Source organism: Typopeltis vanoorti, chromosome 15 (assembly GCF_054136105.1).
Source record: "Typopeltis vanoorti isolate ZY-2024b chromosome 15, IOZ_Tvanoo_1.0, whole genome shotgun sequence".
Lineage (NCBI taxonomy): Eukaryota > Metazoa > Arthropoda > Arachnida > Uropygi > Thelyphonidae > Typopeltis > Typopeltis vanoorti.
Genome location: NC_143563.1, coordinates 85079350 through 85191771, shown reverse-complemented (window position 1 = coordinate 85191771; position 112422 = coordinate 85079350). Strand labels below are relative to the sequence as shown.

General features: G+C 34.6%; 1 protein-coding gene across 1 annotated transcript; it reads right to left on the bottom strand.

Moving 5' to 3' along the window:
• Positions 1-6219: 6219 nt before the first annotated feature.
• LOC150098947 (peroxisomal membrane protein 11C-like) lies at positions 6220-93867 on the bottom strand. Its single transcript, XM_090405368.1, has 4 exons — positions 93601-93867; positions 60270-60448; positions 39535-39591; positions 6220-7107 (listed from the first exon to the last, which is right to left on the bottom strand). The coding sequence occupies exons 1-4, from the start codon at positions 93820-93822 to the stop codon at positions 6909-6911; spliced, it is 657 nt and encodes a 218-aa protein (XP_090261494.1). The 5' UTR covers positions 93823-93867; the 3' UTR covers positions 6220-6908.
• Between the last annotated feature and the right edge of the window lie 18555 nt (positions 93868-112422).

Here is a 112422-nt window from a genome sequence, read left to right as displayed (position 1 = left end):
CAATGGAAATAAATTATACTGTATAAAGTAACTAGAAAAAAAATCTTTTGCTATTAATTTAAGCTTTCTTGCTAAACTACAAAAGAGATTATCAAAAATAATGTGAACAACAGCACTTTTGGAATGATAGAATATACTAGAATTTCTTCTCATGAAATACCCTAATGCTTAAAATAACTCTTAATAAATATCTGTATATCACTTAATTTATAAAGTAATCTAAATAACAGCCCTAGCTTTGGTAGGGTGTTGCTACAAGCCAGGGAATGTAGAAGTTGAAGACAAAGAAATGTATAGGCAACTTGGCTTAGTGAGCAAGCAAAAGGTGATCATTATAGGTGATGTCTGGCAATATTGATTGGAATGAAGAGGAATAAGGAGAATAAGGAGAATGTTATCCCTTAAGAACTCAAGAAATTCAATCTAAGGCAGTATGTAATGGAGGGCACATGAGGGTTAAGAGTCTTAGATCTGGTTATATCATTGGAGGATATAACTGTGAATGGAGCATTCTATCTTCCCACCAGTGGGAGAGAGTGACCATGAAGTGATCACATGAGTTGCAGCCATGTCATATGAGAACTTCTATAAAGAAGGGGTATATGCAAAACTACAAGATTAGTTGAGTTGGAAGGATATATAGACACTGCATGGGCACTGATCAAGAACTATTTAACAGCAGTAACGTGCGAGTATTCCAAAGGTGAAAAGGCTAAACAACGCTGGAGTAAAATGGATGAATGAATGAAGAGATTAAAGCATGAAATCTGGAAGAAGAAAGCACTGTGGAGGCAACACAAGATGAATGTTTGTAACGATCAGTTGCATGGAGTACAAAGAGGAGGCCATGAAGGTCACTCAGTTGGTAAAGGAAGCAAAAGTGGAGTGAGAAGAAAAATCCTAGCGAGTTCTTTCGATATGTGACAAGTAGAAGAAAAAAATGACTGAGAGGATGATGCTAGTTGATGATACTGGCAGACTTGAATAATTCAACTATATCCTCCAGTGAGGAGGATATAGTTGAATTATTCAATGATCAGTTTAACAGTGTATTTCATCTTCATGAAGTTAGAGAATCAGTAGAAGCTGGAGCATAGAATGTATGGTGGAAGAGGGAATGATGGTGAATGAGCAGGAAGTATATGAAGAATTAAGCAACCTTGATATTAATAAGGCAATAGGATTTGACAGTATATTGTCAGGTGTCTTGAGGGAATGCCCTATGGAATTAATGACACCGTAGGCATGACTATTTATAACACAAGTCTTGCAGCAGGGCAAGTTCCGAGGGAGTGGAAAGTGGAAAAAATTATTCCACTTTACAAAAGGAGGGGGGGGGTGAAGACTAAGGCTACAAATTATAGGCTAATCTGTGTCTGGATTTGTTAAGGTATTAGAGAAGTTGGTGAGGACAGATTCAGAACTAGGTTGATAATAGCAGTATTCTTTATAATGGTTAGCATGAGTTTGTTAGGGGAGGTCATGTTTCAGCAATCTGCTTACATATTACAAGACAGTGACATTTACAGTGATGCATATACAGCAGTGTACTTGAATTTTTCGAAGCCTTTGGCAGACTGTCCCATTACAAGCTAGTAGCTAAATTGAAACAGATGGGATTAGATAACAAACTAGTAAGTTGGAGAGTTGATTGGCACTGGATTCAGATCCTCCTGGCCTTGCAGAAGGATCTGAATAGACTATGTGAGTGGACAAATGATTGGAGTTATCAGTTTAATATTGTAAACTGCAGGGTCTTGAAATTTGGTAGGCTGGGATGCAGAGTATACAATTAATGGAGAAATTTTGAAGGAGGTAGAGGAGATGAGAGATCTGGGAGTGATGGTGGACAGAGACTTGAAGTTTAGGGGATCACATTGCTAATGGATTATGGCAACAATTAGGAATAAAATTGACATGCAGAAGCAAAGAGGTTACGGTTCTCTTGTATAAGGCTCTAATCAGGCCATATATAGACTACTGTGCACAGATTTGGTTGCCTGGTTTTCAGGGGGATGAAGATGTATTGGAGAAAGTCCAGAGAAGGTTTATGGAATGTCAGTTATGAGGACAGATCAAGGAAATACAACTTACAAAGCCTTGTGAATAGAAGAAGAGGGATATGATTGAGATACAAGCTGTGAGGGGTCGTACCCAATTAATGTGGAGAAGATATTTCATAGAGTAGAGAGAGAGGCCAGGGTAGAATTAGAGGTCATCCATGGAAGCTGTAAAAGGAGGATGTAAGCAGAGGAGTGAGAAGATTCTTTGCATGTAGAGTGGGTGAGTGGAATGCATTACCTGAAAGTGTGGTGAGTTCAGAAACTGTGAATGGATTCAAGGCAGGTCTCGATCTTTTGGCATAAGACAGTATAGATCTCTTGCGATGAATCCTTTGACTCCATCATGAGGTCAGGTGATAATAATAATGACTATTAAGTTAATATTATCCCCTTCTAAAAAAAATAAATAAATAAATAAATAAATCAAAATTTGGTTGATGAATTTGAATCAAATATTATATATTATAAATTCAATTCACATAGCAAAACATCAATTTCAATGAAGTATATTGGAGGGTGGTGAATGAGTGGAATAGATATCCAGAGGTAGCTATGAGTGCTCTAATGGTGAATAAATTTAAGGAGAGATATGATAGGTATATGTGAATAATGGTTAGTGTGAATCTCCTGCAATGCCTTTTGACTCCATGGAGATACCCCCCATATAATAATAATGAAAAAATATTATATAATTATGTATAAGCAATTTAATTTCTTTTTGGTAAACTGTATTAAGTTGCATAATTAAGCAGTACTTTCTGCTAAGTTCTTTAAAAGATGCAACCTGAGATATAATGTATATAAAAAAGCATATGCTAAAATCTTCTATAATAAAATAAAAGAAATTAAGCAGCAGAGAATTTCTTTATCTCTGGATGTTTAACATTAGTCTCTTGTATTTATCTCTAGTGTTGGATGCCTCAATAGTGAACACTGTCTAGAGTTTCTAACAGGCAGTATATCAATGTAGCAAATGCATCATAGGTAATGAATATTGATGTACACTATTGTGTTTGGTGCTATTCACAGATACCAATTAACATACTTAATGTACAATAAAGCACTGGGAATGGGGGGGGGGAGGCACTAAAATACATTTCAAGAGTTAAAATGCAACAATGGAAAAATATTAAAAATGATTTTATTGCATACTGTCATTTATTATATCTATTTAAAACATTGGACGCCATTTGAAGATGTTTAAAATTATTGTTGAAGCAACTAAGGGTACGGGCCAGTAATATTATGTCTGTTATTTGTAGATATTTTCTAATCAGTGTGCTTATTTTGCAACAGGCAAAACTTCATTTGTCTGGGAGGAAAACACTTCCAAAAGCCCTCATTTGAACCTTATGAAAGGTTCATGTCCTAGATAGGAATGGGATAGGTTTGACAACACTTGGACTAAATTCATGCATAAAAGAGACAAGTAAAAACATTAGCATTCAATATAAAAAAATTATGTAGACAACCACTATTGTGCTGGAGTAATAGTAAACAAGTAATGTGCTACTTAAGTAATGCTATTTTCATATACAAATTTAAATAAATATGTGAAAACAAGTAGCCCAGTCATGAAGTTACTTCATGCACAAACTTTGTTTGCTTACACTTGGATAAAGGATGAAACCAAGAATATAATTTCTAGACATCTTTAATTTATAGTATAACCAAGTGAAAAAAATTTTAACATCTTCTCTAATTCAGAGTATTTTAGTATTAAGGTGTGACACCTTTTGACTAGTTGTATATGGAAATATGACTTCTGCATTATTTCAATCTTGGTATCACTTCTGGGTCTGGCTCCCACTGATATTTATTAATGTTTATCTTTGGGTGGAGCTACTGCCGAGTTTCACGTACTGGAGTGATTCAGGTTATGAATAATGAGTTTAGTAGTGATTCTTTAGAGTCACTAAGTGAGATTTAAATTTGAGATTTATACCTCTTGAAAAACTCTGAGTGATCTTGTAGATCAAAGTTTTTCAAGAGGTATACCTGCACTTCCAATAAAGGTCAAAATTGTTCTGGATAGTGACCCTTCCCATAATGCATAGCATTATACATGTATGTAAGGATATGTGCATTGCATTATGGGATACTATGAGAAATATGACTTCTGCATTACTTCAACCTTGGTATCACTTCTGGGTCTAGCTCCCACTGATGAGACCTCAATAAAGGTCAAAACTGGTCTGAATAGTGGCTCTTCCCATAATGCATAATATTATACGTCTGTAAGGATATGTGCTTTGCATTATGGGATACTAAGGCAAGTGACGTGAAGTCATAAGCCTCTATATATAGCCCAGTCGTGAAGTTACTTCAAGAACAAACTTTGTTTTTCTGACAATTGGATAAAGGATGAAACCAGGAATATAATAGTATAGTATATATTTATAGTATAACCAAGTGAAAAAACTTTCAGCATTTCTCAAACTGGGAAAATCACATTCTCTCAATTTGTTTTCATATGCACATTTCCACAGGCCAATATTTTTGTCCTCATTAGTGAATCTTTTCAATTGCATCCCCAGTTCCTTGGAACTCAGGTGACCATATATCTGTGCAGTAATCTAATCTAGATATGGTAATATCGAAGTTCTGTTAAGCATGACAATAATGTTCTTTTTTCTATGAATAAGTGTTCTCTTTTAAAGTGCTGCCATCCAATGCAAGGACAATCTCAGCAATGTAAACTCCTGAATTTTCACAATCCATAATAACTCCCAAGTCTCTAGCTTCATTAACTGTTTCCAACAAATTCCTTATTCCAATTCACTTTGCCTGTAATGTCCTGTGTCTAAGATGCAAAAATTTATGCTTGGTAACACCGAACTGACATTCTCTTTTGCCCATATCACCAATCTGTTCAAATCAGCCTGCAGAAATTTAGTATCAGCTACATTCCTTATCACTTTCCCAAACTTAGCAAATAACTATCACACTCAAGAACATACATATTAAACAACAATGGCCCAAGTAGAGAACCCTTGGTACAACAGTAGTCATTCTCCTCCTCACAGATTCAGCACCACCATGGATCACTTTCTGATTAGCCACTCTAATCCATGTCAAGTTTAGTTTGCAAACTATTCCCCTTTGAGATTGTAAAACAATCTTCAACATGGAATCCTGTCAAATACCTCAGCAAAATCCTAAAAGAATGGGAATTAATACATCACAATATATCAATTCCCATTCAATAATCTTCAGCCTTATCCAACTCTGCTGTAACTTCAGCAAGTGACATTTCTTATCTTATCCAACTTCTCTCTCTCTCATTATTTCTCATCCAACTCTGCTATCACTTTATCAAGTGACAGCAGAGTTGGATAAGGCTGACTATTTTTAAAGCAAGGCCTACTTATAACAAAAAGATGCTATCCCATATAGGGGATCTTTGTGTTTTGTATCCACAACACAGTGGATACTTTGGATGCAATTTTTAAACAATCTTTCTCTCTGATATCATGATAACACCACCAGATATTAAACAAGTATAATTTTAAAATATCTACTTACTATATATATGTATATTATAATCACACCTAGAAATGTTTTCTAATCTACATTAAATAAGAAACTTGTTTCTAAATAAAATGTTAAAATTCTGATTATCTCTGCTAATATTTTTTTTTGGTCAAACTCCTCTATTAACCAATCCTTGCATGTCAATTGACTTCTGGTACAGTACCATGTAACTGGTACTTGAATTATCCAAATGAGAAATTGTCTACCTGAAGTTGGATAAACAGTAGATTACTGTATCTTAAATTTTTAATAAATTATTCTAAAGATAATTAAGTCATACTTTTAAAATAAAACACGCGACTGTGTTTTATTTTAAAAGTATGACTGTGCTGTTTTTCATGGCCATGCATAAAATAAGATAAGAAATGCATCATATATTATGCTATACAAAATAACTATTAAAACAAAACAGGCTGTGTTCTGGTGACACAACTGTGGCATATTAGAAATCACAGAGGATCTAATGTAACCAATATAAAATCAGACAATTGTGGTCAGTTATTTGAAAGGATTGCTTCAGTGGCATTAGTATCTTCAAGACAGCTCATCTAACAATACTAAGTTCAGATGATGAATAGAGAATGCTTATATTTTGGAATGTAAATATAGAAACACATTTTATAGTAATCTGTGGAACTGTGAATTTTATTAGCACAACGCAGCAGGTATGATAGCATAAAACAATATCTCCCTACCCAACTTTTAAACACTCTTGGGATGTAAGTGAACATTAAGAAATTAAGTATATTTACTGTTTCAATCTATATTCATATTACAGAAGATGTGAATTTTCCGAGACAGAAATGTAAACACTTTATATTAAAAATGATATAACATGTGCATCAGCATCTAAGCATATTGATATACAATAATTATCCCTGTATATAAGACTGCTCAATAAAAATAATCATAATAATAAAATGAAACATTTTTTAAATGATTATCTCCCATTTGGTTTTTCTGAAAATGGCTTAAATTTAATGCAAACATATCACCTAGTTAAATATTGAAAAATATTGCCAACAGAAATATTTTAATTTTTCTCAATAATTCAATTATATGGTATTAATGATTAATAATTAATACCATATACACGCATTAAATCATATTTGTCAACATGAACTTGAAGACAATGGGTAAAATTAAGGATGCAACGTATGCTTAATAATAGTATTATTAAGCAAAAATGAATAATTTTTCCCCAATATCTGAATGTTTACGTGCAATTAACTTGATACAGCTGGCCAATTATTCATAAATAATTCATACATATATATATATATATAAAATGTAATCTAAATATAGCTGCTTTCATTTTGTATTTCTTAGAAGTATAACAAGTCCTAACATTGAAGACACTATACCACACATTCCAACTTGCATTGGCTTTAATTTCTGAGCCCACATGAAACCACCTGGAAGAAGATTAATAGCAATAGCAAGATCAGCTGCTGATTTGATCACTGCGAGTAACTGCTCCAACTGCATACCAACAAGGTCCTGCTGTTTACTAGAAAGAGGTTGGTTTATATAAGATAAAAAAGACCAATCAGAAAAGCATAATGATACACGTCAATTTAGATAACACCCTGTCGGGGCATAAAATGTTATGACATTAATATTTAATGCTAAAATTATTATTTATTCTGCATGTCTATAGCAGGGTTCCAGAAATCCACTCGCCAAGGGTAAGTTATCAGAGACAAGTGGCAAGTGAATTTTCAGCCCTGTTCTAAATGTATTCAAACTGTATTGTCTTATTTTCTTTGCATAATTTACACATTTTATTTTTTTTAAAACATAACCTCATTCAATATCAAATGATTTGGTCACAGGCAGCCTCCAATGAATGTAATAAAGAAGTTTTATTAACAACTAGGAGATATTAAATTAATTATATAAGACACTAAAATTAACTCTTTGTAGACTATTTATCCCTGCCAAATATTAATTTGCACAGAGACTCTAAAAAATACCTTGCTGATGTTTTTCAAATGTAAAATAATTCCAGTCTATTATAACAAGTGGCACTATTTATCTCTCACCCTCTTTTTATATATATATATATATAGAGAGAGAGAGAGAGAGAGAGAGTGTGTGTGTGTGTTCACTAGGCTTTTTGCTTGGAGATTTGTGAATGAGTGGAATGGACTGCCAGAGGTAGTTATGAGTGCCCAACAGTGAACAAGTTTAAGGAAAGGTATGACAAGCATTGTGCAAATAATAATTAGTGTGAGTTCTATGCAATAAGTCTCAATTCCATGGAGATACCCAAATAATAATATAATTACATTTAGAATATAAACTCACTCTTCATTATGGACAATAAATGAAAGGAAATACAAACTACACCTATTAGTTTTGTGAAGCATAAAACAAGGCAGAGAGCTTAAGGGACCAGAAAATATTAAAAACACTGGAAAAAAGAGTTGTGTCATCAGCTAAAAACAGTCAAGAGGTGCTTTCAAGATTGTGCTAGGAAGACAAAGTTACAAGTCATTCTGTAACGTACAAAAAAACATAAAACTATTGACAAACTCTAAATTACAACAAGGTTTTTGAGGCCTTTTAAAAGTGGAGAGATTTGTTTCATGAGACATTCAATTTTCATAAAAATGCTGTGACCAGACTTGGCCAGCAATCACCTGGAAAATACATTTCTAGCCACTTTCTAAAGCAGTATGCATTCTAAAATGTTTTAACACTTGAAATGTCTTTTTTAATATAGCCTATTATAATGCTAAATTAAATAAAGCATTTACTAACTTAAAACTTCATAGGCAGTAAAACAGTATCAAAATTAATGAATTGTAAAGAAGTTGTGTAGTTACTGATGATGTCAGACAAAAATTAGTTAAGGATGTCAGAGACAAATCTTCTAGATGCTTCTACATATATTTTAAACAAGGAGAAACCTGTTCCCAGAACCGGCGCAAGACAGGGGCAGAATGGGCGAATGCCGCAGGTGGAAAAGTAAAAGGGTGGAAAACTTAGAGTTTATGTTACAATTATGCTGGAGGCAGAAAAAAATTTTTAAAAAAAATCAAATTTATATATACATATTTATAAAGATAATTATATTTTATTCTAATGATATAAGTTCCAATAATTATTTTTATTTCGATAATCCCTGGGACCAGTACCATCAACAGGATGTAGTTATGAGGCAGCCTGCCTCATGGCTCTGCTTAACACTCGGGCACTCGCATCTGATTTGACAGATACATGCTAATTGTTAACATGAATATTCTTTAACCTATCTATTGTGTAGGTTGAAGGTCATGAGTAGCTGCACGTGAGTATATTACGAGTGCTATTTTGCACTTTTGTTGCTGTCAGTTTGGTTTAACATGTGTTATTCAAAGATTTGTGATATTTGACCCTGCGGATGTCCCGGCAGATCTGACAGATACTTGCTAATTGACATAGATATTTTATTGTATAGGTTGAAGGTCATGACTAGCTGTGCGTGCGTATGTTACGAGTGATATATCACACTTTTTTTTTTTTTTGTTATGAGTTTGGTTGAACACGTTTTTTTTGTAAAGGTTGTGATGTATCTGAGAGATACTGCAAGCTCTGATATCAGTATAGCTCATAAATATAAATGGTCAGATTATTCATATGCTGAGCAACAATGTTAAAATAAGGCGCAGAATATTTATTAGAAATCTCATAATGCAGTGTCAGAACAAATAAAAAGGTGTTCAGAAATCTCTACAGGTGTGAATAGGCCTTTACACCTGAAACTTCATTAATTTCAGACGCAATTTGAAGGAAATTCTAATGACGACCTAGATATGGCTCCCTCGACAAACAGAAAAAGATGTTTTATGTGCTATGCATCCAAAACGAGTCGCTTATCAAAATATTTTTGCAAGCATTGTAAAAAGTATTATGCTTTCAGCATAGCAATATTATTTGCGATGACTGTTATGACAGTTTTGTAAATCCAACTATTGAAGATGCTGATTAATTAATGTTAAATGCATTTCTTTACTTTTATTTTCTTTCATTATCGATATTTGCATTATTTTGTAACAAAAATTTTTATTCTTTATATTTCTTTCTTTCAATAATTTTTAGATTGTAACTGAAAATAAATAAACCATCATGTATTACTGAAATAGAGAGCCAAAGGTTTATTTATTATACATGTCCTCTAGAACAGCACTTCCCAAACTGTGGGCTGTGGTCCCCATGGGGGCCACAAGTTTTGTTGAAGGAGCCGTGAAATAATTAAAACAAATTTTAAATGTTTTAAGATTAAGTAGTTCTTTTTTTTTTTTTTTAATCTTAAAAGAAACTCATTTAATTTTTATTATTTATTATTTCTTGTATATTATTTTTTTTAATATTTTAATGGAAAAAATCACACATTGGTGTTCATCCACAAAATTTTCTTCCTGCATATTTTGCGCTTAATGAATATTAGTAAATATATTCTTATTCATATAAGTTTCATTTCAAAGGTATTGATAAGAAGCACAAAAAAGCTTACAAACACAAAATCTTGAATATAAATACAATAAATATTATAATAATATATGTCTGTATTACTATTTTTTTTTTCCGATGGGGGGGGGGGGGGGCACGAAATTTTTTAATTTTTCCAAAGGGGGAGGGAGCCTTTACATCCATAAGTTTGGGAAGCACTGCTCTAGAAGATGTGCTTTACATTTATGGAAAATACTAATGAAAGTGGTCTGGGGCTTGCTCAACCTTTACTAGAAGTTGCCCATAAGGCACTACTTATGCTTGCATCCGCCGAAACTTTTAGTTTCTATATATTCGGAACAAAACTCTTGTATTTTATATATTCGGCTATGAAATAATGTTGGAGTCAATATTCACTTAATTTGTACCATCATGAATTATGCTTGCAGTGTTTTTTCTTTATGTTTTTTGCATTTTAGCACATACTAGTAATGAATGTATCTCTCAGATATACCGCGTCATACGCTGCGAGCTCCTGAGTGTTAATAAGGGCACTCGTTCAGTCGTATTACGGCAACAATATTTTACAAAAATACAGCATTTAGTTTACTAAATAATAAAAATATTATAATCATACATACTAAAACTAAACATTTTAGAACCCACTTATTAGATACTGAAGGAAATATATAAAGTATCATACAATGTGAATCTCATAAACTTTTATAGTCCACATATATATATATTAAATTATATTATGCATGAATCCTCCTCACTCCCTGCAGTAAACAATATGCCCTCCACAAAAAAAACAAAAAAAAAAAAACGAAAAACAATTACTTTTATTATGTCAATGAATAAGGTTCACAGACATCTGCAGACTGTGTAATATATTTCTCAACAAATAGTGCAATTACAGACAACTGAGAATATAAACACTAACTAATGAATTACATCTCCCCTCCAAAAGAAACTGCTATATAGACCCAAGCAAAACCACATGTTGCCGATGCAACATAAGGTTTTGCTTGACACTACCCCGACATGACGTGTTAAAACTAAGAAATATATAGTGAATATATTTCAGATATTATGGAAATCGGTTTAAGAGAATTAGCATTTTCATTCAATTGTTGCTTTTTGTTTGGGTCGCGGAGTCTTTTGTTAATACTGCACCAATCATATGTACTTCTTAATAGCTGCTTTTTCTATATTGGCCTACAATCGTGCACATCTTTCACTTCTCGTTAGTAATTTGTCAAGGATTGTTCATTACATATCTCAAGTCTTAAATTACTGGTAATTTTTGCTTGATATAATGGGAATAAAGATGTCTCTATTTGGGTAGGTAATTTTGACGTTGCACACAAGGAACTGTGTGCAACTCGAGGACAGAAGAAGTGATGGAGAATAGAAGCTTCTTAGTAAGACATACCCATTTTCAGTTTTTTCTTTCTGTAAACTTTAGTTTCCGAAAATCCCTGCATATATCTCGCACCACGATTTTTTAGCTTTAATTCTGGGAAAAAAGTACGAGTTATATTCGAGCGGTAATTTTTTAGCTTTCAAATTCTTAAGTATGGATCATTTGTTAAATACTGGATTTATAAAACGCACAAAAGAGAGCAATATAGCAGATATAGAAATAAGCAATTTCACTCCTCTCACTGATGATAAATTATTTATATTAAGTAAAAATGTATAGTATCTTTATAAATTTTGTTCTATTAATAATAAATCATTTCTTTTTTGTGTTTAAATGTACATCTAAATTCAAATAAAACAGACATTTACAATGAAATATATTTTTATTTATTATTATTATTATTATTTTGATAAGATGCTTGGTAATATTGAAAATTAAAAAGGGATACACGGATATCTGAAGTTTCAAAAATACTGATCTATCCAAATATTTAGTCTGAAACATAGGTATATATTACGCTGTTCGTTTTCTTAAATTCTGCTTCAAATTTGGATAGATGAAACAGCATGATTGATATGCACTTACATTTTTTTCAGCATCATTTCAATTTGAATGTGAAACATATTGAGTGTATTTGTGTATTTGTTTAAGTGACTTTGGACAATTTTTGACTTTTTTTAATTGTGTACTTTTTTTGATAGACAAATAAAATTTTAAAGATAATAGTTTATAAATTATAAACATATTAATCAGAGGCGCATTTTGCTAAAATGCCAAAATCGCTCATGGCAGCAGACTTTGCATCTTACATTGCCCTCGATAATTACAGTTTACCTTTAATTATTAAATTTTCAAATTATTGTATAAATTAATTATTTATAATAAAAATCCATAGAAGGAAACTGTTTTAAATTGATTTTTTTAAATAAGATTTAATTGTTTTAAAACTCTTAAAAATAATAAATTAACTCAAAATTAATAATTAATAGAAAAAGAATAATTTATCAATAAGAAATTTATTGTAATTTAGATCAGTAATTTTAAAGAGAAAAAGTTATCGGGACTTACTTTTCTCAAAAGGAAAAGAGAAAAGGAAGAGCAAGTAAAGTAAGCAACAAGTAATTAAGGAGATTTGGAATTTGTGTGAACAAGGTGTGCTCACCTTGCTGAGACAAAGGAAGTCAGGAGCAGGTTTTTTGCATGGAGAGTGGTGAGTGATTGGAATGCATTACCCGAGAGTGTGGTGAGCGCAGATACAGTAAATATATTTAAGGCGCGGTATGATAAGTTATGTGTATAATAGTGGACCTCCTACGATGTGTCTTTGACTCCATGAAGGTTTTTATAATAATAATAATTATTATTATTATAAATCTTTCACATATCCGAAAAAGTTTTCTTACATGCCAGTTTGCTATCCCTGTATTAATGTGTATTATATTATTAGCTTGCAGAATGAATTTTGTTACATCGTATTTATGAAGGCATTTGTCCAAATCAAGTAAAAGAAATACACAAAGCTTTAATTTTCATCACAGAAGATGACAGCTTAATTGGGCATCAAGGCATTAAAACAAAATTGGAAGCTAGTTAGCAAAAAAAATTAATTTTTTCAAGTTTATATTTGGCACATTTGTTTGGTATGGCATTCTAACTGAAGTCAATGCATCTAGCAAACAATTGCAAAATATCTCTTGCAATATTATGGTAGCCTTGAAATCATTAGATGTCCTGACGAATCAATTATTAATTTTGAGCGACAGTTTAAAATTAATTTTTTTAATGTAATTCTTGATTTAGCAATAACATCAATTACTGAGAGATTTGAACAGCTAAATAAATAGGAATCAATTTTTGGGTTTCTCTTTAACATTGGTAACTTAAAATTTGATAATGATACAGTAAAAAAAGCTTGTTTCAACTTAAAAATTGTTCTGTCTGATGGTGATCAAAAAGATATTTCAGCAATAAATTTATTAGATGAATTAAAGATATTCTCTCGGAGGATATCAAATAATTATTCTCCCAAAGAAGTATTAAATTATATTTGTGAAAATAACTGCATAAGTCTTTTTCTTAATGTGTACACATCATTACGAATTCTTTTAACAATCCCAACTACTGCTGCAAGTACAGAGCGCAGTTTTTCTAAATTAAGACTTATTAAAAATTATTTGAGGTTCACAATGTCCCAAGAGAGATTAGATGGCTAGTCACTTTATCTATTGAAAGTGATATAGCTGAGACATTAGGTCTAGAAGAAATAGTAAAGTCTTTTGCCGATAAGGCTAGAAAGGTTTCTTTTTTTTTTTAAATAATTAAAACTGTTAATTCTTAATTTAGATTTTTTCATATTTGTTTTGTCATATTTAATGTGATTTATGTAATATTTATAAATTGTGTTAAAATTATGTGCTCATTACATAATAAACAAAAATATTTTATTTATTTATTTACTATATATATATATATATATATATATATATATATATATATACACACACATATACAATTTTGACCAAAGGGCAGAAAAAAAAAAATCTTGCCCATACTCAAAAATTTGCTCGGGCCAGCGCTGGCAGTAGACAGAAGTAGCATGTCACATGTCAGGAAAAAGTTTCAACAATGGATTAGTGGCAAAATTAAAGAGAAATATGTCAGATCTTATAAATTATTGTATATAATTTGAATTTGGCTGTTTTAAATTCTATTAAAGATGTTCTCTTTGTTGCTGAAATTAAAAAGTGGCGTGTATGTACACACACACATCTTTTGCCACAATTCATGATCTATGTAAGTAAAAAAAAATTTTTTTGACCAGTAGATTTCAGTGGTAATTCTGGAGCTCCCTCTATTATAAATACACACACACACACACACACACACACACATTCTTGCTTGAATTAACCTCCCTACTGGCTATGGACAAAAAATTAGATAGGGGTGATGGGAAGTTGACACTGGCATTCCTTTCCCAGAGTGAAATGTACCCATACCAAACACAGATGGTAAATAAATGAGTAAATGCCACAATCTTAGAGAATCTCATTGTGGACATATTATCGATCATTCTATAGCCTAAATGGTAAGAACCCTAGGGTTCTCGAGGTTCCCACTTGCTCGCTGCAAGAATACCATCAATGGATGTATCAGCGAGCAAGTGGTAGCAGATCACATGGCATTGACAATCAGGGGTCGATGTAGACTGCCCAGGCTCGTACAGACCAACCACAGGGCAATAGTGGTACAAATTGCATCCAGTTTCAATGTCAGAGGTCCAAGCAGTGCCAGAAAGTGAATACTACAGCATACCATGAACTATGGGAGCTGATGCAGTAATTGTGCATCACTGTTGACAGCTCGTCATCAGGTATTGTGCCTCACCTGATGTCAGGCCCATCAAAACCGAACTTCTGCAGAGTGAACCAGAGTCATGTAGTCTGATGAATCTCATTACCAGTTGCAAGGGTGAAGGTGTTGCATCAACAGCATATACCCATGGTTCCATAATGCCAGGTCGGTTCTGTGATGGTTTGGGGAGCCTTCTCATGTGATACATTAGCATGTTTGGAGAGATCCTTAAATGCTGGAAGCTACCAGAATGCACTGGCTAATCACTACACACTTTCATTGATTTCATGCATCCTGTAGCTGATGATCTGTTTCAACAGGACAATGTGCTGCCCCACCAGGCCGCAACCACCCAGGCATGGCTCGAGGAACACTCATCTGAGTTTGGGACTATCCAGTGGCACCTAAGGTCCCCACATTTAAATCTGATCAAATCTCTCTCTGGGATGCTGTAAAGCGAGACATTAGATCCATATATCTGGGACTGTCATCTAAGGCACAGTTGTGGACAATGCTACAACAGGCATGGGTGGAATTACCTATGGCCATCATCCGGCATCTGGTGTAGTCAGTTCCTCAGAGAGTACAGGAGGATTCACACTAGAGGAGGGCTGGCTATTAGGTACATCTCTGTCTAATGTTTTGTCCAATGAGTGTACATGTCTGGATGCCTGGATATGGTGCATGCTATCTGTCGAAAGAACATGGATAAGAAGTGCAAATCAGCCATTACAAGGTGTGACCATCCTTCACGCTGAGAAAACACTTAACCAGATTATCTTGTGCTCATAGCTGTTTTAGTTACTATAGCAAGAAATGAAGTTCCTTGCCATATGCTTCGTAATTGGAGCCCTACAACTTATTTTTAATTTTTTCTACTTCTTTTATCGTATAATTATAGTTTTCTAATGGCAGGACAAAATAAGAGATCCTTTTATACTTCCTTCACTTAAATATTGCATCACCCTGAAAACCTATGTCATTATCAATTTTTGATACTAACTGTGTTTAATCGTTTAGTCAACGATGCATATTATTCTCCAAGAACTTGATTCAAAATAATTGTTTTTGTCAAACAATTATTTTAAAAATTAATGAAAATCCAAATTTTAAAAAATAATAAAGCCACCATATGTTCCAAATTAAGTTTTATTTATTTTTTATTCATAATCATAGCTTGAAGAACACTTCACAGATTGCATGAATGTATGCACTTTTATGATTCTGCTTTATCGTTTAGTCAACTAATCGTTTAGTCAACGATGCATATTATTCTCCAAGAACTTGATTCAAAATAATTGTTTTTGTCAAACAATTATTTTAAAAATTAATGAAAATCCAAATTTTAAAAAATAATAAAGCCACCATATGTTCCAAATTAAGTTTTATTTATTTTTTATTCATAATCATAGCTTGAAGAACACTTCACAGATTGCATGAATGTATGCACTTTTATGATTCTGCTTTATAGAGAACATTACATGCAAGTTCTTTGCACTTCAACTTTCTTAGTTTCCCAGAATTGTTCATCACAAGTGGAAATAAACAGTTATGAAGTAAATTATTATATACATATTTTCTGCAAGTTTAGATTTTATGCAGCAATTTTGAATAAGCAAAAACACTTTCGCTATAGTTTATCATTCAAAATACATCCAGGTGCATATGTCCAAAGTGAAATTTCATTTTCACATTTTTACAATAGAATTGAAATTGTATTTCACCTCTGATGGCTAAACTCATCCCCCCCCCACCAACATCACACACATTTTTTGAAATTTACTTATTTTAAGACCGTTTTTAGTAAATAAGAATGCAGTCTGCCAACAGTGAGACTTTGTCTTTTAAATTTTCATAACAGCGTGTGCCATAGATAAGAAATTTTCAAATTAGCACATATAATATTTGACTATGTACTAATTTGAAAATTTATATATGCTTACAAAATAGCAAATTAAAAAAATAATGTTGTTATGGCATATTTAAAGAAAAAAAAATAAATTATCAATAAAGAGAAGCCAGCCAGTCATGATGTGGTTATGCCACATGGCGCTGGTCCCAAGCCCAGGTAAACAGGTGAGGGTTGAGTGAAGGGCTAGCAACCAATCCTTTTAAAAAAATTCTTGGCTATGGAAACCAGAACCACAGAAATTTGACCTAAATGTAATACAGAAATGTAGTACTAAATGAAGACAAACTGTTGAGAATGACATCTCCCGAACAATATTTCTATGAAGGAACAACATGGCTTTGTGAAGGGTAGTTCATGCCTCAGTAACTTGCTCACGTTTTATAATACAGTGACAGCTGAGTTTGGAAGTAATGGCTTTACAGTGATACTACTGGACTTTGCAAAAGCCTTTGACAGGCTACCACAGGGAATTCTAATCAGTAAAGTGCAACACATGGGGATGGATATAGGGTTGGTGAGATGGATAACAGAGTGGTTGATGGAGAGATATCAGATAGCAGTTTATTCAGGAGTACAGTCCAAAAGAAGACCTGTGACTAGTGGCATGCCACAGGATTTGGTTCTTGGGCTACTGTTTAATTTGTTCATTAATGATATAGGAAAAGATCTGAGAGGAACTGTTTAATTGTTTGCTGATGATGCAAAGTTGGAAATAGCAATAGTTAATAAAGATGATGTTAAAATTTTGCCAGATGATTTGAATAGACTGGCAGTCTGGGCAAAGGAGAAAGGATGTCAATTTAATATGGCAAAGTGTAAGGTTATGCATTTTGGGGCGAAAGGTTACTACAGCTGTATACTACATTAGTAGAACTGTACTCCAGGAAACTGATGAAGCCAGAGATTTGGGAGTGTTAATGGATAAGGGGTTAAAGTTTAGGGAGGCAGGCATATAGCAAAAGTGGTTAAAGCAGATTATTGTTCCTCTTTATAGAGCCTTAATAATACTCCATCTTGACTACTGTGTGCAAATCTGGATGCCAGGGTGTCTTGGCAATGAGGAAGAGGTGGAGAGGATCCAGAGGTGAGTGACTAAGATGGTAGCAGGTCTATGGAATGAGAATCTTACAAGAACAGCTTGAAGATTTATACAAGGGGAAGATTTATAAAAATTAATATTGGAGGAATGATGAAGGGAACACACCAACTAGCTTGGTCATCTATCTATACCATTAAAAGTTGTCCATTTAGGCAAGAAGACTCATGTTTACAGACAACCATATTATTAACTGGTGTAGCACTGTTCCCTTCGCTAAGAACTTTATCTTTATTTTGAACAACTGTAACAACAGTAGTGTGAGCTAGGTTTAGCCTGTGGCCAATCTCAGTGATCAATATGCCATAGTAACTAAATTTAATAATCTTAACATCAAATTTAATATGTTTACAAGTTTCTTTTCAATGGAAGTAACAGTGTCATTATTTTGATTTTTATCTGCCATTATTAACAACAATAAAATAATAGTTATAAACAGTTTATAATTCACAGTGAAACATCAAGAAATGTAGTAAGCAGTGACATCATAAACAAACTGAGTCCATGAAAACTGCACATTGCTTGAATCATTGCACCATCATGTCACTTAAACCATCATATGGGTGAAACATGTTATCATAAATGGTTTGGGAATAACAACTAAAAACTCTTTTATGAGCAGATCACCATAATGAAAAACATAGTAAAGTGAGACCTTAATGTATTTTCAATGATGATGAGGAAGATAAGAATGAAAACTATACCTCTAATTTGTATTCACTATCAGTACCAGTATATAAAACCATACGTTCAATGAAGTGTTAATGAGAAACACACACAGGGCAGGTCAAGGATGCAAAGTGGCATCCACTTCCCACTTTCTCTCAAGGCAACTATAATTTAAAAAAAAACATTTTCAGTTGTAGAAAATACATTAAGTAATTTTCTACAAGTGAAATGGGGCATACTGGTTCATAATGCTAGTACATAACAGTGAACTTCAATATTGCCAGAGTTGGGGAGGGGGAATACTGATTTTAACAACTGCCTTTGTTTTCTTTAGTCATTTTCAAAGATAATGTAGGATGATATTACATTAAAATTGCAATATCACTAGGCATATATATATATATATACCTGACTAGAACAGAAACCAAAGAATTTGTGTAAAACACAAATTTTAAAACTTTTTTTGTTGTTGTTGATATTATATCCTTGAAAAAAAAAATATCAAGGATAGTGAGGGAGCTTGCTCCACCTTTGCTTTGAGTTGACTTGGTGTTGTACTACCAGTGGTCACTTACGCTTGGATTCGCCGATAGTTCTTCGGCATGAAACTCTCAGATCATAGTTTTCGATCTTAGAGTTTCGCATACTGGCTGTAAAAAAATAAGAGATTTTTATCCCCTTAATTTAATTAACTTCGCCAGAAAAAAAAATAGCCGTTTGGGTTTTCAAAAAAATATTGGAATAATATTTTTTTGAAAAATGTAACTTGTGAGTTTGTAATCAATCTGTTGTTTTGTCTATTTTGGAAAACCAAAGTTAGACAAAACAACAGATTGATTACAAACTCACAAGTTACAGGAAATGATGGTTAGTGTAAAATTTGGCATTGTTTGGACCTAGACGTAGTCTCTAGCAACGTCTCAAACCGAGAAGCTCCTTTCTGGAAGCAAGAAACTCCTCTCTCTCAAGCAACGTTGATCCAGGCAGTCTCTCTGATGGCGACTCTGGACCAGGCAGCCTCCTCTCTGACAGCAATTCTCTAACCCCTTCTGCTTGCTTCAGTCCCTTTTTATTAGGACTCCTATGAGACCTCGCATGAAGTTTGGCACCCCCAAAGAATCGGTATGAGTCTTTCATTTTAAGTTTCAAGTTCAGTAGGCCTTTTGTTCTCCTCTGCTTTCTTTTGATTGTAAGTTGCCGGCCATCAGAAAGTTGTTTGAACTCTTTCTGACTGACTTCGGAGATGTTTACACTTAGAGCGTGCAAGCTTTTCTCATACATACGAGTTTCAATAACAGTCTTTCTAATGCCGCCATGTACAGCTTTGGCAACAAACACATTGCCTTTGTTTTTAACACTCTAACATATTCTTAGTAAAGCAGTATATACAGTTAACTTCAAAAGAGTTATTTACAAAAACATCTAATACAAACTATACCGAGACAAACAAAGTTTATTTTTTTACAATGTTCACATGGGACTTAACCTAAGTAAAAAATCGATGTAATGTGCTTTGGAATATTTAACATTTAAGCTACAATCGAGTTTTTACACTTTGCTTATAATCGTATTCACTCAGCTCGCTGTTTGACTTCCACTGATTCAAATTATTTCATTTACCGGACTTATGAGAAAATTACTGATTTGACAATTTTAATGAAAAACAAATAAACAATAACAATACACTTAAAGCGAATTAAAAATAATACAAAATAATGATAAATAAAATATTATGTTTTCAGTTTTAATTAAATTTGTAAGTAAGTAGGAATACACAAGAGATTGACCAAAAATCACTCCGCGATCGACGGGTTGCTATATTGTATTATATTGGTGGAATTATGCTAGAAGAAACTGATGAGGCTAGGGATCTTGGAGTGTTAGTAGATAGGAAGTTGAAGTTCAGGGGCCATGTAGCAAAGACTGCAAATACAACTCAAAAGATAATTGCAATGCTGAAATGAATGTTCACATTTAAAGATAAGGATGTCATTCTGCCTATGGGGTAGTGGACCATACCAATACTATGGGGTAGTGGCCCTTCCCTTAATGCATAACATTATACATATCTGCAAAGAGATGTGTTTTGCATTATGGGAGATACCGAGATAGGAGTGATGTTAGCAACGAGTTGCCTGGTGTTGTACTACATTACCCCAGTCCTGAAGATACTTTCAGGAGCAAACTTTGTTTGCTCACACTTGGATAAAGGATTAAACTAAATTTATTATAGTCTAACCAAGTGAAAAACAATTGGTTTCCATTGTGATTCTGATATGTTGGAGGCAAAGGAGAGTGTTAAAAATGATATCAGGGTTGTAGAATACTAATTACGAAGACAGATTGAGAATCTGTAGACTGCAGATACTAGCAAACAGGAGAAAGAGGGTGATATGACTGAGACTTACAAACTTCTGAAGGTCATACAGGATTTCAATTGATGGAATTTTTCAATTTAAGGAGGGTAGGAGGGACAAGAGAGCATCCTTAGAAGCTGGGGATGAGGGCTAGATTTTTCTCTCATAGGGTGGTGTGTGATTGGAATGAATTGCCATTGGATGTTGTGAGTACAAGCAGTATGAATGAATTCAAGAATAAGTATGATAGCTGGTGCATGTAGTATGCAGCCTCTCTCAACGAGTCTCTGACTCCCTGGATGTCTCTCTTATTAATAATAAAAATAATAATATAAACAGATTTGTTCAAGTCAAATAAATATCCCATAATTTTCAGTTGTGGTATTATCAGTTCAAATCTTAACTTGCCATAAATGCAGCAAAAATTCCTATTGATAATCTTTCACCTTTAGAAAGAACTGCTCTCAATAACCTTATAAACAATTCTGATCAAACAATAGTGATCCTGCTTGCAGACAAAGGAAATGCTATGATTATTCTTGGCTCAGATAATTATGACCACAAAATTACACAGCTCTTCTTAATACTGACATGTATTCCATTATGGTTCATGATCCTACTAGAGAGCATCAAAATTTCATGAATAACCTTTTGAAAATAACCTGTTTAACAGATCAACCAGATTAACTCTCGGATCTCTTCATCATTTTGCTCCAGGTTTATGTGGGATTTCCAAAATTCATAAAGTAGACACACCTCTACATCCAATAGTAGAAGGGATAGATTCTCCTACATAACTTCTTGCCAAATATTAGCTATTTATACATCCAATAGTAAAAGGGATAGATTCTCCTAGATAACTTCTTGACAAATATTTAGCTAAAATATTTAAGGGCCTGATAGGATAATCACCATCCTTTGTTACAAACTCTGAATATTTTGTTTTAAGCATCAGCAATATTACCCTTGATGGACATGATATTTTAGCAAGCTCTGATATAGTTAATCTGTTTACCAATATTCCTAGTCATGATCTCTACTTGCACTGCTACAAGATAAATTCTCTAAGAAGGTTATAGCAATCCTCAAACACTGTATTTTATCTGAATATTTCAAATATAAAAACACAATATACAAACAGAACTCTAGTGTAGCATGGCAATCCTCTTTCAGTTTCAGTTTTGCTAAATCCAGTTTTAGCAAATCTTTATATGGAAACATTTGAAACAAGGTACTATAAGAATAAAAACATAAGTTTTCCAAAATTATGGAAAACTTATGTTGACAATATATTCTTAGTGTGTAACTACCTTCACTTCTGCTTCTTTCATCAGTATCTGAATCGTTAACACTCTAACATAAAATTTGCCTATGTATTAGAATTTAATGGTTCATTCCCGTTTTTAGGAGTGAACAAGATTCATGAAAATCATGAATCAGGAAAATTAAAAGTCTCTTCCCATAATGAGACTTCAAAAATTGGGTATTATTTCCACACTAGGAGCAAAAGGATGAACTAGCCAAAGAACATTTAAAAAACAATTTCTTTCAAAATGGCTATAATGACCACATTGTCTCCAGACTATTCAACCGACATGAGACCAGAGAAATTTCTAATGAAGAAGAAAACAGAGGATTCATCATGCTTACATATATTAGTTCTATTTCGATAAAACTCGCAAAAATATTTAAGGAACATATAATCAAAGTAGTATTTACCCCCCCTTTATCAAGATGAAATCACTGCTTCAATTCACAAAACCTCGACATAGCCCACTTCAATATCCGGGTGTTTATCTGCTATAGTGCAATTGCCAGTCATCTTACTATTGGCAGACATAAAAATCAATTGAACAGCATATTTAAGAACACATTCGAGATATTGAATACCACAGGAATGAAGTCTCAGCTTCAGCTGACCCTCAAGTACTATGGGATAAATCGTAACTATTACACCGTTGCTATGATACAACGGAGAGAAAAATCTGGGAGTCTTTGGAAATGGCATTAGATTCTAAACATCTAAATATTAACCAGAGTACCAACTTGTCTGAATGCATCCCAGCCTTCATTAGCCACATATGCTCTGAACAGTGCAATATTTAAATAACATCAGTTTCTTCTATAATTACATAACATTGAGGAAAGAGTATTGTAAAAGGAGTTAGAGATGATAAAGGCGAGATGAAAATGGGAGAAAAAGATATCCTTGAAGTATGGAGTAATTACTTTGAAAAACTGCTAAATGAAACAAGCAGTGATGACAGCACAGTGGTAAAAAACACTGACCAGGCATGCAGTCAGGAATACATATATCCATACTTGAAGTAGAAAAAGCCATCAAAGGCTTGAAATGTAGAAAGGCAGCAGGAGTAGATGATATTCGACCAGAAATGCTGAAGTATGGTGGTATAAGAGTCTTACAGTGGCTGCACTGCATAGTTCAAAAAGCCTGGACAGAGGGACGAATTCCCGATGATTGCAGTAGAGCTCTCAAAGTACAATATATAAAAAGGTAAATAAAACTGAATGTGAGAATTACAGAGGTATTTCCCTACTGAGTGTTCCTGGCAAGATCTATGCAAGTATACTTGAGAAACGGTTGAGAAGAATTGTGGAAGAAAAGCTTGGTGAAGAACAAGCTGGATTCAGGCCAAATAGAGGCTGTCAGGATCAGATCTTCACTTTACGACAAATAGTCGAGAAAGCATGGAAATATAACAGAGATCTGTATTTAAGTTTTGTCGATTTGGAAAAGGCATATGACAAGGTGCCAAGAGAGAAGCTATTCAACACGCTACGGTTATATGGTGTCAATGGGGCATTATATCAAGCAATACTTAGTCTTTATTTGAGTTGTAAGTCAGTAGTTAGAATTGAAGGAAGTACAGGAAGATGGTTGAATGTTAAATCTGGTGTGAGACAAGGATGTACATTATCCCCTCTGTTATTCATTATCTATATGGATCACATTATGAAGGAAAGTGGTATTAAACATGATATCAAAATTGGAGATGTTAATGTCAGCTCTTTGCTTTATGCGGATGATGTTATACTTCTAAATGAATCCGCTAAAAGTCAGCAAGATTCTCTGACTAAATTGAATAACTGTTGTAATAGATATGGTATGAAGGTTAGCAATAAAAAGACAAAGACAAAGAAAATAGGCAAAATCATTGAAAATGTCAACTGTGTTGCGAATGGAGAACCTGTGGAACAAGTGAAACATTTCAGCTACTTAGGCACGATTTTTACTGAAGATGGTAAATTAAATATAGAAATAGACAACAGAGTCAGCAAAGCTGGTATGGTAGGAAGTCAATTGAATAAATTCATATAGAATAAGAAAAAAATTAGTCGGAACATTAAATTAGCTGTATACAAGACAGTGTTCAAACCAGTTTTAACTTATGGATCTGAGAGCTGGGTCAGAAGTAAAACACTTGATCATAGACTAGAGACCGCAGATATGAGAGTCCTGAGAAAGATTAGAGGCGTGAACAGATGGCATCAATGGCAATATCATATTAAAAACGAGGATATTAGGAAAGAACTTGACATTGTCAACATCCAGGAATGCGTTAGTAGAGCTAATCTCAGGTGGTATGGTCACTTAAACAGAATGGGCGAAGAAAGAGTAGCAAAACAAGTGTTCTCTGCCAGGTTGGCAGCAAAACGACCCAGAGGAAGACCAAGATATAGGTGGACTGATACTGTACAAAGTGCCCTAGATGATAGAAACATAAGATCTGATAATGTTGAAGTCTTGACAAGTAACAGACTGATTTGGAGGAAAATTGTAGATAGGAAGTTAGTAATGATGTAATTTTTTTCATGTAGTACTATCATATCCTGTACACCCCTTGAGGGTACATGGCAGAAATTTGATGATGATAATGATGATTGTAACTTTTGTTAGTCCTTACTATTTTGTCTACTAGCTTTTATATTTACACCTGAAGAAATCCTATGCAATTAGCATGAAATGTCGTGTTGTCAATTAAAATAAATGCTACAATGGTTTTAGTCTGTTAGTGACTTCCACAGGCCAAGAAGTGACCTTCTTAAGGAGCCTGTGGAGTTTTCTAATTTGTGAGTTGGTGGGATTGTACTCGATAGAGGGGTAAGTAGCCCGATCTAACAATAGAGCATTCAGCTTACCTGTGTTGGATTCTGAATATATAGAGATTTAAGTAATTATTATTTGCTTCAGAATCCAACATGATCTTCCATCACAAAGGCTAGACTTGTAAATATTATTTAATGTACACAACTTGTTTTACAATTTAATATTCATATAACTATCTCTAATTTTATCTAATATTTAATTAATTAATCAAAGATATATGTGTATTAATAATGAAAAGACTGTATTAAATATTATTAAGCTATTTTATTTATTACTATATTAATATTATAAGAACTTGTATTTGATAATTTAACTGCGCATTAATTGAAATGTAAATATTCTCTATTTATTCCTATTTGTAGAAGTTTAACGTTATGCAATAGCTCAATTTTATTATGTTTTGTTTTGTTGTCATGGAGATGTATGTAAGTGAGCAAGCGCGAGTTTGGAACAGTGCGTGAGGAGAATGTTGAAAGTTTATTGAAAAGAGTTTTAGTTAAAGAGATCACGAGAACAATTTAGGCGGGAAGAACGGATATATAAGCGAGGAACACTGAAAATATTAAGAGAAGGTGAGAGAGAAGGAGATAGATAGGAAACATGGAGAGAGAGGATTGTATATATAGAGAGAGAGGATTGGCATTCGGTTGGAATCAGAGGATATTCTAATTCGGCATTCGGAAATCAGAGTATGATAATAGCAAGTCGGTAAGTCACTCAAGCAGCTAATTAAAAGTCCAGTAGTCGAGAAGCGGTTAGCTAATAAGTTGTAGAATAACAATTATAGCTATGGAAGACAGCTGAGTGACTACTGAATGAATAGTGATACTAAAGTTGAGATTTAATTTCAGGGCCGACCTTTCAAGGACACATGGAATCGTGAAGCATAGCACCAAGTTACTAGAGAATGAGTAGAGGCTGTAAAGTTGAAGTTTAACAATAGCTGTGTTTAGAATTATAGTGCCTAAAGAATTAATTGAATGCCGGAGGAATGGACAACTGTGCATATAAAACTTCAAGTCAAGGAATTAATGTGTGTTACCTTAATTCATAAGTAATTAGTAGTACTTCATGCAAGAACTTTGATCAAGTGCATTGTAACCATTGATTAATTCAGTTATTGCTTAGAAGATTTATTTCAATGAGTGCCGTTTATTGTATAAAGTGTTTACAGTTATAAAAAGTGTTTGTGTGTAAGTTGATGAAGAAAGAAGATTATCGGTAAGAACATTCCAACCATTAATATTCCTATGCAGAGATGTGAGTGTGTTTCATCCTAGAATTTCCTTATGTTAACAGTAACTATTGCGAAGATTAGCTGAAGTGTAAATTTAAAAGTGTTTGCTTGTAAAGAGGTGTTACTGCGATTTTATTGTATTTGGAACTAAAGGAACTGTGAGAAGATCGTATTAGAGATAACAGATTTACCATTGTCTGAGTTTGTATGACAGTATTATCAGAAAGGCTGAAGTGTTTATAATAACTTATTTAGTGTTTGATCTTAAGTGTATAATTTGTGATTCTAAAATTAAATGTTTGTTTTTGTTAATCAAAAGTTGTATTTTGCCTGAATCTCTTTTACTGCACCATTCATAAAATATTCGAACCAAAGCTGGTGAATTAAGTTAAATATACTCGGACAGTATATATTAATAACAACATAAAAGGAGAAATAGTTGAGAGTTGGTTTTTCTTCAGTTCTTGAACTAATTCAAATAGAGTGGCACAGTCAATAAATATAAATTTTCTCTATATATGAATTAGAAATCAACTTGCAACCTATCAACTAGTCAAGATCATCATAATAACTAAATATCGGATCCAAAGTATAGATTGAGAAGAAGTAGGATCCAACACCTGTGTAATCCTTTTGGTTAAGCAATATGTGGATGTGGCTTGTGTTCTGACCAAAGCAAAACCACCAAAAACTAACATGTCTAGTAAAGAAATTAAATCTCTACTGGAACTAAAGAAAAACAAGGAAATAATAATCACCAAAGCAGGTAAGCTGAATGCTCTATTGTTAGATCGGGCTACTTACCTCCCTATTGAGTACAATCCCACCAACTCACAAATTAGAAAACTCCACAGGCTCCTTAAGAAGTTCTTGGCCTGTGGAAGTCACTAACAAACTAAAACCATAGAACTCCATACTGCCCCGTATTTATGGATTCCCAAAAATCCATAACGAAAATGTGCCATTACATCCCATAGTGGATAGCATTGATTCCCCCACATACAAACTAGCTAAACATTTGACCAAAGCTCTCACACACTATACTGGCAACACACCTTTACACATAAAAAACTCAGCCCACTTCAAAGCCAGCAAAGAAAACCTTACACTCAAACACACTGACGTAACGGTCAGTTTTGATGTCTCCTCCTCATTCACAAATGTACCGCTCAAAGAATCCTTAGAACTAATCCAAACTAAATTTCCTCCCGATATCACAGCCCTATTTCAGTTCACAATGAACTCAGGCGATTTTGTTTGGCAGGGAAAATTCTACAAACAAATAGAGGGGACAGCCATGGGTTCACCACTTTCCCCAAACTTGGCCAATTTCTTTATGGAGAGCTGTGAAGCCTTAGCCTCTGCCCCACAAAAACCAACCATATTTCTCAGCCAATGGTTGAGAAAGTGTTGACAATGCCCTAACCACAGAACTAAACCACATTCTCAACACTTTCTCAGCCAATGGCTATGCCCCCTCCCAAAATATATTGAAACCAATAAACCACAACCCCCCCGCCCCTCGCAACAAGGATTACTCTAAATCCATCACCATACCATATACCCAAGGCACCTCGGAAAAAATTACAAAAATCCTAAAAAAATATGACTTAACTTCTTGTTACAGACCATATAAAAAATGAGCATCCCTTATCCGCTCTACTAAAGACCAACCTCACCCCCTTAGACCTACCTGGTGTATACCAGGTCCCTTGCAGCTGTAAGCTGTCCTATTTTGGCCAAACAGCAGGACAGCTAATATCAGAATTTCAGAACACAAGGACTACATCTGGTTTCACCGGTACAGCCACTCTGGTCTCGCAGACCATGTGCTGGATACCCACCATAGAATACAGTAGAAGAAAGCCACGATAATACACCGTAGTAAATTCAAATACGAAAGGCTTTTCATGAAATCAGCCTCAGCCCTAAGAAACAATCCAAACCTCAACAAATTTGGTTGCATGCGACTGCCCCAAATTTGGGAAACCTACATCAGAAGACCTTCAGCCCAATTGCCCAGGAACATTACACCAACATTGCCTGCTAAGGGGCACCATCAGGACTTTTAGGAGAAAGAATAGCTTCCTGCTTCGTCCTCATTTACTGTTTGTTGTGCTTGCATGCATGTGTCTTGTTTTTAAGTTCCTGTGAAAATGGCAACATGACGTTGCCGAAATATTGGAAGTGTATTAAATTTTATTTTAATGTATATCCTAGTATACGTTGTAATTTCCTTAAGCTATTTAGTAAAAATGTTCCATAAAGTAATTAGCTAGAATTGGAGGAAAGGGGAGACCCATAGCTGTTTTCCCTCTGGTATCATAAATTAATGACAAAGTGAAATAATTCAATTGTATCTGTCAGAGGAATATTTCTAAAGAGTGACATTACATCAAAACCTACTAGAAGATCTGTGGGTTGTAAAGATAATTCTGAAATTTTATTCTTAAAATTATAAAATTTTATTAAATTTATGAAAAGCAGAATTTACTAATCTTCTTTCTGCATTTACATGCAGAAAGAAGATTAGATAGGTATTTTGAGAGTTTATAAATCAGACATAGGTCTTAACGGCATATTTTCTTGATTAGTTTAGGAAGGTTTAATTTAGAGAGGTCTTGGAGCAAAAGTGTGATGAACTTTTATAGTCTTTTTACTGTTTTTTTCATCCCAAGAATGAACTTTTCAAGAAACTGTTAAGTTTATTGATTTGTGACTGAATGGGGTCTTTATCAATGCTTCTGTATATAGAATGATCTTGAAGTATAAGATTAAGTTTTTCTAAAATAATTGTTCTTATCATGAACTGCAACTGCATGACCTTTACAATTTTACTGTAATGCCAGCCTGGTTGGCTGAGTAGTTAGCATATCAGTTATCCAGCCAAAAAGGCTGCGGGTTCGAATCTCACCATAGGTATGGATGTTTTGATTGTCTGTGAAAATACTAGTGGTGGTGGTGGGTGGTAGATGGCGTTGGTGTAGTTGCAGTTCATTGTAATGTGTGGATCGAGTGGTGGATACAGAGTTGTAAAGTAGGTGCCCTCCCTCGATGAGTCTTTGGGCTCCACGGAGGCATCACATAATAACAATAATATCTCCTGCAGCTGATAGAATACATAATACATGTGCAGTCAATTGAACTGTTCTCTTTTCTGTTTTCCTATAACTGTATTGATAATGGCTGTGAAACTTAGCTGAACATTTTACAAATAAAGACACTTAAATTAACAGAAGTGATTCTGTTATTAATATGTTATGATGAATTATTCCTCTTTTGTCTCAATTTTTAGAACAATATTAAAAAAATATAACACATTAGATAAACACATAATAACCACTGCCTCTCCAGCTTCCAAAAAAACTAGAATTTCTTTTGTTCAAAGCATCACCTCATCTCCAAACAGCTGTTAATCTTATACAAATCACAAGTCTGCACAGCTATTGAATAATGCTTTCACATTTGGCATGGGGGTTTCCTAAGAGCTTCCTAAAAATACTTTACTCAGCACAGAAGAGGGCAATTAGATTGATTAATAATCCATCTCTTACCCCCTTCACCTACTGAATATACTACTGAATGAGAAATATACATTTCCATGGTAAATGTTCACATGAACTAGCATCAATAATTCCTCCACTCTACTAAATCTGTTGAAGCACCTACAACTCCACCCAACACCATCCCTTCACAGTACACCAAACAGCTTCTTTTCCTCCTTTTCCTTCATCCCTGCTACTGCTGTATTGTGGAAGTCCCCCCCCCCCCCAACCCAATGTTTCCCAAGGAACACAATATTATGGACTATGGGAACATAGTCCATAACAGGACTAGTGAGCAAATATTAGGAAATATTCCTGGCAGAAATACAATACATAGGCCTTCAAATCAAATGTAGACAAGTTTCTCCTTTCCCAACCTGCTACTCATATGCAGTACTATAGGTGGATCAACCAACCTCTCATGTATGGGCTCAACAAAAAAAATACTTCTCAAACAGCATGTGAAAGAAGGAACAAGGATATAGAAGGTTGGATTTGATCACAGTATCAGATGGATCTTAGATGAGGATGTGATTGTTCAGCCACTAGTTGGTGACAGTGGCCATGCCATACTGATCTCAGAAGGAGATCCATAATATGATGTGAAAGGAATACTATGAGAATAAGTATGAGAGGATTTATGAAATATATAAAGTACAAGCCAGAAAAATTATAAATAACGAATGGAAAGCTGAGTTAGAGTATGAAAATTGGCAGTATAGGCTCAAGACAACTGAAAATAATTTTATCAAGACAACTGCAATTAATTTTATCATTATGCTACAAGTAAAAGAAAGAATGAACATGGAAGAATAACATTACTGAAAGCAGATGGTATCCTCTGTCAAAAACTGATCAGATTGTTCAAATAATAAGTGCAAACTTCACTAAGATAAACCTGGCAAATGTATCATGACACAAAGTATTACAACTACTTTGGATGAAGAGATAGAGGTGTACGAGGAGGAGGTTCTAGAGCTATTGCATAAACTGGATACGAATTCAGCAATAGGATCAGATGGGCTAGCAGTGCATATGCTAAAGAAATACTCAGCTGAACTGGTTAGGCCATTAGCATATCTGTAATTTGGGTTTCAACTCAGGAAAGATCTCACATTAATGCAAAGAATGTATGACAGTCATACAAAGATGGTGCAAAAACTGATGTATCTAACTACCAACCTATCAGTATCTTTAGAGTGGTGGAAAAGATTTCATAGAACTTGGCAAGAATGACAAAGAAATCGGTTGATTGATAGAGAAGCAATATTTTTGCAAGGAATGCAGTTTTACTAAAGGGAGGACAACTTTGAGCAAACTGATGGGCGAGTTAGATAAAGGGAATGGATACATTATGATACTGTTGGAATTTGCAAAGGCATATAATATGATACATGAAAGGCTGTTGAATAAACTGGAGCATGCAGGATTGGAATAGAAACTGTTAAATTGGATAAGTGGGTGGCTAACAGTATCAGAAAGTGGTATATGGAGAGGAGGAATGAATTTGTCAGATATACAAGGTAACATTGTGAGAAACTGGAGAAATGATTGGTGAGTGGTACGGAAGGATGAAGCATGAAAGAAAGATTGAATGGGAAAAGAATAAAAGTGTGAGAAACTGGGAAAAAAGAGATAGTATTGCATGGATATTCGATGATAAGAGGTGTGATTAATGAGAAAGTCATGAAACATGTTTTCCAGGCGTGAAGATAAAGGATATTAGTGATGCTGATGCTTTACAGTGATGCTGTAAAGGATGTTAGTACGCAGAAGAATGGAGTGAATGAGTTGAGTATATTGGCTGGCACAAATGATTTGAAAGGTGAGAAATATGCCAGCAAAGGTTGGTTGATTGGTAGAGCCTCTGCTACTAATGGCTTACGCAAAAAGTTAAGCAAGTTTGAGCGCAGTTAGTAGTTGGAAGGAGTTCAATCATTCAATGCTGTTGGCACACACTCCCTCAATGAGCCTTCAGACTTCCTGGAGGTGTCAAATAATAATAATAAATATGCACAATGAGAGAAGATATGAAAGAGTTGTTATTGGAAGCGAAAATGAAGAGCAAGAAAGTAAAAATTGCAAGTCTGCCACCTAAGTATGATAGGTCAAAACTGAGAAGAAGGGCCATGATTGCCAATGAGTCAATGAGAAGATTGTGCAGGAGGAATGGTGTTCAGTTTATTCAAGTTACCAAACATTGAGTTTTCTGCCAAGAAGGGGTTTATGTTCAACTATAAGGCAGGTGATTATGAGAGACTCAGGAATCATCTTGAAATAATGCATGGCTTGAGAAGCTACAAGGAAAGAATGTGTAGTGTATGGCAAGTGGTTAGGAGAATAAACCAAGTTGCAATTAAGTGGATGAGTAGGGATATAAAGCAAGAGCTGCAAAAAAAAGAAAACATTGTGGAGGAAATATAAAGAAAATAGTGATCAGCATACTCATGAGCAGTACAAAATGCAAGCAAGAAGGCTGACTAGTATGGTAAGGAAGGCCAAATCAGACTATGAGAGAGAATTAGCCAAACAGGCCAAAGTAAACTCAAAAGAGTTTTTTCGTTATGTAGCAAGAGAAAAAATGACTATGGTAGAATGACTTTAAACAATGCTCAAGGTAGGAAGGGATTGAACCAAAAGAAATAGTTGAGTTGCTGAGTGATCATTTTGCAAAAGTATCATCCAGGTGGAGATTTTACAGTTGCTGATGTTACAGACACACATATCAAAATTGAGACAGATGAACAGGAGGTGTTCAAGCATATTAAAACATATGAATGTGAACACTGCGGTGGAACCGGATGGCATATCAGCCCATGTACTACAAGAGAATTGACATTTCCTCAGACAAAGTTGTTCAATCTAAGTCTCATCTTCGGCAGGGTTCCCAAGGGAGTGGAAAGAAGATAAGACAGTACCATTGCATAAAGGTGGCTCCAAGACAGAGGTAGCAAGCTATAAACCAACTCGGCTTTGCCAAAGCAACTGAAAGAATACCACATGGAAAACTAAAAACTGGAGAGGATATGAGGCTAGTAGCATGGATAGGGGACGGCTGATGGAGAGAAACCAGAGAGTAGTATATGGTGGGGTGGAGTCAAGGAGAATGATGGTGACTAGTGGAGTACTTCAGGGTTTGGTACTAGGGCCACTACTCTTTTAATTTGTATATCAATGCCATAGTGAAAGATTTAAGATGGGATATTCAGTTGTTTGCTGATGATGCAAAGCTGGGGAGAGCAATAGTTGATAAAGGTGATGTAGATATCCTGCAGGATGATTTAAATAAATTTTCATTGTGGGCAAAGAGTAATAAGTCAATTTAATGTTGCAAAATGTAAGGTTATGCATTTCGGGCTGAAAGGTTGCATATGATGTATCATATTGATGGTATTGGATTGCAGGAAATTGACGAAGCTATGGACTTGGGGATAATGGTGGACAAAGAGGGCATATTGCAAAAGTTGATAAAAATAACGAATTACTTGAATGTTGAAAAACACACTAACAAGTAAAGATAAGAAAGTTATTATGCCTTTTTATAAGGCTATGATTTGACCATATCTTGACTATTGCACACATATTTGGTCACTTGGATTTCTTGGGGAACCAGGAGGTGGTCAAAAAGATGAGTGACAAAGATGGTGACAGGTCTGTGAAATACTCCCTACATGATAAAAACTTTTACAATATTAAAGGGGTTTATACAAATGATAACCTCGACACCATAAAGGTAGAAGAGGAGGATTAAGTAAGTATAAAATTGATGCAAGCAAAATTTTTCAATATATGACAAATAGAGAACTAGGAGCCATCCATAGAAGTTGTATAAGAATGTGGTAAATAGGGGTGTGCAAACTAGTTTTTTTTTTGCATTGTGTGGCAAATGAGTGGAATGGATTGCCAGTATTGGTTGTGAGTTCCATGATGGTGAATTGATTCAAGGAGAGGTATGATAGGATTTGTGTGTGTGATGGTTGATTTGGGTCTCCTGCGATGAGTCTCTGGACTTCATGGAGATGCCATAAATAACAACAATAACATATTATTTGCTGATGATACAAAGTTGGGAATGGAAATAAGCCAGTTGATTTAGAATTTCTACAGGATGATTCTATGAGCAAATGATAACAGATATCAGTTCACTGTTGTTAAACATGAAGTTATGTATTTTGTACTGATGATAATGCAGGCAGAGTATTATATCAACAGGAATTTGCTGCAATAAGTAATCAATGAATGAAGCTAGAGATTTGGTGGCAATGACAGAGAGCTGAACTTTAAGAACCACAGTGCTAAGTTGGTTATATCATTACACTGAATAATTGCAATGAAAGAGAACACAAATTCATAGGAAAGAAGTTATCCTCGCACTTTATAAGGACATGATAAATTCACATCTACACTACTGTTCTCAGATATGATAGTCTGTGTTCCACAGTGATAGGAAAATGGTTGAAAAGATCTAGCAGTGGGGCAAGATAATATCAACCCTATGGAATTGTGCATATGAGATTGAGGAAATGTGGTCTTCATCTTTTCCTTACATGTTAGGCTTAATAGCTTGCAATGGCCAAGTAATATGGTTCACAGAAACATACTCAATACTCTAATAGGGAGTTTATTTCTACATAGTTTTCTCTTAATTGCATTTATTCCCTGACTGTTCTGTTTGTATTGCAGGATGAAAACCCACAGTTCTAAGAGGAAAAATGTGCCACCTAGCTCACATTTAGTTGAAAGACCTTATAAAGAATCTCTACATCCTAGATGAATGAGTGTCAAAGTTGGAAAAATTTACAGAGAGAAGATATGTGACAAACAAATTAGAAGAGGGAGCTTACAGTATTGATACAAATAAGATTTTGCAGATGGTGGAATGGGGTAAGAAATCAGAATAATTGGCAAGGGCTTGGTTAAGAAGCATTATGAAGTTTATCCCTGGGTGTTTTGAATAGATCTTTTGCATGATAGGCATTGTAGCAGTGTGTGACTTAGAAAGATCTTCCCTTAATGAGTCCATGTAATTCATGGAGAAGCCTACATAATAATAATGTTAAATATATAGAGTTAACATTATATAGAGCATCTCTCTTTATAATGTTATATTATATATAACATTAAATACAGAGTTAACAACCAGCTTTCGTCAAATGACAGACTATGTTAATGATGCAAATGCAGGCATCACTGTTGATCTAGTTGATATTCCATATCCCAACCCTGCTAAATGAGTAAACAAATCATTGTCTAGATGATTTGTTTACTCACTTAGCAGGAATTGAAATTGAATCACCTAGATTCAATTTCTGGATTTATCTATTATATGAGAGAAATCATTTTGATGTGCTGCAAACCAATATTATGTTTATTTGATGGTTATGTGGAAGTCTAAACCAGATTTGTAATCCCCTCCCCCTTACACCTCTAATATGCTCAACATATTTCTTCCAAGCAGGCCCATTTGGCCTAGACTGCAGATTATGCAAACACACATATCTTATAAACTCCTGGTTTCTTTAATGATAGATAAGGCAGCTCAGTGATTGTAGAATGGCAGATACTTTGTTTAAAGGAGTAAAAAGACACTGTTGTTTAGATAAAGACTATTCTCTCATTCATATTTTTGTCTGATGTGATAAAGTGACAGCACTTTATCACATTCTTGACAACTGCATTACTCTCAGCAGTTTTTGCAATGCATTAATATCTACTAACAATTTTTGTATTACATTCATTTTTAATAAGGAATAACTTTGGGTATTCAATCTCCTTGAATTCTTCTCCTTGTCAATTTGATATGGTACATGCTCTATCCCTCAACGTGTATTGTTGCATGTAAGTATCTATCTGTGGTCATTTTCTATCCACATATAATGCACACATAAGTTTGTTCTGGCTAGAGATGGAGATTAATAAATTCAGATAAGAAAGTGTCCTGCTATTTCAATTTCTACTTACAGAACGTAAACTATTTATCCACCTGTACACCTACTGAGGGTACATATCAGGAATTTGATGATGAACTATTTATTCTTCCAAAGCCTGCCATTTGAAGGATTCCATGTAAATGTAGCAAGATTAGGATTGACAAGTCCATTAAAATTTCTACTTATAAGACATACTGACAATGAGTTAAAAATATATATCTCACTTTCTATAGCTTAAAAATAGATGAAAAAAAATTGAGAAGGATGATAAGAGATTGCAGTATCTTCCTACACAAATTCAAAACCAATCCAACTGTTGCAGATTGGATAGTGGCACTTTGCTGCTGCAAACTGCTTTTTCCACCTCACCTCAGAGATGCTCTATTAGGTTGAGGTCTGAGCTGGTCAGTGAAGTAAAGGAACCTTGCTCTCATGTTCCTTGAATGATTTCAACATGCTACGTGCTTTGTGGCACGTAGCATGTTGCAGTTTATTGCTGGAAGTACCCATTATCAAATGGGTACTTCCAACAATAAACTGCAGCCATGAACAAATGAACATGATCAGCAATGATGTTATGATAGTAACATAACATTCAGGGAGTGTTCAACTGGTATCAGGGGGGGTGTTCAACTCCCTGATACCAGTTGAACTTGGTTAGGTTCCCTGGTATCAGGGAACCTAACAACACATACTAAGAAAATATTCCCAACATCATTATGCCCCTGCCAGCAGCCTAAGCTGTTGCTACTTGACAGGAAGGATCAATGGTCTCATGTTGTTGCCACCATATTCAGGTTCTGCCACCAGCATGATACAGTACAAAATGGGACTCATCAAACCAGGCAACGTTTTTCCAGTCGACAGCTGTCCAGTGTGGGTGATCACATGCCCGATGAAGCTACACCTTCCTGTTCTTAGCCGACAGCATTGGGATCCAGGATGGTCATCTGCTCCTGTACCCTATCCATGACAGCGTGCGACAAACTGTGCATTCTGAGATGATGTTCTGACCACCACTGCCGTACTGAACTGTAATATGATTGGTTGTGGTCCTCCCATCACATTTCACAATCCCTGCTATTCTTTAACCTCTTGCATGAATGTGCTGCTTCTATCCACAGGACAGCTATTAGCTTGAGGTTGTCTGATTATTACACCACTTCTGGTGTAATAATCAGACAATGGAAAGCCTAGAAGACTAGGCATTTGTAAGATGTACACCAGCATGTCAGGCACCAACAAACATGCCACACTCAAAGTGACTTAAGCCACGCCCTTTACCCATTCTGATGCATCAAACACAATAAACAGAACTGTTGGATGTCTGTCTGCCTAATTTATATAGCAAACTGCAGACCATTTCTGACCTGAAGACTCAACTTCTTTAGGAATAGTCTACTGTCCTAAATGAGGAGGTGTTCTAATAAAGCAGCCATTCAGTATGTATATATATACACATTCTTCAATGCTATTAGTTAGGTAACAGATCATTTGCAGGAAATGAATAATAATGATGCCAAAAAGTATTTTGCTCTTGACAGATATTGCAATAGCATCTGAATGTGAGCAAGGCAGAAGCAACGTTGGACTGCAAGTATGATTAATAACCTTAACATTACTACCATTTTGACAAGTGAAACATTTTCTGTCTTGGTCTTTTGAAGCTGCAGCTCAGCTCATGATGCAAAGAAAAAAGCTGGGGATGGGATCAGTAATCTTTCTGATATTTTTGCATGAAGACTTGAATATATATATATATAGATGGATAGATAGATAGATTTTTTTTTTTATATTAAACTTGATAAAATATACATTGGAAGATAGATAACAAAAAAGGACTATTTACATATTATAAGAATATTACAGAGAAAAAGTCCACGCAGTTAGTCTATTGGCTGTGCGCTTCGCAACCATATGACTGGGGAAGGAATGTCCCAGGTTCGATTCCTGTCGAAGACGTGAGGAATTTGAGGATCTTCCTCAGCCATAGCCAAGTTAGCCGGTCTTGGGCACGGGCAGTAAGGTTTTTTCCGCGTTTATCTGATGTTTTTCATCCCGCAAGCAGTCAAACCAGCCCTGTGAACACACATGGATCTACAGCCATAAATACTTAACCCCCCCCTCATGAGGGATCTCAACTCGCCCCAATAAGGACAGGTGAGAAAAAGAGAGGAAACTCCATACAGATAAATAAAACAGAGAAAAAAGGATTTTCTTTTTAGATATACAATAGAAATGAGGGTAAAAACTACATTAGTTGTAAACAGGATGTGTCTTTTCAGTAAGAGTCAATATTACAGTTCAGTATCACTTTTAATTATTTTTCAGCTGAAGTGTATTGTCATCGGCAATCTAGAAAAGGGTACCAGTTGGGTTCCACTTCTCTATGAATTTTGCAAAAGTTCCTGTTTCTTTGTAATAATCAAATTCCAGTGAAAGTCTGCTTTGTAGTTTCCGATGTAGGCTACACATGAGGGTTTGTTCCGGTTCCGACAGATAGATAGACAGACAGATCTTCAGTTTTTCTGACATATGAGTGAGTGTGATATCCAGGAATGGAAAATAACTGTTACCTTCCAATTCCGAGGTAAATTGTATTCTTTGGTGTTGATTGTTGAGATGGTTCAGGAACGCTTTTAAAGAATCTGGTCCATGACTCCAAATTAGGAAAACATTATCAATATACCTTTTCCATAACCTTGGCTTTAATGAAAAGGAACTGATTTCTTAATTTTTTAAGAAATCAGTTCCTTTATTTTATTTCCTATTATATTTCCTATTATATCAGCTACTTTATTTCCCATTTAGGAAAATAAACCATTCTTGAAGTGTGTCAGAAAAATTGAAGCTCTCTGTTCATAGAAACCCACACATACCATATATATAAAGGTATGTTTCACTGGAGAGAATACAGCAACCGATATTATATTATACTTGCCAAGAAATTATATTCTTGTTTAATCCTTTGCCTAAGTATAAGCAAATAAGATTTGCATGTGAAGTACCATAGTTGTATTACTTGGACTACTTCACATGCAAATCTTATTGATATAGGATAATGAGGCACGTCGAATGCCTCATTATTCCATAATGCAAAGTACACCTTCTTTCAGAAATGTATATTGCATAACAGGAAGGGTCACCAACCAGACCAACTTTGACCTTTATTGAGGTCTCGTAAATGGGAGACAGACCCAGAAAGATATCAAGGTTGAATTATTAATTCAGAGGTAATATTTTCTATATATGAAATCTTGTTTACTTACATTTGGATAAAAGGAAATTAAACAAAAATATAATTTCTTGGCCAATATAATATATTTTATAACCAAGTTAAATAAACTTTCTGCAGCTACCCACATTATAATGATGAGATTTCACTAAAAGCAATCAAGAAGGAAAGGAATGAATTAGGAGAGTTAAAAGTTCAGGGGATCATCGCCAATAGGTTTCCTCATGGAACATGTTAAATGAGGAGAATGTGATGACAGAAGTAGTTGGTTTGCTGATAATGAATATAAAGTGAGATATGATAGATACACTAGCAAATGCATTACTTGTACACAATTGTGTTTTGACACACTATGTTTTCCACAGTGTTTCACTAGATTAATTTTCAAAAACAAATGTTAGTATAGAAATAAGATGACATTAAAAACTGTTAGCAGAAAAAATGTTTAAAAATCAAAGCAAAAATGGATTAATTACCAAAATTAATGAATCCAATAGAAAAGTTTAAATAACCAGAAATTCAAAGCGAATATAATGCACTAATTATACACATTTAACTATTTAGGACATGCCACTTTTATCAACAGCTTAATCATAAATAAAATATCACTTACTCAAGATTTTTTATTTTCTTTCCTTGCCTATGCAGCGTTACAATAATTCTTAAAGATCTAGAAAGAAAGGCACATCTATATATATATATATATATACACACATACACACAAAACTGCAGCATTTAGAATGTAAAATACAAAAGGTGATCACCAGAATTACCACTAGGAAGTTAACAAAATAATGCAATGGTATTCAATATAAGAAAACATAAGTAAACAAATCTGCACGTAACCTTAAGGTATAAAAATCAACTGGATATTAAATCCAGCATTATTTCAAAGACTATGCAGAAACTATAAAAGTTTCATATGAAATATGACCAGAGAACTTATGGAAATACACCCGCCAGTATTTACGAGTTGCCCTAGTAGAGAAAGAAGATGACATAAGAAAACCTTATAGGAAACATGCCCGCTATAACAGCATATATTTGCCTCCTATTGGTCCATTTTGATAAAGTTTCACTGGCCTGACAGCTGTTTCAAATTGGTTGGTTTTTGTTGGAGACCAGGCAGAAACCTTAAGAGAGCAAAAACTCTCAGTACTAAGGAACTTGAAACATTGGAGAGGTGTATTTTCCATAAGAGAACTCTCAGTGAGTGCATAAAAGTATTTACTGAAATAAAGAGCCAAATGGCTTCATAAATTTTGCATCACTGAAGTGAAGCCTTCTGGCTCTTCATTTTAGTAAAAAACCTTAAGGTATTTATTAAAATTAACATTGCAATAATACATAACATAGATGTACATCACTTGGTAACTCAGTTCCCTATGCTCAAATACAAGGGATAAGTAGTGCACAAAATATGGCATCTGTTGATGCCCAATGAACATAGTAGTATATGTCTATTGAAAATGATGTTTTTACATTATAGTAACATTTTCATTCTAGTTTTCAGAAAGAATAGGTGTATTCTTTTGAATAAAATTTGAATAAAACTTCATCCATTCCTGAATAAAAATGAATCCTATCTATCAAAAGAAGTGCACTGCATCCACTGATCTCCAACAAAATACCATCAAATGTGAGATATTGTAAAATAATGTTAATTATTTAAATTTAATGTCGGTTGGGCCTTTGTATAATATTAACTAAATTTATTTATTTTGACTTAACTTTATTCTATTCAACTTCATTAAGTTAAGACAATCGTCTGCTGTAACATAAATCTGTCAAAGTTAATCTTACCATAACCAATTCCTGCCCCCCTGCATGCACTGTCCTCCTCCCCATTTTGACTGCAGTTATTCAAGTTGTTGATTTACAACTTAAATAAAGGGTATGTATTGCTCCTATTTATCTCATCTGGATATGCTTTATCCAGATCTACAAAATTAAAGTACAGATCTTTGTTAAATTCTCACAATCTCAACTATTTCTCAAAGTGAAAATCTGATCTTGATAACTCCTGTTTTTGCTGATTTTGGCAAACAGGACTCTTAACCTCCCAAACGGCTAGGACATTTATAGACATCCAGCTAAATCTGGATATGATTCAGCCCACCCGTTGAAAGGACATGGATAAGAAGTGCAATTTGGCCATGATGCCGTGTTAGATCCTGAATGGAGAACTTTACAAGTAAATTCTTTATTCAGGATTTAACATGATAAATATTACTAATTAAGGAGATACCTGCACATCAGCTAATAATTATGAAAAATTTCTTTATGTTATGTGATAATGTGTAGTTCATATGTGCCATATATTGAAATTTATTCCTGTATAACTGAAATGAGAAGAAGAGAATTTTGTGTCAGAATAGTAAGACTTATGTAAGGGAATTGTTAAGTTATTTGTAAATCCCATTAAGTACATTACGAAATTTCCAGAAAGATAATAAGTAGTAATCCGGAATAATCATGTATAATCTGTATGAGTTGAGCGTAGCGATGGAGGCTGTACCTACACGGAAAGTGATGTCAGAACGACCACCTGGAATAGGGTAACCTAACAGATTAGGGAGAGTGTATGATCACCCAAGGGACATGAACGATGGGGTTCGTGGGTAACAAACACATCGAATAGAGGGTGCCCGAAAGGGTGAATAAAAGATGATGCATGCCATATTAAGGGCGTTTTTTCTTCTTCGGATCCTGGATTCGAGTTTTAGGAGGTTTGTCGTGGGGATTCATGAGAAAGCAGTGGGTCGAATACTGTGATGTCAGACGACTAGGCCTATTCTTGAGGAGAACGCTTGAGGATTTCCGAGCGAAGCTGATCGTATTACGACAGCCTATGCAGAATCGAGCCTTCGAATAAAGTCCCATCGAGGAGAACGGAGAAAATTTCCTGCAGAGTAGTAGACAGCACGTCACAGTCCAAAAATGATTCAAAGAAAAGCTCAGTGCATTGCCAGATGCAAAGACGGCCGATAACTATACAGTAAGGTAATCCAGATCTACGTGAGATGGCGGCATGAAATCAGAAAGGATCCGGTAATGTAAAGAATTTCATTCTATGTTAAAAATCGCTTAGAAGAATAAGAAATTTGTGTATACTGTAAACTAAAGAACACTAATAGAGAACTTTTAAGTGAGAATTTGATTGAATTAGTTAAGACCACGTGGAACAAAGAATAATTGTTGATAGGCAGTATTTTGATTGAGAATGGCTAGGCTTGACTAATGGAATTTAGAATTAAGATGGTTATTGATAGAGTATTAATGAAAGTGTTCAATGCATGTTCTGTAAATAACTTGTCAAAGGAATTATATTCTAGTAGTGTTATGCTTACACTTAATCTTATCATTTCGTAATTGAAGGATTTAGCTTACTCAAATTCATTGTTGTGATTTAGTATGAACCTTAACTTAGAGTGAGTTTTGTTCTATCGAGTATTTGAATTTTCTTAACTTTAAATGTTTTATGTTTTTCCAATAAACATGTTTGTACCTTATACCTGAGTTTATGCCTGATTACGAATTGAAACCACCACTTATGAAACAGAACCTTTTGGCAGGAAGGAATTAGATATTATTGTTTAAGTGAGATTCAGGTCACGACTGCTAACTGAATCTGCACAGCACTAGCGTAAGATCAATTATTGTGTGTATCCCTTTTGAATTTAGAATTGTTTCCCGGAACAAGAGTCTATTCTGTTATAGGATATTGGCTGGTGCAGCATAAAATAAATTTTGCCAATATCCGAAAAGGAAATTGTACTGAATTAATAATTTAAAGGCACAACAGTAGATTAGAAAATGGACTATTTAGAGGTAGAACAAGGTATAATATAGAGAAAGCAATTCCATAACATTTAGAAGGTGTGATAAACCCTCACGCTGAAGAGAACACTTAATTGGATTCACGCTGAAGAGAACACTTAATTGGATTATCACACATTCATAGCTGCGTCTCAGTTGTCTATAACAAGAAACACAGTTCCTGGTTCTATGCTGGGACTGGATCTTAGTTATATTGGATAGACTAAAAATATAGAAATTATTTATATTTTTGTTCTCTCTTTTTATTGTACAATGCAATTTTAATGCCTGGAGAAAATAAAGATCCTTGCATAATTTCTTCATTTAAATATTGCCTTACCTTGGAGAACCAATTTCATTTTTAATTTTTTTGCCCTAATTTTTTTCTAATCGCTTACTCGACAAAACATTTCCTTTGTTCTCGAAGAAATTAATTCACGATAATTATTTGAAATTTTATTTAAAAAAAAAAAAAGAAAACCAGCTGCCGACGTTCCAGATTATATTATTTTCATTTTTGTTCAAAATCATCGAAATCGAATAATACTTCACAGATTTCCTTAAGGACACGCTTGATCGACTTTGCTTTATAGAAAATAACATGAAATTCTTTAATCCTATCACTAAATTTTTTTCTTTATATAGTAATCTACTGTTCTTTGCACTTTCACTTGCTTGGTTTCCCTCTATAATTAGTCATTAGAAAATGAAATTAACAGTTATGGTTTAAATTTATATATATTTTTTTTGCATAATTCAGATATTATGCTCCAATTTTTAAAGTAAGCGATACTTTTACTTATATTCTATCATTCAAATTATGCATATGCACATGCATCAAATGTGAAATTTCATTTCCATATTTTTACGATAGAATTGAATTTTATTTCGCCTTTGATAGCTTAACCCCCCACCACCTCCTGCTGTGCTGCATCACCATCACACACCCAAAAACTGTTATGAAACATAGGTACAGTTTTTATTTAATTCGTTATTTTCCTCTAGTTATTGTTCCACATAACTTTAATTTTTCGATACAGAAACTAGGTGGTGATTATTATAAATCAGAAAATCTTCTTCTTCTTCGCGTTATTCCCGCTTCCTATGCAGGGTCCGCGTGTTACTTAGATGCGACTACTTGTTAGTACTACTCCCAACCGACCCGTCGCCTGGTCTGCCGCTGGGGGGGATATATTTTTGACTGTAGAGGTGTATGTTCACGGGGCCGGTTTGCCTGTTTGCGGGATGAAAAACGCCAGATAAACTGGCGGAAAAAACCCTACTGACCGCGCCCAAGACCGGCTAACTTGGCTATGCCTGAGGAAGATCCTCAAATTCCTCACGTCTACAACGGGAATCGAACTTGGGACACTCCTTCCCCAGTCATATGGTTGCGAAGCGCAAAGCCACTAGGCTAACCGCGCGGTCATTATAAATCAGAAAATATACATATTATTTCCTGATTATTATAACTCAGGAAATTACTTGACATTGGGTAATAGGGGAAATTAATTTTTAAAATCACTGTCATCCTACAAATGCAATATCAGAATAAAGAAAGATGGAAAAACCAAACAAGAAATTTCTGCCTGTAAAATATTCAGATATTGCTTGAGGCTCTTTAGTGAGCTGTCTACTGGGATTGTTCTATTGTTCTGTTTCTCAGTAGGGGTTGGTAATCTCTGTTAGCTTACAGCTTATTAGTGAGCAGAAAGGAATATTAGTAAGTATACCCAAGACACAATTCATTTATGAAATGGCAAGTAGCAGTAACATTCAGGGTAAGAAAAGGAAACTTTGAAATGCAGAAAAGTTGGAGCCTTTGCCTTTCAAGCAGCTCTTGTTCTACCGATGAGGAGAGAAATCTTTCTAGCTCTGAAGATAGCGATTCTGCTTTACTTCAGATATTTATTCGTGAAGAAAATGGGTAATTTCCACTGAACGTACACCAGTTCACATCTTGAAGGTGAATTTTTTAAGTTGTTTTTATAAATAGAATGATATGTTGTTCTTCTGAAATATCAAATAGTACATTTTCGAAGGAATAAAATATAAGAGGAATTGGAATACTCTTTCCAGTTCCTCTTGAAGACAAATTTTTAAGTTGTTTTTATAACACAGAGAATGCCATATTATTACTTCGAAGTAGCTTATAGTACATTTTTGTAGCAATAAAATAGGGATAACCATTGGGAGTATCTGAAGCCTTCTCTGTGCAAACTTTTTTCATGTCAACAACTGCAAGACTTTGGTATCAATACCACATTATTACTATATGTAGGGAAATTAACATCAGAGATGAGACTAAATATGTTTTTTTCAAGCCTCCAATAAACTGAGTGATGGCTTGCAGTGTGTTTTATTGCAGAACCAAATCATAATTATATCAGATGTTATAATGGCAAAAATAGTAAGAAAAAATCATTTGCACTTTCTTTTCAAAACACAAAGAGAGAACGTAAATTCACCCAATGAAAAAGAAAATATTACATATTTTTCTTCTGTTATCTGATTTTTTTTTTCTTGTAGTACAAAGAAGAAATTACTGCATAAACATGGGGTTATGCAAGAGTACAAAAATCTGGAAATTGATTACATTATAACAAATAGAGAAACCATGTCAGAAAAAATTATTCACGTAAGAGTTCTAACATCAGCAGACATAACGACATTTTCTTCTAGGTTAGATACGCAGCATTGTTGAAGTAGCAAAACCTTTGTTACTATTTTACACTAAAATGAATGGGCATGTTCCTTAAGTGATTTACATTTGTAACAGTTGTCTTGCGAATGATTTATAAAATAAATTCTACGAAATATCTGCAGATTGAATAGGTTTATAACCCCCCCCCCCCCAAAGAAGATTATGTAATGCACATGCTCATTTTCTTTTAAAATAATTCAAGTCCTCTTTTTCAAGATAATTGTATCAAATAATTTATAATTTTTTGTTAATAAAAGTGAAACTGATCATTATAAATTAAGAAATTATTTTGACATAAATAATGTATCAGCATTTAAAGAAATGTCAGTATTTCTGTCAGGATATCTGCTAATCAACAATTGAAAAGGAAACAAGACATTCTTGATGTATTCTGCACTGCAGCTTGAGGCACTTTAGTGTTCTCTCTCTTTTCTTTCTCAATAGCAGTGAGAGTAATACGCCTTTAGCTTTTCCTCAAGCTAAGAGGATATTATCAAGTATTTCTAAGACAGATTATTTCAGAAATAGCAACCGGCAGCAGCAGTAGAAGTAGTAATATTTAGATTTTTTAAAGAAAAACACCCGGGTGTTTTTCTTTAAAACATTTCTTTTAAAGAAAAACACCCGGGGCAGAGCTGACTACTACCGGGTGCGTCCCAAGGTGGCGGATCGGGAACAGCCTTCAGATATGGAGGCTAGCTGCGATATAAGCAGAGCAATCTGGCGAATAAGCAGCCGTGGACCAACAGCGACTGAGCTATCAGGGCGTGGGGGAGCAGAAGTGGCAACTTTGTCTCACTTAAAACCTCACAAAACCCAATGACAACTCGGTGACATTGCGAGTAGTGCCGCCATTAAATAAGTACCTGCTGGGGTCACTGCCCCTGACATTGGGAAGCAGCATTGTCAGTACTGACACAAGGTTGAAGCCAAATGATGACGGAAAAGCTTGTGATCAGAGATTTGCAGATGGCAATATGATTATATTGTGTACGTCTGTAATACTGCGGAGCAGAAAGCAAACAGAGAAACTACTGCTCTACCTTATCTCCAGAACAACCACCATGGCAAGCAAACCCTTACAATTGGCCCCAAGTTCCCGGCGTCCCTTAAATGGGACGGGGTGCGAAGAATCTCCAGGCTCAAAATGGTGTCCACTTTTAAAACTGCAACTTGGAACGTCAGAACTCTCTATGAAGCTGGCAAATTAAGAAATGCCACAAGAGAAATGAAGAGGCTGGGCATCCGATTTTGGGAATTTGCGAGACGAGATGGCCAGGATCTGGAAAGTGTCAACAAGATAATACAACAATGTATTACTCTGGGAATGATGAGAACAAACATCGACACGGTGTAGCTGTAATAGTAGATGAAGAAATCAATAAATCAGTACTAAATTGGATTCCATTTTCTAAAAGGATAATGCTGTTACAACTTAAGGGAAACCCCGTTAACATAAATATCATCCAAGCTTATGCACCCACAGCTGACAAAAGTGAAGAAGATGTTGAAGAGTTTGATGAACACCTAAAAGAGATTAAAAACCTAACAAAGAAACATGATATAAACATAGTGATGGGTGACTTCAATGCAAAAGTAGGAAGAGGGGGTGATGGAGAAATTGTTGGCGAACATGGCTTAGGCACCAGAAATGACAGAGGAGATCGCCTAGTCCAGTTCTGTCAGGAAGAAGATCTAACAATATCAAATACCTGGCTTAAACTTCCACCCAGAAGACTATACACTTGGAAATCGCCTCAAGATAACCAATATAACATTGTCCGAAATCAAATTGATTATATATTGATAAATAAAAGATTCCACAGTAGTATAAAGAGTGCAAAGACTTATCCTGGAGCAGATATCTCATCAGACCACAATCCCATAGTTGCAGAAGTACATCTTAGATTAAAATCAGCTAAAAAATCACAAAAGAAGAAAAAGAAAATTGATGTAGAAAAACTGAAAGACCCAAACACAAATAAAAGTGCCAAGACACAGCTTAACCTGCGATTACAACAGATTAACATAGAAGAAAATAAAAGTGTGGAATCTCTTTGGAATAGCTTAAAGAATGCCATTGTAACAACAAGTATTGAAGAAGTAGGTTATGTGAATAATATAAAACAACACGAATGGATGACAGATGAGATTCTTTCTCTTATTGATACAAGAAGAATGTACAAAAACAAAGACCTAGCCAGGTATACAGAAACACATAACATCATCAAGAAAAAAATAAAAGAAGCCAAGGAAAATTGGACGAAAAATTGATGTACTGAAATTGAACTGCTTCAGAAGAAACATGATAATTTCAATCTGTATAAGAAAATCAACGAAATTTCCGGAAAACTGAGGAAAAAGCAAATAGTGTCTCTAAGAGACGAAAATGGAAAAATAGTTCTAGAAGAAGAGAATAAAGCACAGATTTGGATAAAATATGTAACAGAACTTTTCAATGATACTAGACAGAAGCCTATAAATATAAAAGATAACATTCAAGGACCAGCAATCATGAAATGCGAAATAGAGAATGCTATACAAACAAGTAAAACAGGAAAAGCCAGTGGACCAGATGGTGTGCAAACAGAATTTTTAAAATTGATAGAACCAGATAACATCAAACTTCTTGAAAAACTATTTAATGAAATATATGAAAGTGATGAATTTCCATCAGATTGGCTCAAATCTACATTTATCACTATCCCAAAGAAACCCAAAGCGAATTCCTGTGGTGACTTCCGACTTATTAGTCTAATGAGCCAAACATTAAAAATATTTTTGAAAGTAATTCAGAATCGCATTTATAGAAAAAGTGAAGAAACTCTAAGTGAAACACAATTCGGCTTTCGGAATGGTTTTGGTACTAGAGAGGCCCTTTTCTGTACCCAAATATTGATACAAAAATGCATAGAAAAACAGAAATCTGTCTATATGTGTTTCATAGATTTTGAAAAAGCATTCTACAAAGTCAGACATACTAACTTAATAGAAGTCCTTCAACAAACAAGGCTAGACAAACAAGACATAAGACTAATAACAAATCTGTATTGGAATCAGTCAGCTACCGTTCAATTAGACAACATTACCACCAGTGATATTAACATCAAAAGAGGAGCGAGACAAGGATGTGTGCTCTCACCACTCCTGTTCAACATATACGCAGAGGTAATATTTAAAAAAGCATTGGAAGAATGTATGTCCAGAGGGAATCACAATAAATGGAAAGATGTTAACAACCTACGATATGCAGATGACACCGTGCTAATTGCAGATAACATTATGGATCGCCAAAAACTCATTGACAGAGTATACATAGAAAGCCAAAGAATGGGAATAAATATAAACATCAACAAGACAAAATACATGATCATCAGCAAACATCCAGCCTCATCAATGAAACTGACACTCAATGGGAAAAATATTGATCAAGTGTCAAGATATAAATATCTTGGTTGTTGGCTTAATGAACGGTGGGATCCAGAAATAGATATAAAGACAAGGATTGAAGTTGCACAGCAGTCCTTCATGAAAATGAGAACACTATTCTGCAATAAAGACCTAAACATGGAAGTCAGATGCCGAATGCTGAAATGTTACTTGTGGTCTATTCTGCTCTATGGAGTTGAAACATGGACATTGAAGGCGACAACCATCAAGAAAATCGAAGCCTTTGAGATGTGGCTATACAGAAGAATGTTAAAGATATCATGGACAGAAAAAAATATCAATGAAGAGGTCTTAAAATCCATTGGCAAAGCTAAACATCTTGTACAAATAATCAAGAAACGAAAAACATCATATCTTGGCCACATCATGAGAAACAGCAAATACCAACTTCTACAAACTATTTTGGTAGGAAGAATTGATGGCAAAGGAACTAGAGGAAGAAAAAGAATATCATGGTTTGACAACATCAAGACGTGAACAGGAAAGAGCAGTGCACAACTGCTCAGATTAGCACAAGACCGCAGTTTGTTCGCCAAGATGGTCGCTGACATTCGATAGAAGATAGCACAATAAGAAGAAGAAAGAAAAACAAACAAAAACAATACTAACTAATAATTAAGGAATTGACAGCATAGACTAGAAATATAAATTAAATAAACTTTAATATATACTTTCCGATATTTCAGCAAACGTCATGTTACCATCTTCTTGGGAACTTAATACAAAGACAAGTGCACACAAGTACTACATAACAGCAAATGAGAACCGAAGCTAGGAAGCTAACGTTTTCTAAAGTCCTGATGATGCCCCCCTGGCGGGCTATATTGGTAGTTCTTGGCCTTTGGGCTGAAGTTCTGATAAATGTTTCCCAAATTTGGGGCAGTCTCATGCATTCAAATTTGTTGAGGTTTCGCATGTTCCCAAGGGCTGAGGCTGATTCCATGAATAGTCTTTCATATTTGAACTTGCTGCAGTGTATTACTGTGGCTTTCTTCCATCTTATTCTGTGGCGAGTATCCAGAGCGTGGTCTGCAAGCCCAGAGTGGCTGTACTGGTGAAATCATATGTAATCCTTGTGTTCTGAGATTCTGATATTTGCTGTCCTGCCTGTTTGGCCAAAGTAGGACAATTTACAGCTGAAAGGGACCTGGTATACACCAGGTAGGTCTAGGGGAAGTGGTTGGTCTTTAATGGAGTGGATAAGGGATGCCAATTTTCTACATTGTCTGTAACAAGTACTCAAGTCGTTTTTTTAAGATTTTGTTGATTTTTTCCGAGGTGCCTCGGATGTAGGGAATGGTGATGGATTTAGAGTAATCTTTTTTATGAGGGGGGAGGGGGGGGTTGTGGATAACTGGTTTAAGTATTTTTTGGATTTTTTTTGGGGGGGGGGGTAGCCATTGGCTGAAAAAGTGTCACGGATGTGATTTAGTTCAGTGGTTAGGGCTTGATCATTTGAACAGATTATTTTTGCCCTGTTGAATAGTGTCTTAATAACTCCATATTGTTGTGAGGGGGGGGGGGGTGATGGGATTGTTGAAAGAAATAGAGATCACCAAAACGGATAAGGGGACCGCCACTGTGGTACTCAATCTTACTGACTACACAGGTAAGCTTAAGGCTTTACTATTAGATCGAGCCACTTACCTCCCTATTCACAATCCCACCAACTCTCAAATTAGAAAACTCCATAGGCTCCTTAAAAAGGTCACTTCTTGGCCTGTGGAGATTATCAACAGACTAAAACCATATAACTCTAGACCCCCCCCCCCCCCGCATATATGGACTCCCAAAAATACATAAAGAAAATGTGCCATTACGTCCCATAGTGGATGGCATTGATTCCCGCACTTACAAACTAGCCAAGCATTTAGCCAAAGCGCTCTCACACTATACTGGCAACACACCATCACACGTAAAAAACTCAGCCCACTTCAAAGCCAGTATAGAGTATAGAAAACCTTACACTCCAACATAAAATGACATAATGGTCAATTTTGACGTCTCGTCCTGTATTCACGAATGTCCCCCTCAAAGAAACCTTAGAGCTAATCCAAGCTAAATTTCCTCCCGATATCTCAGCCCTATTTCAGTTAACAATGAACTCAGGCTATTTCGTTTGGCAGGAAAAATTCTACAAACAGATAGAGGGGACAGCCATGGGTTCACCTCTTTCCCCACCCTTGGCCAACTTCATTATGGAGACTTTTGAAGAGAAAGCCTTAAACTCAGCCCCACAAAAACCTACCATATATGGCTTCGCTATGTTGATGATGTGTTCGCTATTTGGCCACATCGCCCGGATTCACTCCTCTCCTTCCTAACACACTTAAACAACCAACACCCTAGAATCAAGTTCAGCCTGGAAAAAGAGGAAAACAATAACCTCCCCTTCCTTGACACACTAGTCACCCACCAACCTGATGGAACCTTGGTTTTCTCAGTTTATAGAAAACCCAGCCATACAGGCAGATACATTCACGAACAATCCCATCACCCCCCTCCCCCTCACAACAATATGCAGTTATTAAGACACTATTCAACAGGGCAAAAATAATCTGTTCAAATGATCAAGCCCTAACCACTGAACTAAATCACATCCGTGACACTTTCTCAGCCAATGGCTACTCCCCCCCCCCAAAAAAAAGAATTCAAAAAATACTTAAACCAGTTATCCACAACCCCCCCCCCCTCATAAAAAAGATTCATCCATCATCATTCCCTACATCCGAGGCACCTCAGAAAAAATCAACAAAATCTTAAAAAAACGACTTGACCACTTGTTACAGACCATATAGAAAATTGGCATCCCTTATCCACTCCACTAAAGACCAACCACCTCTCCTAGACCTACCTGGTGTATACCAGGTCCCTTGCAGCTGTAAATTGTCCTACTTTGGCCAAACAGGCAGGACAGCAAATATCAGAATCTCAGAACACAAGGATTACATCCGATTTCACCAGTACAGCCACTCTGGGCTTGCAGACCACGCTCTGGATACTCGCCACAGAATAAGATGGAAGAAAGCCACAGTAATACACCACAGCAGGTTCAAATATGAAAGACTATTCATGGAATCAGCCTCAGCCCTTAGGAACATGCCAAACCTCAACAAATTTGGATGCATGAGACTGCCCGAAATTTGAGAAACATTTATCAGAAGAACTTCAGCCCAAAGGCCAAGAACTACCAATATAGCCTGCCAGGGGGCACCATCAGGACTTTAGGAAAACGGTAGCTTCCTAGCTTCGGTTCTCATTTGCTGTTATGTAGTACTTGTGTGCACTTGTCTTTGTATTAAGTTCCCAAGAAGATGGCAAAGTGATGTTTGCCGAAATATCGGAAAGTATATATTAAAGTTCATTTAATTTATATTTCTAGTCTACGCTGTCAATTCCTTAATTATTAGTTATCATGTCTAACCAGCGTATAAGCCTCTCTACAAGAAAAACAATACTACTCAACTTTCTTTTATGTGGTATGCATATAAACAATTTTGCAAGGTGAAAATATAGCATAGTATTTCTAAAATTTCAAATAATTTCAGCAGACAGTATAACAACTGATTTTAGATTGCAGAGAAATAGTACAAAATTAGAAGCTTCACAGTACAACCATCTTATTGCTGTATTTGTTTTGTCAAAACGGTAAAATGAAGTAATAGATTTTGAATACCATGTGGAAAAGCTTTCAAACCTGTAGAAATTTAGAGTAGTTATGCAATTAAGTTCCAGGAGAGGATAAGGGGGGGGGGGGGTTAAGCATTAGAACTTCAAAATGAGCAAAAAATTTTAATTATTCCTTATATGATATCTTTTATATTATATTCTCAACATATCTACGAGGATATGTACTGAATATTATTGTAACGTGCATAATACAAAAAAAAAAAAAAAAAGACGACGATGAAGGCAAAAAATCACTGCTAAAATACCACTGGATATAAATTTTTCATACCAAAAAGACTCACAATCAGAAAAACCGAGTAATGCAATTTAACATTTGTTGTTCATAAAGACAAAACAAAAAAAAAAAAAAAAAAAAAATCATTTCTAAAACTGAAATGTGATGATCCATATAATGATATTTTGCTAGGAAAGAAAGCAAAAGGTCATATTTATTTCAATAAATATTATTTAAAAATATAAATATTTGACTTAATATTTTCAAAGCAAACATTCGAAAATTCACGAAAAAAATTATTTCTATATTATAAATAAAGTGAAAGAACAATCAGTGCAACTCTTCCGGTGCACTGATTTGAAGAATAAAATACAGGTAACCCTCGTATAACGCGAATGTTAGGTTCCATAGAAATGCCACGTTATGCCAGACTCAGATCACATAGAAAAAGTAGGGTTATGTTCCGAAATTGTTTTTTTTTTAGTTATATAAACAACAAAGATAAAAATATTTTTATATAATTCAGGTAATTCATGAAAGTTAAGAAAACATATGAAACAAATACATAGTATAAAATTATAAAAATTACATATTATACATAAACTTAAGAGTAATTCTATCTTTGGAAAATTTGAATCCAAGAGGTGATCTTTCATTTTTCGAAATATAGGTGCGTTTTTGCATTTTTTTCCAATATAACCGGGATTCATCTGCATTGAACACCTGGTCTGAACTATAAATGTTTATAAACTATGAGAGCTTTTTATTTAATAAGATTTCCATCCAAAGAAAATTCTTTGGATGGAAATCTTATTAAACAATTTGGATAGAAGATTGTACTGGAGTACAATCTTCTATCCAAATCATTAGAGATTTCTCCATTTTTCTATTAGAATATCGCGTACACGTGCAACGCGCTTTGCACTTACTGTTGACCCAGCAGTAACACTTTCTCGGATTTTGTGTTCATCTTGTTTCATTGTTCGAATTATTGATTCATTTAAATTCAAAGTCCCTGCAACAGCTCTTGGTTTTTCTCCATTTTTCAACCGATCCGTGATTTTAATTTTTTCTTCGAGAGAAATGAATTCCACTCATTCATTTTCATTCATCTTCAAGGCCCACCTTTCATAACTGGGTTGTGGGGGCAGTAGCTGCAAGAAGAACTTCCCATGTCACGATCCTCTATTACCAAGTTCAGGTGTTCTGGTGGGACTCCCAAACGTGTCCACCCAAGGTTTTAGATAAAATCTATCCAGTGAGTCCTTGGCCTTTCATGTGGCCACCCACCCTCTGGCTCGGCAAAGAGGGCCTGCTGGGATAGCCTCTCTCTTGTGACATTCTGACCAGGTGCCTGTACCAATGTAACTGTGACCTCTCAACACAGAGAAGCATCAGTTGAGTATTGAGGGTTTCCTGAATTGCAGAGCTTCCAACTCTGTCAAGTATTGTCAGCCCCACAACCCCTCAAAGGAACCTCATTTCAGCTGCTTGGATTCATGTCTGCATTCTTCGGTCATTACGCAATTCTCATGACCATAGGTGAGGATGGGGACATAAAGCCAGCAGGAGTTAAGCCAGCTTTGCCTTCTGGCTTAACTTCCACTCCAATACTACAGAATGGCCAAGCTCCAGCAATATTGCACTTGCTGAGCCAATCAGAGTATCTAGCTCTTCGTCCCACTTTCCATCACTCATGAATATGGATCGAAGGTATTTAACCTTCTCCACTTGCCTCAGTGGCACTCCACTCACATGAAAAGGAGTGGTGACAGAACACACCCTTGGTGGAGGCCAACAGAGACTGTGAAAGGCTCAGACTTTGTGCTGTTTATCCTGACACAAAACTCCGGGCATTCATAAGGGGACTGGATGGCAGCTAATAGTTGGCAATCCACTTCATACTCCTGTACTACTTGCCAAAGCTTATCCCAAGGAACCCGGATTTATGCCTTCTCCAAGTCCACAAAACATGTGTAGACATTCTTGGCATATTCCCAAGATTTCTCAAAGACTTGCCATAAAGTGAAGATTAGGTCAGTTGTGCTTCTACCAGGATGAAAGCCACATTGTTCTTCCTGAAACTTTGACTCAACTATACTCCTGCACCTTCTTTCCAAGCACCTAGCATATACTTTCCCAGGCAGGCTGAGCAGAGATGCCACGATAGTTGCTGCAATCTCTCTGGTCTCCCTTCTTGAAGACTGGTATTATTATGCCTATCTGCCATTGCTTTGGTGCTCACTCAGATATCCAAGCAGCCTGACACACTCGAGTCAGCCAGAGAACCCCATCTCGATTTAAGGCTTTTAGCATTTAGAGCCGAATGTCATCATCACCAGCAGCCTTGCTTGATTTTAGCGATTTTATTGTTAAATGGACCTCTTCTGCTGTGAGACTAGTCATCGCCCCGATCTGCACCTCTTGGATGTCCACAACTGCTGGGTCACCTGGGTAAGAAGGCTCTCAAAGTATTCCCTCCATCTGTGGAGGATATCCTTCTCAGTTGTTAAAAGTGCACCATCAGAGGGCTTAACTGCCCTTGCTGTGCACGATTTCCTCCTTCGAAGGCAGTGGATGATCTGCCAGAATACTTTGTTTGCATTTGCATAGGATGAGTCTAATCTTTCTCCAAAAGGATTCCCAAGCCTTTTGCTTTGCTGTCTTTACTGCCTCAGCAGCAGCTTTTCATGCCTCAGTGTACCAGAAATGCATCTCAGGTGACCTGACCCTAAGCCATGTTAGGTAGGCCTCCGTTTTTGCCTGGACAGCTTTTTGGACCTTTTGGTTCAACCAATGTGTCCTTTTCTTACTGTCCGTCGCCACGCCAAGCCGCTTTCTGCCACAGTATGAGAGTGCAGAGGCAGTGCCAGTAGTTCTGAACAGCTCCCACTCCTCCTCAACATCTGTAGTATGCTTGGGAATCTCTTTGAACCTGGAGGAAATGTCATCTCTAAAATTCTTCCTCACAGCCTCATTTTCCAGTGCCTCCCATTTCACACGGTATAGCTTTTGGTTACCACATGGAAACAATTTTCCATGTGGTATTCTATCAAATTCCTTGCAAAGTCTAGCAGTATCATGATGTAGCCATTTCCTTTATCCAATTCTGCTGTCAATTTATTACAAAATGTGAATAAATTGCTAAGACAGGATCTACTATTACAAAGCTGTGCTTGTCCACTGGAGAGTATCACATCCCTATCCACCCAATACTGGATTTTATCTTTAACCAACTTTTCTAATACTTTAACAACCACTCTTGATATATTAATTAGTCTATAGTTTACTACTTCTGTCTTGGAGCCACCTTTATGCAAAGGTACTATCTCACGCTCTTTCAACTTCCCTGGGTCTCTGCCAGAGCTGAGACAGATCGAAAAACTTTAGAGGCAATGCCAATTCTTTTACACATTCATGCAGTACATGGGCTAATATGCCATCCAGTCCCACTTTTGCTATCTTTCCTTACATTATTAACATTCATAAATTTATTTTTCCCTCTTTCTACATGATTAGCATTTCATGCACTAGGACATGAAACATTTATGACAATTTCTCTCTCAGTTCACACTTTCGTAGCACCTGTTCACCCCTGAAAATGAATACATAAAACATACACCACATTGCATACCCCTCATGCTAATCTCAGCCACCATTTTTCTTGTATGCATTGGTGCCATGTATTAAAATGCTTTCTTAAACAATATCCTGTATTAAATTTCAAACACACAAGCCGTGTGAATTTTTCGGAAGATCAAGAGAAAAGGCAAGAGAGATCCTGATGCTCGGTAATGTAGAAACTTTTCAATTCCTTTGTATGCAAGAAACAGTTAGTGTGCAAATTTGTGTGGATATGCTCAGTGATTGGACTTACAAAATTGAACCAGGACACTTTAGTATCTAATCAACTGGTAGATTGTCTCAGCTCTGAGTAAGAATTCATGTACAGTGTGGTATTGAATTGCTAAAGTTTGTTATAGCCTGACAGTTCTTGAATCTAGAATAAGATAAAGATAAATGCTTGTACAAGAATGTTAGTTGAATAGGATCAAGTCAAAAATTTAACTGGTTGTAGATATTGTCTCATATTGTTTATGACTAGGAGTATTAAGGTTATGTCTGGTTAATCGTTTTAAATTTTGTAGGAGAGATTCAGTTTTGCTAAGTGATCTTAATATTTGTACATCGTATTAGAGTAATGAATAAACCTTTCTTTTTCTTATCTAACAAATTGCCTGATCTGTGAACTCAATGCACCACTCATAAAAATAGAACCAGTGCGAGTTAAATTGTGGGGATAGCTACGACTGCAGTAAGAGTAAGATACACGAAGTTTTGTTTTGTAATTGGGAATTTTAATTGCTTGATTATCAAATAGTGTGTCATTCTGAATGTTAACTCCCTGACAAGGAAGATTCTCCTGTCTAAGAATTTGGATGGCACAGCTTTAACAAACACATTTTTCTATATTCTGACACGGAGTTAATTCCAGATTTGTATCAAAGAAATTTGGCTCTAGCTGTGGGCAATTTCTTTGACTACTAAGTTTTGCACATATGAGAATTTAATTAGTGGTCACAGAGCAAAAAGGGTGAAAGCAAGTGCGAGAAATTATATCAAGTAACAGGGATATTCACTAAAGATAATAATCGTAAGTTTTAATAATAACATATTATAAACACAACAAACACACACAAAATAAGAATTTGAGGTAAAATAGAGTATATAAAAGTAGAAATTTAACAGAAGTAACTGAATTAGTCAAAATAATAGAATTACTAAGTGAACACTTTGAAAGGGTATATCATCCAGGTGGAGATGTTGCAGTAACGAGAGAGGCAAAGTGCAGGAACTGAGTTAAATGAAATGGAGGTGAATAGTATTACAAAACCTTGATTAGAATACAGCTATGGGATTGGATGGTATATCAGCTGGACTTTTACATGAAAGTGCTAGGGAATTGTTGGTGCCTTTGATCACATTTTAATCTTAGTCTCAGCTCTGGGTTAGTCCCTAGGGTTTGAAAAGAGGAAAAAAATAGTTCCATTACATAAAGGAGGGTCCAAGATTGATGTAGCAAATTACTGACTGATCAGCATATCAGGAGTTGTCAAGGTACTGGAGAAGTTAGTCAAGAGCCAAATACAGGAATTGATACATGGAAAGAAGATACTGTATGGGGGGGGGAGCAACATGGTTTCGTGAAGGATAAGTAGTAACTTAGTAACTTGCCCACATTTTATAATACAGTAACAGCTAAGCAGGATTAAGGTAATGTTCACAGTAATATGGATAAAGGTTTACAGTAATACTGCTAGACCTTACAAAAAGCCTTTGGCAATATACCACATGGAATTCTAATCAATAAACTGCAGCAGATGGGGATGGATATAGAGTTGATGAGATGGATAAGAGGGTGGTTGATGGAGAGATATCAGAGAGTAGTTTATTCAGGAGTAGAGTACAGAAGAAGGCATGTGACTAGTGGTGCATGCCACAGGGATCTGTTCTTAGGCTGCTACTGTTTAATTTGTATATTAATGATATAGGAAAGGATCTGAGAGGAACTGTTCAGTTGTAAACATAGGTTTCTGTGGTTAAGCAGTTCTGTAGGTAGTTTTCGATTATAAAAGACGTCTAATATGTGTAATTAATCATCAATAAGCTTTTGTTGAGTAAAACTTTTATATCCCATTAATCCTGATAATGTAAGTCTTCTGATGCACAAAACTTGTCAGGTTTTTGAATTGTTTATTTTTAATCAACTCTTTATATTACAATGTGGTCTCAATACCAAAAACTACCTACAGAACTGTTCAGTTGTTTGCCAGTGATGTAAAATTGAGTAAAGTGATAGTTAATACAGATGATGTTAAAATTTTGCAGGATGATTGGATAATCTGAACAAAGGAGAATGGATGTCATTTTAATGTGGCAAAGTGTTATGCATTTTACCACAGCTGTGTACCACATGGATGGAACTGTGCTCAAAGAAATAGATGAAGCCAGGGATTTCGATGTTAGTGAGTATGGAGTTAAAATTTAGACAGCATATTGCAAAAGTGGCTCATTGAATCACTTGGTTACTGAAGAATACTTTGATGAGCAGAGACAAGCATGTTATTATAGATCCTTGGTAAGATCCCATTTTGACTACTGTGTGCAGATCTGGTCACCTGGGTTTCTTGGGGATGAGAAAGAGGTGGAGAGGATCCAGAGGTAAGTGTCCAAGATGGTATCCAGTCTATGGAAGGAACTACGAGAACAGCTTGAAGATTTTGTGGGTTACAGAAATTGGCTGATAGGTGGAAAAGAGGTGATAATATGTAAGCAGTTTTCAGTATTGAGACCACATTGTAATATAAGGAGTTTATTAAAAATAAACAATTAAAACCTGACAAGTTTCGTGCAGCACAAGACTTACATCATTAGGGATAATAGTACATAAAAGTTTTACACAACAAAAGTCCATTAATGATTAATTACACATATTAGATGTTTTTGATAACTTATCAAAAATATTTAATATGTGTAATTGATCGTTAATAGGCTTTTGCTGTGTAAAACGTTTATGTACCATTATCCCTGATGATGTAAGTCTTGTGGCACACGAAACTTGGCAGGTTTTAATTGTTTATTTTTAATAAACTCCTTATATTACAATGTGGTCTCAATACTGAAAACTGCCTACAGAACTGATTAACCACAGAAATCTATGTGCACAAGAGATGATATGATCGAGACATACAAATTACTGAAGGGTTTTTACAAGATTAATACATTACATATTTTTCATAACAGGCTGGTGGTGGGAAAAACTAGGGACCATACTTGTAAATTGAGCAAGAGTGTAGTTAGCAAGGGTATTAGAACTAGATCTTTGACTTTGAGAGTGGTGAATGAGTGAAATAGGTTGCCAGAGTGTTGTGGGTGCTGTGACTGTGAATGAGTTCAAAGCAAAGGTATGATAAATATTGCGCAAGTGTGGGATAGTGCCTTGGTATGACCTTTAGTTCCTCCTTCGATGAGCCTAAGGACTCCATGTAGTAGCCTGTAGTAATAATAATATGATATAACCTAAAATAATTATTAAAATTAATATTCACTATAATAATAAACTTATCTGTAGAGTATGTGTAACATACAGTTTTTGCTCTGCGTTACACTGGCACCACCAATTAACAAAACAATTCTATAAAAATCCAGTCTCTTTTACAATGCTCCATGTGACACAGATAATGCTGTATGTAAAATCACTTTCAATACATCATGTGATAATATTTAGAAAGCCTTTTTTCCTTTCAATATATGCATATCAAAATTCAAATCCTGAAATATCAGGAACAAAATTCTGAACATGAAAATTTTTTAAAGAATAAGCATGGCTGCAAATTTTAGGTCTAGTACAGATATCAGTATTTGCTATAAAGTGCTAACTTTGCTAATCTTTAATAATAGAATAGCATACCTGGCCATGTTTAAGTAGAGAGACGTCGACCAAATAGCTGCTCCTACTGTCCACATAGAAGAACTATTTCCTTTTATGATTTTCTTATCCATTGCCCATGCAGCGTGCTCAAAGGGATAATACAGCAGATCTACAAAGTTGTTTAATATCCCTAATATACGTAATGTCATGTCATTTTCCTAAACAAAACAGATAAATATTAGTAAATAAGATTTATAAAACAAATGCCTGAATTCATAGACCTGATATGAATTATATATATGGAATTTATGGCAGGATCATGAACTAATGCATATATTTAAGTCAGTTCTAAGGCTCCTTCAACTGTTATGGTTGCACAACAGTCCAAACTTTCTACATATCCTCAACACTTATAATTGCAATTTTTTTTTTTATATTAAGTCAGAGAAATTTTTCATATTTTCATTTTTATAAGAAATATTCTTATGCACTGTCATAAAAAAATGAAAACATTGAGAAATCAGTCCACTAGGTGCATTTCACCAAGTAGACTTAGTTTGGTGAAATGTACCTGACAGAGGACTAATTATAACACAGTTATAATACACATTCATTAGAATGTTCATTATAACTGATTAAACATCTAGAAAGGTAAAATTCTGAATTTTCCCAGATTCAAATAGCAAACAAACACAGTACTTATTTTGCACTTCTAAGCTTTGCAGTATATTAAGAAAGAATGCAAAATCAATATACTGCAAAGCTTAGAATGAGAGATACATTCATTACTAGTATGTGCAAAAATGCGATAAAACTTAAAAAAAAAAAAAAAAAAAAAAAAAAAAAAAAAAAAAAACACTGCAAATATAATACATGATGGTTTATTTATTTTCAGTTACAATCTAGAAATTATTGAACAAAGAAACAAAGGAAAAAAACAACTAAATTGATACTATATTGACATGGGAGTTCACGGTATCTCTCAGATACAATTTACTATCAAATATCACTTTCACATTCGACTCTATCATTTTCATCATCGGACTCAAGTAACATTCGCTGAATCTCTTCAACATCTGATGGATTATCCAATCAATATATTTTTCCAGCCATTTTCAATGGTAAATAATAATAATAATAAAAAAAAAAACTAAACCAATACTATACTGATATCGGAGTTTGCGATATCTCTCAGATATAATTTACTATCAAATATCACACACCTTTACATAACAGGTGTTAAACCAAAACTGACACACACCTTTACATAACAGGTGTTAAACATAAACAGCGTGGAATATCACTTGTAATATATGCATGCGCAGCTAGTCATGGCCTCCAAGCTATACACTGGATATGTGTAAGAATATTTATATTAAACAATTTGTTTGTATCTGTCAGATCAGCCATGACCTCCGCAGGGTTAAAGGAACAATCAAAAACATGTGAAGTTATGAAATGCAAGGATCCAAGATCTTCCACTTAATTGTGGAATTAAGTGGAAGATTAAGGGAAGATTCAGAATGATACACTACATTATTTCATGCTAGCTTTAATTATATTATTATTTATTATTAAGTGACACCTAGAAAGAGTAGGGCCTCGACATAGAAGGACATTCCACACAACCTATCATCTCCACTACTAAATGCAAGTAGTTGCAAGTAAGCTGATGATGGATCAAGAAACTGTGTCATAAATCACAGAGTACTTGTATATAAACATACATATTTACAAAACTGCAGAACATAACCGAAACATGTTCACTATTATGGCTGAAAAAAATATTCCTATAATTAACATCACTACAATATTGTGTATATTTTAATTCTTAAGTATAGAATACTTAAGAATTAAGTATAATTATACTTAATTATACTTAATTTCAGTCACAATACTAAACATTTGGACATTCCTCTTTGATATTAATAAATAAATAACATAAAAGATTAGTAATTTTTTTGTTTTTTAATATGACTCCCACTTATGAAAGTATGTAAACCTATAGTATTTTAGTACTGTGAGTGGGCTAATTTTTTTTTTATTATTATTTTTGTTTATATTATTCATTTATTATTATCTTTATCACATATTCCAAAAATCCCACTCTAGAGACTAAACATGGAACTTCTTCAAACCACAAGCATACCTCCAATAAGCAGGGTGGTGGTCTCACTCTGGGTGACGAAATTCATCTTCCACCTAAACACATTCACAAATATCAATGTTTGTGAATGTGTTTAGGTGGAAGATGAATTTCAGTGAGATTCATCTGAGATTCAGTGAGATTCATCAGTGAGATTCAGACCCATGACTTACTCCAGCTGTAGAGAAAACACCAGCCATTTGGCCAACCAGAGCAAATTTAAGTTTATTTAAATCTTATTCCAGTAAAAAATTATAATTTTAAAATCACATTCAAGTTTTGGCAACATTTTCATATTTGCCCCAATTTTTTATTCTGGGATAACAATATATTCCTATGACAATCCATCCATGAAACACTGCAAGTAAGATGGGTTAAAGACTTAACTTAAAGCACGTTAGTACCATAGGTCAGCTAATAAGGGTTATATTACAAATGTGTTTCAGTATCTGGCCAGCCACAGCAGAACAATTTCTGTCACATGTATCATAATAAATGCAATGAATTGGAGGGAAGAAAAAAAAATTTATCTCCATTCCCTTCTCTTGTGCAATTGTATACCAATGCTCATTGCATTTACTATGGGTACTTTTTCTGGTGCTTAATAATATTTTAGTTTATATTATCAAGTCTTAAAAATTAGAGCCTCCATAGCTCAGTCAGTATAGATGAAGCTGTTTGGTCAGAAAAACCTGGGTTCAATTCCCGTCCATGACGTGAGGAACCTTTATCTGGTCTCTTTCAACTAAAGGTGAGTTAGCCAGCGCCTCATAAGGAGGTGGAAGGTTTTTCACCTGGAAACTCTGGTTTTTCATCCCTCAGAACAGGCAAATCAGCCCCGTGAACACACTCTTACAGACAAAAAAAAAAAACCTTTACCCCCCCCCCCCAATGTCAGCAACAAGTCGTTTGGGATCGTGTGCATGAAGTCGCATTGTGTAAACAGGCCGACCCCAAATAGATGGGATAAGGCTCAAGAGGAAGAAGATTATCCAGTCTTAAAATTTTGTTTATATTATCAAATCTTAAAATTCTGAAGACTGCAGTGCCATGAATAATAAGAATAATAATAAAAAACATTTTAAAGACTCAAAATTTGCAAAATTTAAAAGATGCAAACAGATATCTCAGGATACAGAAGAAATGATACAGGAAAAAAAAAATGCATATGCCACAGGTATGAAAAACACAAACACAGTGATGAATCTGGAAAACAAAACAGTGAAACACAAATATCTGACCAGAATGCAAGAAAAAGTAAGAAATCAGAATCTAAACAAAACAAAGGATATTGTTTAGTTGCATAAAAATAAAAAAAATAAAAGAAAATTGCACAGAAGATGACAAGTGAAATTGGGCATTATGCCATAGTTCAAATAACTATTTAAAATAAAGGATTTACAAAAGGTAATGAGTACACTTGCACTCCCAGTAAAATTTCCCAGAAAATATTTTCTCCTAGGCAAATTTTACTGTGTAAACTATTAAAAATAAGATTGCAGATGCTAAATATATCTCTTACCATCAGATATAGCTTTTTCCTACTGGCATACAAACAAAAGTTTCATTAGCCTCATTGGGCTTGGCTTGAAATAAAAAATTTTGCATAAAAAACTTGGCATAAAAATAAAAGAAAATGGCACAGAAGATGACAAGTGAAATTGGGCATTATGCCATAGTTCAAATAACTATTTAAAATAAAGGATTTACAAAAGGTAATGAGTACACTTGCACTCCCAGTAAAATTTCCCAGAAATATTTTACAGAAAATATTTTCTTCTAGGCAAATTTTACTGTGAAAACTATTAAAAATAAGATTGCAGATGCTAAATATATCTCTTACCATCAGATATAGCTTTTTCCTACTGGCATACAAACAAAAGTTTCATTAGCCTCATAGGACTTGGCTTGAAATAAAAAATTTTGCTATCATATAATTCTGAACTGTCAACATATTCCTGGAAGTCATACAAGTGAAATGATTAAAGAAAAGCTTTTGCTATACTGCAAATGTGGGATATATGCACAGTCTTGCCATAATACTGTTACAACTTCCACACACTCCTACACTGCCCACAGAATGGCGTGAGCCTAGTTCCACTAGTGGTGTTGTGTACAGCCAACATTCACGTATTTATCAGTAGAGAAAGAGTTGTCTAGTAGTACAGATTAACATGCAGTAGGGAGATTATGAGAACCATGTATCTGTAATAGCACTACACAAGGTTGGAATGCTGCCACCAGTTATTTTCAACATGCTAAGAACACTCAGGATCAGTAGGATGTTTGTGTATTGGACTATTAATCGTTATAATGATACAGAAGACATATCTGACCGCCAAAGAACAGATCAACCATGCTGTGTTAGGATGCAACAATTTGTGAGGCTGTGAAGGCATACCTACACCGTAATCCTGTGAGAATGGAAAGTGATTTTGCAGAGAACAGTGTCACATGTACTAACTAATGACCTAAGGGTGAAAGCCTATTGTAGTTCTACTGAACAATTCCAAACACTAGAACTTAAGTGGCAGAGAGTGATAAAATCAAAAAGACACTTCTCTGGCAGTATGCTAACAACAGACATGGAGATATCCTTCACAAATGAGAAGGTTTCACCACTGAAGAGTAATTTAATGATCAAAATGGTCAGGTATATATGGCCTGGATGGTTGCACAGTACATGCCATAGTGCCCAGGATTCAGAGAGGTCATCACCCCAAATCAGTGATGGTTTGGTGGGACGTGACGTATCAGAAGGGTATGGAAGTTGCATTTCTGTGAGAAAGGGATTAAAACCTCTGCCAAAATATATCAAGGCAGTGCTGGAACCTGTGGTATGACCCCCCTGAACAACACCTAGTTTCACGACAGACAGTAGAGTGGATGGACTTTCCAACAGGACTTAGCCCCTTCACACAAGGTAAGGACCACATAACAGTGGTTAGAGATAAATGTGCCCGACCACATATTGGCATCTGATTGGCTGTCTGGAAGACCTGATTTGAATCCATTAGACTTCAAATTGTGGTTGGAGTTTGAGAGAGTAGCCTGCAAGAAACAACACCTGAAGATGGATTTGAAGCATTTCTGTTGGATGTTGTGCATGCCACGATCAATATGTGGCCTCACAGACTTCAAGCATGCATGAAGGCAAAAGGAGGACATTTCCAACATTGAGTGCTGCTATATGCATGTTATACATGTGGCTTGTATGTGCTGAAAGCTGTAAATGATTTACTGAGTAAAGGTTTATGGCTAGACTAGGTACATTTCACAAAATGATTCATGGCAATACTGTTAAGGAGAGTGATGATGGTGAAATCTTATGCATGCCATGTTTTATTCACATGTTGCAATCAGCAATAATGGACACTTAATACACAAGTATCAATTTCAAATTTAACAGCAGTGTGTAATAAAATAGGAAATTTTAACCATTCATCCAATCTTTTTTTTTTTTTTTTTACATTTGACGTCCGTAGATGCCATATGGTCACTGCCATACCTCACATGGTTTTGGCAATGATGTCTTCTGCTAGAATAAGTGGTAGGGTCGCAGATTCCCTTTCCACACAAAGTTCGTAGGACAATCAAAACATCTAGGTCCAGGGCGGGATTCAAACTCACAGCCTCTTGGCTGGAGAGAAGACACGCTAACCACTCGGCCAACCAGGCCGGCGTAAATTTTGTCTAGTCGCTGACTAGATTCGAAACGAAGTCTTTCTTTCGCGCTAAGGAAGACTTCGAAACGAAGTCTTCCTTAGCGCAGTCAAGTGCCGTAGTGTGCAAACGCCAAATCTACTGCTACACAGGCTTTTAATTCAAGTAAATTATGGCAGGGTTTAATGATCTCTCTCTCTTTTTCTAATAGATGCTATTAGAAAAAGAGAGAGAGATCATTACTACCACCAGATAGAAAGCAGAAAACTGCAAAAAGACATTCATGCTGAAATGATTATATGTATATTTTAATAAATCATTGTTAAAAAAGAACTAATCATCCATTAGAGTGGTGGCAAGAATGGAGAATTCCATTGTCCATTTTGAGTGAAAAGCATGAAAATTCCTTTCAGCATCAGCCAGTGTATATACAGCAAAAAAAAAAAAAATTTTAAGAAGCCAAAAATATTTAGAAGTAAACTTTTTCCAAAAAAAGCTTTTCCTGCATCACAATTTATCACTTCATTTTGATTTTTAAATCCATAGTTATTTTCTATATTCAGCAAATTAAAATCAAAATTCCATTAAAACATTTATATTGAGAGAAATGAGCGTGATTTTTTCCCCTGATTTTTATGCTGTATTCTTTTTTTTTTTTTTTTTTTTAATAAATGTTCCTTGTAAAATTAAACGAGTTTTATTACATTTAGGAAAATGTAAAATTTTCCTAAATCAATTTTAATGAATATTTTGTTCAAAACTTTTTTTTTTTTATTGAATTCAGTGTGTTTAAATTTTAATTCAGTATTCTATACCCAAATGACTGTGTACCAAATATTTGATATTCATTTGTTCGGCCAAACCATGCTTCAGCACAATCCTAAGTTAAATCATCTGGAATGCTATTCTATAGTCTAATGGTGTTTTTCAAACTACTTTTTAGTCTCCAACAAGCCAAGTGTGGTGGTCTCACAATGGGTAATGAAACTTATCTACTTCCTAAAATCTATCAAGATACTAGCACATTATGACTACTAAGAATAACAAAAAATAAATCAAACTTACTAACTCAAGGTGATGGGTGGTGAGAAAAAGAGGTCATCTCTTGAAGCTTATAAGGGTCTTGTGAGCAAGGGAATGAGAAGCAGATTTTGAACATGGAGTGGTAGATGAGTGGAATGCATTGACAAGAGTGGGTTGAGAGTATGATAGGTAGTATAGTCTACAGAGTGCATGGACCTTCTGTGATGAGTCTTTTGACTCCATGGAGCCTGGAATAATGCTAATTCACTCACACCACTTAAAACAGTGTGACCTCTAGCATCAAGCTAAAGAAAATATAAAATAAAATACATTAACTAATTAATTACTTTACAAAAAAAAGGTAAATTAAATATCCTGAAATTCTATTGGACTAATAGTGGATGTGAGGAATGCTATGACTGAATTACAAATCTTTATAACTAACAAGATTTGTTAGTTATAAACCAGCAATAATTAGTTCAGGTAGCAGTGCAATGTTCATAGTTTTGGTGTAATACAATTCGTCACAAGCCTTAGTGTATGATTCAGAAGAAACTGTTATAATCAAATGGTTACAAACCATGCCTGGATTCAATGGTAGCCAAGACATTTTCATTCAAAGAGTTTAACATGGGGGACATTTTGCAATGTAGTGTCTGCTCAATGTACTCATTACCAAGGGTGAATGACTTATGTTATGGAAGGAAGAGTGAAGAGATGTGTCAGAAAAGTTTTATGAAGTTTAATGTGCTGAAAGCAGAAAAATAAAGTGAAGAATGTTAATGATTAAAGCCATGAAATCAATGGTAGAAGAAGTGAGCAATAGTTGTCAAAATACTGCTGGGAGTATGAAAGAAGTAGTTAAGGTAATGTGATGAGGTGATGATGAGGAGAGAAATAGCAACTTCATGAAATCCTTCACAGGACTTCATTAAGAGTGCTTAAGAGTCTTGTGAAGGATTCCATTAAGCGCAACTGGCATGTGATGAAGCAAGGAAAAAATTAAAGGAAAAGTGAGCAGGAAGAGGAGTATGAAAGAGTGAGAAACTGAGAATAAGGAAAGTATTGCATGAATCTTCATGCAGTACTTTCCTATAATAATATAGTATAAAGTGCTTGATGAGCATGAAAACATGAGCATGTTTCCTGTATATACTTACATAGGAGAAGTAAAAGATTTGTTTTGGCAGGCCCAAATGATTTGAAAAGGTAAGAAATATGCAATAATAGAAGGTGTGAAATGTTGCATGAGTGAGAGTTAAGACTGAGTCTGCAGCAAGGATATGATAGGAATGAACTGAGAAGAGCCATGATTGTGAATAAGTCAACGAGAAGATTGTGCAGGAAGAATGGTATGCAGCATATAGATATCTGGAGCGATTTGATGGAAGAAAGGGACTTGTAAATGCCTGTTGAACTGCATTTGAATAGCAAGTCTTGGAGAAAGTATTGTTCAGTGGGAGGACAGATGTGCACAATCAGTGATAACCAGGGAGATGATGCATATTAAGTATGAGTCCAACCACTCCTGGAACAAATGAGTGTGAATAGAAAAATTATCGAAAGACCACAGACAGAGTTCTGAAGGGAATTAGAGTAGTGAAAAGATGGTATCAATGGCAATATCTTATTAAAAATGAGGATATTAAGAAAGAACTTGACATTATCAGCATTCAGGAAGGTGTTAGTAGAGCTAATCTTAGGTTATATGGTCACTTAGACTGGAAGAGTGAAAGGAAAAATGAAAAACAAGTTTTTTTTTGTTTTTGTTTTTTTTTGCCAAGATGGTAATAAAAAGACCTAGAGGAAGATCAAAGTCTAGGTGGATTTGATACAAGCCTTAGAAGACAGAATTGTAAGATCTGATAATACTGAAGTCTTGACAGATAACAGATTAATTTGGAGAAACATTGTTGATAGGAAGTTAGTATTTCAGGTAGTACTACCATACTATCCTGTACCCTATCCCCAAGAATACACGTCAGAATTTGATGATGATTTGGTAATTACATTATGCAAGTAATTGTAACTGTATGCAGATAATTGTGAGTCCAAAGGGATCTTGAAATGCATGCATGTATATGAAAGCTAGAAGCATAAGAAACAAATGAGGAGCAAAAATGGCATTTGTCAGCTCAACCTCACCAAAAATTATCAGTATCAGTGAGACTTGACTGACAGAAAACAATTTACTTATAAGAGAAGAATGTAAAAGTTACTGTATTTTCAGGAATGATAAAGGGGAATAGGACAAGTTAAGCAGTATTACTGGTGATGGTCAAAGAACTGCAACCAGCAAAAGCAGAAGCTAAGGAAGATTTTAAGATTGAGGGTGACAGTTTATTTGAGGCTATCTGGTGTGAGATAATATATTGTTGGTTACTGCTATAGGCCAGGGAAAATGTGTTCAAAAGATGTCGATGCCATATCAGCAGATTAGCACAATGGATGCAGGGGAAGCAATTATGGGAGACTTCAACTATGGGAACATAGAGGGAGGAAAGAATGAGTGGCAAGATAGCAATGAATTTTATACAATTATTATGGGATAATTATCTGAAATAGCATGTGATAGAAGAGACACAAAGCTGAATCTGGTAATATCATAAGAAGATGTATCCATAACCAAGGTAAGTGAATATGTAGTCTTGTGTTTGAAAGTTGCAAAACATGTGTTCTCAGTTAAGAAGGGATATGTGTGGAACTAAAAAGTCGACAATTATGATAAACTTATATGAGCAGCTTTGAGCCATGCCATAGCAAAAGCAGCTATAATTGAAAAATGTCAATGGCACATGGTAGAGATTATTTGAAGGAAGCAGTATCAGACTGCACTAATCCTCTCAGTGCAGGTTCAAAAGGATAAACAAAAATTTTGAGACTGTCCTACCAACCAAAATACAAGACACTGGACTTTTTTTTCTTTTTTCTTTTTTTTTTTTTTAAACTAGCTCTCTCTCCAAATACACAGTGGATGTCTACTCTGCGCTTGGCAACTCTGACCACAATCTTATTCAAGTCTCCTTTTCTACAGTTTGTCCTCCTCCTCCCAGCCTTGTACCCTATGGCGCTACAACTGTGCCAACTGGGATTACCTATGGAATATTATGCCTCTTTTTCACGTCAGATGACTGCTTTTGCTCTTTCCCAATCCAAACATCTGAACTCATAACTGAAATAATCCTCACTAGAATGAGAGCCTTCATTCCCCACTCCACTGCAAATCCCAATCTGTATCCAAGCCCTGGTTCTCATAAAAAGAACCACCTCAGCAGTCCATGATAAAAATGCAGCATATGTTCGATGGTTTCCGCATGCACACACTAGAAGAATGCCCAAGAGAAATGACAGTGCCTCAGAACAAGCTATTTAATCTTAAATCTCAGTTATGGCAAGGTTCCAGAAACCAGAAAGAAGGTAAGATAGATTACATAAAGGAGGCTCTAAGACTGAAATATCACAGGAGTAGTGGTTAAGGTATTTGAAAAGTTGGGTAAAGGCAGAATCAGAAATGAACAGTTAGGAATATGATGAAAGTTAAGTCCTACCTTAATAAGTTACACTTTAAAATAGTGACAGCTGAGTTGGATAATGAAAATGGCTACATTATGATAATAGATTCTGAAAGCCATAATGTGGTATTCTGACAGAATACCACATGGAAAAAATGTTACATAAGTTGGAGCAAATGGGAATGGATATGATATGGATGGAAGGGAAACAGATGACTGACAGACACTAGAGAGTAGTATATGGTTGAACAGAATCCAGGAGAATCAGGTGACTTGTGGAGTATTTCGAGGCTCTGTACCAGCACCACTACTGTTTATTTCATATCAATGATTTAAGGAGGTATATTCAGTTTGCTAATGATCCAGAAGGGGGGGGGGGTAATAGTTAATAAATGCGATGTAAAGATCCTGCAGAATGATTTAAATAAATTGGAAGCATGGGCAAAGGATAATGTGGCAAAATGTAAGGTCATGCCGATCATAAATTAAAGATTCCAAGAAATTATATTACTGGTTTAATCCTTTATTCAAGTGTAAACAAATAAAGTTTGCACGTAAAGTAATTTCACGACTGGGCAACTCGTATATGGAAGCTAATGACTTCACATCGCTTGCCACAGTACAGGTATCCCTTGATTAACACAATTAATCCGTCAATGTTACCATGTATATCAAAATCATTAATCGAATATAATAATCAATGGTAAAAATTACAGTTCGTCCATGATCAATTACTATATTAATAATTCGTTTTATATAGTACTCTTTTAGGAAAGATAAAAAATGAATGCAAAGTAAATGTTTAATAAATGCTTGTACCTACATTAGTTGCTGCAATTTTTTTTATCAAAAACAGTTATCAAGAGTTGTTTGAACAGGTTTAGTTTTTACTATCAGCATAAATTCTATGATAATAAGCAAAACGACTCTCTAGACCTCGGCAAACAAGCATTCTTCAATTAACATCTGGATCCATATCCATTACTTTCTGCTTAAGCGATTCTAAACTGAAATATTGCATCCAGTTTTTTAATTGTTATCTCCTTTGGAACCTCATCTTCATGTTCCATTTGTTCGTTGTCTTTATGTGCACGTTGTTGTTCAATTTCAAGATGATCGTTGTAACAAATTCAAAAATATCATTTTGAATTTGAATCCAATAATTATTTAACATCTTCTGAATCAACACCATCAAAACCAATGTCTTCACCAATTGCAACAATTTCTTCAACCACGTTGTTCACAGGATTTTGAAAACCACCTAGGTCATTAGCGCATTCTACAAAAGGTTTTCCAAACAGTTTTCATACAGCTAGAAGGCGCTTGTTCCCACGAGTCATGAATATTTCAACTGTTTTAATGTTAAAATTTTTCTAAAATTCCTGTAGCCTAATCGCATTTTCTCCCGTTCTTGTTTCTACTGCCTTCGAGAATCTCTTTTTAAGAAAATAGGCTTTGAAAGTTGCAATGGCATCCATGTCTGTGGATTGTAGCAATGATGTCATATTTGGTGGAATTTTGGTACATTTAAAGGCACATTAATTAAAATTCTTGCTGTGTATATAAAGGGATTATCACAATTAATTTTGCCACGTTAAGCAAGGGATACCCGTATCCTATAATGCAAAACACATATCCTTACAGGCATGTAAGGACAATATAATACTATGATATGATATTATATAATATATAATAAAATACTTCCCATAATACTATGCATTATGGAAAGTGTCACTACCCAGATTGGTTTCTACTTTATTGAAGTCTCATTAGTGGGAGCCAGACCCAGAAGTGATACCAAGGTTGAAGTAATATAGAAGTCAGATTTCCATATAAAAATAGTCAAAAGGTGTCATACCTTATTAATAAAATACTCTGAATTAGAGATAGATGTTGAAAGCTTTTCCACTTGGTTATACTCTAAATTAAAGATGACAAGAAACTGTATTCCTGGTTTAATCAAACAAAGTTGCACGTGAAATAACTTCACGACTGGGCAACTCATATATGGAGGCTAACGACTTCACATCACTTGCCTTAGTATCCCATAATGCAACACACATATCCTTACAGACATGTATAATGCTATGAATGTAAGGGAAGGGCCACTATGGGATACTAAGGCAAGTGATGTGAAGTCATTAGCCTCCATACATGAGTTGTCCAGTAGTGAAGTTACTTCGCATGCAAACTTTGTTTGCTTGCACTTGGATAAAGGATTAAACAAGGAATATAATTTCTTGGTATCTTTAATTTATAGTACAACCGAGTGGAAAAACTTTCAATGTCATGAAGATTGGAATGAAAAGGATACAAACTGTGTATTACATTGATTGTGCAGGATTGCAGAAAGGCCAATAATTGTCAGTAATGGTTAGTGCATTCTTTCCACAATGAGTCCTCTGAGTCAATGGAGGTGCTCATTGTAATTACAATAATGATAAATTCAATCTGTTAATGCTTTGGCAGAGTTGTGTGTTTACTATGCATTCATTTCACAGCAGATCTGTCACTGAAATATTGATTTTATTAATAGAATGTAAGATCTAAGGATATTAATGCACAAAGTTATTATAGCCTTAGACAAAGTGTTAAAATATGACAAATAAAATGTCAAAGTATTACAAACTGACTTCATGTACAAAACTTTGTTTATAAATATTTTTTTAAATGTATATTGATATACATATCTGCTTGACTGTGTATTAGTTTGCCTCAGCAAGAAATATGAAGAGGGTGGTATGCTAAAATATGACAGTTAAAACAATCACAGCACTAACACATAGACATCACATCTTTATTAAAATGGAGATTGTACAATGACTTACTTTTGGGAAATTCAGCATGAACAACTTCTCTCTACAATCCCTGCATAAGCTAGATTGCCACAGTCTAATTTCAGCTTAAAACTTACTATTCTCTCACTCTCTCTCTCTTATTCCAGATATTGTCACTGAGATATTAGTTTTTAATTTAGGGCTGCCCATAGGCATATTATAAAATAAAAACATGTCCCCCCCCATAAAAATATCATAATCAAATTCTTGACACATACCCTCAGGGTGTGTTCAGGATATTACAATAGTACTATATGAAAAAATTTACATAATTACTAACTTCATATCAACAATTTTCCTTCAAATTAATCAAATCTTATAATGTATCAATCATCCTAGACCTTGGACTTCCTCTGAGTCTTTTTCCTGCCTTTCTAGCAAAAAAAAACACCTGTTTTTCTATCCTTTCCTCTCTCTCATTCTGTTTAAAAAACCTTACCATCAGAGATCAGCTTCGTTAATGCATTCCTAAATGCTAACAACATTAAGTCCTTCAAGAGTGCTCAATCTAGTAACTGCATCTGAGAATTTGACTATAACAAATATGACCACATTGCCACCAAGTGATGAGAGTGACCATATAGTCTTGACTTGGGAGGTGGCTAAATGTGTGGAATTTTCAATTAAGACAGGGTATATGTGAAATTACCGGACTGGTAAGTATGACAAGCTTAGGAGATTGCTTGGATTAGTGCCATGGCATGTATAACTGCAAGGGCTTGATGTTGATAACGCATGGAAAGTGGTAAAGGAGTGTTTGAGGGAGGTAATGGCTGACTGCATACCTAGAGTCCAGAGAGTAAATCAAGTAGGAGTTAAATGGATGAATAACACCATTAACCTCCCAACTGGCTGGTGTGGATGATATAGTCAGCTCTCCCTAGCTTTTTTTTTCATGGATCAAAACTTCGTCGGCATCCTACCTTTTATCATGCCATTACCTTCCTCCGCCGTTAATCTCGTTACGGCTATTCTATAGCCATTAGTGGATTAACTGTTGCTGAGTGACCTTTGTGTCCCCCTGTCTTTACGTCTATTGTGTTGCTTAGAATTTCATTTACTGTCCTAAGTTATTTGACCTTTCTTGTCTCTAAAATGATTTATTGTGTCTCTTCCCAAAAATTGAAACGAATTTCACATATGCAAAAAAAATCAATCCTGAAATGACCACTGATCAGCTTTTGCAATGAATCTATTTAGTGATAGTAAATTTGGTGTATTTTATTCTACAAATCAGTGCACCGGAAGAGTTTCACTGATTGTTCTTTCACTTTATGTATAATAATTGAATACGTATATTATTTCTGGGAAAACTCCCATGTTACTCCTCTTAATAAACTATTATAATTACGGCTATTTTGCCAGCTTCAGTTTAGGAGTGCCCCTGTTTAAATGTCATTGGCTATTTACTCATGGATTCTTAGGGCATTGCAGATGTAAATTTACCAAAAAGTATATGTAGCATAAGATTTTCTGGGTGTTGCGGCTTTTCCTCTTTCTGCAATGTTGAAAAACTACTGAGTGTGTGTGGGGAGGGGGGTAGGCAATTTGGGAGAATTAAGTTAGAAAAAACCCGAGTTTTTTTTCGTAATATATATAAACATATATATTATATTATATAGGGTGGGGAAAAGGTAAAAGGGTTGATTTTTTTTTTTAAATAGGGAGGGGGGAAGGGGAAGGTGGTTGACGGGGTGCGGTCCATTTCGACTATTCTTGGTCGTCATCTGAACACATTGGGAAAGTGGATGCTATGCAAGAATAGTCGAAACGGACCGCACCGCGTCAACCACCTTTCCCCTTCCCCCCTCCCTATTTTTTTTTAAAAAAAAAAACCTTTCACCTTTTCCCCACCCTATATAATATAATATATAATGTTTATATATATTACGAAAAAAAAAACGGGTTTTTTCTAACTTAATTCTCCCAAATTGCCTACCCTCCCACACACACTCAGTAGTTTTTCAACATCGCAGAAAGAGGAAAAGCCGCAACACCCAGAAAAAGGTATGTGTAAATTTCTATTTCTTATGCTACATATACTTTTTGGTAAATTTACATCTGCAGTGCCCTAAGAATCGATGAGTAAATAGCCAATGACATTTAAACAGGGGCACTCCTAAATTGAAGCAGGCAAAATAGCTGTAATTATAATAATTGAATACTTTTTTTTCGAATTTCAGAATTTTCAAATGTTTGCTTTGAAAATATTATGTCAAATATTTATATTTTTAAATAATATTTATTGAAATAAATATGTCCTTTTGCTTTCGTTTCTAGCCAAATATAATGATCCATTATATGGATCATCACATTTCAGTTTTAGAAACGATTTTTTGTTATTCATAAAGACAAAAAAAAAAAAAAAAATGTTAAAATGCTAAATATTACTCGGTTTCCGATTGTGTCTTTTTGGTATCAAAAATTTATATCCAATGATATTTTAGCAGTGATTCTTCGCCTTCGTCTTTTATTTATTTATTTATTTGTATTATGCATATTACGATAATATTTAATGCATATCCTCGTAGATATATTGAAAATATGTGAAAAATATCATATACGGAATGATTCAAAATTTTTGCTCATTTTGAAGATTTCTAATGCTTCCCCCCCCCCCCCCCCCACCCACCTCCTTATCCTCTCCTGGAACTCAATTGCATAACTACTCTAAATTTCTATACAGGTTTGAAAGCTTTTCTGGACAGTATTCAAAATCAATTACTTCATTTTACCATTTTGACAAGATATACGGCAATCAGATTGTACCGTGAGGCTTCTAATTCTGTTCTATTTATTTGCAATCTAAAACCAGCTGTTCTACTGTCCGCTGAAATTATGTGAAATTTTAGAAATAATATGCTATATTTTCACCATGCAAAATTGTTTATATGCATACCACACAAAAGAAAGTTCAGTAGTATTATTTTTGTTTGTTTTTCTTTAAATAAATTAAATATTACTTCTGCTGCTGGAAGCTATTTCTGAAATAATCTACTTCTTATAAATACTTGGTAATATCCTCTTAGCTGGAGGAAAAGTTGAAGGCTTATTACTCTCAGTGCTATTGAGAAGACAGGGGAGAACACTAAAGTCGCACTAAAGTGCCTCAGGCTGTAGTGCAGAATGTCAAGAATGTCATTTCCTTTTCGATTGTTGATTACCTATATCCTAACAGAAATACTGATATTTCGTTTACATGCTTATACATTATTTATGCCAAAATAATTGCTTAATTTATAATGATCAGTTTCACTTTTATTATCAAAATTTAGAAATTAATTCATACAATTATCTTGAAAAAGAGGATTTGAATTATTTTCAAAGAAAAGGTGCATATGCATTTCATAATCTTCTTTTTTGGGGGGGGGGGTATAGACCTAATCAATCTGCAGATATTTCAGATAATTTATTTCATAAATTGTTCGCATGACAGCTGTTACAAACGTAAATCACTTGGAGAACATGCACATTCATTTTAGTGTAAAATAGTAGCAAAGGTTCAGTTACTTTAGATATGTAATCTAGAAGAAAATATTATGTCTGCTGAGATTAGAATCTTATGTGAATAATTTTTCTGACATGATTTCTCTATTCGTTATAATGTAACCAATTTCCAGATTTTTTCCCTCATGCAGACTCCATGTTATATGCAGTGATTTCTTCCTTGTACTTGTACTACAAGAAAAAAAATCAGATAACAGAAGAAAAATATGTAGTATTTTCTTTTTCATTGGCTGAATTTACAATGTTCTTTCTTTGTGTTTGGAAGAGAAAGTGCAAATGACTTTTTTTTTACTATTTTTGCCATTATAACATCTCATATAATTATAAGAGTGACATTTTACCGTTTTTCTCCCACACGAGAAACAGAAATAAGGTAGTAATAATATTGTTGATTATGTCAAACTTAATTGTATTAGAAATTTTTATTACAAAACTTTGTAATATATATATATCTCCGAAACAAGAAATTTGGAACCCATATCACATCAATGTTGAGTGTTGGCAAGGTGAAATGTTCCCGTTATTATTTATATATTTCATTTATTAACTGGGGGGGGGGGGGCTATGCCCAATCCCCCATGTTCCGGTCTGGTAGGCCAGTTCTCCTTCAATTGTGATAACTCGAAAGGGGGTTCCACCCCTGAATTCTGATGACTCTAATTTTGAAGACTTGACACTCAGGGTAGCCCCTGAGTTTCAAAACGTTTCGAAAAACATGACATAAAAAGGCTTATCATTTTATATATATATATATAGGGTAGATTTTATTTCATTTTTTTTATTGTTTTGGTGAAATACTTTACCTGGAATACTCTTTCCAGTTCCAGAGGAACTGGAAAGAGTATTCCAGTTCCTCTTATATTTTATTCCTTCGAAAATATCATTCTGTCATAAAAAGAACTTAAAAATTTGCCTTCAAGATGAAAAGGAAACATTTCATTCAGGTATCCCTCCATCAATATTTATAGTCCTGAAAAGGACTGTTTTGATGGCCTTGAAAACAAACATTTTTTATTTCATACCGTTCAGAATTTAAAATTCTTGAACAGTGTGGAACACCTTGAAGCAAGGGTAAACACACAAAGCAGTTTTACACTCAGGGCACCATATTTTTGTTTCCTTTCTGATATTTTTTTTATTACACGCATAACATTTGCATGCAGGTTTTTTTTTATTAGCTGTCGGTGGTAGATTTTTGGGAAAATGGTTGGAGTTAGCAGAGTTCAACCTCAGATGTCTGGCAGGATTTCCTGTTTTTCTGCTTGCTGAAGAAGGCGCATGTGCATGCAGCAATGCTTTTGCAATTTCTATTCTGTATTCTAAATATGTTATGGTAGACAAACATTTTTTTCTTGTGCAGGAGGAAACTGTTCCAAATAACAAAATCTAATACATGTCCAAACACTTTTTTGTAATATTTTTTATGCTGTTTCCTCATTACAGAGTAGAATGATAGCTGCTGATTGCATCTGTTGACTCCACCCATAGTGTCGTTGTATGCACACACAGCAATGGGTTTTTCTTTCTTCAAACCATGCTTCTCCATGGATTCCGTTGATGGATTGTGCAGGGAAGACAGCAGAAAAACATCTTTTTTGTCTTTCCAACGTAGTGCAAAGACTTTCCCTCGCTGATAAGCTCGGATTTTCCCCTTCAATAGCTTTCCTGAAGCCAGATCTCGCCTTTTTGCATTTACAGTACCATAACTATCTGTACGATGCTGTAAAAGCAAATCAGCGAGTTCAGGACACATATAGTAATTATCCATTGTAATGCAGTAACCTTTCCCCAGTAAAGGGTCTCTCAATATCAGACAATATACATAAATAATATGTATATTGTCTGATTTATAATCTGCTAATTTATAATAATTACCACATAGTTTCAGTATCAAAAAATTAAAGTTATGTGGAACAATTACTAGAGAAAAATAACGAACTAAATAAATACTGTACCTATGTTTCATAACAGTTTTCGGGTGTGTGATAGTAATGCAATGGGGGGGGGGGGGTTTAAACTATCAGAGGCGAAATAAAGTTCAATTCTATTGTGAAAGGAAATGAAATTTTGATATACATATTTTGAATGATAAAAATAAGCAAATGTATCACTTACTTTAAAAATTGAAGAATAAAATATCTGAATTATGCAGAAAATATAAATTAATTACAAAATTAATTTATATTTTTTTCCCATTTATACATTAATTTATATTATTTTGTCATTACAAAATGAAATTAATAAATTAATTTCATTTTGTAATGACCAATTATACAAAGAAACCAAGAAAGTGAAAGTACAAAGCACAGTAGATTACTATATAACATGAAGAAAAAATTTAGTAATATGATTAAAGAATTTCATGAATTTCATTCTCTATAAAGCAAAGTTGTTCAAGCGTGTCCTAAAGGAAATCTGTGAAGTATTATTCGATTTCGAAGTTTTTGTACAAAAATAAAAATAATATAAACTGGAACGTCAGCAGCCAGTTTTCTTTTCTTTTTTTAAAAGAATATTTCAAATAATTATTGTGAATTAATTTCTTCGAGAACAAAGATAAATGTTTTGTCTAGTAAGCGATTAGAAAAAATTGGCGCAAAAAAAACAAAAAATTAAATTGGTTTTCCAAGATAAGGCAATATAAGGCAATTTGAATATGAGAACAGATTGGAAGGAGGAAAAAGGAGCATGACAAGATGGAAATGGAATTTATACAGTTGCTAAGAGATAATTATGTGAAACAACTGGTTATAGAGGAGACAAGGTGTTTGAGAGTACTGGATCTGATAATAGCATCAGATGATATATCTATAACCAAGGTTGACAATCTGCCTCCAATTGGAGAGAGTGACCATGCCATCTCATTCTGGGAAGTTGCCAGAATGAGACTGCATGTGGAATTCTCTGTTAAAAAAGGGATTATGTTGAACTATAAAGCCAGTAATTATGACAGACTTAGAAGTCATCTTGGGGTAGTGCCATGGCTTGATAAACTACAAGTAAAGAATGTCAGTGATGCAGGAAGTGGTCAGAAATTGTTTCAGAGAAGCAGTATCAGAATGCTTACCCAAAGTCAGCAGGATAAACCAAGTGAGAAGTGAATGAGTAGAGATATAAAGCCAGAGCTGCAAAAAAAGAAAAATGGTGATTAGCATACTCATGAGCAGTATAAAGTGCAAGCAATAAGGGTGACTAGTTTAGTGAGAAAGGCCAAATCAGATTATGAGAGAAAATTTGCTGAACAAGCCAAAGTAAACCCCAGAGATTTTTTTTCATTATGTAGCAAGTAAAAGGAAAAATTACTATGGTAGGATGAATTTAAACAATACTCAAGGTAGGAAGGTGACAGAAGCAAAAGAAATAGTTGAGTTCCTAAGTGATCATTTGCAAAGATGTATCATTCAGGTAGAGATTTTGCAGTTGCTGATGTGACAGATGCATATCAAATTTGAAGTAGATGAACAGGAGGTATTCGACATATTGGAAAATATGAATGTGAACAGCAATGGGACTGGATAACATGTCTGATGCACTACGTGAATGTGCAGGAGAATTTAACATTGCCTCTCCTTTATCAAAGTGTAATCAAACAAAGTTTGACCCTGAAGTACTTTCAGGACACGGGCAACTCGTGGAATGGAAGTTTTTGGAAGTTATGGAAGTTTTTTCACAGAAAGTACTTCAGGCGCAAACTTTGTTTGCATACACTTGGATAAAGGATAAAACTAAATATATAATAAGTAGCATAGCCAAGTGAAAACACTTCCATAAACTTATCTCTAATCCATAGAATTTTAATAATAGGGTGTGACACCCTTTGGCAACTCGTATAGGTAATATAAGTTCTCCATTACTTCCACCTTAGTATCACCACCTCTGGGTCTGGATCCCACTGATGAGACCTCAATAAAGGTTGAAACCGGTCTGGTTAGTGGCCCTTCCCTTAATGCATAGCATTATACATGTCCACAAGGAGATGTGATTGCATTATGGGAGATACTAAGGCAAGAGATGAGAACTTATACCACCTTTAACACGAGTTGCCCGAGTCCTGAAAGTACTTCAGGCGCAAAGTTTGTTTGCTTACGCTTAGATAAAGGATAAAACCTAATATATAACAAGTAGCATTTGACAGAATACCACACACAAAACTATTATGAAAACTGGAGAGGATGGGGATGGATATGTGGCTGGTGGCATGGATAGGACGCTGACTGACAGACATAAGAAGGTAGTGCATGGTGGAGTGGAATCTAAGAGAATGATGGTGACTAGTGGAGTACTTCAGGGTTCGGAACTAGTGCCACTACCCTTTAATTTGTATATCAATAGAATAGGTAAAGTTTTAAAAGGGGATATTCAGTTGTTTGTTGATGATGCAAAACTGGGGAGAGCAAAAGTCAACAAAGGTGATGTATGTATCCTGCAGGATGATTTAAATAGTTGGCTTTGTGGGCAAAGGATACTGATTGTCAATTTAATGTTGCAAAATGTATGATTATGCACTTTGGGTTAAAAGGGTTGCATATGGTATATCATACAGCAGGAAAATAATGAGGCTAGGGACTTGGGGATAATGATGGACAAAGAGTTAAAGTTCAGAAGGCATATTGCAAAAGTTGGAAAAATAGCTTAGCAAATTACTTGGATGTTGAAAAACACACAAGGAGGTGGTCAAAAAAAAAGATTCATAGATGAGTGACCAAGATTGTGACAGGTCTGTGGAAAGCCCCTATGAGGATAGATTAAAATTTGTGAATTACAAAGTTTAATTGATAGGTGGAAAAGAGGGGACATGATAGAAACATTTAAGTTATTAAAGGGGTTTTATAAAATTGATGCAAAGGAAAATTTTCAATTAGAACCAAGGACCATCCATGGAAGTTGCGTAAGAGTATGGTTAGTAGGTGTAGACCAGAATTTTTGCATTGAGAGTGGTGAATGAGTGGAATGGATTGCCAGATTTAATTGCGAGTTCTCTGACAGTGAATGAGTTTAAGGAGAAATATGATAAGTTTTGTGTGTATAATAACTAGTTTGTGTTTACCATGATGAGTTTCCAGACTCCAAGGAGATCCTGCATAATAATAACAATTACATATTACATAAATTCAAATTTTAGAATTTTACATATAATAAAATAATTTCATTATATTTTATATTATATTGATTGCATTATTATATTATATAATTATTATTACCCGACACCCTCCAGGGAGTCCAAGGACTCATCGTAGGAGGACACACTACTTCGCGAAATACATCTTATCCTCTCCACCACCATTTTAATTCTCCAACTACGACACTACTACCATCAATGCCATCCATCGCCCATCATTATTATAATATAATAAAATAAAATTAACTGAAGTGTCAATGGAATTTATACATACTATTAAAGAAATATTTGTCCCTGCAGGAAGGTTACACTTATGCACAGGTATAGCATCCTTTAAATTAATAATTCCCTTTTTTTTTTTTTTTTTTTAAATGCCAGTGGTCTCATTGTGAGAGATTAATTATCTACCACAAACATCCACACCTACAATGGGTTTAGAACATATACTTCTCAAAGAGCAAAATCCACTCAGTCAACCATGATGGCAAATATGACCGTTTTCTAATTTTTCTGCTATCTTACAACTGATGATGCAGCTATTAGTTAACATGTTATTATGTTGTATAATACAAGGAAATAATGCAAAAATTGGTGTGCTTGGCAACTGAGAAAGTAGATAGCTCAGCTAGCAGAGTGGTGGACTGTAGTTAGCAAGTCAGTTATCCATACGTCAGTGGTTCAAATCCCTCTCAACAGAATTACGTGTGTGTGTGTGTGAATGCACGTGACTGAGCATTAGGTTAAAAGCCTAATGCTCAGTTGATAGAGCACCAGGCTTTTAACCTAAGAGTCTATGGTTCAGGTTCATGTTCAAGCATTAAATTTTTATGAAGACAAGGTGGCCAAGTGGTTAAAGTAGTCGACTAATCCATTGGGTTCTATCCACATGGGTTCGAATCCCATCCTTGTCGGGAAGTTTTGGTTGCTGCAAGAGGAGAGAAGATAGCGCAAGTGGTGAACATTGGTGCCGAAAAATAAAATATTTTTGGAGGTCTTTAGCATCAATTAAGTCATTCTTTTGGCATCATTACATTTATGAAGGTTTGTGTGATTAACTGTAAGGGTAGTGTGTTTAATTTACTGATTTTTAAATATTTGTTTACTGTATTGTAAACAACAGGAGAGTTCAATGTGCATGATTACATTTGCTGCAGCATGTGCAAAAAGAATGAGAGATTTTTGGAAGGAGAATGAAACTAGAGAACAGATTTGTAGAAAGTGTTTTGTAAGCGAATGCCAGAAGCATGAAAAGAGTAAGAAGACTGATAGCAGTGAGTTGAAAGACAAAATACATGATAATACAATTGGCATAGTTAGTGTTGCAAGTGGTTGAGTGACTGTAAGAATAATACAGTGGAAAATGAAGAGCAAGACCAGAAGGTAATGGAAAAGATTGCATACTTACATGAACTTCTTCAAAGAAGAAAATGTGTGACTGAGTAGTTGGAGAAATGTCTGGCAGATGGTATGGCACAGAAGCAAAAGAAAGGAGAGAGAGAGGGAGAAAGAAGAGCATGAAAGAGCAAAAGTGTGAAAATAAAGATCAGATTTGATATGGTGATTGATGAGTAGTCCTTGAGGTGAGTGTGATGAAATCATGTTTTCCTGGAGCTAAGATAAAGGATGTCAGTTATGCTGCACGGATGCTGAGAGTTAAGGTGAAAGAGATGTTTATTTTGGCTGGTACAAATAATTTAGCAGGTGACAAGCATGATATGCAAGAGGACATGGAAGAATTGCTAGTGCATGCAAAACAGAAGAGCGATAAAGTAAAGTTGTATATATTGTCACAGTATGATAGAAGCAAGCTGAGATGGAGAGCTATGATCATGAATGAGGTCAGTGCACAGATTCTGCAGGAGGAATGGTATGGAATTTGTGGACTTGTGGAGTGAGTTTAAGGGAAGGAAGGATTTATATACGGTGGGTGAGTTGGTGTTTCACTGAACACTTTAACACTTGAGAAAGTGTTGTTCAGTGAAAGTTCACAAGTACAAAGTCAGAGAAACAAGAATGTTTAGGGGAGATGCATGTGAACATGGATCCAAACAACCTAAAGGTTAGTAAGTGGGAGAGAGATCACATGGTGCAAAATGTGACACCCGAGGTTAACTTTGGTGGGCTAAACAACACAAGGTGTAAGGGAGGTCATGGGATGAAGAGGGATATTGCAGTTTATGTATACTAATGCCAGAAGTATTTGAAATAAGGTTGAGGAGTTTCTTTTGGCATTGGTTAGCACAATTTGGCCAAAAATTATGGTATTTTTAGTGAGATTTGGTTGACTGAGAATGACATGTTCATAGGAATAGAATGCAAATGATATAGTGTCTTCTGAGGAGACAAAAGGAAAAGAATGGGGGAAGGGTTTTGCTAATGATGGAGGAATTAAAGCCAAAAAGAGTAAAAGTACATCACAGGAACAGGAGTTCAGAGGGCAGTTCATTTGAAGCTATCTAGTGTGAGATAGAGGCCAACAGGACTAATTATGCAATTGGTTGCTGCTATAATCTAGGCAGGGTATACATGAGAATGTAGATGACATTTACTTGCAAATTACCATGATGAGTACAAGTCGATTAATTACAGATGACATTTACTTCAAAATTACTATGATGAGTACAAGTCGATTAATTATTACGGGGGATTTCAACTATGGGGGGGGGAACATACATTGGGAAGAGGAATGGTAACAGGAAGGGAAGAAAATGGAATTTATACAGCTGCTGAGAGATAACTTCATTACATGTTGCCTCAGCAGAGGCAACATGTAATGAAGAAATGAAGAAAAATGTAATGAAGAAAAAAATGTTGTGTCCTCTCTGAGGACACAACATTTCAGAGTGGATCTGATCATTGAATCAGTCAGAGAACTTGCCACTAACCAATCGAGCTATGCTGCCTCCACTTAGAGAAAGTGATCATGTAGTCTTGATTTTGTGAGATTGCCAGATATGCAGAATTTTCTTTTAAGAAGGGATTACAAAGCAGGTGATTATGACAAGCTGAGAAGTCAGCTTTCAGCAGAGCCATGGGATAAGAATTTGGAGATGTTGGTGATGCATGGGAGGTAGTGTCAAGGGTTGATTGAAGAAAGCAGTATCTGAATATATACCTAGAGTCAGAAGGATAAATCAGGTAGGAGTTAAGTCCATGAACAGCGTCATTATTCAGTAGTTGCACACAAAGAAAAGGTTGTGGAGGAATGATAAAGAAAAAAATGATCAGTATGCCAATGAGCAGTATAAGATGCAGACAAGATGACCAGTATGGTAAGTAAGATTAAACCTAATTATGAGAGAAAGCTAACTGATGAAGCCAAAAGGAACCCTAAAGAGTTTTTTCACTATATGACAAGTAAATGGAGGAATGATTATGGAAGAATGATTTTAAAAAATGCTGATGGTGCAGAGGTAATAACAGAACCAAACCAAATAGCTGAATTACTGGGTGAGCATTTTGCAGGGATGTACCATCTAGGTGGTGACAGTGCAATGCCAAATGTGACATTGACTGAGAGGAGAATCGAGGTTGAAGAAATGGAGGTTTAAAATACTGCAGAACCTCAATTTGAACATAAGCATGGGATAAATGACATATTGGCCCATGTATCAGCTCCTCTGACCAAGCTGTTTAATTTAAGCCTCAGTAGTAGGAAGGTGCCAGTGGAGTGGAAAGAGGGCAAAATAATCCCATTCCATAAAGGAGGTTTCAAGAAAGATGTAGCAAATTATAGGCCAATCAACATCTCAAGAGTGGTGGTTAAGGTATTGGAGAAATTGGTGAAAGACAGAATTCAGGACTGGATAGATAGGAATATGATACTCTATAAGGAACAATATGGTTTTTGAAGGTAGGTTTTGCCTTAGTAAATTTGCTTCCTTTTATAATCAAGTGACAATGGAGTTGGATATGGGAAACGGCTACTCAGTGATATTGCTAGACTTTGCAAAGAATTTACAAGATTCCACTTAGAAGTGTATTGCATAAATTGGAGCAATGGGGAAGGATATGAGTGATTTGGATTGGAGGGTGGCTAATGGACAGATATCAAAGAGTGGTTTATGAAGGAGTTGAGTTCAAAAGAAGGCAAGTGACCAGTGGTGAACCACAGGGCTCAGTATACCTGGTCTTCTGTCAGGTATACTGAGCCCTGTGGTTCAGTGAAACAGGTAATGATTAGACAAGAGATATTCAGTTGTTTTCTAACAATGCTAAACTGGGAAAAGCAATGGTGAATGAAGGTGATGCAGAGATCCTACAGGAAATACTTCAAGTAGAAGTATGGGCAGAAGTAAATGGCTGCAGTTCAATGTGGAAGTGTAAGGTAATGCACTCTGGGAAGAAGTCAGAAGCCGTGTACTATATTTATGAAACTGAACTACAGGAAACTGGTGAGGCCAGGGTCTTGGGAATGATTGTGGACAGGGAGTTGAAGTTTAGAGGGCATAATGTGAAGGTAACTAAAGCAGCACATCAGATTACACAATTGTTGAAGAACACACTATCAAGCAGGGATAGAATGATTATTGTTCCCCTATATAACACTTTAACTGGATTACTACATGCAGATCTGGACTCCTAGATTCCATGGTGATGGAATCAAGGAGTCCATGGAGAGAATCCAAAGGCAATTGACAAAGATTGTGGTAATAATCTCTGTGGAATGCTCCCTATAAGAATAGACTGATAGTCTGCAGGCTTCAAAAATTAGCAGATAGACAAAAAAGAGAAAAATGATAATAGTATTTAAGTTATTACTGGGATTTTTATAGGATTGACAATGAAGACTTTTTCAGTACATGGCAAAAAGGGAGAAAACAATGGATTATCAGTGGAAGTTGTGTAAGAGTGTGGTTAATAAGTGTGTTAAGAGTAGGTTTTTTGCTTGGAATGTGGTGAATGGGTTGCCAGAGGTAGGTGTATTATCAGTGAATGAGTTTAAGAAGTATGATAGGTATTGTGTGAATGATGGCTAGTGTGTGAATAATTTATCTCCCACAATGAGTCTTCTGTCTCCATGGAGATACCTGTATAATAATATTATTTGTATCATTCATTGTTTTGTACGATGTGCTGTTGCCTTATTTTCTGAAATACTTATACAGTATATGCATTCTCATAAAAATTAGATGGTAAAAAACCCACAATCATTGTTACCTTTTCTTTTTAATCATAACACCAACTAAAATTTTGAAGTAAATTTTAAAAGTGTAAAGTGAACTAAATTATATTAATAAAACTAGTAAAAAGTGAATGCAAGTATACTTGAGAAACGGTTGAGAAGAATTGTGGAAGAAAAGCATGGTGAAGAATAAGCTGGATTAAGGACAAATAGAGGCTGTCAGGATCAGATCTTCACTTTACGACAAATATTCGAGAAAGCATGGGAATATAACAAAGTTTTGTCGATTTGGAAAAGGCATATGACAAGGTGCCAAGAGAGACGCTATTCAATACGCTACAGTTTATATGGTGTCGATGGGGCATTATATCAAGCAATACTTAGTCTTTATTTGAGTTGTAAGTCAGCAGTTAGAATTGAAAGAAGTACAGGAAGATGGTTTGATGTTAAATCTGGGGTGAGACAAGGATGTACATTATCCCCTCTGTTATTCATTATCTATGTGGATCACATTATGAAGGAAAGTGGTATTAAACATGATATCAAAATTGGAGATGTTAATGTCAGCTCTTTGCTTTATGCGGATGATGTTATACTTCTAAATGAATCCGCTAAAAGTCTGCAAGATTCTCTGACTAAATTGAATAACTGTTATAATAGATATGGTACAAAGGTTAGCAATAAAAAGACAAAGACAAAAAAAATAGGCAGAATCATTGAAAATGTCAACTGTGTTGTGAATGGAGAACCTGTGGAACAAGTAAAACATTTCAGCTACTTAGGCACGATTTTTAGTGAAGATTGTAAATTAAATATAGAAATAGACAACAGAATCAGCAAAGTTGGTATGTTGAGAAGTCATCATCAAATTCCTGCCATGTACCCTCAAGGGGTGTACAGGATATGATAGTACTACATGAAAAAAATTACATCATTACTAACTTCGTATCTACAATTTTCCTCCACATCAGTCAGTTACTTGTCAAGACTCCAACATTATCAGATCTTATATTTCTATCGTCTAAGGCACTTTGTAACGTATCAATCCACCTATATCTTGGTCTTCCTCTGGGTCGTTTTGCTGCCAACCTGGCAGAGAACACTTGTTTTGCTAATCTTTCCTCTCCCATTCTGTTTAATGGTGGGAAGTCAACTGAATAAATTCATATGGAATAAGAGAGAAATTAGTCGGAACACTAAATTAGCTGTATACAAGACAGTGTTCAAACCAGTTTTAACTTATGGATCTGGGAGCTGGGTCAGAAGTAAAACACTTGACCATAGAGCAGAGACTGCAGATATGAGTCCTGAGAAAGATTAGAGGCGTGAACAGATGGCATCAATGGAAATATCATATTAAAAACGACGATATTAGGAAAGAACTTGACATTGTCAGCATCCAGGAATGTGTTAGCAGAGCTAATCTCAGGTGGTATGGTCACTTAAATAGAATGGGCGAAGAAAGATTAACAAAACAAGTGTTCTCTGCCAGGTTGGCAGCAAAACGACCCAGAGGAAGACCAAGATATAGGTGGATTGATACGGTACAAAGTGCCTTAGATGATAGAATAAGATCTGATAATGTTGGAGTCTTGACAAGTAACAGACTGATTAGGAGGAAAATTGTATCTAGGAAGTTAGTAGTGATGTAATTTTTTTCATGTAGTACTATAGTTCGCCCACCATTTGTAAGTCCCAGCTTCGCGTCTTTCCAAGAATAGTCGATTCATGCTGAAAGGGAGAAAGAAATGAAGGACGTCCGAATTGGTCGCCAACACGCGAAATCACGTGCTTTATAAGTAAAATTTTCCAACTGTTATACAAGCAACATAGTTAACTACAATAATCATAAAAGAGAAGTTAATTTTCCGACAGGTAAATCCCACAATACGGACTGATTATCCTATTATCGGAATGGATTCTCCTTTTTCTGAGATGCGCAGAAGTGTCGAGGGACCTCTAATCACTGGGCAAACTATATCATATCCTGTACACCCCTTGAGGGTACATGGCAGGAATTTGATGATGATGATGAAAAAAGTGAAAAAAAATGTTTCTCAAATCCCTTTCCCAAAGAAATTTTACTTCCCTTCTGACATTGCCTTCAATATATATCATTATCATCATGCGTATCAAGGATTTAGGCCTAGAATGGCCTGTTCCGGCCTTAGTCATCATTGAATCGTTTAAGAGGACGTCGTAGTTTTCTTTTTCCTAATGGCTTGTACTTTAAGGCTTGTTTTGGTAATCTTTCTATTTTCATTCTTTGAACGTGTTCCATCCATTTATGTTTATATTTTTTAATTTTTTCTATTACTGGTTCTTGGTTTAATTCTTTCATAATTTCTTCGTTTCTTTTGTGATCAAATAGGGTATACTTTGCAGTTTTTCTCATAAACTTCATTTCTGCTGTTGTTAATCTTTGTCTTTTTGTTTTATTGTCCAGATTTCGCTTCCATATATTAAGACTGGTAGGGCTAATGTATTGTATACTTTTATTTGGTTTGTTTTTGAACTGGGTTTGGTTTAAATATAGAGTTAATTACACCTGTTATTTATAATTATTTTGCAATTTTTACGTTTATATCCTTTTCATTTTCATATGTGATCATACATCCTAGGTAGTTAAATGAATTCACCTGTTCTAAGATCTTGTTATCTATTACTATTTTAGTTCTTGCTGGATCTTGTCCTTTAAAGGCCATAGTTTTTGATTTTTCTGTTGATATTATCATACCATAATCTTTGGCTATCTCATTTAGATCTAAAATAGTTTTCTGCAAGTTATCTTCAGAATTTGTAATTATCATTTGGTCGTCGGCAAAGAGGAGAGTGTTTAAGTTTACTGTAGGAGAAAGTTTAATTCCTTGATGTAAATTTTTATTCCATTTTATTATTATTTCATTTAAGTAGATATTAAAAAGAGTTGCTGAGAGGGGACATCCCTGTCGGACCCCTTGATTTATCTCTCTCATATATGATAGCTCGTGATTTAATCTTATTTGTATTTGATTATTTTCATATATATATATACTTGTGATAGCTTTTAGGATATTATTTGGTATTTGTCTTTCTTTTAATATGTTAAATCATATGTTTCTTTTAACTTTGTCAAATGCTTTTTCAAAATCAATAAATTCAATATCTGTTTCTAAATTGTATTCTCTTCTTTTCTCTATTATTCATTTTAGGCAAAAGGCTGGGTCTATACATGATCGTCCTTTTCTAAATCCATTCTGTACTTCTAAAATAAAGTTTTCGGAATATTTCATTAGTTTGCTATTTAAGATTCTGCTATATATTTTGTAACAGGAATTTAGTATACTGATACCTCTATAGTTTTTAGTATCATCTCTATTATGTTTTTTAAAAATAGGAATCACAATTGTTTTTTTCCATTCTATTGGAAGGATACCAGTTGGGTAAATTTTATTTAAAAATAATAAGAGTCTTTCAAAGAGTCTTTCTTTGAATCTTGTTCCTGTGTATTTATATAGTTCTGAACCTAGCTTATCTTCTCCAGGTGATTTTCCGTTTCTTGTTTCTTTCAGGGTGATTACTAATTCTTCTTTAGTTATTTCCTTTTCATTTTCATTAATTGTTTGCCAGTTGTCTTTTTTAAAATATTTGTCTGTCCACACTTCTGTGTAGTAATTTAGAAATTCTTCTAATTTCAATTCTGTGTTTAATTTTATGTTTTCTTTGGTATCTGCATTTAAGTGTTTCAAAATCTTATATACATTGGGCCATATTTTATATAAATCATGTTCTAAATTAGAAACAAATTTGTTCCATGATTCTCTGTGTCTTTTTCTGACTTCTATTTTAGCTATGGCTCTTATTCTTTTATATTCTATTTCATCTTCTAATCTTTTACTGCTTAACCATTTGTGATAGGCTTCTTTTTTCTTTTTGATTATTTCTTTGATTGTATCATCCCAGATCTTCATTTTTTTCCTTTTATTGAATTTTTTGGCCTTTCCTAAGCTTTCATTTGCTGCTGCATTTAGTATTGTTTTTATATTAAGCCATTCTATTTCTATTTCTTTGTTTTGTTTTATTTAGATATTGTTTAATTCTTTGTTCATATAGCCATTGTACATTTATGTCATTCAATAGTCTGGTTTTATAAACAAATGCTTCAATTTTTCTTTCTGTTCTTGTTACTTGTAGCCATTTAGGTGGTAATCTTAATTTTATTTTAACAAGGAAATGATCACTGCTTATTTCATATCCTCTGTGAACTCTAACATCTAGTGAAAATGTTGATGTCTTTTCATTTAATATGAAGTAATCTAATATTGATTTCCATCCTCTTGCTGCCCAAGTATATTTATGTATGTCTTTATGTTTATAGAAGTAATTCATTATTTTTAGGTTATTATAAATTACAAAGTCAATCAATTTTTCACTATTCCTGTTTAGAGTATGTTCTCCATGTATTCCTATATTAATTTTCGTGTTTCCAATTCTTGCATTTAAGTCTCCTGCTAAAATTACATAATCATTTTTATTTATTTTATTATATATGTTTTGTAGCTGATTATAAAAATCAATATTATCCTGTTCTCTTCCTTCTTTTGGGGCATATAAACCAATTATTGTTAAATAGCCGCTATCTATTTTTATTCTAGCTTCTATTATTCTTTCATTCTATAATTTATAATGTTTTAACTGTTTTGAAAGGGAGTTATGAATCCAAATCATGACTCCTGCTTGTGCTCTTTGGTCTCTGTCGACGCCACTGTATATCACATTAAAATTTTCGATTCTCATAGTTCCTTTTAATTTCTTTTTTGTTTCAGTGATTACTGCTATTTTAAAATTTCTTTCATTTAATAATTAGTCTAATTCTATTTCTTTATATGCTATTCCTCTTACATTCCAGTTTGCTATGTGTATTATATTTTGTCGTTTCCATTTTTGTTTTACCTTTTCCATTCCAGGGTCGTTTCCCATTGATTCAATCCGATTATCTTTTTCTGTCAGCTTACAAGTAGGATTATGTTCTCCATGTCAGGGGACTAGCCTGACGATGGAATAGTTCAGTGGTAGGGCTGCTACCTTAAGGCTTCTGGACTAGCCTTCTTCCGAATTTAAACCCATAGGAGGAATAGGGTATATTAAAGGGGAAAGAGTAGATTATAGAAGAATCATAGTAAGGTTTATAGAGAGGGCATAGTTGTAAGGCCAGAAATGAAAAGACCCCATGGCCCTCGAGTACTCTAATAGCATAAGGGTCATAAAATAAGAAGAGTTGGCTGATAAGGCCTTATAGGAAAGATTAAAGTAAGTGGATCTTCCTCAAAGTAGAAGGAAGAGAGGACAGATCCAGCTAGGGGTCCATGGGAGTGCCGTTTCCCTTACAATCAAGATGATTGCCCCTTATGGGCCTGTTTAATATATATATATATATATATATATATATATATATATATATATTTCGGACAACATATTAAAATTATTCAATGCAGCACTGGTGAATAACTCAACTATGGTTATTGGACTAATAGCAGGAGAATGACAGGGATAAATGTGGCTGTTATGTAAATTTTATCAAAACGTAAGATAATAATGCATTTCTTAAAAAAAGTAAATTTATTATTTAAACAAATATTCCATTCCTATTAAATGCGACCAGTAATAAAAATGTGACTCCAAAAAGACGGTCACATATAGCTTCAACCTACGCATTATTATTACACTGTGGAGTATACTGTCCGCACTATTTTTGATTTATAATAATTTGGAACTTTAACTACTCCTGCAATAAATCGTGTAAAGAAATCTTTGGCCATTTATTTTATTTTGCTTAATTTATGCCGAGAGCTGGTTGGAAAAGCGGAATAGAGAAAACCGTGCAAGCTTCCGGTAATTTAATCCGCCTCAGTGTTTAAATACCGGTCTCAGGTGGTGCAGCTTTATCACCTAAACAGACAAACAAGTAAGAGTCCACATACAAACTGTCAGGAATCCCATTTCCCCCATCCACACAAAAATATCTTCCCGGTGTTATCTCATCCCACCCCAAATTTCCCAATGTGACTAATATCAGTCACAGATATAAACACTTCAATACAATTACTAATTATATGAAGAGCCAAAGGCTTCAATTACAAATTAATTCGACAACATATGATGTGGATTACACGGTTTAAAATAAACAACAGCGTTTTTAATCAATGCCTTCAGTTACTCTCGCTTCGCTAATAATCACTGAAAGCTGGATTAATATTACTTCCTGCTTCATGATACTACTAACCTACTTTATCGACGAGGTAAACAAGATGAATCTGTATTGTACACCTAGGAAATAAGAATATAGGTACTTCGCTTTCACACCTTCTCATAATAAACAGATATTTCTAATATTCGGATATAATTACAGTACAATAATTATTACATTTCGAATACATAATTTCAAATGGATTTTCTCACCTGTTTGCCCAGTCCATATGACCAAGCATAATGCAAAATTGGTATATCATCTAGTAGTCTAAGAATAACTCTACAGTAAGAGAGGTCAGCGCTGACCGCCCTCAATTTTACAGAAGCTCTGCCTTTAGAAACAGAACTAACATAAAGGGATACATATTCTAAAGTTCGCAGAATTTTATCTCGACCTGTGTGCGTGTTCAAAAGTTTAGCCACTAATTCCATACTGCCACCATTCAATACTTTATTAAATGAAAATGTTCCACATTACCTTCCTAGCAGATTAAACGCCGCTAAAGAACCTTTCTTGATTCGTCAGAGAAATCACGCCACACAGCGTACATTAAAACAGTACAAACACATTGGCGGTGTAAACAAAATTTTTATGCTTCCTATCTCATTTCAACCTAAAGATGTAGCAGACGATATAACTACAAAACATATTGTCAGTGCTGCCAAAATAAACTAATTTGACGTGTGTTATATTTAGATGATCTTATTTTATAGAAGTCACAATAGGATTAAAAAATAGCATAAATATAGCAAATATATATTAAAAACAACTTACTCGAGTACTGCGAATATAGTATTATTTATATCTTAAAGTAATGATACATTTTAATATGAAAATATAACTTTAATCGTTATAAATAATTAGAAGATAAAAAAAAGTACTTGAAACTAATTATAAAGTATAAATAGACATAAATATATAAACATTTTCATTGCACAAAAGGGATGGATCGCACCCTTTAACTTCAGGAAATTGGTGTCTCCAGCTGTCATCATCGTCACAGTCAAATGAATAAATTGTTGTCGCTGCTAGAGGAAATGCAAGTTTTTAATCCCAACTTGTGTTTATTTCCATGCACTTATGTCAATTTTGTTAACTTGCGAGGTTAAAAATTCCGGGTTTCTTGTAAGGGAAAAAAAAAAAAATCAGCTCATAGCTATCAATGATTTCATAAGCATCAAGGGAAATAATATAGCAGACAACTGCTGCCATCTCGTGTTCCTAAACCTTGTAGATATATTATTGCATAAAATAATGTGAGTTCTATAGAAAGATTGAGTAATATGCGCCCAAAGCAATATTGCATCAGAAGCGGGAATTCTGAAATGAACAGTATATTGTAAAAGTTATACAGGCACCTTAGCATCCCACAAACCTAAAATAAACTATCACTACTTTCAGTTGCTACTGTCTTGAGTAAAATTTTCATTAAATATAGATAAATGGACAAAGACTTTTGAGCAAATTCTTCTTCCAAAAGTGCAGGAGAAGATAAGAAATATTAATTTAAGTTAAAAAAAAAGTTTGTTGAATAAGAAAAATGAGCTTGTTTTTGTTAACATATGGGAATATCCAAGATACCAGTATTGACATTTTTATCCGAGATAAGATATTCTCTAGAAGTTACTACTTTTTAGGAGGTAGTAGATCAGGCTACCATCATTCTCCGAAGTTTACTATGCCTGTAGATATGTGTCAACGCATAGACGGGAACCTAACCCAGGTCTTTCCAGTCAAAGGGCTTCGTCTATTCTGACTGAGCTATGGAGGCTACAAGAAAGATTGGGTAATGTACTGTCATCAACAATATTTAAAATTGCATTTGCAATTAACTAAAGTCAATTGCTCATCCATGGCACTAACATACTATAGTTTCACCAACCTCCTCTTCTGTGAGATTGTATGAAAAAAAGTTAAGAGAAAGGTCATCAGGTGTAGAAGACAGAAAGTGAAAGGCTGTAGTCATATGGCATCTTATTATCATTTCGAAATCTGCTCTGCTGGGAAAAAAACCTTTTTTTTTCCCAGCAGAAAAAAAAAATCCGAGTACCACGCGAAAAAAACTCTCTACCTCTATATGAGACTGTCTAACTCACCTTTAGTCAAAAGAGACCAGATAAAGGTTCCTCATTTTTTAACTGTCTAAAAGGCTCCTGACAGTCTAACTTTATGGATCCAAAAATATCTCCATGATATTACATTTAAAAAAGCACTAAAATGACTTCTTATTCTAAAATGTTTTCTATGTACTTAAGCTCTTTACTAAAATATTTTTAGCCATCAAGGTTAGGGAAACAATTTGAAATCTAAGGGAGGTTCTTTATTTTCATAGCACATGATCTTTCATTTATCCTCACAAAAGTTCCCCAAAATGACTAGGGGAACTTTTGTGAGGATAAACTGGTATCCATCTTGAAACGGATATGTAATTTTTATTTTTATTTTTTACTTCAAGAAACTCTTTTTTAATATGCAATCCAGAAAACTAAATCGAAGGACTCACATACTTTCAGAATGCGCTCTTCATCATCAAGCACCTCATGTGTGCAATGGACCTTCAAGGGATCTACAGAAAACTAACATAATAATTAATGAAGGGCTATAATTTTTCACCAAATTGATCTGTACTCTGCCAGAACCCAAAAACATCAAGATTTTATGCCACCATTCCAAGGCAATTCTAATTTCATCAGTCCACCTACATATTGGTCTCCCACTGGGTCTTTTTCCTACTATCCTAGTATCATACATCTGTTTTTGTAACATTCCCTACCCTTTAAATGCATTCAGAAGTGTATATAAGATATTAACTCTGTACACACATCTCTGAACTCTTACATAGCCAATTTCCTTCCTAATGTTTCGGTTTTTATGTGATTCTGCCACTGATGCTATCTTTTCACTGTACTAATTTTTTTCAGAACTACTCGTATCACATCTGTGGTCTGCAATCGGCAATCAAGCGTTTTTTATTACCTAGCTTTTGAACCCATAATTGAAAACTACTTGAATACTGCCTTGCCTATTGTTAATTTAGTGCTGTGACTATTCTCTCTTAATCGATATAGATTTATTCAGTCTACTTAATACTGCCCCAGTTTTACATCAGCAATATCTACTGAAGATGTTACTGAATAATATCTTCAGTAGATATTGCTGATATCTATCTAAAAAAAACGCGTTTTTTTTTCCTCCAAAGTTATCAGTATCAGTTGGAGGTGACATCACTAAAAGATATCTGCAAATGATGAGCTCGCTCATCTCACTAGGCTGAGCAGACATCTTCTGCAGGAGAGGGGGGTGAGGGAGAGCAGTGCAGGGAAGAGCCCTGTCACCCTCTTGACTACCCTTCACTTCCACCACCTGATGCTATTTTTTTTCCTCCAAAGTTATCAGTATCAGTTGGAGGTGACATCACAAAAGATATCTTCAAATGATGAGCTCGCTTATCTCCACTAGGCTGAGCAGACATCTTCTGGAGGAGAAGGGGAGAATAGGGGAATGATGGAGTTATGGGGTGTGGGAGCATTGCAGGGAAGCCCTCTTCAAGCTCTTGGCGATCTTTTCACTTCCACCACCTAATGCTATTCTTTTTTCCCATCCCAACAATTTCGGACATATGATTGAGAGAAAAGGTCACATGGTCTAACATCAAAAACACTTTTTGAGGATAAAATACTTAAAATAAGGACAAAAAATATAGAATACCCTTCAAGCCAGAGAGATAAGATTTGCCCTATGATGTCTCAAAGTAAGATAATCTCACATCAACATCATATCCAACAGCATGTAGAAGCGTGTCCATGAATCATCTGCGCTAAAGTTTCATTTTGGAAGGAACGGTCAGGGTTAAGGGTCAGGTAAACAGTACTATAAGTAAATACAGACGAGTCAAGTGTCTTTGCAGTTATGCCAATTCGTTCATCCTGTGCAGCTATCGTATTGTGTTGTGGTGTTTTGAATCAAGGAAGGTAAAGTAAAATAATGGATGAGCCACAAAAGTCATTGAAATTTTCTTTCTTCAGGAAAATAGCACGAGGCAAAACTCTTCACATAGCTCTAAAAGGATGGAAACCGATTATTATTTTAGAAGACACATACATTGTGATGTATTTATCCAGGACCACTTGGGAAAAGTTATGCAGGAAGTGGTCTGATATCCTCGGCTACTTGCAAAGAAGTTGACTATGAAATGGACCTCAGTGAGTGTTATATTCTGAAATGCCAAGATGGGGAACTAATACTTCATGATACAGGAGCTGATGGAAGTAAAGTTTTTTTCTATTAGTTGTGAAGAAGCTGAGAGATTTTCACTAAAAATATATGACATTGATAATCATTTACTATTTTTGGAAACTGAATTACCAGCTGTTTGTGACATGGGGAAAATTATCACTAATCGTTTAAATTCATCAATGGTAAAATTAGACTTTCAAGATTTTATCCAATTCGATAAACATTCATTTTCGGACAATTACGAACGTTTTACGTAAACTGTTTGTGTATATTTGGTGACAAAAGAATACACAGAATGTTTAGGGAGGCATGGTGTCATTTCCAGACTGACACAATATCAAATGTATAGGGGTGTGCTTACCATGGTATCTGCTTTAAACACTCTTTTGCATGACCAGCTATTTTGATGTAATGTAACCAAGAAACAGTGAGTAACAAAAATTTTATTCATTGAACTCTTTGGAAAATGTTGAGTCTAAACTAAATATTGTGAACTATTTTTAGGTAATTACATGTTTCGAATTTTTCTCAGTGAATATACTTGTAAATAGTATTTCTGCAAAATTAAATATATGCATTTGTAAACTTAAACAAACAAAGATGTATGCTTTTGTTGTTGTTTTTCCACAGTGAATTTTTAACTGTTATTCTGATTAGAACTTGATATCTAAATCCACAACTTTATACCTTAATGTAATTCTGTTTAATTATTTTAAAAAAATCATGATAATTAACCCAAAAACATGACTTAAACTCTTAAAGTTTGGTATAGAAAAATGTTTGTACTCACCAGATAACACATATACAAATTTTATCTTTCCCCACACAAGATAAAAACACACTAACAGTATATCCAATAGTATGCAAAAACATGTCATTGAGTCATTGGTGCAAAAGTTCATTTTTGAAGGAACGGTCAGGGCATATAGTAAGTGTAAACAGTACTATAAGAAAAAACCATAGTCGCATGACTTTGGACTTAAGGTAATCGTTCATCCACTGCAGCTGGTGTTTTGTGTTTGGTAATGTAAAAATAATGGGTGAGCCACAAAATTCTTTGAAAGTTTCTTTATGAAAAGTTCTAATTGTTTAGAATTTTCTAACAGAAAGTTAACATAAAATATAAGATCAGAGCTAATAATCAGTGAAATAATAATAAATAACTATTTATTTGTGGTGCCATATGAAGTAATCTAAGAAGAAGAATGAAGGAAAAATCGACAGTGGGTGAAAAATACGAATTTTCAGTTATCATTGGAATAATTGATTGTCAATTTCTTTTGAATAAGACTTTAGATTTATTTCCTAAAGAAATTTGTATTTCTGATGGAATTATTGTAAGATATGCATTGACAAAATCACCTTGTATTTGGAAAGAATTACCTGAAAGAGTTAAAAAACAGAATTCTTGGTTGATAAAATATAACCATCAGTTGAAGTGGGAAATTGGTTCACTATCTCTGGACAAACTAAGAATTTGGATGATAGAATCAACATGCAAATATCAAATATTACATGCCAAAAGAAGAGAAAAATCAAAAACATTAATGAGGCTAATAGGGAGGCCTGTTCTTGATTTAAATCAAATTGGATGCCCAAAATGAAAACATAATGGGTACTTTTAAATGCTTTTGGAAACATAACGAAAGATTCTGTGCTTTTAATAATTCTCAGAAATATATGTATTGGTTTCAAAAAAATAAATGAGCAACCCTTAATTTTACTACAGTAATAAATTACCAACGATCACCAGATGAAAATTAACTTTCAGATTTGAGTCACATTGTCAAAAACCACATGATGATAATTCCACAACCATGGGAAAAACCTTTGAACAACAGTGCAAATTTAACAATAAGAAGATTAAGGAACAAAAAATATATTGTATTTTTCTCTTTATTTTATTTTCTATATGTTAGATTCAGTAAATACAATTTGTAAATAATATTTCATTCACATAAAATGTGTAAATTTAAATGAAAAAATTGGATGTCGTTGATGTGTTATACAAATTTAAGTAAGACCATAACATTTTTTCCCCTGTGAAATTTTATGCCACAAACTGAGCAGACTTCTTTTTTTGACTCAGTGAATTAAATCTTATATGTTCATGCAAGCCCTCAAATATTTCACAAAACTGTCACCTCTTGGAAGCAAAAGGAATAATTGGGTATTAAATTAATAGCCAGAATTTTAGTGGAGAAGATTTCACCTGAAAATTCACAATACTGTTAGAATTCGGTTATTTTACAGAGCCATTAGATATTTTAAACCAACACTTTACTAACTCTTAAAAAGATTGCTGTAGAAAAAAAGTATCATAGTGTGCATATAAAATCAAGTGAATCAACATGCATATATCAAATAATACTAGTCATTGGAAGAGAAGATAAAAAATTAAAACATTAATGAACTTAAGAGCCAGACCCGTTCTTCATTTAAATGATACCAAATGATGAAAACAATATTTGCATGAATTTCAAATCTTTGAAAAAGCTTATGAATTTCTTGTTTGCTGTGATCATAAATATTTATTTGATGGTAAACATTTTTTTCTTTCTTTCTTTTGAGCTAATTTTCATTAGAAATATGAATAAATAATTATTTATTTGTATTGGAAACAATAACTAACATTATAATTGTGTTAATATATATATATATTAACATTTTTGTCGTAGTAGAGTCCAAAAAACGGCCTGTGACTAGTGGTGTGCCACAGGGTTCTGTTCTTGGACCACTGCTGTTTAATCTGTTCATTAACGATATAGGGAAGGGTCTAAGTGGGACAGTTCATTTGTTCGCTGATGATGCAAAGTTGGGTAGGGCGATAGTGAATGCAGAAGATGTCAAAGTCTTGCAAGATGACTTAGATAGATTGGAGTTCTGGGCTAAGGAGAATGGATGTCAATTTAATGTGACAAAATGTAAGGTTATGCATTTCGGAGTGAAAAGATTAGCAGCAGTATACCACATTGGTGGAACTGTACTCCAAGAGATTGATGAGGCCAGGGACTTGGAAGTGTTGGTGGATAGGGAGATGAAGTTTAGGGGGCACATAGCGAAAGTAGCTAAATCAGCTCATCAAATCACTTGGTTGTTGAAAAATACCTTGACGAGCAGAGACAAGCAAGTTATTGTACCTCTGTACCCAGCCTTGATAAGACCTCATCTCGACTACTGTGGCCAGATTTGGTTACCTCGGTTCCTTCTTGATGGGAAGGAGGTGGAGAGAATCCAGAGGCGAATGACTAAGATGACAGCAGATCTATGGAATGAACCATATGAGAAGAGGTTGAAGATTTGTGGGTTGCAGAAACTAGTTGATATGCGGAAAAGGGGAGATATGATTGAGACATTCAAATTGCTAAAGGGATTCTATAGGATTAATTCAGATGATATTTTTGAGATCAGGACTGGTGGTGGGAGAACTAGGGGACACCCATGGAAGCTGGGCAAGAGCGTGGTTAGCAGGGGTGTTAGAGCTGGGTTCTTTACTTTTAGAGTGGTAAATGAGTGGAATAAGCTGCCAGAGTCTGTTGTGGGTGCTATGACAGTGAGCGAGTTCAAGGCAAGGTATGATAGATACTGTGAGAATGTTGAACAGCTGCGTGAACATGATGTTTAGGGCCTCCCTCGATGAGTCTAAGGACTCCTGGAGTAGCCCGTGGTAATAACAATAATAATATATATATATATATATATATATATATATATATATATATTCCTACTGTGAAATAAATGTCGGGCTAAGAGGACAACAGTCAATTGGGACTAACGGAAAGTAGTTTTACATAATTGAACTATATAAAAACCATAGTTCAACTTGTTTTAAAATGTCATATGGAGAAAAATCATGTGAATTATACATAAGCACCAGCGGGAAATCATACACTATGAACATCAGCACAAATGTGAAATCAAAAGAATAAGAAAAAAATACTCTCTTTTTCATTTTATTTAATTTCTGTATGTTAGATTCAGTAAATACAATTTGTTAATAATATCACAGTCAAATAAAAGGTAACAGAAATTAACAAAGTATATATATTACAAAGCTAATATTCATTTGAAATAAATTCCAGTTTCCTAACTACACGAAATGTAAACAAACAAACAAGCCATCTACTTGAAAACAATAAGTTTATAAATTCCTTAATCAGGAATGAATAATTTTAGGATATGTGTCATAAGAATTTTACACTAGATAAACAGTCGTACTTCCCCGATCTGAAAATACCGCACACAACATCAAAGGGAGAATATGAGTCATGAAAAAGGTGATGTTCGGATTGTCATGTTGGAAGTATTATCAAACCCTCGAGTAAGACCAGGAGAATTCCAATCCCCTCCCAGTCAGAAAAGTTCACAAGTAGACACAACAATTACCGATCGCTGATGGATATATTAGTCAGCAAAAGACAGTTTGAGGTTACACTTGCCACCTTTGGAATAAAAACATAGTATGACCCAATGTGAAGGAATTAACAGTGTACCAAACGGACAGAAAATCTAAGGAACAAAAGTCAAATAGTTTTTCAGGTTATTACAGAAATTTCGTTCTTTCAAGCTTGTTTTTGTGTGTGTGTTCTGCTGTGGATAAAAATTCAACTATTTTGGAATATCTATTTGCATTAAGAAGAATCATTCTGGAAAGACTGTAAGTAAATTTAAATTATCACTAGAATTTCTAGACTACATGCAAAAAAAGTTATTGTAAGCTTTTAAGTCTCCGTTTATTTTTAATTTATTTTTTAAAATACCGTTTTGGTTTTTCTCTTCATGTAAACTAAGGGAAAAAAACCCATGACCCAAACATTAGTAAACAAGATAACGTTAATTCGAAAAGAGTTTATCATTTGCGAATAATATTTTAGTGATTTCACCTCCAACTGATAGTGATAACATCAGAGCAAAAAAAAAAGTGTATGGTTGAGGGACACCAGCATATAATTAAATTATTAAGAAAAGCCTAATCACAGCCGCCATCACGACTCTACTCTAAGAATTCCCACCCTTTAACATGAAAGAAATACCCCAAAATGTATTGGAAAATTAGTACAGCCATCTTTAGACAACTAAACACAAAGCATTACGACAATGACAGTGTGTGTCACCCTGGGAAAATCCAAGATATCTTATCTCAAAAACATCGCCCACAATTCCATAGGCAAACCAAAACACCATGTGATATCACAGAGAGACTTATGTTCCCTAGAAATTTCAAACACATAACGTCACAATTCTTATCTCTAAATACCACCCACAGTGCTTTAAGCAAACCAAACATACCATGTGATGTCTCTGACAGACGAGGGCCCAGCGAAATTCCAAACGCTATAATAACACACATCCATGTCACGATTCCTTATCTTATCTTGATCTTGATCTGGTTAAAAGTGTTCCACCAATCAAGACACAATTACTTATCCACTAATATATCTCCCTTTTCCATTCAAAACAATAACGTCACTTATTTACAACTAACAAAGTACGTCACTTATTGACAACAACAAATTATGTCACTTATCTACATCTGAAAACAACACACACTCACGACACGATTCCTTATCTTATCCTGATCTGGTCACTAGTTCCCCACCAATCACAACACGAATCCTTATCTCTACCATCACCCATAATTCCATATGCAAACCAAAACACAAGAACTGACGTCACTGACACATATGCCCCCAGGGAAATTCCAAACATTACAAACTCATGATGTCACATACAATGACGTTATCAAATGAACAACCAATCACGTCACGATTCCTTATCTTATCTTAATCTTGATCTGGTCATTAGTGGCTCCCATACTACTATCGTCGAAAAATAAAATTGTGTCTCACGTGAAAAGTGCTGCACGGGGCGTACCACCCCCTCAGCACCCCCCTATGCCAATAAGACAAAATATATGGTTTGTTGCTTGTATATGGCAGGGAGTTGCAGGAATGATCTGGAAGACATTCATCACCAAATCACTACAATGAGTTCAGGTCAAGTGATTATTATGGAAGACTTCAACTATAGAGATGAAAAGGAAGAAATATCACATGGCATGAAGGTAATGAAATTTATACTACTGAGAAATAATTACTTGTGGCAGCATTTGATGGAGGTGACTTGGGGTGCAAGAGTTGGGCCTGGTCACAGGCCCAGAATAGTTATCTGAAACCAAGGTGGCAATATTGCTTCTGATTGGGAAAGGTGTCCATGCAGTCATCACTTGGGAGATTGTAAATATGAGGAATATTCGATCAAAAAGGTGGAACTACACAGATGTTGACAAGTTTGGGAGGAAGCCATCATGGCATAAATCCGTGCATGTTACCAGTGGATGAGAGATAGTTGATGGGCATCTAGAAGAAGCTATTAAATTGTAATTTACCCTCCTGAGGTAAGGAGGGTAAATCAGACAGGAGTTAGATGAATGAATAATATTAAGCATGAGCTGCAGAAAAAGAAAATGGTGTGCAGGATATTTTAGGAGAAAAGTGCTGGCAAGCTCATGAACAGTACAAGGATCAGACAAGAGATGACCAGTATGGTAAGTTAGGCAAAATCAGATTACGAGAGGGAAACTGGTTGAACAGGCCAAAGGAAATCTCATCATTATATTGGATGTGTGAAGAGGATGACTATGGAAAAATAACCATGGGTTATGTCACATGGATTACATAACCAAGGATATGTCAGCCAAGTGAGGATAATGCTGTGATATATATGAAAGAGTTGATTGGAAACAAAAGTGGATGAATTAAAGGTTCTTAGGATATTGGAGAATCACCATTAAGTATAGCCGTGGAATTAGATGGGATATCAGCTCGAGTTTTTCTAGAATGTGGAAAAAAACTTGCAGTGCATTTGACTTAACTGTTTAACTTAAGTCTCAGGTCTGGTAAAGTTCCAAAGGAGGGGACTGAGGGTAAAATATTTGTATAAGGGGGTTTTTAAGACTACAGTAGCAATTACAGACCAATCGGTATCTGAGGTGTTGTGATAAATGTACTAGAAAAGTTAGTCAAAAATAGAATTTAACAATGGGTAGACAAGAATATGATACTTTATTGAGAGGCAACATTTCTTTGTGAAGGTTCTGTCATGCCTTAGTAATTCACTATTTTTAACAGAGTAACAGCTGAGTTGGATAAATGAAATCGCTGTACAATGATGCAGCTGGATTTTTCAAAAACGGTTCACCGAATCCCACATAGAACTCTGTTGGACAAATTAAAGCAAATGTGAATGGATATGACATTGGTTATGTGGATAAAAGGATGGCTTGTGGACAGATATAAAAAAAAATGAATAAGGATGAGCCCAATCTAGGCAAAAGATAGTGTCCAGTGGTGTGCCCCAAGGCTCGCTATAATCATTAATGTTTAATTTCCGTAAACACCTCCTGGAAAGAGGTCAATAGACAAAATGGTGTGATGAACAAAACAACCATGGCATCCACCTTAATAAGATGTAGGATCTGCTTTTGCTGCGAGTATTGCAGGCAATCATAAGGCCATACGATAGTGATCAAGGGGAATTTTAAACCATTCTTCTGAAGACATGTAAAGGTCCTGGACTGTTGTGGGGCGGACCTCCCTTTACTTTACTCAATGTTCGAGTTCATTACAAATTTGAAGTATATGACAATGGGATTCGAATGGATCGAAGAGGAGTCACACATGATAGACCCAAGTGATCTTCAAAGTCTCTTGCTTCAGCTGACTTAAACTAACCAACGAAGATAAACTGTAGTTGTAAAGAAATTATATTCTTGTCTAATAAAAGAATTAAACAAAGGTAAAATTTATTTGGAAGGCTAATTTACTTAACAAATTGAAGAATTATTTTCCACACCGATGGTATGCCTCCATCAGCCTAGAGTTCCTTTTTAAAATCACTTATTTTTATTTTTAAAATATTTTATTTTAAATTTTATTTTTAAATAAAACAACTTATTTGCAGTTATTTTATTTTAAAATGCCACTTTATAATATAAAGTGATATTTTGAAATTTAGCCAATTTTATATCTTCGGCAGTGTGTCTTCCTAGCACAGGCAGTGTTCAACCTTTTTTACTACATGAGCTACTTTTCTATAAAAAGTTATTCTGCGATCCACGTTCTCCCAACCTGATATCTCATTACAAACAAATGAACAACTAAAAAAATACACAACTAAAAACTTTATTTGTGTATTTAAAAATTTATTTATCACTCTTAATTATTTTAATACAAAAAAAAATATATATATATATTGGAATAAAATATTTAAAATATTTATTTCTCTATTTTGGAAAACCGAAGTTAGAAAAAACAACAGATTGATTACAAACTCACAAGTTACAGGAAATGCTGGTTGATTAAAAAAAAAAGTTAATGTGAAATTTGGCATTGTTTGGACCTCGCAATATTTTCATAGTCAACTTGATATGAAGAAGTTTCCAATCGCAAACAATCATCCAAATGATCATTTGTAATTTGGTTTCTTAATTGATTTTTTATGACGTTCATATTTGAAAAAGCGGATTCTGACAAGTATGTCGATCCGAACAACAGGATTTTTCGCGCAATATCAGTTAATATTGGGGATTTTTCATGTGCATACTTAAAAATGACTTCATTGTTTATTGATTTTAAATGTAAACTATTCTGAATGTTTATTATCTCAGCTTGGTTTATATCAAACAGCCCACTAATTTTATTTGAAATTTCTGTGATGTTCAAGTTTTCTTGAAACGGATTATTGATAAAAGATACAATCATTTCAGTTTCATTAAAATCTTTAAATCTTGAATTTATTTCTTCTTCAACTAATTCTATTTCACGAATAAATTCTTTTAAATCATAGCAAAGCATTTCTTGATTTTGTTCAAAAAATTTTAATAAATATGGGAGATGTCTAAATTCTTGGTCATTTATATTTTTCTTTATTAAAAGTAAGTATTGTTGGAAAGTTTTTATTGAACTTAACGTGTAAATTAAATTTTTATCTCTACCTTTTAACTCTAAATTTAAATTGCTCAATTTCGTACAGAAATCTACCAAAAGTGATAAGTGTAACAACCATCTTTTATCACTCAATTGTGGATAAATATCTCCTTTTTCATCAAGAAAAAAATTTTTATATCGTTAATTAATACAAGAAATCTTTCTAAAAATTGACTTCTGCTGAGCCAGCGAATATTATTATACAACAGAAGTTTCCTATCATCATCTGCATGTAATTTAAATAACCGCCGTTGCAGGACTTTTCCTCGAACTGAATTTACAATTTTAAATGTAATATCCAAAACATCTTTTGTGTTTAATCTTTTACTACACAGTACTTGTTGGTGAATAATACAGTTGTACGTTAAAAAATCTGGAGATATTTGTCATCGTTTTTACATAATGAAATGAAGCCTGATTTATTACCTATCATATTGCAGGAGCACCATCAGTAGTAATAGACACAAGTTTAAAAAGAGGAAGTTTGTGTTATTTCACAAATTCATCAAATGCAGAAAAAATGTCTTCTCCCCTAGTCCTTCCCAATAATGGTATAATTTTCAAAAGTTCTTCTTTACTTGAATAATCTTGAAATACCATACAAATAAATACGATTAACTGAGCAGTATCAGTGAAGTCGTTTCAATCATCAAATTTTAATGAAAACGCAACACACTGGTGAATGTCTGACATTAACCTGGCCTGGAAACTTTTCTCCAGCAATTGAAACTCTTCCTTTCAGCAATTTGAAACCTTGTCTGCGGCCTAGATGTAATCACTCTCTAGCGACGTCTCGAATCGAGAAGCTCCTTTCTGGAAGCTGGGAACTCCTCTCTCAAGCGACGTGGATCCGGGCAGTCTCTCTGACGGCGACTCTGGACCGGGCGACCTCCTCTCTGACAGCAATTCTTGAACCCGGACACCTTCTGTTTGCTTCAGTCCCTTTTTATTAGGTCTCCTCTGAGACCTTGCATGAAGTTTGGCAACCCCCAAAGAATCGGTATGAGTCTTCCATCTTAAGTTTCAAGTTCGGCACGCCTTTTGTTCTCCTCCACTTTCTTTTGATTGTAAGTTGCCGACCATCGGAAAGTTGTTTGACCTCTTTCTGACTGACTTCGGAGATGTTTACACTTAGAGCCTGAAAGCCTTTCTCATACAAGTTTCAATAACAATCTTTCTAATGCCGCCATATACAGCTTTGGCGACAAAAACATGCCTTTGTTTTTAACACTCTAACATATTCTTATTAAAGCAGTATATACAGTTAGCCTCAAAAGAGTTATTTACAAAAACATCTAATACAAACTATACCGAGACAAACAAAATTTATTTTTTTACAATATTCACATGGGACTTAACCTAAGTAAAAAATCGATGGAATGTGCTTTGGAATATTTAATATTTAAGCTAGAATCGAGTTTTTACACTTTGCTTATAATCGTATTCACTCGGCTCGCTGTTTGACTTCCACTGATCCAAATTAATTCATTTACGCGGACTTATAAGAAAATTACTGATTTTACAATTTTAAAGAAAAATAAACAAACAATAGCAATACACTTAAAGCGAATTAAAAATAATACATAAAATATTATGTTTTCAGTTTTAATTAAATTTGTAAGTAAGGAGGAATACACAAGAGATCGACCAAAAATCGCTCCGCGATCGAGGGTTGAACACCCCTGGCCTAGCATATGTCGGAGGAGCGACACTTTCTTTGTTAAGAATGTCTTATAATATATATATATATATATATATATATATCAAAAAAAAAAAATCAGCTAACGCCTTTTTATTCCCCGTATACGGGGAGTAGGCGAGGCCATATATATATATATATATATATATATATATATATATATATATATATATATATATATATGTTAAAGATACCAAGCAATTTTAAACCTGGTTTTACTCCATTTCCCAAGTAAGCAAACAGACTAAAAGTCAAGTTTGCACTTGCAATTGATGCAAGTCTAACTGATCCCACAGGTATAAATCTTAGTATTAGTATTTCTAGCCTAGCTCCCACTGACGAGACCTCAATAAAGGTCGAAACCGGTCTGGGTAGTGGCCCATTGCCTTTAATACAAAACTTCATACATCCCCTTCTTGGAGATGTGTTTTGGCATTAAGGGTAAATATTAAGATTAGTGATCGGAGCTTGTTCCACCTTTGCCACGAGTTGCCCTGTTCCTGCACTACCTGTGGGATCAGTTAGACTTGCATCAATTGCAAGTGCAAACTTGACTTTTAGTCTGTTTGCTTACTTGGGAAATGGAGTAAAACCAGGTTTAAAATTGCTTGGTATCTTTAACATATATATATATATATATATATATATATCGAATTCCATTTTTTTGAAATAAAAGTTAAGTAAATGACTTAACATACGAAATGTCAAATTGATCTGTAGAATAACAACAAGAATCCCGGATATATCGTTCAGTAAATTTAATTATTAAACGCGATTGCGTATTTTATAACAAATATACGCAAGACGAGTGATAACAAATATAATCAAAACGAGTGAGACTTTATTAGCAATTGCTACTGTAACTCCAAAAAAAAATGGCCTTCGGTTGGGGTCGCTAGTGGAACGACACTCTTGAGTTACACAGAGGAACATTCTCATTTCAAGCGAGTCATAAAATTATAAAGTATAAGTAATTTATATTTTTAATCTTTTCGTTATTGTTTGTGTTGCTTCGTGGCAAATGTGAGTAACGAAATCAAAAAAGACATAATAAGAGCCTTGTCATGCAAAGTTGCAATTATTATTATTACATACAATTATTATTATATACATTATTATCACATGGTTGCAATATACACTTCATATTTAATGTTTGCAGGTGGCAAGAGAAAATAAACAATCGTGAAATTTTAATTATAAAAACATAAGCAACATATCTGATCAAAACGATCAGATATGTTGCTTATATTATGCAACCAATGAAATGTGCTGCCATCTTGTGCTACCGAGAAGAAATTATCAAGCAGGCTTCTTCTTTATTTACTTATTTATTTACATTTTAAAGGTTTTTATTTATTCACATTTATTTTTGCATTAGAGTGCAGTGCATCTTAAAGTGTGAAAAGAAAGCAGTAGAATACGATACAAATTAATTAATTGCATACAATTATTATCTTAAAATGTATAAGGACTATTTTGGCCAGTCCACTGTATAACAACATCTGCAAAACTGTCTAAAAGACATAATCAATGAACTGTATAATAATACTGTACATGAATTCTAACAAACGTTTATTTTCAAACATATTTGGAATTACACTGCTAGTTATGATAACAGTTTCAAAAATTCATTTTGTTCGTTGCTAAAAACGAACGAGGAGTGAAGAACATTATCGCATCGTTTCTAATTTAAACCTTAAATGATATATCAAAAAGCATTAATACAACAATGTGCGGTTTAGATTTTTCAGCCGTGGTCGTCAGTATTTTGTTGGTGAATCAGTTGAAGGATTATGATAATATGACAGATTTGTATGAATAATGGTCAGTGTGCGCATCTCGCGATGAGGTTTTAGAGTCATACAGAGTCTGTATGACTCTAAAGCCTCATCACAGGCCCCTGGTTAATAACAAGAATTATAACCAATATTAATTATAATCATATTAATATTATAATTAATATTATTTTAATATAATTATTATATAATTATAACTATAATCATAATAATAATTAATATTATGAGTAAGTAAGAATGTTCAATGAGAAACCTAAGGCTGTTTTCTTTCTCGATTGGGGGTTAATATCTGAACACCGATATCACAAATATTTTATTTGTTGTACGGTGGAAAGCATACAACGAGGTCACGTGAAATTGTGCTTTTTTCCCCCCCTTTCAAGACGTTGGCAGAAAATTACTTATATCAGAATTTATAACTAGAAAAAATGTAAATTAAATTATTTTGAAATAACAGAACCAGAACTCTGCGTTATATACTCAAAGTCAAGTCAGCTGAGGACTTTGGAGTATTTTTCAATGAAACCCTTTACAAAGTTGGCTTAGTGGTTATGAAGCCTCACAATGTGCCTGTGAATAAGTTGGAACTTCGAAGTACTATAACCCTAATTGATAGTCGAGGTTGTTTCTTTCTAACTAAACGTATTCCAGTGGAAATAGGTGTCCTTGCTGTCATTGTTTCAGATGACATTCATAATGAAGCAGTATATGGACATGAGATCATAATACAAAAAGATGGGTATACATCTAACATTGCCATGGTGTCTCTTCATCAACAGAAACATCTAGTTTGTTATTACGATGACAGATGCAAACCATATCTAACATAAAATTTAATTTTTATTGTTATATTTGAACTCCGATAATGTTTTTTGTAACTACGTCCTCTGCTGATGCCATTTAGCCATAAACAACTTTCTGAAGATTGGTTGCAGCTAATCCCTTCAACCCTAATAGCGTTCCCAACTCTATGAACGCTTATAGTCAGAGCAGACCACGAGATAGAAGCTGATAAGTTTCGCCATATTTAAAGGACAAAAAAATCCGAGCTGCTGGGAGAAAAAAACTTGTTTATTATTATTATTATTATATATATATATAAAGCAATCATAAACAATATTGGTATATCGCTTAAATTTTACGTTATACGTATGTAATTCATTTGATATATAATAAAGTGTTAAAAGTTTTGAGTTAAAAACCCTAGTTTTCTGAAGAAAACCTTACATGCTCTTGCTAAAGGTCGGCTAACTCAAGAATCTGCATAAGAAAGGCTTAGTAGAAGTTCCTGTAGACGATGACTAGAATCGAACTTACAATGGTCTTCCTTCAGGTAGCCTAATACTATGGATGCAAACGTGATTTTCACAGGACTACACAGACGCCTTTATAATTACTGTTATTATCATTGTACATTATACAGTATTCGAATTAAGGCTGTAGGAAGGTTCTCTGCACTGTTTATTCAAACAGAACTGATATTACCCGGTGCCACTAGTTTTAAGTATAAGAGTAAAATATTAGCAACGTTTTGATTAATCTTCTAGTAAACATAGACATAGTTGTCTATGTTTACTTATAGACAACTACTGTGGTGCCAAAAGTTTATTTTTGTTTTAAATAGCGCATATTTCAAAAAAGGTTTAATATTATTATTATTATTTGACACCTCCAGGGAGTCCATGTTTTTAAGTTAGGAATACGAAGATTTTATATTCTGCCATGGATTAAAAAAGAATAAAAAGAAAATAAAAAATTATAAATTGTTTTTAGTTTATAATAAGTTTAAATTAAATATTACAAGCAGACTGGAAAATAATAAATAAATACATAAACCTTACAATAACACTACAAGGACATTTTGGGATTTGATGAGTATTGTAATAGGACTACATATATTCAAAAGTGTTACCAGAAAATATACTATTCTGATACGCACTTTAATTTTAATTTCCACAAAGCTTAAAAAATTCTGTAATTTCAAAAAATTACAGCAATTCTGAAACCTTTATTTATTTATTTATTTTATAAAGTAAAAAGCATAAGTGATGTTTATTATTTATCAGTCAATTCTCAGATAAAACAAACACTAGATTGTTTGGAAGCGTTGTTTGTAAGTCACGTAATAAAAATAAAGAGAAGCCAAGTGCATATTTACCAATACTCTGACGTACTATTTTATCTTCATACAATACTGTATATGTTGCACGCGAGTGCATATGTTTGAGTTTCCAGAATAGCGGGAAAAAAAAGCTCGTCTTTTACTGTCACGTTCTAGGTCGAGGCTTGTGTTTTTTCGCGGAAACCCAGGAG

Excerpts from the sequence above, each read along its gene's own strand:
- LOC150098947 (XM_090405368.1), bottom strand. The coding sequence starts at position 93,822 with ATGGAATTAGTGGCTAAACTTTTGAACACGCACACAGGTCGAGATAAA. Across the intron at positions 60,449-93,600 it reads CATATGGACTGGGCAAACAG|GAAAATGACATGACATTACG; the intron begins GTGAGAAAATCC and ends TGTTTTGTTTAG. Across the intron at positions 7,108-39,534 it reads AAGAAAATAAAAAATCTTGA|TAAACAGCAGGACCTTGTTG; the intron begins GTAAGTGATATT and ends ACCTCTTTCTAG.